At 46.5% G+C, this 122,605-nt stretch overlaps 1 protein-coding gene across 1 annotated transcript; it reads left to right on the top strand.

Moving 5' to 3' along the window:
• The first annotated feature begins 1,103 nt into the window (after positions 1-1,103).
• TM6SF2 (transmembrane 6 superfamily member 2) lies at positions 1,104-75,345 on the top strand. Its single transcript, XM_075338444.1, has 10 exons — positions 1,104-1,371; positions 14,633-14,736; positions 16,741-16,838; positions 19,172-19,275; positions 34,037-34,119; positions 44,855-44,979; positions 45,076-45,177; positions 47,542-47,634; positions 74,739-74,858; positions 74,989-75,345. The coding sequence occupies exons 1-10, from the start codon at positions 1,280-1,282 to the stop codon at positions 75,193-75,195; spliced, it is 1,128 nt and encodes a 375-aa protein (XP_075194559.1). The 5' UTR covers positions 1,104-1,279; the 3' UTR covers positions 75,196-75,345.
• Positions 75,346-122,605: the final 47,260 nt, after the last annotated feature.

The raw sequence follows: 122,605 nt of genomic DNA, 5'->3' as shown, positions 1-122,605 counted from the left end.
AAGGGCCAGACTGCCGATCCCTAGCACAAGCCCTTAGACTGTAATGAGCTCAGTTAGATAGAACAGGAAAGACTCAGGGCCATGTTTATACATTTATGGCGGAGTTCACATCACGTTTCTGCCACCAGCGTGGTTCCATTGAGGCTTCCATCTGAAGTCCTAAAAAACTGGATTCAGGTTTATCTACTTATGGGGCCATTAACTTTAATGAAGCAGACCTAGTTACTTTGGCCTCATTTTTTGGTCCTCTCAGCCTTTTTGAGACAGAAAAAAAAACATCAACTGCTTTTAAGCCTGCCTAAAAAAAGACAGGCACTTCTGAAAATGAGGTCAGAAACGGCACAGAATAACTCCTGTCTGCCTCATTAAAGTCAATGGCCCTTTGGGGGTTCTGTCCGAATCCCGTTTTTTCAGGGCATCAGAAGGACTTGACTAAAACATGATGTGAACATAGCCCAAGGCCCTATTCATGCTGCTCTTTCTGCAGTGCGGTCCCCCTAACGGGGCCATAGACTGCAGTGACATCAGGTCAGAAGGGGACAAGAATGCCGCAGATTAAGTTTGTGTGCCTGTCTGTAGGTCGGCGCGCCTGCCTGGCTGTAGGTCGGCGCGCCTGCCTGGCTGTAGGTCGGCGCGCCTGCCTGGCTGTAGGTCGGCGCGCCTGCCTGGCTGTAGGTCGGCGCGCCTGCCTGGCTGTAGGTCGGCGCGCCTGCCTGGCTGTAGGTCGGCGCGCCTGCCTGGCTGTAGGTCGGCCTGCCTGGCTGTAGGTCGGCGCGCCTGGCTGTAGGTCCGCGCGCCTGGCTGTAGGTCGGCGCGCCTGGCTGTAGGTCGGCGCGCCTGGCTGTACATGCCAGCCTCACTTTATCTGAACTCTTTCCTGTCATTGCAATCTATGGCTCCGAGTCAGGCAGATCCCTCTACCGCATTGTAAAATGCAGTGTGAACAGGACCTAAAGCTGAGCCCACGGTCAGTGATCATACATTCTTCTGATTGAAATGGATCCAGTAGACAAAAACAAACACAATGGATCCGCCTGATTCTGTGGACTCGTGGCTGCCTGATGTCTATTCCCAGGGGTCGCGGTCACAGGTGGGAGCCGGCAATGCAGGCAGCGCTGTCCTCTCACATGGCGCCTTATCAGTAGCTCACAATGTCGCAATATCTGAGCCCTGTGAACTTTGTCTGTGCAGGAAGACGTGCGGCCGCCCTCCACCCGCAGCTCCTGCCCCGGGCTTCTCCTCCTGGCTGCTGGGAAACACCGGCACACGACCGTCAGCCATGGCTCTCCCGGAGCCCAGCGGGCCCCTGCTCCTCTCCCTCACGGCCCTGCCTATCTCCTACATGGTGAACTCCATGTCAGCCGTGTCAGAGTGAGTACCCTATACACGTGAGGCGCCGCTTCCGGTGCTGCGGCCGTGCTGGCATACCTGTGAGGCGGGGGCCGGGGTCACAGCGCTCCGTCCCCAGCCTCTGGCGGCTGCTTCCCCTGTACGTTTATATACGTGCCCCATCTATCTAGGCAGAGGTCACACGGTTTTTATGTGGATTTTTTTATTGTTTCTACTTTTATTTTATAATTAATATGATTCTTTTATTACATTAACCCCTTCCCAGCCCATTTTCACCATTTTTTTTGCAATTCTGACCAGTGTAACATGTAATACCTGGACGCTTCAGCGGATCCCAGTGATTCGGAGATTGTCTTTTGTGACATATTGTACTTCATGTTAGTGGTAAATTAAGGCTGATATTTTCTGCATTTCTATGTGAAAAAATCTGAAATTTGGTGAAAATGTAGCAATTTCCAAACTTTGAATTTTTATGCCCTAAACCCAGAGTTCTGTCACTAAATAGTTAAATAACATTTCCCACTTGTCTACTTTACATCATGGAAACAATTTTATTTGTTAGGAACTTATAGGGGTCAAAGTTTATCAGCAATTTCTCATTTTTCCAAAAAAATTTACAAAACCATTTTTTTAGGGACCACATCACATTTGGAGTGACTTTGAGAGGCCGAGGTGACAGAAAATATCCAAAAGTGACCCCATTCTAAAAACTGCACCCCTCAAAGTACTCAAAACCACATCCGAGAAGTTTATTAACCCTTCAGGTGTTTCACAGGAACCAAAGCCATGTGGAACAAAAAAATGTACTTTTTCCAACAAAAATATTACTCCGAATCCCCAAATTTAGCATTTTCATAAGGGTAACAGGAGGAAATGCACCATACAATTTGTTGTGCCATTTCTCTTGACTACACTGATACCTCATGTGTGGTGGAAATCTACTGTTTGGGCACACGGTGGGGCTTGGAAGAGAAGGAGTGTCATTTGAATTTTTTAAAGCAAAATTGTCTGGAATCATTAGTGAACACCTTGTGGTGTTTGCAGAGCCCCTGAGGTGCCTAAACAATGGAGCTCCCCCACAAGTGACCCCTTTTTGGAAACTAGACCCCTCAAGGAATTTAGATGTTTGGTGAGCACCTGGAACCCTCAGGTGTTTCACAGAATTTTATAATGTTGAGCCATGACAATGAAAAAATACATTTTTACAACAAAAATGTTGCTTTAACCCCACATTTTTCATTTTCACTAGGGTCACAAGCAATAATGGACCGTACGATTTGTTGTGAAATTTCTCCTTTTACACCAATACCCCATATGTGGTCGGAAAGTTACGTATTTCTCGGATTATAAGACTCACTTTTCCTCCCAAAACTTTGGGAGGAAAATGAGGGGTGTGTTTTAAAATCCGAATATAGCTTACTGGGACGTGAAAGGGCGGGGGGCTGTCTGTGCGGCTCTGTGTGCGGGCGGCCGGGTGTGTGTGGGCGGCCGGGTGCCTGTCAGTGCGTGCGGGCGGCTGGCAGGCAGGGTGCCTGTCGGTGCGTGTGGGCGGCCGGCAGGGTGTGCTGACAGTCATGTGAGGACTTGTTTTTTTGCAGGATGAGTTGGAGTTTTTATCGGTACCATTATGGGCCACATAATAGTTTTTTGATCGCTTTCTATTCTATTTATTTTTGTGAGGCAGAATCAAGAAGAAGCAGCATCTTAGGAATTGTTTTTTTTTTACACCGTTTACCGTGCCATAAAAGCGATTATACAGCTTTTTTCTAAAAGGGAAGGTGTCGTCAAAAAAAAAAAAAAAATTCAATAACTGAAAAATGTAAAGTATTAATGCTTTAATGTTTTGTTTAAATATTATTTGTTTTTAATTGAGCAAACTATAAAATAAAATTAAAAAGTTTGACATTCTCCACTCTTAAACACTAGGGAGAGCAGCTGCTGAAATCCTACTGTAGAACTAGCTAACATTACAACTGCAGAAAAAGTGGGCAGAATCTGCTCTCCTGTGTGTGATGTCACAGCTCACCCTCCTAATCTGGGTGTTTCCAAAAAGATAAGGGAAAATGAATTTTAGGATCACAGTGTGGAGCCATTTTGATGGTGACTGCAAAGTGATCCTATTATGTCTAAGGCTATGTGCGCACTAGTAAAGTGATTTTTCTCAAGAAAATTTCTTGAGAAACTTCTGGGAGTTGAAGATTACCGCACCTGCGGTAAAAAAACGCACCAAAACCGTGGGAAAAACGCATGCGATTTTGTCGCGATTTTTATGCAGGTTGGTCCCTGCGATTTTTAATGCTGTAACTGCAATAAATAATATACATAATAGATAGATAATCGATAGATAGACAGACAGATAATGGATAGAGGGATAGATAGATAGATAATAGATGAGAAAAACATATATAATGTCCCACCTCCCTGCATATTCTAAGCTGGCACCCTTTAGTGACTTTTATGTGGCACTAAAGGGTGCTTAGCCTTGTATTTAGCCAAAAAATAAATAAATAATTAAAAAAAAACGACATGAGGTCCCCCATATCATTTGTAGCCAGCTAGGGTAAAGCAGACGGCTCAAGCCTGCAGACCACAGCTGGCAGCTTCACCTTGGCTGGTAATCCAAAACAGAGGGCACCCCACGCTGTTATTTTACATTAAATAAATAATTTAAAACAAAAAACGTGGGGTCCCCCCCAAATTGGATCACCAGCTAAGGTAAAGCGGACAGCTGTGGTCTGGTATTCTCAGACTAGGGAGGTCCACTGTTATTGGACACTCCCCAGCCTAAAAATAGCAGGCTACAGCCGCCCCAGAAGTGGCGCATCCATTAGATGTGCCAATCCTGGTGCTTCGCCCCAACTCATCCCATTGCCCTGGTGCGGTGGCAAACGGGGTAATATATGGGGTTGATGCCAGATGTGTAATGTCACCAGGCATGAGGCCCTGGTGTTAGTGATGTCAAGCGTCTATCAGATACCAGACATCACCAACCCAGTCAGTAAGAAATAAAAAATAGACAACAAAAAAAGTTTTATTTGAAAAAACACTCCCCAAAACATTCCATCTTTCACCAATTTATTAAAAAAAACAATCAATTCCAGGTCTGGCGTAATCCATACCATAGTCACTGTCCCAGTCAATGAAGAACAAAATGTTCCCCATTGGCTGGGAGAGCAGTGCACTGACCTGAGCTTACATCAATAGGTCAGCCCAGGTCACTGCAGGGGATGATGAGCACTGCTGTCAGGAGGTTAGATAAGATCATTACCTGCAGTGACGTTAGCGCTGTCACTGACTTCTATGTCCGCCGCGTTCTCAGCAGTATCGCGAGAGCCCGTGACGTCACCGCTAGTGAGAGTCTTGGGCCGCCCGCGAGACGGGCATAGAAGGCAGTGACAGCGGTGACGTCAGCAGTGCAGGAGATCATCACAGCAGGTAATGATCTAATCTAACCTCTTGAAGTCAGCGCTCGTCATCCCCGCGGCTGCCAGCACTGCAGTGTGAGAAGCTGCTGATACTGCGGGTAGACACTGACACTGCAGGGCGGGCAGACACTGACACTGCAGGGCGGGCAGACACTGACACTGCAGGGCGGGCAGACACTGACACTGCAGGGCGGGCAGACACTGACACTGCAGTGCGGGCAGACACTGACACTGCAGTGTGGGCAGACACTGACACTGCAGGACGAGCAGACACTGCAGGGCGGGCAGACACTGACACTGCAGGGCGGGCAGACACTGACACACTGCAGGGCAGGCAGCCGCGGGGTTGGAGCGGGACACATATTGCACGGGCACCCGCCGGAGGTCACACGGAAGTGCTTCTGTGCGGCGTCCAGGGAGTGTGATGTGTGGGTGTCTACTCTGCTCCGCTTCCTCTTCCTGTCATAATGACATCTCTTCCTGCAAAACGCAGGGCAGTGCTGAACATTACCGCAGGTAAACCGCGACTTTACTGGGGGTATACCGCACATCATTTGCTACCTGCGGTATTCCCGTGGTATTTCGCGATTACATTACAGTGAATGGAGTGAAATACCGCAGGTACCTGCGGAAAAGAAGTGACATGCACATTTTCTCAAGAAATTTTCTCAAGAAATTCTGCAGAAAGAATTTTCTTGAGAAAAAAAAACACAGTGTGCGCACAGCTATTTTTTTTCCCATAGGTTTTGCTGGGAAATGTCTGCAGAAAGGTTACAAACATTTCTCAAGAAATTTCTGCAGCAAAAACACAGGTAAAACCGCGGGTAAAAACGCAGTGTGCGCACAGGGCCTAAAGTGTCATGAAGGATACCTGCATAGTGCTCGCCACATAACGTTCTGCACGCCCCGGTCCAGCAATGCTCTGCTGCACGCACGTCCGCCTGCAATGCTTTGCAGCACGCCCATCTGCAATGCTCTGATACATGCACGCGCGCCTGCAATGCTCTGCTGTACGCACGCACGCACGCCCGCAATGCTCTGCTGCACGCACACCCGCATTGCTCTACCGCACACACACCCGTGTATACCACGCTCCTCGGTATACTGTGCTCTGCCGAGCTGAGGAGCGGAGGCCCGAGGTGAGCACACGAGAGCGGAGGAGCGGCGGCAGTGGGGGGAGGGAAGCGGCAGGGAGAGCAGGGGCGTACTCACACATCCCCGGTGACAGGGGCCAAAATGCAGCATACGCTGTGAGCTCCACGAAAATGGCGCCGATCTCCTCCCTCTACTGTGATCTGGACAGCCCAGGAGGTGTGTCCAGGTCACAGCAGGGAGCTGTCCTGTGTTATGTTTAGGGGTCGGAGTTCGTCTATCAGACCCAATGCCCTGGCTGATGGCATAAATGCGGTAACTGTCGTCACACACAGCAAATCAGTGTTTCAGTAAAACTAGAATTACATAAAAACTAAATAAACAGTGAGTTTAATTTTGTATTAAAAATACTTGATTCCATAATCACTATTATTAATACAAAAATAAAATAATGCGACACCTTATTTTTAAGGTCAGTACAATTACAGTGATACCACATGTATATTTTTTGTATGTGTTGCCACTTTTACACTATAAAAACTATTTTATAGAAAAAAAATGTTTTTGCATTGCTGTATTCTGAGAGCTATAGCTTTTTTAAATTTTGTTATGACAGCTTGTTTTTTGCGAGACAAGATGACGTTTTCAGAGGTACCATTTCAGGCACTGTCCCCTGTGCAGTGACCTTCCAGGACCTGCCGGAGGATCACATGGCCGGAAGCATGTGGTATCTCCGGATGTTGTGAATGTGTGAGCGCGTATGTGCGATATCGTCAGTGTGTGTGTGTGTGTGTGTGTGTGTATGAGTGTATGCGATCGGATGTGTGAGTGTATGCGATCGGATGTGTGCGTGTGTGTGAGTGTCGGCAGAAGAGCACGGCGTGCAGCACAGCTGCTGGGACCGCCCACCGGTGGGCACAGGGGGAAGTGGGGTGTGAGTGTATGTGATCAGATGTGTGCGTGTATACTGTCTGATGTGTGACTGTGTGTGAGTGTATGCGATCGGATCTGTGAGTGTCGGCAGGAGGCAGAGGAGCACGGCGTGCAGCACAGCTGCTGGGATCGTGGGGTGGGTGGGAAGAAGTGGGGTGGGTGTGTGTTTGTGTGTGAGTGTGATCTGATGTGTGTGTGTGTGTGTGTGTGTGTGAGAGTGTGATCTGATGTGTGTGTGTGTGTGTGTGTGTGTGAGATCTGATGTGTGTGTGAGATCTGATGTCAGCCAGACGCAGGGGAGCACAGCTGCAGGGAGATCACAGGGAGAAGTGTGTGTGTGTGTGTGATATCTGATGTGTGTGTGTGTGTGTGTGTGTGTGTGTGTGTGTGTGTGTGTGAGAGAGATCTGATGTGTGTGTGTGTGTGTGTGATCTGATGTCAGCCAGATGGGAGATCACAGAAGGATCTGGGAGCCATACAGACGCCCTGGGTTGGTAAGTATGACGATCCTGGGATGGGGGGGTCTGCTTTTTGTGGGTGGTAAACTTACCCCCAACCATGTCTCCTCGAGAATAAGACACCCCCTGAAAATAAGACATAGTGCTTTTTTTAGGGCAAAAAAAAATATAAGACAGTGTCTTATTTTCGGGGAAACAGGGTAGTAATCCGGAGCCTGCCTCCGTGCACAGTTTTGTGTCCGTGTGGGTCCCTATAGCTTGAAGCGGTAAGGTCCCGTTCTTCAGTTTTTAAATGAAGTCTTGCTTCTAAGGGCTAGCACTTGGGACTTCAGTGGGTTGCTTTTTCTGGAAAACCCTGTCCCCTGTGGTGCGCTGATGCCCTCAGTCTCTGAGCTCTGGGAAGGTCCCTGAAGGTCCCCTTCCTCTGCAGGTTAATTGTCAGGACGTTGAATTGGCTCCTGACCTAGGTTCCTGTACCCCATCGTGCTCGGTACCCGTCAGTTCTTTTGGGCTTTCTGGTGGTGACAGTCCTCCAAGACTATGTCCGTCGCACCCTTGTCCATGTCACTGCTACCGGTCCCCGTCTCCTCTAGTCCCGGACCATTGTCTGCGACCCAACCTTGGTAATTCTAGCTCCCCGTGAGTTAACACTCCAGCTCCTCTCACTTTGAGGGCTCTCTCTAGACTCACTACTTCCCTCCTACCAGTCTGCCTGACCCCTAGGTGGGTGGCACGGGTGTGTCTTACAGGTCATGATGTGAGGTGTTGATTGGGGTTTGTGGTGCTGATGGAGGTGACACCGGTTTTTGGGAATTTGGAACCATGGGGGAAGGGGGGTAGGTCCTGCACCCTGGGTAAAAGGATGCAGTTCACTGTAGCATCCTGATGTATTCAGGGGTGCTACATATTTATTACCCACTCCTGCTTTTGTGAGATTTTTACCTCAGTATCTGTAAGGGAAAACCAGGAGTGGGACAATCAGAGGAAAAGTATAATAGAAACATGGGCACCACTTCTGTATTTATTACCCACTCCTGGTTTTGGCTACAAACACTGAGGTTAAAAACTCACCAAATTCTGAACGTGTGAATATGGCCTAAAGGGTACTTTACACGCTCCGACATTGCTAGCGATCTCATTAGCGATGTGAAATTCTAGATCGCAAGTGCAATCTTTCAAGATCGCACATGCGTAAAATGACCTATGTGCGATCTCAAAAGATCGCACTTGCACTCTAGAATTTCACATCGCTAATGAGATCGCTAGCGATGTCGCAGTGTGTAAAGTACCCTTTAGGCTGGGGCCACACGGGCACTACTGCGATCCACTTGCATGAGACTCGGCTCGTGCTGGCAGTACAGCAGAGCCGAGTGTCATGCCTGTGTCCTTGCAACTGAGGTCCGTTCGTGCGAGCAGACCTCAGCTGCGGGGGGCGGGCTGGCACTCAGGAGAGGAGGGAGGGACTTCTCTCCCTCTCTACTGTATAGCCGGCTATTGCCATTCTCGCACTGCACTGGCAGTACACCGATGTACCGCGAGTGCAGTGCGATTTTTCTCTCGCCCCATTCACTTGAATGGGTGCGAGAGAAAGAGACTCCGCTTACAATCGCAGCAAGCTGCGATTGTTTTCTCAGTCCGATTAGGGCTGAGAAAATAATCGCCCATGTGTGCTGACACACAGGCTAGAATTGGTCCGAGGGGAATGCGATGTTTTATCGCACTCCACTCGCACCGATTTTCTCGCCGTGTGGCTTAGCCCGAAGGCTGACAAAGTGGAGGGAACACATTGCAGTGATTTCCACAAAATCTAGTTAACAACACATGTTGCAACTACTATAACCAGGTGTAGATTTGCCTAGAAACGTGCACCATTGTCACTTATTGGAGAGCAGGCATGGTCTTTTCTTTTAATTTTCAAATTTTGAGGGAAAAAGAATGTTTTATAGCCAAGACTTTACCTAATTTCTTTTAGGCTATTCTATAAAATACAAGTTTATTGAGTGAATAAAACATGACAATAAAATAGCCATCTCAATCCTTTTAAAGTTTCTTATTCCAGGCAGAAGAATCAAATAATTCAATTCTAGGAAAATATCTACTATATTTTAGCTTGTAAAATAGGCATTAACAAATGGTAATTTTTATGGGGATCTTGTATAGTTTGGAAATCCATATCCATTTTTATAAAGACATCAAATACAATTAACGTTTCCAAAAAACCCTATAGGGCTATAGTATAGGCTATGTTCACACAGTGCATCTTTTCTAACCACAAATGTGCAGCGTTTTTGGCCCAAAAAACGCACCCATGGCAAAAACGCATCAAAAAACGCATGCACTAAAATAATAACAAAAAAATCTGAGCAAGTTTGGTATTGATGTAATCATACTGACGTGCAGAATCATGTCGCTAAGTTGTTCTTTACTAAGAATGAACTCTATAAAAAAAATAAAAAAACAGACTGATTTATGTCACAATGTCACACCACTTGGATTTTTCGTTATCATTTTCCAGTACATTGAATTGTAATATTAATAGTGTCATTCAAAATTTCAACTTGTCTCGCAAAAAACAATGCCTCGTATGGCTGTATTGACGGAAAGTAAAAAAAGTTATAGCTCTTGAAAACCACTGCAAAACATTTTAAACTTTCGTGATGGTAGATGGTGTGGAGGTCATGCATGCATCACCCAGCTACTATAGACTTTGACACTGATAATGGCACCTAAAGGGTGCTTTACACGCTGCAACATCGCTAGCGATCTCGTTAGCGATGTGAGACGCCAGATCGCAGATACGATCTGACGAGATCGCACATGTGACCGGCGCTATTAAAACGACCTATGTGCGATCTCGGCAGATTGCATCTGCGATCTGGCGTCCCACATCGCTAACGAGATCACTAGTGATGTCGCAGCGTGTAAAGCACCCTTTAGGCTCAGGTCATGCTTTACATTTTAGGGTGTGTGGCCACGATGAGTGTCACCCGCGTTTTTGATGCTACGTGTTTTTGCTGCGTCAAAAGCGCAGCGTTTTACAGTACAAGCAAAGTGAATGGGATTAACAGAAATCTCATGTCCATTGTGCTTCTTTTTATGCTGTGTAAACTCCCCTGCGGTGTGTTTTTCCAAGCCATAACATGTCAGATTCTCTTGCGGCTACTCTGAGGTTTCAGTACAGAATTTCCCCGTAGAAAATCTACAGATGAAAAACCGCACATGCGATTTTAGTACATTTACGCAGTGTACATGCACAAAAAATGCATCTAAACAAAATATATCAAATATCAATAAAGTTGGTTGAAACACTGGCAGCAAAACAAACAGGAAGTTACCCAAAGTAGAGTTCAACACACATATACAGGTACACAAACAAATATAGCTAGATAGATGATAGAAATACAGTATATTAGAATAGAGCGATAGATATCCTGCAGATATCTCATTTCCCATATTATACACTTGCACCTTTTAGTGCGTTTCATGTGACATTAAAGGGTGTTTAGCCTTGTTTAACCTAATAAACACATAATTTAAAAAAACAAACAAACAAAAAAAAAATCAGCGTAGGATCCCCCCTATTCTTAATAACCAGCTAGGTTAAAGCAGAACGCTGCAAACTATTGTCAGGCTGGGAAGGTCCATGGTTTTTGGGCCCTTTCCAGCCTAAAAATACCAGCCTACAGCCGCTCCAGAAGTGGTGCGATACATAAGATGCCTCACTTCTAGCGCTTTGCCTTAGCTCTTCTCGATTGTCCTAATACAGTGGCAGTCGAGTTAATGATAGCTGGTGTTGATGTCAGTTGTGTAATGTCAGCTGGCATCAAGCCCTTGTGTTAGTATCGGAGAGTAATGAATGGTGTGCAGTACAATGATCAGTGCTCAGTACACAAAATGATGAGTGATAACTACAATAGTCGAATGCTTGTTACTCAAGTCGACATGGTCAGACGCTCGGATGGGCTCAACTTCAGTAATGGAAGTCAATGATTGATCAGTTTGATTCTCCACCCACATATACTCAGCCATAAACAGAGCATTTCCGGTGGAGGGCGGTGTTTTGTTTTGTTTTTTTACTTTACACACTACATCCAAAATTGTTGTTTTATCCTACATTGAGAGCAATTCAGAGACTGCCAGTGGCTGTCACTGGTATGCCTGCTTGCATCATTCAGTGAAATGAGTCTGTGCTTTGTGTTCGCTGTTTCATGAATAACACATCCGAGCACCCTAATGATTGAGTACCTAGTACACTCGCCCATAGTTAGACAGGCATCTATCAACACACCCATTACTAACCCTCTAGGTAAAAAGAAAAAAAACACATACTCAAAAAAATAGTTTATTTGAAAAAACATTCTCCAACTCTTTTCTTGGTTCACCAATTTATTTATTAAAAAAAGCCATGCAGGACCGACCTAATGCAGGGATTGCGACATAGCCCAGGGAATTCAATGTAGTCCACCTGAAAGACATAAAAAGAGATAAATAATAACAAGACACTGTCCCTAATTCACCAATTTATTAGAAAGCAAAGATGCCAGGTCTGATGTAGTTCCCACAATGTTCCTTGATTTCCTAGATCAAAGGCTGTGGAGCCTCAGAACGAAACTCCATAGACTTTGAGTAGCAGCAACTCGCGCTGTGCTCCTCGAGACCAGGACCCTGAGTAGTGATGTTGCTGACGTCACCGCTTATCACTGATCATTGGAACGTACCCTTAAAGTAGTCTTTATGATCCATTGGCTGTTTCTGTCTCCCATAGACTATAATGGAGCGTACTCTCACACATTTACGGTTGTAGTACCCCTTTATTGAACTTAATAATGTCAGTCTTGATTGACCCATGTAAATGGAGTCATTGAACTAATGAGGTTTGCCAGTGGTGCTCTCTGCCAATTGTTTTTTACACAATACACACAATGGCTGTCCCGGGGGGTAACTAATGCTTAATACAAAATCTTACAAAGGCACAAGCTGGAAGACATTTCTAACCCTATTGTCAGTTTTAAACATTTTTTTTCATCAATAATTACTTTGTATTTGTTTCTCATCCATTAGAAAATCTGGCAGTATCTTTGCAATCTGTTGTATGTAAAGGATATTTTAGACATTTATATCCACAGGATATACCACAAATGTCTGAAAAATGTGGGTTCTACTCCTGAGGATTGAATAAAACAGGGTTTCCCTCTCCATTTACTTCAATGGGAGTTAACTGAGCTAGAGATGTACACATGCCTCTCCATTAGTGTTGAGCGGACCCGGATTGGCAAAATCCGTATCCGCACGGTTTGAGTGGCAGATCCGAGTCCGACCTGGACGCGGGATTCCGGGTGCACGATCCGGATCCGTTTTTTTTTTCTCTTTCTTTCTTTCTTTCTTTCTTTCTTTCTTTCTTTCTTTCTTTCTTTCTTTCTTTCTTTCTTTTTTTCTTTCTTTCTTTCTTTCTTTCTTTCTTTCTTTCTTTCTTTCATTCTTTCTTTCATTCTTTCTTTCTTTTTTTCTCTCTCTCTCTGTCTGTCTCTCTCTGTCTCTCTCTCTCTCTCTCTGTGTCTCTCTCTCTCTCTCTCCCCCCCCACCTTCCACTCCACATTGACATATATGGGCCGAACTCCGGATCGGATCCGGACTTCTTCCTCAACCCACCGGGTAGCCGCCGGACCCAGATTTTTCACTATCCGCTCAACTCTACTCTCCATTCATGTTCCTCCTCGATATGCCACTAGCACCCAGTTTCAGGTGTATTTGCTGTTTCTGCCAAAAGCTATATCACAAATGCAAGATGCACAGTTATATGTGACTCCTAAAAAGGCATAAGAAAGAAGAGATGAGAAATGAGGTCAATTTTAGCACAAATTGAATTTCAAGATCCCACAGAAATCCATTTGTTGCACAGCCTGTAAGTTTCCTAGGCTCACGGCACTACTGACTTTGTAAATGGACTGTCAAAACGTATCGGAATGATCTGCAGATCCTTACTGGTAGCGTACATAGAGTTACATTTACAGTAATGTAATAGGCATTTAGAAAAGTAGAGATTTCTTTTAACCACATTTTAGTATCAAAAAAGGATTCATTGAAAGCAAACATAGAAGCATATATTTATGAAAGTTAGAAAGTACCTTTGCAAATAGATGACAATTTTTTTTTAATTATCCCTCGGTACAGAAGAAATTGTTCCTTCCTATATCCTTCAAACATGTAAGGTGCATAGGGTAGACATACATAGAAATTAAAGAATCTCACAGAGATGAATTCCTGGTCAATAGTGACTTGAAAAAGTCTGTAAGTGTGATATGTCTTCATAACAGATTATGTAAATTAAATGATAATATTAATTTACAGGATTAAAGTGTTAAATTGTACATGAGAATGGTGGTTTGTATATTAGAAACCCACTGTATCTATACCTAATCAAAGAGCTCCCTAGTGTGAGCCAGGGAAACAATCAGTCTTTCGTTGAGCACCCTAGTAGCAACATATATTCTAGCTTTTATAAGAAAATAATGCAAGTATAAAATTAGGTGGTTTATTTAATGATTGAAAAATGATTGCAAAAATGGTATTTCTGCATTAAAGGGGTTGTCCACGACTCATACAACCACTTCTCAATCAGTGTGTAAAATTATAACGCCTATACTCGTCTCCATGTAATTCCACTGGTGTCTGCACTAGTTCTCTGAACATTGGCCACAGGGATCACATGACACAACAATGTCATGAGAGCCCCAGGAGAGCCAGTGCAGACATCACTGGAATGGTACCGAAAGTGATTATAAGTGTTAATATTTTAATTGGCAAAGCATACTGATTGAGAAGGGGTTGTCTGAGAAGTGAACAACCACTTTTGAAGGGGTTTTCCAGGAATATTTTCCGTAGGTCCATAGGCTTGTGCTCCTTAAGCATTTCCATTACTCAAGCAGTTACACATCTTCGCCTGCTTCAGCACTGTCTCTCCATCACTGCCACTGGTCTATGTTGACAGGCTGCAGTAATGATGAAGCCCTGACTACGGCACACTTATTAGGAGCTTGCTTTGCTCACTAGGTTTGTGCTGTCTACATCAGCCTAGTGATTAGCTAGTGGCAGTGATGGCAATGGAAACAGCACAAGCTGCTCAGCCCTGAGCATTGGAGAGGCAGTGCTGGGGCAAACTTTTCTTATCCTTTGGTTGGTCCTCAAGGTCTGAATAGTATTCCCTATTTCTTGACAGTCTCTAAAACAAGGAGTCAAAACGTCCAGGTAGATGTGATACAGCCATATACATTCTGTGCAAAACCTTCATTCAGTGAAAGTTACGTGCCAGCGGCACAGATCATGATGCAGAACTCACGCTTCAATGTCTGATAATACATTTTGTTCTTGTTTCAGTCCACTTGTTATAGCTGGCATGGGAGTGCTTGTGCTGCTGTCTTTGTTCGTCGTGTTATTTTTCTTTTCGCAAGGAAACCCACCCAAAGATCCTTTATTTTATGGTAAGCAGAACACCCACTTATTCTCCTACTGTTAACAATACCCGGGGATGCTTTGGTTATGTATGACTATTTGTGTTGCGGGCAGGGGACAGACCGTGGCAGAAGGGGGGCTGCTCGTGACGCTCGGATCCGGGGTCGTGGCGGTGGCTCGAGGGGAAGCCGGACCCGAGCTTGAGCACCCGTCTGTCGCCCGCAAGTGAAAAAGGGGAATTATATATAGGGGAGATTTGTCAGTGACGCCACCTGTTGTGTGCAGTGATTGTTAGGTACACCGCTGCTGCCGCTGGGGGTGATGCCCGGGACCGATGGAGTGGGGCAGCTGGATGTTATCCCCTCCACGGGTAGGGGAGGTGTTGTCCCGGGGCCCCAATACAGGTGGGATGGTGCTGTGGAGTGCAATCTGCAGGGTTGGACCGGGTGGTATTGGTGTACTCACAGTTCCTGAATAAATTCACACAGAGTCCAGATGATAAACCAAATTGCCAGTGACCGGTGACCTCCGGCAGGTGTATTCGGGTCCCACACCCTGGTAGAGCAAACAGGGGTCCCTATTGTTGTGTCCTTGTCGCTGACTACTCCGCATGAAACGGGGAAGTACACTCCCGGTGATACTGTGTGTTGGGAGCTGTGGCCCGCGAGAACTGACTCGTGGGATCTTAGCAGGTAATTGCGGAGCCCTATCCCCCCGTTGGGCTTCCTTCTCGCTCTATCTGGGCCTCCTGTGGGACAAGACCTGAAATCTTGTCCCCGGCTGGTCAATTAGCAAGGTGCGTGAAGCTGTCCTTGCTCTAGGGTCCAGGTACCCTGTCTGTGCATGGCCTCCGGACTGGATTCCCGCTATCGGTACCGGCAGGCTACAACCCTGCCCCTGTCCACTTAAGATTTCCCGCTACTGGATCTCCGTTGCCTGTGGCCCTGTCTGCCGACTGCCACCTAGTCAGTAGTCATAGTCCAGGAGCTCCAACCCCTGACTACCCTGTCACTTCACACTCCTCTCTTCACTCTTTCTGCTTCCGACTGACTGTCTGTCTCTCTGCCCCTCCCATTACACCTCAGAACCCATAGGTGGGTGTCACCATCCACTTGGCCCTGCCCACTGGTGTGTTCTTATTGTCATGGGGGGTGACTAGGCTTTGCTGGCTGATGTTGTGTACCTGGATGTGGGGGTTGTGACGGAGAACCAAAGAGGAGGGACTCCTGCACCAAGAAGAGGGGTGCAGTCATCTGTGACACCTTGATTTTGTCAGGCCGTCACATTTGCATTAATCTTTAGATTAGGCCTGAGTGTGGCACCGTTTACAGAAAACAAACAAGAAAACCAGCCGCCATCAGAACTCTCCTGCTTCCATTGACATTAATATTCGCCTCAGACATTATTGGTGCATTGGGGGAGATAATTGCCCTCGAAAACACTTCCTCTGTTTCGGCAGCTTGCGGGAGCACTCATCCCTGTGACAGTAACTCAACAGACCTTCCCCTGAAGTGAGCACACTGTAGTGCAATTGTAAGAATTGCTGACCTCTGTAACATTTGCTCCATCTATTCCACACAGATGAGCGCCAACCCATGGCTACAGATTAGCCTCAGTCACAATAGTATAGGCCATTATTTTCAGCGCAGACCAGTTATTGACAGGACGGAGCAGTTTTCGCTGGTGTTCAGTGGTCCCTTTGACAGCTGCATTTTTTGGACAGCGCATTAGCAGTTTATCAGTGGCCTCAGGAAAACTATAAAAACCGTCCATCTGGATGAATCTTTTATTCTACGCTGTAATCTACTACGGTAGTATGCACTGAAGTGGGAAGATTTGTCTCATCTTATTCTCTTTATATGGGTTTAATGTGCCTTATAATGCTCTATGTTTCATTTGATATTTTGAGTAGGAAAATATTTCATTTGTTTAATGCCTCTGTCCTCCTGCTAGACTATATTAAGCATTGGTATGCCACATTCCTATTTATGAATTTTTATTTCCTTCCTTTTGGTTTCTTCAAACATATTTAGTTTTCGCAATCTTCTCCTTCACAAGTGTCATCGACTTAATAATATGGATGGAAGAAGACGGCTACATCAGCGGGTTTATGGAGTTCTACATGAAAGAGGTGAGCATTGCAGTCAAGTGCACAGCCTCTGCAGATGTGTCCTGCTCTCCAGTGGTTCTACGAGTGTGGGTAATGAATTTCCACAAGAATTGTTCCTAAGAAATGGCCACCTGCTCTGAGTTGTTGCCAGTTTCAGCAAGATCCATATTGACTTTCAGCTGAAGCACTTTGCCTTCCTTTAAAAATAAAACTGCAGGGATTGATAGGCTAAAGTCTGTATTACAAGTAAGAAATATTAATAAAACAGCTTGGCACCTAGAAATATGAAGCTTAAAGGATTGATTGGTTTTGACTCATGGAAATGTGTTCTATTCATAACATAGTTAAAAACCGTCAGAGCCACCTGAACTGAGGTGTTGACTGCGCTTTCTCAGTCCTGAAAGCATCTATTATACAGCCCTTTAAAGGGAACCTGTCACCAGATTTGGCGACTATAAGCTGTGGCCACCACAACTGAGCTCTTATATACAGCATTCCAGAATACTGTATATAAGAACCCAGGCTGCAGTGTAGAGTGTAAAAAACACTTTTAGAATACTCACCTAGGGGGCAGTCCAGTCTGATGGGTGTCGCTGCTTTCTGGTCCAGTGCCTCCTCTCTCCAGCCGGCACCTCCTCTCTGCGGCAATCGCCGTCCTCCTTCTTCTGAGGCCTGTGTGCATGACATGTCCTATGTCATGCACACCAGCCGGCATTGAGGTCCTGCGCAGGCACACTTTGATCTTTCCTGCTCAGGGCAGATCAAAGTACTGTAGTGCACATGCGCGGGCGGTCTTTAACCTTTCCTCGTGCCTACGCTTTACAGTACTTTGATCTGCCCTCAGCAGGACTGCAGTGCCGGCTTGTGAGGATGACATAGACTCGTCATCCACATTGGGCTGGGTAGAAGGAGGTTGGAGATCACAGCAGAGAGGAGGCACCGGATTAGAGAGCAGCGGCACCCAACGGACCGGACCATCCCCTAGGTGAGTATTATAAAAGTGTTTTTTACGTTATACAGCGTGGCCTGGGCATTTATATACAGTATTCTAGAATGCCGTATATAAGAGCTTAGTGGTGGCGGCAGCCGCATCTTATAGTCACCAAATCTGGTGACAGGTTCCCTTAAAGGGCTGTATAATGGATGCTTTCAGGACTGAGAAAGCGTATTCATCATCTCAGTTCAGGTGGCTTTGACGGTTTTTAAACCCAATTTTGGAGGTGTTGAATGAAGTGCTTCAGGAAGAACAAGTTATAAAGGGTTAATATTGATTCTTGCAAAGCGTATAGATAGAGAATTGACATTTCTGCTTCTGTATATGTGGTAAGATTTCCGACAGAAGGCATGGTATTGTCCTAGTCATTACAGCTGTGTCCTCACATTAGCATACGTGATGCCTCCTGTCATTACAGTGCTTAAATATCACTATCTCACGTGTCACACTGAAAACATCACGCTTTGCGTTCTGAGAACTATTTTTAAAAAGAGAATTATCCAGATAAGACGGCTTGAGCACTTTATAGGTATTTCGGTACGCCGGAGAAGCAGTAACAGAGTCTGTGACAGATGTGCTGAAGTATGCATGTCGGCAGTCAGGGTACCTTACATACTAGTGCTGTGTCAGCCTCCTCAGTCTTCCAAAGAAAGTGCTTTTCAACACTGATTAGTTTTGGATTTTCTGAGAAATCATATATGGAAAAAACAAGAGGACCTGTGTCAGTTGTGTTTTCTTGATCTGTTGTGTTTGGAGGGACAGTATTTAGTAGGATAGGAGTATCCTCTCTCCGGAGCTGCAATCTGACAATCCTTTTGTGCCGTCTCCTGTTTGTTCCTCACAAAGGGCTTGCTGCGAGCCAGGAGCGCACTAATGCAAAGCAGTACAAATGAATAGAAAGAGATAGCACTCACTGGTAAAACAACAATCGTGCAAAAGCAGACTTGGGAGGCGCTGAATGTTTTATCTCACTCAATTTGGCTATATGTTCTCTGTAGATAGGTTATCATTGATTCATTCTATACAGACAAAGGCAGCATCTTAGCATTCATATAACATAGTATGCATTATTATATAGACGCACAGGCACATTTGTGAATGAGGGTAATGTAATATTTGTATGGAGCTGAACAGTGGAACCACAGAGTCAGTCACTGGTGGGCCCATAGCATCCCAGTCTCACACTGGTTGTAGTGCCATGTTGGGAGTTTAAATGTTACAACAATTGTAGTGTAGATTAGGGATCCCTTGTCTATTCCATGGTCTCATAGGCATTTTAAAATGATGCTTTGACACAGCAGACATCTAAGAAGATCATACAATTTAATATGGATTTGCTGATATCACTTTCTACCTTTAGGGGGAGCCATACCTCCGTACTGCACATGGAATGCTTATTTGCCTATGGGATGGAACTGTGCATTACCTACTCTACTTGATAATGTTGGGAGCAATTGCCCATGGGTAAGTAATGGAATTATTTGCTTGGAGATTTGGATACTTTAATTTCTCATTTCTAAGGTTACTAGACAGTTCTTAAATTAAACAAGCCGTCACATGTATTTTTTTATTCATTAAATGTGTGTATGTGCATGTAATGTAGTATTAGTATACGCTCCTACCACTGCTTTCTTCAGTGTCCCGTACCTTTCTACTTCACTTCTGAGTGAAGTCACTGCAGTTCCAACTACCCAGCTCAGCCTATGCTCTGTGTGTGAGCCGGAAGTCTTTTTTACAACAGTCTACGGCGACTTGTTCTGACTCTCCATATGCTTACATTATAAAAGCCACTTCTGAGATACACAGAGGACACTGTGGCCCGTAGAGTTTGCAGAGGGGTGACCTTATTGAGAAGCAGAACGGTACTGGACACTGGAGAGAGCAACGGTAGGGGAGTATATTAATGCACTCACACTATATTACGTGCACATGTAAACACATTTAATAAAATATAAACGGGAGGGCTTCTTTAAGTAAAAAATAATATCTTTAACTTGTGAAACATGTCACTTTTTCCTATATATTCAGAACGACGGAAAAGCCCATTCTTGAAAAATATATACCATTCTATACCATTCTGTAGTACCCGTCGCCCGGGATAGTAACTAAGTGTCTCTGTGTGTCTCTCACTCTCCCTCTCTGACTGTCTGTCTCCCTTTCTGTCTGTCCCTTTCTCTCTGTGTGTTTCTGTCTCTGTGTGGCTCTGTGTGTGTTTCTGTGTCTGTGTGTCTCTGTATGTTTGTCTTTGTGTGTCTCTCTGTGTGTGACTGTCTGCCTCTGTGTGCCTCTGTGTGTCTGTGTGTGTCTCTGTATGTCTCTGTCTTTGTGTGGCTTTGTGTGTTTCTCTGTGTCTCTATGTCTGTGTATCTGTCTCTGTGTGTCTTAGTGTGTGTGTGTCTTAGTGTGTCTGTCTTTGTGTGTCTCTCTGTGTGTGTCTCTGTATCTGTGTGTCTCTGTATCAGTATCTGTGTATCTATGTCTCAATGTGTGTGTTACGGTTGCTGCGAGCACTGGAGACTATGTCCAGATTTCTTGCTACTGCACATGTGCGAGCGCTGGAGACTAAGTCCAGATTTCTTGCTACTGCACATGTGCGAGCGCTGGAGAGTAAGTCCAGATTTCTTGCTACTGCACATGTGCGAGCGCTGGAGACTAAGTCCAGATTTCTTGCTACTGCACATGTGCGAGCGCCAGAGACTAAGTCCTATCTTGGAGCCATTGCACATGTGAGGGTGACATCATCGCTGACACGAGGTCACATGTCTCTGACACCTTCTATGCCGATTGGTCGCTGGTCATGTGCTTGTGATGCCTTGCTCAGTGATAGGCCAGCATGACGTCACTCCTGTCGTTCTGGCAGCGGATTGGCTCTGGTGTCCTCCATCTTGGATGAGGCACAGAGTCTATATAAGTCCCTGACACACGCCGCATGGCGCTCAGTCCTCTTGGTTCATGCATAAGAGTAGACGCTCTGTGCGCGTTCCTCTAGGCATTCCTCTGTCTATGCTAGGTGAGCGCTACCGGCAGGGTAGCGTTCTTATACCTTACAGCTTCGGCTGCTGTCCGTATCCTTACCTCTTAGGGGAGCGGACATAGGCAGGTGCCTGAGGCACATGGTCTGGCTGGGCCTTGTGGTTCGACTCGTAGGTGGACGTTGCCGCTAGGGTAACGTTCCTTATACTGCGTCTGGCAGTTGTTCGTATCCTCGCACACTAGGGGAGCGAACAGAGGTAGGAGCTTTGTGCGGCTTACGCTGCTGTTCGTCTCTTTTGCACCACTAGAAGAGCGGACCTAGGCAGGTGCCATATCTAGTGGTTCGTGTCCTCGCACACTAGTGGAGCGAACGCAGGTAGGAGCTTTGTGCGGCTTACGCTGCTGTTCGTCTCTTTTGCACCACTAGAAGAGCGGACCTAGGTAGGTGCCATTTCGCACACATTGTCTTTGTCTCTGTGATTATTAACAGAGATCATTCCACACACCCTCCAAGTAAGGGAGGAATTGCTTTACTTACTTATTATATCCTTCTGTGAGTTAACAGAGGTATTGCACTCTGCCATAGTCTGCAGCAGAGTCTTTGCACGGTGGACCCTGACTGTCTGATACTCCTTTAGGTTCTTATCAGACAGCCCCCTGTAACATTAGGACTGAGCCAAGGGTCTGGCAGTTATGGCAGAATATCAGCAGTTACACCGTTACATACAAGTACTTGAGTCACGGCTCAACTCAAGAGTATAGAGGATAAACCTCAGACCATGGTGACATCTGCACATGATCCTCGACTTGCTCTGCCAAACAGATATTCTGGCGATGCCAGATCATGTCGTGGTTTCATTAGTCAGTGTCAGATACACCTAGAGGTCAACTCTTCTCGCTTCTCTACGGAGAGGTCCAGAATAGGCTTTATCATCTCCTTACTTCAGGACAAAGCCTTAGAATGGGTGACTCCCCTATGGGAGCGCTCTGATGTGGTTACTCTGAGACATCAAGACTTTCTTGATGCTCTTAAGGCGGTATTCATGGGTCCGCAGGTTACCCATGATGCGGCCCTGAGACTGTTAGATCTATCTCAGGGTTCGTTATCCACTAGTTCTTATGCCATTGCTTTTAGAACTCTGGTGGCAGAACTAGATTGGCCAGAGAAGGTGTTGATTCCTATCTTCTGGAGAGGGTTGGCAGGCTATGTCAAGGATGCTCTTGCTACTCGTGAGGTCCCTGCTTCTCTGGAGGACTTGATCACAGTAGCAACGAGGATCGATGTACGCAATAAGGAACGTAGACTCGAGGTCTTTTCCTCACGCCCTAAGCATCGGGCTATTCCAGTTGTTGAGGGTCCACTACCATCTTCCTCAGCATCTGAAACATCTCCCACTCCTATGGAGTTAGTTCATACGTCTTCCAGATTACGCAAGTCTGGTCCTCCTATATGTTACATATGTCGTCAGGCTGGGCACTATGCCAACAAGTGTCCTAGTCGTCAGGGAAACTCCCTGGCCTAGTAACCATTAGAGGGGGGTTACTAGAGACGTCTTCTGCACCCTCTAAGTGTTGTATCCCAGGTCAGCTCTCGTTATCTAAGAATACATGGCCTATTATGGCTTTTGTGGATTCCGGAGCTGACGGGACTTTTGTGTCCTCAGGATTTGTAAAGGGACACAATATTCCCTCTATCATGTTAGAGGCGCCTATTCCTGTCCGTGTTGTTAATGGAACTATGTTGTCTGACTCCATTACATTGAGGACAGTTCCCTTGCGCCTTTCCCTGTCTCAGGGTCACATAGAGGAGATTTCTTTTCTTGTTTTGCCTGAGGGTATAGACGACGTCCTTCTGGGTCTCCCATGGCTTCGGACTCATGCTCCTCACATTGACTGGGAGTCTGACAGCATTATTAGTTGGGGTTCGAAATGTCAGTCCCGATGTCTTCCCTTACCACCTAAGGTCATTGCCGTTGCATCTACTGATCTCTCTCCCATACCTACACCCTATTTGGATTTCGCTGACGTGTTCTCCAAACAGGGTGCTGAGGTTCTTCCACCCCATAGGCCGTATGACTGTGCCATAGACCTTATCCCAGGTTCGGTTCCACCTAAAGGCAGGGTTTACCCCCTGTCGATACCTGAGTCGGAGGCCATGTCGACCTATATAAGAGAGAGTTTAGAGAAGGGGTTCATTCGTAAGTCTGTCTCTCTCGCGGGAGCTGGGTTTTTCTTTGTTCGGAAGAAAGAGGGTGATTTGCGTCCCTGCATAGATTACAGGGGTCTCAACGCAATCACAATAAAGAACAAATACCCATTACCTTTAATTTCGGAGCTCTTTGACAGACTGAGAGGAGCTCAAGTTTTTACGAAGTTGGATCTGCGGGGTGCGTATAACTTGGTACGAATTCGAAAGGGTGACGAATGGAAGACCGCTTTTAACACCCGAGACGGTCACTATGAATACCTCGTCATGCCTTTTGGGTTATGTAATGCACCCGCAGTATTTCAGGACTTCGTAAACGATGTGTTCAGGGATTTACTGTTATCCTCAGTAGTGGTGTATCTGGACGACATCCTGATTTTTTCTCCTGATCTGGAGACTCATCGTCAGGATGTCGTTCGTGTCCTTTCCCGTTTAAGGGAGCACTCATTGTTTGCTAAACTCGAGAAATGTGTATTCGAGCAGTCCTCATTGCCTTTTTTGGGTTACATTATCTCACAAGAGGGCCTGGCTATGGATCCTGCGAAGCTCTCTGCTGTCCTGCAATGGTCCGAACCTCATTCCTTGAAGGCGGTGCAACGCTTCTTAGGATTCATAAATTATTACAGGCAGTTCATACCCCATTTTTCTACTTTGGTGGCCCCTTTGGTGGCCTTGACTAAGAAAGGTGCTAATCCCAAAGCCTGGTCTACTGAGACATCTCAGGCTTTTGAGGCAGTAAAAAGACACTTTTCAACTGCTCCCGTTCTTCAAAGACCCGATGAGAGTAAGCCCTTCCTCTTAGAGGTTGATGCCTCTTCAGTGGGTGCTGGTGCGGTCTTGTATCAAAAGAACGGTGCAGGTAGAAAAAGGCCGTGTTTCTTCTTTGCGAAAACCTTTTCACCGGCAGAGAGAAACTATACCATTGGGGATAGGGAACTGCTCGCCTTGAGATTAGCCTTGGAGGAGTGGCGTCACTTGCTGGAAGGAGCGAAACATCCTTTCCAGGTCTATACAGACCATAAGAATCTGACGTACTTACAAACCGCTCAGCGTCTGAATCCTCACCAAGCCCGCTGGTCCTTGTTTTTCTCCCGCTTTCACTTCTCCATCAACTATCTGTCTGGTAGTAAGAATAACAAGGCAGACGCCCTGTCTCGCTCTATGCTTTCTACCCAGGAAGAGATTGACGAACCTCGTCTTATCCTTCCCTCCAGGGTTTTTCATACGCTCTCCCCTGTGACGTTAGACCAAATCCCACCGGGCAAGACCTTTGTTCCGCCTGATCGACAGAATGATATACTGTCATGGGCCCACACCTCAAAGGTGGGTGGGCATTTTGGTATTAGGCGGACACGAGAGTTACTGGAGAGGTGGTATTGGTGGCCACACTTAGCCAGCCACGTCAAGAGATATGTCGGTTCCTGCTACTCGTGTGCTCGCAACCGTCCATTACGGCAGAGACCGTCTGGGCTCTTGCATCCTTTACCAGTGCCAGATAGACCATGGGAGGTGGTAGGCATGGACTTTGTGGGTGATCTTCCATGTTCACAGGGACATAGATTTGTGTGGGTCATTACGGACCATTTCTCCCGGATGGTTCATCTTGTACCGTTATCGAGAATCCCATCTTCCAGGGTACTAGCCAAACTATTCCTCAAGCATGTCTTTAGGCTTCACGGGATGCCAGATCGTATCATTTGTGATAGAGGCCCTCAATTTACTTCCCGTTTCTGGCGAGATCTTTGTAGCCTTCTGCAAATTGAGTTGAATCTCTCTTCGGCGTACCATCCGGAGACCAATGGTTTGGTTGAGCATACCAATCAATCTATGATTATATACCTTCGACACTTTGTTGCTGAGAACCACGATAACTGGTCCTCCCTCCTACCCTGGGCAGAATTTGCCCTTAACAATTCGCTGGCTGAGGCCACTGGGCAGACACCGTTCGTACTCAATAATGGGCAACACCCTAGGGTACCGGTACCGTTTCCCGCTGCTGCACCTCCTCCTCTTGTGGCCGACTGGGCAACTAATGCCAGAGAGGTTTGGGATCGGACTCAAGAGTCGATCCAAGCAGCTAAGGACCGTATGAAGACGGTGTCCGATCGGTTTCGTCGCCCGGCTCCTGTCTTTTCTCCAGGGGACTTTGTGTGGCTCTCTGCAAAACATGTGAGACTTAGAGTGAGCTCTGTCAAATTTGCTCCTCGCTTCCTGGGTCCTTATGAGGTTCTTCGACAGGTAAATCCTGTAGTCTACCAATTGAAGTTACCCGTCCATCTTAGGATTCATAACAAATTCCATGTCTCACTGCTAAAGCCGGCTATTTTACCTCACGCTCGTGAAGTGCACTCTCCTGCCTCTGATTCCTCTCGCTCTAGCTATGAGGTACGAGCCATAGTTGGTTCTAAGATGGTTAGAGGGCGCAGGTTCTTCTTGATAGATTGGGAGGGTTACGGCCCGGAACATCGCTCTTGGGAGCCTGAGGAGGCTGTCCATGCTCCCGACTTAGTTGCCGATTACCTGCGTCGCCGGGAGGGGGGCCCTTGAGGGGGAGGTACTGTTACGGTTGCTGCGAGCACTGGAGACTATGTCCAGATTTCTTGCTACTGCACATGTGCGAGCGCTGGAGACTAAGTCCAGATTTCTTGCTACTGCACATGTGCGAGCGCTGGAGACTAAGTCCAGATTTCTTGCTACTGCACATGTGCGAGCGCCAGAGACTAAGTCCTATCTTGGAGCCATTGCACATGTGAGGGTGACATCATCGCTGACACGAGGTCACATGTCTCTGACACCTTCTATGCCGATTGGTCGCTGGTCATGTGCTTGTGATGCCTTGCTCAGTGATAGGCCAGCATGACGTCACTCCTGTCGTTCTGGCAGCGGATTGGCTCTGGTGTCCCCCATCTTGGATGAGGCACAGAGTCTATATAAGACCCTGACACACGCCGCATGGCGCTCAGTCCTCTTGGTTCATGCATAAGAGTAGACGCTCTGTGCGCGTTCCTCTAGGCATTCCTCTGTCTATGCTAGGTGAGCGCTACCGGCAGGGTAGCGTTCTTATACCTTACAGCTTCGGCTGCTGTCCGTATCCTTACCTCTTAGGGGAGCGGACATAGGCAGGTGCCTGAGGCACATGGTCTGGCTGGGCCTTGTGGTTCGACTCGTAGGTGGACGTTACCGCTAGGGTAACGTTCCTTATACTGCGTCTGGCAGTTGTTCGTATCCTCGCACACTAGGGGAGCGAACAGAGGTAGGAGCTTTGTGCGGCTTACGCTGCTGTTCGTCTCTTTTGCACCACTAGAAGAGCGGACCTAGGCAGGTGCCATGTCTAGTGGTTCGTGTCCTCGCACACTAGTGGAGCGAACGCAGGTAGGAGCTTTGTGCGGCTTACGCTGCTGTTCGTCTCTTTTGCACCACTAGAAGAGCGGACCTAGGTAGGTGCCATTTCGCACACATTGTCTTTGTCTCTGTGATTATTAACAGAGATCATTCCACACACCCTCCAAGTAAGGGAGGAATTGCTTTACTTACTTATTATATCCTTCTGTGAGTTAACAGAGGTATTGCACTCTGCCATAGTCTGCAGCAGAGTCTTTGCACGGTGGACCCTGACTGTCTGATACTCCTTTAGGTTCTTATCAGACAGCCCCCCGTAACAGTGTGTCTTTATGTGTCTCTGTGTCTGTATCTCTGTATCAGTCTCTGTGTGTCTCTGTCTTTGTGTCTCTGTCTTTGTGTCTCTGTTTTTGTGTCTCTGTCTCTGTTTTTGTGTCTCTGTGTGTGTGTCTGTGTCTCTGTGTCTGTCTCTGGTGTATCTGTCTCTGTATGGGTCTCTGTGTTTCTGTCTCTGTGTGTGTCTTTGTTTCTGTGTGTCTCTGTGTGTGAGTCTGTGTGTCTTTGTGTTTGTGTGTCTGTCTCTCTGTATGTCTGTCTCTGTGTGTCTGTCTCTTTGTGTCTCTGTGTGACAACGGACATCACCCAGACCAATATTTTCAATGATGCAGGATAAATGACTGATTTTTTTTCCCACTGTAGTGCTATTAATTCCACAGTATTTTAAAGACATGATAATCACTGTCCCCATTGGGGCTTACAATCTAAATTCCCTATCGTTATGTCTTTGGAGTTTTTGGAGGAAACCGAGGTACCCAGAGGAAACCCACGCAAACACAGGGAGAATATACTCCTTGCAGATGTTGTTCTTGATGGGATTTAAATACAGGACCCCAGCGCTGCAAAGTAACAGTGCTAACCACTGAGCCACCGAGACCAAGCTTGTGGCCAAAGGGTTAGAGGAGAACAAAGCATTTCTAAACCAATTGCAAAATTGAGGCAGAAACGACAAGAATTTTGTTTGATTCAGCTTTGCATAGGAAAGAACAAAAACATACACTGGAAGAGAGCGCAGAAGAAAGCAGCAGCTATTCTAAAGCTGAGTCCTCCTACAAGAATGCTGACATGCTAAAGACTAATTGCCAGCAGAGATAAATGTTGGGGCTGGTCAGGAGGTAGATGGTGCTGTTCCCTGAGGCTATAAATGGCTACACAGATCTGTGTAAAGGTACCGTCACACATAACGAGATCGCTACGAGATCGCTGCTGAGTCACGGTTTCTGTGACGCAGTAGCGATCCCGTTAGCGATCTCGTTATGTGTGACACCTACCAGCGATCAGGCCCCTGCTGTGAGATCTCTAGTCCTTGCAGAATGGTCCAGGCCATTTTCTTCAAAGGCGATGTTCTGCTGGGCAGCACACATCGCTGTGTTTGACACTGTGTGACAGAGTCACAGTGACTGCTGAGATCGTTATACAGGTCGCTCCTGCGACCTGTATTGTTCTGCATCGCTGGTAAGATCTGACTGTGTGACATCTCACCTGCGACCTCCCAGGAACTTACCAGCGATCCCTATCAGGTTGCATCGTTTTCGGGATCGCTAGTAAGTCGTTGTGTGTGACTTGGCCTTTAGTGATCATACATACTTCAGTACTTTTATTAGTACTCTGCCGGATCATTAAAGAATCAATCGCGGGATCAGGCTGGCCCTCCTGACTGTAGACAATAAGACTTTTTAGTAAGATGTTTTTCTTTTGATAAAACTGTCTAACCGACCAAAAATACCATAAATATTTCCGTTAAGTTCTTCTTGAGTATGAATAGTTTGAGATAGCCTATTATTTAAATTTAAATGTGATAGAATGTGCCCCTCCCAAAATCCATATCAGTTAAGTGCTTAGAAGCTACAAGGATCATCTTTTGTTCTGCATGGCATTGATTATGTGGTCATTAATTGACTGGAGTATTTTTTTTCTGATGCTTCTGTGACGCCCTGGGCAAGCCAGGGGTCACAGGTCACAACATCACCACACACCCCACATTCCCTGCAAGAACACTGTAGTCAAAACACAAACCCTTGTTGCCCTCCCCAGGGGCTGGGGATCACACCAGGGGGTGGAGCCAGGTGGTTGGTCTCCACCCACCGAGGAGTTCACAGTCCTGGAGGCGGGAAAACGAACAGTTTTAGTTGAGTGGAGTTGAGTTGGAGAGGAGTTGAGGAGTGGAGGTGAGAGCAGTGAAGTGGCAGTAGAGCAACCAAAAACTGACTGAGAGCGTCCGGGTGTGTGCCCCGGACGAGACAGCAAGGTTGACAGACGGCGGTGACCGTCTGCAGTGGAGGCTCATCGGAGTTGCCGAAAGGACCGTGGACGGGTGGTGGCCCGGCGGTACCGGAGCGGTACACAAAGTGAGGCCAGTACCATTGGCAGGGGCCTTTCGGATCCCGTCAAGGCTTGGAGTCGCCGTACAATTTGCCAAATCCGTCAGTGAAGGGGACCTCCTGGGTCTCTAAACAGCAAAGTCCCGATTGAAGGCAAAGGTCCAACCGTGAGAGAGGGACACCGCCACCGCCAAGGCACCAGTACCTCAGGGCCAGCGCCTGCGGGCAAAGAGGGGCTCCTCCGGCCCATATCCAAGCCGGGGAGCGGGTTACCGGTGGGAACCCATTGCTACCAACAACCGTATTTAGGTGCAGGGAAGAGACAGTCACCGCTAACTTGCAGGGAACATCAACACCGCAGCCGTCCGAGGGACCCGTCCAACCAGACACTTGTTTACCGTGAACTGTGTCATAATCCTTGGGCTGAGTGAGTACCCCTGCGTCCCTGCATCTCAACAGGCCCCCATAACCCGTCTGTCAACCATCCCAACCCCATCACCGGCCCCGGGACATCCAGCCCCCTGCCCACGGAGGGGAGAATCACCAACTCAGCTGCTCCCTGTCACCGCTCCCGGGATCCCCGTACAGAGCAGCGGTGGTGGCACCAGAATCACCACAACCGTGGGTGGCGTCACGTACATTAATCAAATCCCCCACCAAAAATCAGCCCCTTTCACTCACGAGCGAGGAGCGCCGCTCGAGTCCCCGGGATCCGGCCCATCGCTCGAGCCACCGAGCAGCGGTAGCCGCAGAGCAGCGGTGGCCGGGCCCGAGCTATGGGAGAGCGCAGCGTTGTCACCCTCCTCCCCGCCCGCGACAAGTTGGCGTCACGAACAGGATTTTACCGCTCTGCCGTCTGGTAGAGGTGCGCCTTGTTACTGCCGGAGGTGTCCGGCCGGAAAATTTGGAAAGCTGCCATCTTGGGCGCGAAAAAGTCCCGCTCGAGCGTCTTCTCGAGTAGTGGAGGCGCGAAGGCCAAAACCCCGCCCCGATAGAGGAGGAGCCGGAAAGAGGCTAAGGGGGACGAAATGGCGACTGGTCGCATGTAGCCACGGCTATAAAAGCAGAGACGCCAGGACTCTGCAAGGATACTGGGTTCCTGGAAGGCACGATTGCCAAGATGTACAGTCCGACCGCCAACGAGGACGCTCCCGCACCCGGCACGGCGATGTGGTTGAGAGACCGGACTGCCCCGTTGAATAACCGTCTGCAAGCCCATATGCAGCTCCTCCTAGAGGAGTGGGAGACCGACATGGCGGACGTAGTGGCTGCTATGCGGAGACGCGATCTGGAAGAGGATTTGGAAGAGCGGGTAAGAGACCCACGCCCCTGTATTCCCGAGGGATCGGCCATTGAAGCTGAGGAGCCCGGCCTGCCTCCGCTCACCCTGCCTCTCTCCCCGCTACCCGTGTTAGCTGCTGCCGCTTCACCACTAGGCCCGCTGCCTGCCCAACCGGTAGCGATACCCTACCAATCCGCTCCGGCGGACCAACCGGCTGCAGACGTCCAGGGTGTCCCTGAATTACTCCCGGGGGAACCGCTAGGACCGCGGCCCCTTAACAAGATTGTGCCAGAAGTCCCGGCAGTGACTGCGCCAGACCCCGAGCCCGGGACCGTAGCATGGATGAAGGCCCGGGTGATTAAATTGCACCAACGTCAGCAGGATCAGATCTTCCGGATGATGGAGCAGTGGACCAACGAGGTGGAGATGCTGATTGCAACCACCCCGATGTACGGGAGGGGAACAGATGTAACAGAGTCGACTGGTGACCCACGTCCCTATGTCCTATTAGGACCGGCCGCTGCGGCTGAGGGGCCCGGCCTAGTCTCGGCCTATGCATCACCCTTGCCGTTACTTATGGAGCGCCTCAGTGTAAACTCGCCTGACCTGCTGCCCCGTGCTACTGCAGAAGGATCTGATGTGCTGGATGCTGGAGGCCAGGAGGCTGCGGCAGCTGGCGGCAACCTGCCTGCCGCAGGAATAATTGATGATGACTCCGGCCCCGGGCCCACTGCTGAGTTTGAGGGGGCAAGTGAGCGTCCCCGCTATGAAGGAGACCCAGTGGTTTTCTACACCCCGCGCACCGGTGGAAATGGGTGCCGGGCACCCCTGTCACGGCAGGCATGTCAGTGCATGTTTGATATGCTGGTGGCGGAGGATGGATCCGCCTCAGCTGAAGAATCGGAGTAAAGGCAGCGGAGTACTGTTGCACAGTCCCCGTTGGGACCACCTGTGTGTGTTTACAAGTTAAAAGTTTGAAAATGAAAGTGAATGATTACCGAACAGTAACCTGATTGTCTAGCCTGCTGATTGAACCGGCCGTTGCCGGCACCGTTGTCCCCGTGGGGACCGTTTAAAAAGTTTTTGCATAGGAACTCCTATGGACAAGCCCGAGAACTTGCAGGGCAACCACAAACTCTGTGGCTTGTAAATAAGTTCTGTTACCGTTTCCGCAATTGCCGCCTCCGGAGAGGCAGATTGGAGGGAGGGCCCGCAGTGGAGCAGGCTGGGGCCCAGCCACCACAGGAACCGGTGGCTACCCTCTGGGGGTTCCAGGGGCTTCCCATGGATGTGGGTCCCCTGGAAAGGACAGATCCCGCTCGGGTAACTTGGTTCAGGACTGGGGTCAAGGGGTGCTGCCTGTTTCTTAGGGGCAGCATCAGGGCCAGGTTACTTGGGTGGGTGAGAGCGGAAGCCGTACCCGTTAACCATTTGAAATCGTTTAAGAAAAGTGCCTCCCAATGTGGGATGAAGTTAGTATATTTGTAAACCTGGTTACCGTTTTCTTATCCTTTTTTTCAGGAAAATAAAACCGGTGTTGGACGGGCAGCCCGAGGACGGTCTGCGTTTTGCTAAGGGGGAATGTGACGCCTTGGGCAAGCCAGGGGTCACAGGTCACAACATCACCACACACCCCACATTCCCTGCAAGAACACCGTAGTCAAAACACAAACTCTTGTTGCCCTCCCCAGGGGCTGGTGATCACACCAGGGGGTGGAGCCAGGCGGTTGGTCTCCACCCACCGAGGAGTTCACAGTCCTGGAGGCGGGAAAACTAACAGTTTTAGTTGAGTGGAGTTGAGTTGGAGAGAAGTTGAGGAGTGGAGGTGAGAGCAGTGAAGTGGCAGTAGAGCAACCAAAAACTGACTGAGAGCGTCCGGGTGTGTGCCCCGGACGAGACAGCAAGGTTGACTGACGGCGGTGACCGTCTGCAGTGGAGGCTGATCGGAGTTGCCGAAAGGACCGTGGACGGGTGGTGGCCCGGCGGTACTGGAGCGGTACACAAAGTGAAGCCAGCACCATTGGCAGGGGCCTTTCGGATCCCGGCAAGGCTTGGAGTCGCCATACAATTTGCCAAATCCGTCAGGGAAGGGGACCTCCTGGGTCTCTAAACAGCAAAGTCCCGATTGAAGGCAAAGGTCCAACCGTGAGAGAGGGACACCGCCACCACCAAGGCACCAGTACCTCAGGGCCAGCGCCTGCGGGCAAAGAGGGGCTCCTCCGGCCCATATCCAAGCCGGGGAGCGGGTTACCGGTGGGAACCCATTGCTACCAACAACCGTATTTAGGTGCAGGGAAGAGACAGTCACCGCTAACTTGCAGGGAACATCAACACCGCAGCCGTCCGAGGGACCCGTCCAACCAGCCGCTTGTTTACCGTGAACTGTGTCATCATCCTTGGGCTGAGTGAGTACCTCCGTGCCGCGCGGCACAGCGCTGCCCCTGCGTCCCTGCACCTCATCAGGCCCCCATAACCCGCCTGTCAACCATCCCAACCCCATCACCGGCCCCGGGACATCCACCCCCCTGCCCACGAAGGGGAGAATCACCAACTCAGCTGCTCCCTGTCACCGCTCCCGGGATCCCCGTACAGAGCAGCGGTGGTGGCACCAGAATCACCACAACCGTGGGTGGCGTCACGGACATTAATCAAATCCCCCACCAACAATCAGCCCCTTTCACTCACGGGCGAGGAGCGCCGCTCGAGTCCCCGGGATCCGGCCCATCGCTCGAGACACCGAGCAGCAGTAGCCGCAGAGCAGCGGCAGCCGGGCCCGAGCTGTGGGAGAGCGCAGCATTGTCACCCTCCTCCCCCCCGCCCGCGACACTTCCTTCAACTATCAAGTACTCATTGGAATAGTTTGCTTCTGAAAAAGAGTTAGTCAGCTGGATCCATCTCTTTATTTCAAGCACTAAAGCCTCCATACATATAAGACTCAAGTCGCCCGAATTGGTGGGACCTGCATACAGTCTAAGCTGTATGGGGAGCTTTCCATCCTCCCTCAACATCATCTGGAATTCCAAGTGAAGTGAGAGCAGCAGCTGCTCTCTTGACTCCTTCCGGCTGTCATTTACACCCAAATAAGAGGAGAGGGAGGCAGCTGCTGACTGGCTGCAGGACTCACATGGCATATCAGTGTCACAAGATCCCCAGAAATGCTAATACCGACACTGATAGAATGGTGCTGGCACCAGAGGTGCATATAGGTGTTATCATTTTACTACAAGGAAGCACAGTGATTGAGAAGGGATTTTCTGAGTAGTGGACAACACCCTATAAGTAACACATAAATGCAAATAGCAATTTAGGTTTAATATTGCCGTTAGATTAACCCTTCAACTCCTTCACGACCATAGACATATATATATATACCTCTTAGGTCATATCTCCCCATAGCCACAGACTCCGGAGGCAAGCCCACGGACGTCCCCGCACATGTCTGTTGACCTGATCAGCAGACATGTGCAGCTAACAGGCGTGGGTGGATCAGAGATCCGCCTGCGCCTCCTTACCACCGCGCTGTCAAAATCTGACAGCGTGATTTTAAATGGCCACGGCAGGTATCGCACCATTCCCCGCCACCACCGGCAGCTCAACAATGTGTTGCCATGGTAGCGTGAGGTCAGCTGATGAGCCTTGACGCTACCATGACATATTTCTTGTGAGAGCAGAGTGCCGGCACTCACAGGAACACTGCGTTTCTGCTGATCAGAGTGATGCAGCTCTGATCAGCAGAAATACACAGGCAATCGGACTGTACATCAATAAAACAAGTAAGAAAAAAAGTTTTAAAAAATCTGAAAAAAATAAAAACAGACCTCAAAATTCAAATCACCCTTCTTTCGTCCCATTGAAAATAAAACAATAAAAAAATAAAAATATATACACATATTTGGTATTGCCATGTTCAGAAATGCCCGATATATCATTATTAGATTGTTCACGTTTAGATGCGGAGCTTGGGAAGCTGCAGATTATTATTAGTGCTATCATATAACTGCAGCCTACTTTCTGACAAAAAAATGTATTTTATGTTTTTCTGCTTAGGACAAACTACAAAACAGTGGGTCTTTTCTGGCTGGGCTCACTCATTATGAGCATGCTGGTGTTTTTGCCTGGCAATGTCGTTGGTAAGTAAAATTCATTACCTATCGTTAACCTGCCAGAACCTTTTACTAGCTTCAAGTATCCAGAGGTTATTTAGAAGGCACAGCTCCCCTTCATTATTTACATGGCACAGTTCACTCACTGGACAAGTGCGGGGCCCTTCACTCTTTTAATTGGAATGGAAGGGTTGCCAGGAATTGAACCTGCACAAATCTAATATTGATGGGCTATCTATCAATATTGTGCTTCTGGAAACCCCTTTACATTTTGCAACAATTAGTATTCTTCCATTTCTGCTACAGCCTATAGTTTTAAGATTTATATGATTTATATATATTTTTCCCTTGGCATGCCTAAAGAGCATACATATTGCATTGTGTGACTGCTTCCTCGAAAAATAGCCAAGTCTTAAACGTATATTTCATGCTGTACTTTAACGCTGAATACTGCACAGAAAGTGACTTACAGTGCCTACAAGTAGTCTTCAACCCCCTGCAGATTTAGCAGGTTTGATAAGATGCAAAGAAGTTAGAGCCTGCAAACTTCAAACAACAGCAGGATTTATTAACAGATGCATAAATCTTACAAACCAACAAGTTATGTTGCTCAGTTAAATTTTAATAAATTTTCAACATAAAAGTGTGGGTCAATTATTATTCAACCCCTAGGTTTAATATTTTGTGGAATAACCCTTGTTTGCAATTACAGCTAATAATCGTCTTTTATAAGACCTGATCAGACCGGCACAGGTCTCTGGAGTTATCTTGGCCCACTCCTCCATGCAGATCTTCTCCAAGTTATCTAGGTTCTTTGGGTGTCTCATGTGGACTTTAATCTTGAGCTCCTTCCACAAGTTTTCAATTGGGTTAAGGTCAGGAGACTGACTAGGCCACTGCAACCCCTTGATTTTTTCCCTCTTGAACCAGGCCTTGGTTTTCTTGGCTGTGTGCTTTGGGTCGTTGTCTTGTTGGAAGATGAAATGACGACCCATCTTAAGATCCTTGATGGAGGAGCGGAGGTTCTTGGCCAAAATCTCCAGGTAGGCCGTGCTATCCATCTTCCCATGGATGCGGACCAGATGGCCAGGCCCCTTGGCTGAGAAACAGACCCACAGCATGATGCTGCCACCACCATGCTTGACTGTAGGGATGGTATTCTTGGGGTCGTATGCAGTGCCATCCAGTCTCCAAACGTCACGTGTGTGGTTGGCACCAAAGATCTCGATCTTGGTCTCATCAGACCACAGAACCTTGAACCAGTCTGTCTTAGAGTCCTCCAAGTGATCATGAGCAAACTGTAGAAGAGCCTTCACATGACGCTTTGAAAGTAAAGGTACCTTACGGGCTCGTCTGGAACGGAGACCATTGCGGTGGAGTACGTTACTTATGGTATTGACTGAAACCAATGTCCCCACTGCCATGAGATCTTCACGGAGCTCCTTCCTTGTTGTCCTTGGGTTAGCCTTGACTCTTCGGACAAGCCTGGCCTCGGCACGGGAGGAAACTTTCAAAGGCTGTCCAGGCTAACAGTAGTTCCATAAGCCTTCCACTTCCGGATGATGCTCCCAACAGTGGAGACAGGTAGGCCCAACTCCTTGGAAAGGGTTTTGTACCCCTTGCCAGCCTTGTGACCCTCCACGATCTTGTCTCTGATAGCCTTGGAATGCTCCTTTGTCTTTCCCATGTTGACCATGTATGAGTGCTGTTCACAAGTTTGGGGAGGGTCTTAATTAGTCAGAAAAGGCTGGTAAAAGAGATAATTAATCCAAACATGTGAAGCTCATTGTTCTTTGTGCCTGAAATACTTCTTAATACTTTAGGGGCACCAAACAGAATTCTGGTGGTTTGAGGGGTTGAATAATAAATGACCCTCTGAATAAACTTTCTCAATTTAAAAAAAAAAAAAAAAAGAAATAACATTCTTTTTTGCTGCAGTGCATTTCACACTTCCAGGCTGATCTACAGTCCAAATGTCACAATGCCAAGTTAATTCCGAATGTGTAAACCTGCTAAATCTGCAGGGGGTTGAATACCACTTGTAGGCACTGTACTAACGGAATTAAATGGGTACTCCAGGGAGATAAAAAAATTCTTCTACTGTCCCTGCCTTCTTAAACTGGTGTCACACTAAACGACAGCGACAACGACGTCGCTGTTACGTCACCATTTTCGGTGACGTAACAGCGACCTTGTAAGTCGCTGTTATGATCGCTGCTTAGCTGTCAAACACAGCAGAAGCAGCGATCATAAGGTCGCTGTGCTACATGTTCAGAGAGCAGGGAGCCGCGCTTAGCGCTGGCTCCTTGCTCTCCTGCAGCACACATCGGGTTAATTAACCCGATGTGTGCTGCAGCTACATGTCACAGTTCAGAGAGCAGGGAGCCGCGCTTAGCGCTGGCTCCTTGCTCTCCTGCAGCACACATCGGGTTAATTAACCCGATGTGTGCTGCAGCTACATGTCACAGTGCAGAGAGCAGGGAGCCGCGCGCACTGCTTAGCGCTGGCTCCTTGCTCTCCTTGCTACAGTATACATCGGGTTAATTACCCGATGCGTACTGCAGCCACATGTCACAGTGCAGGAGCCGGCACTGGCAGCAAGAGCGGAGGCTGGTAACCAGCGTAAACATCGGGTAACCAGGGAAAGGTCTTCCCTTGGTTACCCGATGTTTACGCTGGTTACAGCTTACCGCAGCTGCCAGTGCCGGCTCCTGATCGCTTCATTTCGTCGCTCTCTCGCTGTCACACACAGCGATGTGTGTGTCACAGCGGGAGAGTGACGACCAAAAGATGAAGCTGGACATTCAGCAACGACCGGCGACCTCACAGCAGGGGCCAGGTCGTTGCTGGATGTCACACACAGCGACAGCGACGGGACGTCGCTGCAACGTCACAGAAAATGGTGACGTAGCAGCGACGTCGTTGTCGTCGTCGTTATGTGTGACACCAGCTTTATAGTATAAAGATTAGATGCTCAGTGCAGTTCTATAATTTTTATAATACATGTAATTGAGTGTGACAGGAGCTGCTCTCACTGCCCCCTCCTTCTGGGTTGTGGCCGTGCCCCCTGTTCTAGTACAGAATCCAGCTGGATTATCAGGAGGCTAGTTGTTACTAACAGCATGGAGCAGGCCAGGCCCCCTGCTGTCGGACAGAAACAGAAATTATCAGGAGGCTGGTTATTACTAACAACATGGAGCAGGCCACACACCTAATGTTACGTCCCAAAAGGGAGGGGGAGCAGCTTCCGGGTCACACTGAATTACAGGTATTGTAAGGATAATAGAACTGCACTGTGCACCTCATCTTTATACTTTTTGAAGGCAGGGACATTAGAATGTTTATTTAACTCCCTGGAGTACCAATTTAAAGGGAACCTGTCAGGTGCAATGTGCACCCAGAACCACAAGCGGTTTGGGGTGCATATTGCTAATCCCTGCCTAACTGTCCCTGTATACACTAGCATAGATAAAGAGATCTTTAGAAAAAGTATTTCTAAAGATCTTCTACCGTATGCTAATGAGTGAAGGCACTAGTCCCCTGGGCATTAGTTCCCCGACCAGTCGCCCCCATTAGCATGTTAGTACGCCCCTGTGGGCGTGCTAACATGCTAATGAATGTGCAGCATTAGAGGATGATCTCACCTCTCCGCTGCCATCGTGTCCAACTCTGAATTTCAGCTCGGAGTTTGGGTCATGCGCACTACCTCAGTTTGAAGCGAGGACGCGTACCTCTGGCTTCATAGTGCGCATGACCCAAACACCGGGGTCATGCGCACTGAGCTGAAATCCAGCGTAGGGCAGCGATGGCGGCGGAGAAGTGAGTGAGATCATCCTCTGACACTGCACATTCATTAGCATGTTAGCATGCCCACAGGGGCGTACTAACATGCTAATGGGGGCAACTGGCCGGGAAACTAACGCCCAGGGGGCTAGTCCCCTCGCTCATTAGCATACGGTAAAAGATCTTTAGTAATACTTTTTCTAAAGATCTCTTTATCTATGCTAGTGTATACAGGGACGGTTAGGCAGTGATTAGCAATATGCACCTAGAACTGCTCGTTGTTCTGGGTGTATATTGGACCTGACAGGTTCACTTTAAAGAAAAAAAGGATTTATTGGCTGCAGTAGTTACAAACATAGAAAAAAATAGCAAAGTGTTTTCTGGGCTAAAGCAAATTTTCGACAGGCACTGTAACAAGCTGAATCCTAACAACACGTAATAACAACATTCTGAGGACTCTGCTCTGCTTGACAGAGAGCTAGTCATGTGACAGCTCATATGCGATTTACATATTACGGTCACAGGCAGACTTGCTTCACAGCCGGCATCCACCTCTTAACAGCAGCGACCAGAGCAAGTTTCAGCCACTGCCATTTTAAAATGCCAGTGCCCATGTCAATCACTGACAGCTGCATTTAAATGTCCTGTGACGTGATCGCTAGGAGTCAATTTAAATGCTGGGTGCATGCTGAAGAGCTGCCTTGGGCTACAGTATATAGTATGGGCGATCAGACAATAACAGGTCTAAAGGGACTAAAAAAATAAACTTGAAATTAAAAACATATATGTTATAGAAAGTACACAAAAGTGGAGGAAAAATATATAGGCTTAAATCATCCCAATTTTCCCTGTTTAAAAATGTAAATAAATTAACATATTTATTATTGTCGTGTTTGTAAAAGTCCGATCTACCAGAATATGAAATGATTTAAACCATACATTAAATATCTAAGAGGAAAAAAAATTGAAACCCCAGTAATGCTATTTTTGGTTGCTGTACTTCCCTGTATTGGAATGGCTATTGAAAGAACAGGAGAAAAAAACAAAAATGAAGAATTGCCAGGCCTTATAGTTAAGAGAAAATTGCTACCCGTAGCTACAATTTGACTTAATCGGTTCAGGCTTTTGGTGATGTGATACCTCCTCCATCCAGTAGTAGATACATTTGGGTGCATATGTCAGTAACTTTGCTGCAGAGACATTCTGGCTCACATCACTTCAGCACCTACATGATGCAGATGTTTGTAGTTTCCCTGTGTTCTAACATCAGTACCTCTGTCATACATTTACCACTTCCATAGCTTCTGCTTGGTATGGAGTTATACATTGGGGAAGATGCAATGATAAATGTAATTGAATTCTGTCTCAAACCAAAATAAGCTAAGGTACATACGTGCCTTGCTTCTCAATTTCTATATGTTTTAGAGATTTTTTTTTTTTAATCACCATACCTGATATTGTGGCATAGCTTAGTGTAGGGGTGTCATTCAGTGGGAAGTACGTGGCCTAAACATGACAAAATGCACCATACTTTTGGTGCAAAATATTTATGTAAGCTAAGCCATCTAATCGGTGGTGTAACGTTGGACAAATTGTGTAGTTTGTCATCCAGCATGAGCCACTGTCATAAATTTAGCCCATTTTCACACCTTGCAACTTTCTTCAGCCCTTGCAGATGGTGAAAATGACAAGTACAGCAATACTCATCCTTTACTCTTCTAGTGCTGTATCTTCATCACTTCTCCCAATTATTAGTTTCAGGCTACAGTGGTGATGTCATGTATACAGTGGATACGATGGCTGTAGCCAATCACCAGGCTTAGCGACTATTCCGATGTAGACATGAGCTACTTAGCCCAGTGATTGCCTGCAGTGATCTTATGTATTGTATTGTATACAACATTAACTCTGAAGGTTGGAAACCATCACAGCGAGGAGCGATGAAGAGGTAGTACTCTAAAGGGTGCTTTACACGCTGCGACATCGGTAACGATATATCGTCGGGGTCACTGTGTTTGTGACGCACATCCGGCGTTGTTAGCGACATCACAGCGTGTGACACCTTGAGCGACCTTAAACGATCGCAAAAGAGTTAAAAATTGTTGGTCTGTGAGACGTCGTTCATTTACCAAAAATCGTTGTCTGGTCAGTAGTGAGGTTATTCGTCGTTCCTGCGGCACAACACATCGCTCCGTGTGACACCGCAGGAACAACGACCATCTCCTTACCTGCGTCCACCGGCAATGAGGAAGGAAGGAGGTGGGCAGCATGTTCAGGCCGCTCATCTCCTCCTCTCCTCTGCTACTGGGCGGCCGCTTAGTGACGCCGCAGTGACGTCGCTATGACGCCGAATGCACCTCCCCCTTGAAGGAGGGATTGTTCGGCGGTCATAGCGACGTCGCTGAAGAGGTATGTGCGTGTGACGCTGCCGTAGTGATAATGTTCGCTACGGCAGCGATCACCAAATGTCGCACGAACTACGGGGGCGGGTGCTATCGCGCTCGACATCGCTAGCTATCGCTAGCGATGTCACAGCGCATAACGCACCCTTAACAGGGGAAAGTCCCGTCTGCAAGCCTATGTTCTAAAGAAAGAAAACATACTACTAACCAAATTGAAGATCAGTATTTCTTCACTTTTTAAGTGCTCTACACCAGCACAAGTAATATAATTAACCCCTTAGTACTTTGAACCACCAACGATTTCTGCTACATGGTACATTTTTTTTGGGAATTATGAATAGTTTTATAATAAATTGGCATTGAAATAATTCTGACACAAACCCTTTATGTATCAGTGACTTATTTTTGCAAAACATTTATTTAAAAAAGGAGCATCTCTTGTACCTGATTTCCTAATTTTTGTTGTCACCCCTCTTTAGAGTAGTGTCATTTCATGCATATTTCAGTAGCTTACCATATTTCTTTATATGCACTTGAAGCAAACTATAGAGTGGAAGAAATTGGGAAGGAGAAATAGAATTATCAAAGAGAGACCCTGCAAAATATATTTGTTACTGTAGAGCTATAGGATAGATGATAGATATATAATCTCTGAGGGTCTGACCATTGGCACTCCCAAAAGAGGACCCATAGTTCCCTGTGTGAATGGAATAATAGTGTTTGAGGTCAGAAGTGTCTTTAGTGGAGATACCCTTTAAGCAGCTCATAAAGTTCTTACCACTTTAAGGCTAAGTTCACACACTGCTTTTTTTTGACGCTGCGTTTTTGTGCATTTTTTGCTGCAAAAAAACACACAAAAACGCACCGGCAGCAAAAAAACGCAGCAAAAATGTATACGTTTTTACCGCGTTTTGGTGCGTTTTTTTGCTGCATTTTGCTGCGTTTTTGCTCATTACGTTTGTATACATTTTTTGACAGTGAACAATGCCATTAAAGATTGTTGGAAATAAAAAAGAAAAAAGGTCTAATGTCTTTTTTTTCTTCAATATGTTCTTCATTCTCCACTAGTGTATGCAGGAGAGCAGACAGCTGCAGAACTACAAGGCTCAGCATGCTCCATCCAGGACTGTATGCTGGAGGGAGAGGCAGGGGGAGCAGAACTACAAGGCTCAGCATCCTCCATCCAATAGTGTATGCAGGAGAGCAGACAGCCGCTGCAGAACTGCAAGGCTCAGCATCCTCCATCCAATAGTGTATACAGGAGAGCAGACAGCAGCTGCAGAACTACAAGGCTCAGCATGCTCCATCCAGGACTGTATGCTGGAGGGAGAGGCAGGGGGAGCAGAACTACAAGGCTCAGCATCCTCCATCCAATAATGTATGCATAAGAGCAGACAGCCGCTGCAGAACTACAAGGCTCAGCATCCTCCATCCAATAGTGTATACAGGAGAGCAGACAGCAGCTGCAGAACTACAAGGCTCAGCATGCTCCATCCAGGACAGTATGCTGTAGGGAGAGGCAGGGGGAGCAGAACTACAAGGCTCAGCATCCTCCATCCAATAGTGTATGCATAAGAGCAGACAGCCGCTGCAGAACTACAAGGCTCAGCATCCTCCATCCAATAGTGTATACAGGAGAGCAGACAGCAGCTGCAGAACTACAAAGCTCAGCATCCTCCATCCAGGACTGTAAGCAGGAGTTTTTTGGCCCCCAAACAAATGACGTGGGCTTCGCCATATTTTTGTATGCTAGCCAGGCACAGCAGGCAGGTACAGGCTGCCTCCATCCCCCAGCTGCCTATTTGTACCCGGCTGGGAACCAAAAATATAGGGAAACCCTTTTTTTTTTTTAAATTATTTCATGAATTTCATGAAATAATTAAAAAAAAAAAAATGACGTGGGCTTCGACCAATTTTTGAGTCCAGCCAGGTACAACTAGGCAGCTGGGGATTGGAATCCGCAGTGCAGAGTGCCCAAGCTTTCTGGGCACCCCAGCTGCGAATTGCAGTCCGCAGCCACCCCAGAAAATGGCGCTTTCATAGAAGCGCCATCTTCTGGCACTGTATCCAACTCTTCCAGCTGCCCTGATGCCGGGTGGCTCACTTGGTAATAATGGAGTTAGGGCTAGCTGTGTATTATCAGCTGGCCCTTAGCCCGAAATTCATGGTGTCACGCTAATATTAATTTCTAGTAAAGATAAAAAAACCACAACACACAGAAAAATATTTTTACTAGAAATAAAACACAACACGATTAGTGACTCCATCTTTATTGAAATAAAGAACTCCCCTCCGCAGTAATCCTGGGTCAAGGGTCCCGCGCCGTCCAGTCCGGATCCAATATCATCTGATCAGTTTGCTGAAAGGCAAAGCCATCAGATGATGTGTCGTGTTCAAGGGCCTGAATCACATCACACATCAGCTGATTGTATAAAAGCCGTTTATACAATCAGCTGATGCATCAGTGCAAAAAAAAATACTCACTTATGTGCAGACTCCCGTCCGATCGCACCAGGAGCTGCCGGTAATCATCTGATAAAGTCTCCTGACGGCATCAGCTGATAGTTTAAGCCGGCTGGGCGGTAAAAAGCCGGCGTCAGCGCGAGACTTACGATCAGCTGATGCGTCAGATGCCGCATCAGGTGACCACATCAGGTGATCACCGCCAGGTCCTGTAGCTATCGGACATGCTGCTCGGGAGTCAGCACACAGCCGGAGCTGGGGTGGCGGTACCGGGAGAGGAGCTGGGAGCGGACATGTACCGGGAGTCTGCAGACAGGTGAGTATGACATTTTTTTTTCTACTGTTCACTTTTGATTTCCATCTCCCGCCCGGACATGGCGCCGGACGGGAGGTGGAAGCAGCGGTGGCGGTACCGGGCGTATTCACGCTTCTCTGTTTACCAACAGAAGGAATCCTCTTCCTGTACATGTCACTTTACTACCCACTCCATGCGTTTACAGCTGCGTTTTTAGTCATAGAAATGCACTAAAACGCAGCTATATTTGCAATTTGCGTTTTTCATTGCGTTTTTGAACATCTCATTGAACTCAATGGGTGGAAAACGCAAAAATAATTGACATGCTGCATTTTTGTGGGCACCACAAAAACGCAGCTAAAAAAAACCCGCTGCGTGCAGACAGCAAAAATGAAAACTCAGACTTTGCTGGGTAAGAAAAGTCATGCAGTTTTCTGAGCTAAAACGCACCCGAAAAAAGCGCAAAAACGCAGTGTGTGAACTTACCCTAATACCCTCCGGCAAAATAAAAAGCATAGGCAAAGAATTAAAAGGAAATTGTTTTTTTTGTTGTTTTTTTTTTAATCCAAGGTAATTCAAATATAAACATAGCAAATAGACATTTTATCAGCCAAGTTTATAGGAACAAATGCACAGAGAAGATGCTGCAATCCCCCTTATTAACACTAAAAGTCCCAGAGAGGGGTCATTTAACATTTCTACCTTTGGAACCCAGAGAGCTCGAAATTTCTGGGACTTCTAGTGTTAAAGGCGGTAACACAGGTACAAAATACTGATGAAACCACTCGCAACCTACCAGTTCATGGAGGGGGTAATTGCCTAGCATTAGAATTACACACAGATGAAGATTGCAATAGGGAGCAAGTCACATACATGTGAAGCAAAGTGCCTAGCCAGTAGCCTTTTACAGGCCCTAATATTCGATTAAGCAGACTGTCCGGCACTCTTTGTGCAACACAGACGTACAGGCCCCTATTTTACAAGGTCAAGGTCACCAGTGATGTTCCTGGCTGCAAAAAAATGTAAAAAATATAAAATGTGCAGAAAAATACTATGAGGTATTGGTTTATATTTTGGCCAAAATACGCAAGCTCGCAACCCACCATCAAGGGTCCCCATGTCTTGCGAGTCCCTACACTACAGTAAAATATTTTTCTACAATCCCCTCCATGAAACATGAAATATATCATTCAACCTTAGAGGGATTGTATAAGATTATATGTAATCTCACAAGACAAAGTCCAGACAATTGCGCAGAGACAGCTGATTATGAGATTCAAAGATGTAAGAGTGGCATATTTCATGCTGTCATTTTATTTTGAGCTCCTTTCCGAAGCAATCCTTTATAACTGTGTGAAAATATATCTATAATCTATTCATTTTATCTGAGTAAGAGCATTCATTTGGTGTTAAGTGATAAACCTCTTGAAAACCCCGCTAGAGTTTGCTCTTTCAGTTCCGCCAGGGACTCGTAGCTCAGGATGAACTGGTAAAACTAATGTTTGATTTCATAAGACTTGGGAATAAAACTTGTCTCCTATATCCCACTGTGTCACAGTGATTTATGTGTTGATGTGTCATAGTGGCTTGGGAGACAAACGTATGCTTCTGTCGCTTTCAGGATGAAAGATGGTGGATCTGGGGGCGTATATGCCTTACAGTACGGCAATGAAATCTCACTAGGGGCCCATGACTCAGTCAATGTCACTTCTATTGTACTGTAACATAAAGAGGGATTGTTTGGTCTTGTTCGCGTGTGATGGAATTCTTATCTTTCTGCCGCAGTGAATTTTCACAAAGTGGTGTGATTGTATTTCAGGGAAGTATGGTACAGAAGTCCGTCCTGCCTTCATCCTTAATATTCCCTACCTGTTTCTTCCTGTTTGGGCAGGAATCAGAATATTCAGAGAAAAGCATTCCTTTACCAAAATACCAGCTGAAAAGGTAACAGTGCCAGAAACATCCTCACCAGAGTCCTGTACAATATAAACTGTCTATTTTTATGTTACCCATATATTCTTTTTTGTTTTGTTTTTTTAGGTAACATTGGCACACGAAGAAGGAATTTTTCAACGCCCAGTAGATATTGCACTGATTTTGTATCTCTTAGGAGCTATTACATTTACTCTTTTCAGAGGTCTGGTAAGTTTAAATATAATGTTTGATCCACTGTAGGCAGTCACGTTCCACCATATTGGGGCAATAGCAAAATGCCCTGTTATTTACACATTGTGATAGAATGTGTGATCTAGAAAGCAAATATTATAATGAATATATTCCACACATACCTGTGTGACTGGCGCACTATACGAGCCTCATCTGCATTCATGTTTAATACTAGGCAGCCTCCTCCATGAATTGGTAGCTTGTGAGTGGTTGTTTCATCAGTATTTTGCTCATGTGCTGCAACCTGCTAGTGCATTGGTAACCTGACATGGTGTTGGTAATCTTTCTTTTTCTGTTATGCATTTTGCCGATAGAATGTGTGATCTAGAAAGCAAATGTTATAACAAATAAATTCCAAAATACCTTTAAGTAGCAAATCAAGTTTGTTTTGTCAAGGAAAGTAATCACTTTAGCACATTAAAATGGACTCCATCTTCTTAAGCCCCCGTCACATTTAGCGACTTACCAGCGATCCCGAAAACAAGGCGACCTGAGAGGGATCGCTGGTAAGTCGCTGGGAGGTCACTGGTGAGATGTCACACAGTCAGACCTTACCAATGACTCAGTAACGATACAGGTCGCAGTAGCGACCTGTATAACGATCTCTGCTGTCATTGGGACCCTGTCACAGTGTCAAACATAGCGATGCCTCCTGCCCAGCAGGACATCGCCTTTGAAGAAAAAGGTCCAGGTCATTCAGCAACGACTGGCGAGCTCACAGCAGGGGCCAGGTCATTGCTGGATGTCACACATAATGAGATCGCTGTTGCGTCACGAAAACCGTAACTCAGCAGCGATATCGCTAGTGATGTCGCTTAGTGAGACGTGGCCTTTACATTGATATATACCTGTCCTAGGATAGGGGAAATGATCATGTGAAGTAGAATACTGTGTCCCCCTACCGTCATGAGTCTTATGTAATACGGAATATACTATTGGTGCTGAGGTAAGAATTTCCTGCTGGAAATGAGGTCCACCATGCCTTTGTGATCAAGCATGGTAAAAACCAGGGATGCTGAGGTAAGATGAAGCTGCTCACACTGCTGTCCACCCTGTCTTTCAAATCTAATACTGGAGATAAAGGGGGCTATGAGATAAGAAGAGGTCACTCACAAAGCTGTCCATCCTGTTTTCTGAATGCTGAGCGGCTTCAATGACCTGCAGATAAAATATACCATGTACTGTCAAGCTATTTCAAGGTCACAGCATTCAGAAGACAGGGTGGACAACAGTGTGAGAGCAGCCTTTTACTAACTCAGCACTTCTAGTATTTCCAACTTCAGATCAGAAAGACCTAGTGGACAGCAGTGTGAACAGCCTCTTTTTACCTCAGCAACTGTTGTATCTTCAATATTAGATTAGAAAACAGGATGGAAGCAGTGTGAGCAGCCTCTTTTTACTTCAACACCCCTGGCATCTATAGTAGATCAGAAAGACAAGGTGTATAACAGTGTGACCAGCCTTTTCTTACTTCAGTACCTCTCATTAGATCAGAAAAGCACAGTGGTATAGAGGTGAAGCTGCCTCTTCCTAACTCAACACTCCTCGTATGTCAAGTATTAGATCAGATAGACAAGGTGGACAGCAATGTGAGCAGCCTCTTCTTACCTCAACATTTCTGGTATCTCCATTATTAGATCAGAAAGACATGATGGACAGCAGGGTGAGCAGTCATTTCTTACCTCAGCTTTCCTGGCATCTCTAGTATTACATCAGAAATACATGAAAGACAGTAGTGTGAATGGCCTCTTTCTATCTTAGCACTCCAGTATTAGATCAGAAAGCCAGGGAGAACAGCAGCATGAGGAACTTCTTCTTAGTTCAGTAATCTTGCTATCTCTAGTATTAGATCAGATTGACAAGGTGGACAGCAGTGTGAGCAGCCTCTTCTAATTTCAGCACTCTTACTATCCACAGTATTAGATAAGATAGATATGGATAACTGCAGTGTAAGCAGTCTCTTCTACCTTTGCGCTCCTGGTATCTGCAGTATTAGATCAGTAATGTAGGATAGACAGCAGTGTGTGGCCTCGGCACTACAGGTATCTTCACCATATCTATAGACTGAATGGAGCAGAGAACACAAATGCTTGATTTTGCTCTATTCTTACACAGTCGTATCTCTGTATCGGTGTGGTTCCCAGTGTCTGACCACAGGCATCTATACCTTTATTACCTATCCTTGGAATGGTAATAAATCTTATTTATTTATTTGTTTATTGAAAATGCCTAAATGCATGTGGTCTTAGGGTATTTAATGTTGGATACTGTACATATGTTTAAATCCAAGTATTGAATATGATGTAATATTCTAAATTCTGCCTTCATTTTAATCCATAGTTGTCACTGGACTGTCCTTCTGACACTTGCTTTACCTATATCTACCAATATGAACCCTACATAAGGGACCCTGTTGCTTATCCTAAAATTCAGGTAAATTTGGAGATTTTGATGTATACTGATAAAAATCATGAGAAAAGTATAATTAAATGAGCAATATTTTTAAAGAGTACGGTACTCTTAAATACTTTTAAGAATTGATAACCTATTACTCATTCCTGTAACTCTTTAGCGCAAAATGATGTACATATACGTCAATGCTAGGGTCACCATGTGCAGAGGGGTTCAGCTTCTGGCTCTTACAGCTGGAGCTGCACTGCAATCGCTGCTGTTAGCCTGTCACCTTGTACATGTAGTCATATACATATGTGGTCAGCATTGTATACAGATGGAGAAATTGAGAAGAATGATTATAGATTTGTTGGAAAAGATTCAGTATAACTTGCATTTTATTTATTGAAATCTCTGGTGTTTGTATACATATGAGTGCAGTGGGATGTCTTACTTAATGATTGATCTCTACATTTATAATCATATAGGGAAGACTGTCAATCACTGAATAGGACCGCCTACTGGACTCATAGTCATACAAACACCAAGGATTTCAATGAATAGAATGGAAGTTGTACTGAATCTTTTCCAAGAAAAATATGCATTATTCTGATCATCTCCTGCTGCCTGCACATCACATACCATCACATACATTTTCAACCTGACAGATTTCCTTTAACTGTTGCCGTTACCAGTGTGTGTGAGACTGCATTGCAGCTATAAGACCCCACACTGGCAGCCAGACTGGTTTGTCAGGTCTCTGGAAGGAGAATAGTCTTCCCCGTGGTCCCCACTATAGCTTATGAAAGCCAAATCAGATCCCATACTTTGCACTGACGAGGGGCAATCACACCGAAACACCATGTCTGCAAATTGGGGTTCTGATCTGGTATAAATCCTAAGTCATATGAAAAGGCTTGTTAAAGGGCCACTTTTGACTTTTAGGATTGCCACTTCCAATAGGCAGCGCTACAGTTTGTCTCCTTCCTGGAGAGACAATTTGAATATTTCCCAGAGGGGTATTGCAGCTAGAAGACTCCTCACTGGCAGCCAGACTGGTTTGTCAGGTCTCCGCAAGGAGAATAGTCTTCCCCGTAGTCCCCACTATAGCTTCTCATAAGCCAGATCAGATCCCATACTTTGCATTGACGAGGGGCAATCACCCTGAAACACCGTGTTTGCAAATTGGGGTTCTGATCTGGTATAAATCCTAAGTCATATGAAAAGGCTTGTTAAAAGACCACTTTTGACTTTTAGGATCGCTACTTCCAATAGGCGGTGAAAAAAACACCAAAAAACTGATCTGTAACAAATGTTCAATAAACATGCAACATTACAAGCATGTGAATTGCAGCCTCAAGACTAGAAAAAAAACAAGGAGAAAAATTGTATGAAAAATACCCTGACTATAAATAAATAAATTGCAAGTGCTTAATAACAGGGTACTTAGTATATACATTTCTGCAAAAAGGTAAGAAGCTGTCCCACCTTGTCACGGTGTACCCATCTGGGACAGTCCCTATCCAACTAAAGTTAACACTATTATACATACCTGACTTGTGTCTATCAAAAACTCCAATGTGAATGGTAAGAAGTGGTCAGCTGGGTCCCAGATTAAAGACACAGCAAAGTGGGAAGCAGTTAGTTGTTCAGCCTCAGTATAAGGAGGGCTGCGCCCCCAACTTGCAATAAAGCAAGTTTTTTTTCTAGTCTTGAGGCTGCAATTCACATGCTTGTAATGTTGCATGTTTATTGAACATTTGTTACAGCTCAGTTTTTTGGTGTTTATTCTGCTATCTTGTTTTATTGCAAGTTGAGGGCGCTGCCCTCCTTATACTGAGGCTGAACAACTAACTGCTTCCCACTTTGCTGTGTATTTAATCTGGGACCCAGCTGACCACTTCTTACCATTCACATTGGAGTTTTTGATAGACACAAGTCAGTTATGTATAATGGTTTTAACTTTAGTAGGTTAGGGACTGTCCCAGATGGGTACACCGTGACGAGGTGGGACAGCTTCTTACCTTTTTGCAAAAATGTATATACTAAGTACCCTGTTATTAAGCACTTGCAATTTATTTAATTATAGTCAGGGTATTTTTCATACAATTTTTCTCCTTGTTTTTTTTTCCAATAGGCGGTGCTAGAGTTTGTCTGATTCCTGGAGAGACAATTTGTGAAATGGATGGGTTACTATGACAGCCAGGAGCCTGTTTTAGGCCCCTTTTACTGTCATCTTGGTATTCTGGGGACGTGAAGTCATAGGTTGAGCTTCTTAGGATGCTGTGATTTTCAGTATGTACTGTCTGGTGTTACAGTATATGGAAGAAAGAAATAAAAAATTGCATGTTCAAGTACCGTAGGGTGACTAAAAAATACAGTAAAACATTAAAAAAGTAAAAAAAAACCCAAAACAATAAATATGAAAAATTTGAATCACCCCTGCTTTCCCCCATTAAAAATAATGAAAAAAACCTCAAAACATATTTGGTATCGTTGTGTCCGTAAAAGTCCAGTCTAATAAAATATTAAATATATTCACCCTTAAACCGATAATCACAGTAACGAGAAAATAAGGTAAACACTACGGATTTGGGGTCTTTTGGTTACCACATCACCCCAAAAAATGCCATTAAGACAGATTAAAATGTTGTATATAGATATGGAAATCTGTTTTTCATGGCAAAAGATCCAGTATTCATAAGTGATATGAATAAAACAGCAATTTATTTAGAATAAAGCAACAATTTAAAAAAGTATATAAAAAGAAAAGAAATACATACTTAGAGACTCGGTATCATAGTGTTAAAAAGACTGAGTTGCCCCCTCAAACTGTGCAATATTTAACTTACAATTATGGCACATAGCCATTATTCTTCATGCTCAAATCAAAATAATATAGCACATTAGTTAAACAGCACATAAACATAATGTAACGGTAGGGCTATTCAGGTTTACCGAGATCCTTGCATATCTCACTTTTTTTGATCCTTTTAGTTTTTTTTTTTCTTGAGTGCTCTCCTCACATTTACCTATTGAGCTTTTAAATATATTAAATAAAATTTGTAACTTTTGTTTTTGTTCATTTCCATTGGGATTCCTCCTATATCCTTGATTGTTAGCCAACAATTATTAGTTTCCAAGGACCTGCTTTCATTTGAATCGCAAACACATCTAATTGTCAAACACATCTTATCTAGAAAACAATATCTTACAGAGCGTTCCAAGGATGTTTGCAACTAGCAATTAACATAACATATTGACAAATTATAGATCATAATAGCTGTATTGATTACTTTCTTTATCAGCTCCGTACTGTTGTGTATACATTAACACTTTTATCAATCACAAATGAATAACAATCATTAGCTAATTTTACAAGCATTGTTTGCCAAGAAAACCCACGAAAATAAAGAGCGTAAACAAGAATTTCAACAACTGCTTAGAGGAAGCAGCCAAAGAACTCGCTTAACCAAACTCCTATGGAACTGCCATGAGAACTGATCTTATTCACCCATCTTAGGTGTTAACTCTTGCAGCTGTTTTATCTTCCTGAGATGCCCTGTCACTAGGTCAGAGCTATCAGGGATGTAAAGCTGGGTTCACACTAAGCGACAGCGACAACGACGTCGCTGTTACGTCACCATTTTCTGTGACGTAACAGCGACCTTGTAAGTCGCTGTTATGATCGCTGCTTAGCTGTCAAACACAGCGACGCAGCAGCGATCATAACGTCGCTGTGCTACATGTGCAGAGAGCAGGGAGCCGCGCTTAGCGCTGGCTCCTTGCTCTCCTAGGTATAGTACACATCGGGTTAATTAACCCGATATGTACTGCAGCTACATGTCACAGTGCAGAGAGCAGGGAGCCGCGCACACTGCTTAGCGCTGGCTCCTTGCTCTCCTTGCTACAGTATACATCGGGTTAATTACCCGATGTGTACTGCAGCCACATGTGCACAGAGCAGGAGCCGGCGCTGGCAGCAAGGGCGGAGGCTGGTAACGAAGGTAAATATCGGGTAACCAGGGAAAGGTCTTCCCTTGGTTACCCGATGTTTACGCTGGTTACAGCTTACCACAGCTGCCAGTGCCGGCTCCTGCTCCCTGCTCGCTTCATTTCGTCGCTCTCTCGCTGTCACACACAGCGATGTGTGTGTCACAGCAGGAGAGTGACGACCAAAAAATGAAGCTGGACATTCAGCAACGACCGGCGACCTCACAGCAGGGGCCAGGTCGTTGCTGGATGTCACACACAGCGACGGGACGTCGCTGCAACGTCACAGAAAATGGTGACTTAGCAGCGACGTCGTTGTCATTGTCGCTGTGTGTGACACCAGCTTAAGTAAAGCATTCATACCCACCAACAAATACACGCTGCTGGGAAGAAGAAAATCTACTATTGTCATGGGTGTGTCACGGACAGACAGTCATGTGGTGTCTGGAAATAGAAGGTCACAGCGTTTGGCTGTCCAAAATGCGCCCTGACTTTCTGTTGTTCCTACTGTTAGTATTCATTCTACTGGATAGCTTTCCTGCTGGATTTTTATCTCTTCCCCTTTTGGACCCAGATGAGCGCTCCTTCCATCCAGCTAATAATTATCAATATCAATCCCCTTGTGCTTAAATACGCCCATCTTCCCTGGACTTGTGCTGGTGATATTTTTCAGTTCATTCTAGCTCTGGTTTCAAGCAGGTGGCTTGTATTCATCTGTGGTATTGTTGCTGAAGCTTAGATGAACTTCTGCCTGAGTCATTTGTGGATAAGTAGTTCAAGCACTTTCCCCCGTGTGTCCTCCTTGTGTCTTCCTTTAGTGTTTAGTGGTGTTGACAAAGAGCTTATCCCACCCAGTCCAGCAATAGGGATGCCTAGGGTCAGGTATCCAGCTCAGCGCATAGGTGTGGAAACTATCTAGGGGGGTGAGGGACCGCAGGGACCAGCAGTAGGTTTAGTCAGGGGTCACCATCTCCCCCTTCCCTAGACTCGGGGTCTCCTTCTCTTACCTTTTGCCACTCGCTTGGTACTTCTCTGTACCTAGCGTGACACCTATTCTGTAATGCCAGTCTATATATCTGTGCTAAACTACCCCGCACAGCTGCAATTACCTAAAAAATTAACAATCAACTACTTATGGGCTTGATGGTCACAAAAAAAATATAGATTGAGTTATACAAAGATGTAGAAAACGTTAGTTGCTAATTTTTAAGATCACATCAATCCTGTGGCAATAGGGTGAGAACTATTCCAACAGGTTATTTTTCTGGTCTGTGATCTGTACTTGTAATGTATATATAGTAACTAGAAGGTGGCCCGATTCTAACGCATCGGGTATTCTAGAATTTATTGTGTAGTTAATGTATGTTTTTTGTTATATATATCGATGTTGTTGTGTGTAGTTGACAGTGTTTGTGTAGGGCACTGTAAATGTTCTGGGTGTTGTCTGGGTGGGGGTGTGTGTGAGAGCAGTGTTGTATGTGTGTTGCGTTGTGTGTGTTGCATTGTTTGTGGAGCGCTGTGTGTCTGCAGCATTCTGTGTGTGTGGTGCTGTGTGTGTTGCGCGGTTTGTGTGGGTGTGGAGTGCGTGTGTGTGTTTTGGGGGAGGTATGTTTTGTGCAGTGTGTGTGTTGCGCGGTATGTGCGTATATTTGTGTATGCCGCGGTGTTTGTGTGTTGGGTGTTGTGTGTGTGCGGCGTTGTCTGTGTAGGGCGGTGTTTGTGGTTCCCAGTGTGTGTGTGGTGTGTTGTGCGGTGCGCGTGTGGCGCTGTGTGTGTGTTTTGGGGGGAGGTGTGCACCCCATCGTGCTCCATCCCCCATGCTGCGCACCCCTCATCGTGCTCCATCCCCCATGCTGCTCACCCCCCATCGTGCTCCATCCCCCATGCTGCGCACTCCCCATCGTGCTCCATCCCCCATGCTGCGCATCCCCATCGTGCTCCATCCCCCATGCTGCGCACCCCCCATCGTGCTCCATCCCTCATGCTGTGCACCCCCCATCATGCTCCATCCCCCATGCTGCGCACCCCCATCGTGCTCCATCCCCCATCGTGCTCCATCCCCCATGCTGCGCACCCCCATCGTGCTCCATCCCCCATGCTGCGCACTCCCCATCGTGCTCCATCCCCCATGCTGCGCACTCCCCATCGTGCTCCATCCCCCATGCTGCGCACTCCACATCGTGCTCCATCCCCCATGCTGCGCACCCCCCATCGTGCTCCATCCCCCATGCTGCGCACCCCCATCGTGCTCCATCCCCCATGCTGCGCACCCCCCATCGTGCTCCATCCCCCATGCTGCGCACTCCCATCGTGCTCCATCCCCCATGCTGCGCACTCCCCATCGTGCTCCATCCCCCATGCTGCGCACTCCCCATCGTGCTCCATCCCCCATGCTGCGCACCCCCTATCGTGCTCCATCCCCCGTGCTGCGCAACCCCCATCGTGCTCCATCCCACATGCTGCACACCCCCCATCGTGCTCCATCCCCCATGCTGCGCACTCCCCATCGTGCTACACAGTCACACATCAGACAGTATACACGCACACATCTGATCGCATACACTCACACCCCACTTCTCCCTGTGCCCTCCGGTGGGCGGTCCCAGCAGCTGTGCTGCACGCCGTGCTCCTCTGCCGACACTCACAGATCCGATCGCATACACTCACACATCAGAACACAAGCACACACCCGATTGCATACACGCACACACCCGATCGCTTACACGCACACACACACTGACGATATCGCACTTACGCGCTCACACACTCACAACATCCGGCGATACCACATGCTTCCGGCCATGTGATCCTCCGGCAGGTCCTGGAAGGTCACTGCACGCACAGTATCACCGCCGAGAAGTAAGCGATATCACTGGATGTTGTTGTGTGTGGATGCGATCTGATGTGTGAGTGAGGTGTGTGTGAGAGTGAGTGAGTGTGATCTGATGTGTGTGTGTCTGTTCTTATGTGTGTGTGTGCGTGTGTGTTTGTGTTCCGCAGCTGCAGGACCTTGATGCGCTCACCTGCTCCCGGTCGGCGTCTGGTGAGTATGACTGCGGGGTCTTCTTTCTTCTGTCTTCTCTCTTCTGGGGGTGTCCGCTGCCTATAATGAAGTGTCTTGCAGTGTCTTTAACTCTTTCACCGCTGCATGACACTTCATTATTGACCGCAACGTATGCCGGCTCCCTGCACATGTGTACCGGGAGCCGGTGTACGCTGGAGCAGGCGATGCGTGCGGAGGTCCGGGGCGAGCGGCTAATCCATGTGGGGGGCGGGGCCAGGCCGAGGCGAGCGGCCAATCCGTGGGGGGGCGGAGCCAGGCCGAGCCCAGAGCGGCTAATCCATGCGGGGGCTGGGGCCAGGCTGAGGCGAGCGGCCAATCCGTGTGGGGGGGGCAGGGCCAGGCCGAGCCCAGCGGCCAATCCGACAGTTGTCACTTTTATGACCCTTACGGTGACACTGTCACGTGACACAATTTTGGAGCAAGACAGAAAGACAGACAGAATAGGGCAATTATATATATAGATGACACAAATAATGTGTTTCTGCCAAAGTGATGAAAACAGCGTTTCACCTAACTTATTCTTGTATGTGATTTTAGTCCAACACGTATCATGATATTCATCTATAGCACTACATTTTATTTGACATTTGACGTTAGAACACAACTCAAAGAGAAAATCCGCTACGTTATAAGCCGGCTAACCTTAAACTAGTGTCTTTACTCTACCAGGACCTCGTAACATTTCTACTAAAAAGAGTTTTAGTAGACAAGAAATTAAGTACAGTATTTCAACATACTGTAGATTAAAAGGGTTCCTCAGTCTGAAGAGACCCCGATCAGCAAGGTTTGGCACATGGCTATATGCCAATCATTAAGACCTGTTTAGATCTCTGACGATGACATGGAGTTGAAGTAACGCATTGTCTGTCCATATGGCATTGGAGAGCAGTGGGATGAAAACAAGCAAGGGGGCTTTCTTCTTCACTCAACTGGAATGCTGCCAAATAAAAAGGGCAAGTCCTTTAGTCAGGAAGGCAGCCAGCTGGGGTAGGGAATTAAAACGTTCATTGGATAAGCACTGTGTGTCTCAGGTTTTGGGTGGGGGTTCTTTGTTGGCAGTGAAGTGGATTATTATGAGAGTACAAACTTTGCATCAATTACATCTAGAATCAGCTTGCATTTTCCTTACTGTAGAGTTCTCATTTCAAGGAGCCCTCTGGGTAGAGAGGGGGTGAACCTTTTTGTAGTGAGAGGCATTGTTCCAGGCAGTCTTCTCTTCTGGCTTGAGTAGCCTGCGTATCTTGTAAGGTCCATCCCATCTAAGCTGCAGAATTTAGGGTGTCTTAATCCGCTGCCAAATCACCAAAAGGAGGTTGAGTTGATTACATTTCCAGAAGTGAGACAAAGATCCACTTGTGCAGTTACATTGACTAACTGATTTGCATAACATAATCAAAGACAGCTCCAAATTATAAGGGCTGACATGACAGTTTTTTCACGGATAGCACCTGTACCTGTGAATCTATGGGGTTCTTCACATGGCAGATTTTTTTCTTCGGTCTGAGTAGTCCTAGCTATCTAGCTCTGTTTATTAGTTGGTTAAAGGGAAGGTGTCGTCCAAAAAACCCAAATTTTAATAACTGAAAAAATGTAAAGTATTAATGTTTTAATGTTTTGTTTAAATATTATTATTAAATTTTTTTTAAAAAAAAAAGTTTGATATTTTCCACTCTTAAACACTAGGGGGAGCAGCTGCTGAAATCCTACTGTAGAACTACTGTAGAACTAGCTCACATTACACACAGTAAAAGTGGGCAGAATCTGCTCTCCTGTGTATGATCTCACATCCCCTCCTGTTCTGGGTGTTTCCAAAAGGATAAGAGAAAATTAAGTTTAGGATAACAGTAAGGAAGCCATTTTGTTGGTGAACGCAAAGTAAGGCCTTGTGCGCACTAGGCGTTTTTGCCGCGTTTTTAGCGGCGTTTTTTACCGCGTTTTTGTGCTGAAAACGCAGTGACATTGCTTCCCCAGCAATGTCAATGGGTTTTCAGAAGTGCTGTCCTCACACAGCGTTTTTTTTTAGCTGCGTTTTTGTGGTGACCACAAAAACGCAGCATGTCAATTATTTCTGCGTTTTCCACTGCGTTTTTCACTCATTGAATTCAATGAGATGTTAAAAACGCAATGAATAACGCATATAGCCGCGTTTCTATGACTAAAAACGCAGCTATAAACGCAAGGGGTGGGTACTACAGTGACGTGTACAGGAAGAGGATTCCTTCTGTTGGTAAACACAGAAGCAGGAATCCTCCCGGTACCGTCACCGCTGCCTCCACCTCCCGTCCTGTGCACGTCAGCTCCGTGCGGCGCCATGTCTGGGCGGGAGGTGGAGGCAGCGGCGAAAAACAAAGTGAACAGTAGAAAAAAAAATGTCATATACTCACCTGTCCGCAGGGTCCCGGTGCCATGCCCGCTCCCAGCTCCTCCCGGTCCCGCCGCTCTGGCTGTGTGCAGTCTCCCCGGGGCAGGACCTTGCTTGCAGGACCTGGCTGTGGATCACCTGATGCAGTCACCTGACGCATCAGCTGATCGTAGTCTCGCCGGCTTTTTCGCGCCCGGCCGGCTATCAGCTGATCCTGCCGTCAGGGGACTTCATCAGCTGATTACCGGCAGCTCCGGCAGCGATCGTATAGGATCAGACTCCCGTCCAATCGATCGCTCCAGGAGCTGCCGGTAATCACCACAGCACATAAGTGAGTATGTATTTTTTTTTTTTTCTACTGATGCATCAGCTGATTGTATAATCGGCTTTTATACAATCAGCTGATGTGTGATGGAATTCAGGCACTTGATCCTGACACATCATCTGATCGCTTTGCCTTCCAGCAAACCGATCAGATGATATTGGATCCTGATTGGACGGCGCGGGACCCTGACCCAGGATTACTGCGGAGGGGGGTTTATTTCAATAAAGATGGAGTCACTAATTGTGTTGTGTTTTATTTCTAATAAAAATATTTTTCTCTGTGTTGTGTTTTTTTTTTATCATTACTAGAAATTCATGGTGGCCATGTCTAATATTGGCATGACACCATGAATTTCGGGCTTAGGGCTAGCTGATAATATACAGCTAGCCCTAACTCCATTATTACCTAGCTAGCCACCCGTCACCAGGGCAGCTAGAAGAGTTGGATACAGCGCCAGAAGATGGCGCTTCTATGAAAGCGCCATTTTCTGGGGTGGCTGCGGACTGCAATTCGCAGTGGGGGTGCCCAGAAAGCATGGGTACCCTGCACTGCGGATTCCAATCCCCAGCTGCCTAGTTGTACCCGGCTGGACTCAAAAATTAGGCGAAGCCCACGTCATTTTTTTTTTTTAATTATTTCATGAAATAATTAAAAAAAAAGGGCTTCTCTATATTTTTGGTTCCCAGCCGGGTACAAATAGGCAGCTGGGGGTTGGGGGCAGCCCGTACCTGCCTGCTGTACCCGGCTAGCATACAAAAATATGGCGAAGCCCATGTCATTTTTTTTTTCTTTTTGGGCAAAAAACTGCATACAGTCTTGGATGGAGGATGCTGAGCCTTGTAGTTCTGCAGCTGCTGTCTGCTCTCCTGCATACACTAGTGAATGGAGGATGCTGAGACTTGTAGTTCTGCAGCTGCTGTCTGCTCTCCTCCATACACTAGTGAATGGAGGATGCTGAGACTTGTAGTTCTGCAGCTGCTGTCTGCTCTCCTGCATACACTAGTGAATGGAGGATGCTGAGACTTGTAGTTCTGCAGCTGCTGTCTGCTCTCCTGCTTACACTAGTGAATGGAGGATGCTGAGACTTGTAGTTCTGCAGCTGCTGTCTGCTCTCCTGCATACACTAGTTCTGCAGCTGTCTGCTCTCCTGCATACAATGAACATTTTGAAGAAGGAAATGACATCAGATCAGACCTTTTTTTTTTTCTCATCAACAATCTTTAATGGCATTGTGCACTGATTAAAAACGCAGTGAGCAAAAACGCAGCAAAAAACGCACCAAATCGCGGCAAAAACGCATGCGTTTTTGCCGCATTTTTTAGCCGCGGGTGCGTTTTTTTAGACAAAAACGCACATAAAAACGCAGCGTGAAAAAAACGCCTAGTGCGCACATACCCTAATCCTAATGTCTAAAGTGTCACCAAGGACAGCTGCATAGTGCTCCCCACATAGCGCTCTGCACACCCCGTACCAGCAATGCTCTGCCACACGCATGCCCACGCACAATGCTCTGCCGCATGCACACCTGCCCACAATGCTCTGCCACATGCACACTCGCCTGCAATGCTCTGCCATACGCCCGCCCACAATGATCTGCCGCACGCACACCTGACTGCAATGCTCTGCCACACGCACGCTCGCAATGCTATGTCGCACACACCCCCGCAATGCTATGCCGCACGCACACTCACCCGCAATGCTCTGCTGCACACCCGCCCACAATGCTTTGCCACATGCCCGCCCTCCCGCTCGCAATGCTCTGCCGCCTGCCCCCCGCAATAATCTGTTGCCCATCCGCTCGCAATGCTCTGCCGCATGCACGCCCCTACTCACCTCATTCCAAGACCTCTGCTACCGGCAGCTACTCTTGTCAGGTCACTGTCTTTCCAGGGGGAAAGTGCAGCACACAGCATACACTGTGAGCTCCACAAAGATGGCGCTGATCTCCTCCATCAGCTGTGATCTGGACAGCCCAGAGAGCGAGTCCAGCTCACAGCAGGCAGCTCTCCGTGTTAAGTATGGGGGTCGGAGTCCGTCTATCAGATCCAATGCCCAGGGTGCTGCCATATTTGAGTTACACACAGCAAATCCAAGATGGCAGCGCCCAGTGTTTCAGTACAAATAGCATTAAATAAAAACTAAATATATAATATAACTTTGTATTAATAATAATGGATTCCATAATCCCTATTATTAATACAAAAAAAACAAACCGCGAAACCTTACCTTTAACCCACTTCTCAATCATGGCAGAAGATGTATAGATGAAGAATGAGGTTCGCTTAGCTCTTGAAAGGGACCAGATGGACAGCCACCATTACACTAAAAATTATGTTGAGCACTAGCTGAATGTGGAGCTACAGGCACCATGCTGATATCCGAAGATTAGGACACCTTTGGAAATAAATCTTTAGTAAGTTGTATAAATATATAAAAAGAAAACGATAGAAAGATCATTTTGGACAACCACGTTAAGGTCTTTTATAGGGAGCCTAATAAATATTTACTGATCTTAAAGGGTTATTCCCTTCTCCAAGATCCAATGCCAATATGTCAATAATATTAGTTAATATCTCCAATTAGACAGGTAGTATAGTTCTGATTAGCTATGTCTCTTATCTCTTGTGCAGGACATTGCAGATTGGGTATCCATGGTTATGTCCACTCATACAGTGACAGTTAGTTGCTCGTGGTTGTAACCATAGATACCTAAGCTGTAATGCCCTGCACATGAGGTAAGAGAGAGAGAGATATGGCTATATCAGGAGAACTATACTACATTTTAATTGGAGGTATTTGCTAATAATATTACTACACTTACTACATATTAGGATAGGATCTTGGAGATGGGAATACCCATTTAAGTCAGATCTATCTAAGGTGGTGGTACACAGTGACATGTGTTGTGATATCGCATGTAATGGTTTCCTATTTTGTTGCACTTGTCATATACTTTAACCCCTACACGACCTTCACATACTCGGTATGTCTTCCTTGTCAGGGACTTCTTGACCTTTGATGTACCCTGCACGTGCTGGCGATTGCAGGGGTGCAGGCACTGTGCCCCAACAATCACTGCCGGGGACGGAGCTTTCCTGACAGCCAAGCCTTGGCTCTCACAACCTGGGTGGGTTGCTGCGCTGTAACTAGCTATGTATCCCTCTAAATAATAATAATAATTATTATTATTATTATTATTGTATTAAATGGTGGAAGTACTACTGGGCTGGCAGCCCTCTGTTTCACTGGGGCTAGTGAAAATGGTCTGTCAGCCTGTCAGGGTTGTGAGCAAGTGTGGTGTCATGCCAAAGGCTGTGTGACTCACCCCCGTTCTCCCTCCTCGTGCTGCCCTATACGGACAGGGAGTGTGAGCGTAAAACTGCACTAAGCGGACCTTACTTACCCCTGGGGTTGCGAAACGCCACGTGTTTGTGGAAATGACGAGACCGTATTACGTGGCTTCGACATATTAGAGACATCAGGGTGGCCCTGCGAGTTGCAGTTTCATCACATAATATGAATAAAATATTATATCATAGTATGAATAATTATTATTATAAATGCCGCAATCAATATCACGGCATTTAGGGGATTGGGAAAGAGATCACACTCCCTCCCACCTTTGATCGGTGCCCCGCGATGTGATTGGAGGGTCTGATCGTTGCCATGGTGACCCGAGATTGTCATGACGACTTCTGGGTCACTAAGCTAAAGAAAGCTTTTGGGATCATGCCAGGGGCATTATCCCAGATGCTTCTGTCAGTGTAAAACTAACAATATAATGTATTGCAATGCTGGAGCATTGCAATACATTATACCTGCCATCTGGGGAGTAAAAAGTAATGTTCCATATAGGGAATAAATAAAAAAGTTTAAAAAACTTTTTATTAAAAATGTTTTTTTTTTAAAAAAAAAACAAAATATTCTCGGAAATCCTGTGCTCCAAAAATCAAATGGTGCTCATTCCGTGCTAAGCCCTGCGGTGTGGCCAAACAGTACTGTACAGTCACATCTGGAGTATTGCTATGTTCAAAAGAATTTGTGTAACATATTATCAGGCATTTTTTTACCTGTTCCCCTTATGAAAATTGGGTGCTGGAGAGGAGAAGCAGGGTTAACGCCGCGCTACCGCCAATGAGAATGATTGTTGATCATATGTCACATGTATATATATAACTGTCAATTGCTTATGTCCACATTTTGTTGATTCTTGCTTAGTCCTGAAGAAGGGGACTGGATCCCTGAAACGCATTGACCTATGGAATAAAATAATTTATTAAAAATCAACAATCATTATCATTGGCGGTAGCACGGCATTAACCAAACTTTTCTCCAGCACCGAATTTGTATTAACCCACTTTGGACTGCAGCAGCCGCTATCATCTTTTAAACCTTCATAGGGGTTGTGACTTTCACAAACTTGCTAGGTGAGTGTTATTTTGTATACACCACTATTTTTAATCTGGTAAGACCCTATTTGCATTCTTTTTCTTTATTCTCCTTATGAAAATTGGAAATCTGGGATTAAAACAACATTTTAGTGATAAAAATGTAATTATTTTTTCCTCTCCCTCCTCTAGTATACCATTTTGTGACACATCTGTATTGTCAATATGCTCACTGCACGTCTAGATGAATTCATTGAGTTGGTGCAGTTTGTAAAATGGGGACACTTGTGGGGCAGTTTCTGCTGTTCTGGCACCGCAGGGGTTCTGCCAATGTGAAAAAGCGTCCACAAACTATTCCAGCCAAATCTGAACTTAAATATGGTGCTCTTCACTTTTGTATTGTGCCTCAAAAGTAGTCTACCCTACTGAATTTGAAAAATTTGGGAATAAAGCAAAATTTTAGTGATTAATTTTTTTTTTTTTCATGGCTCAACGTTATAAAATTCTATGAAGCACATGGGGATTCAAGGTGCTTACTAAACATCTAGATAAATAAACTGAGGATTCTAGTTTTCAAAAAAATGTCACTTGTGTGGGAGCTCTACTGTTTAGGCACCTTTAGGGGCTCTGGGAATGTGACATAGCACTGCACCAGCAAACTGTTCTAATTAAATCTGAACTCAAATATGGTGCTCATTTCCTTCTTCACTTTGTACTGTTCCTCAAAAGTAGTTTTTGAGCACATATGAGTTATTGGCGTACTCAGGAGAAATTTCTCAACACTCTCCTGTTACTCTAGTGAAAATCAAAGCTTAAAGCAACATTTTTGTGGTAAAAATTGTTTTTTGTTTGTTTCTTTTATATTTTTTTAATGGCTCAACGTTATAAAATTCTTTTAAGCACCTGGGAATGTTCAAGGTGTTCACCAAACATCTAGATAAATTCCTTGAGGAGTGTAATTTCCAAAATAAAGTCACTTGTGGGGGAGCTCCACTGTTTAGGCACATCAGGGGCTCTTCACACATGACATGATATTTGCTATCTATTCCAGACAATTTTGTGCTCTAAAATTTTAATGACTCTCCTTCCCTTCTGAGCCCTGTCATGCGCCCAAACAGTAGATTTCTACCACACATGGGGTATTGGTGTACTTAGGTAAAAATGCAAAATTTTCAAAAGAAAAAGTAAAATTTTCATTTTTCCCTAACACATTGCTTTAGTCCCTATGAAGCACCTAAAGGGTTAAAAAAACTTCTTGGATGTGGTTTTGAGAAGTTTGAGCGGTTCAGTTTTTAGAATGGCGTCACTTTACTGTATTTTCTGTCACCTAGGCCTCTCAGTCACTTCATATGTGATTTGGTCTCTAAAAAATGGTTTTGCAAATTTTGTTGAGAAAATTGCTAATAGACTTGAACCTTTCTAACTTTCTAACAAAAAAAAAGATGTTTCAGAAATTGTGCTGATGTAAAGTAGATATGTGGTTAATGTTATTTATTAAAGGGGTTGTCCGACATAACAAACATTTTTGAGTTTAAGCTAATCTGTGCTGTGTTGTCATATAAAACACCCCTACATTGTTATTTTTTCTTTTCTAACGTTTGTTCCTCTTGAATTATCCCTTTATTCTCTGCAGCTCCTTATTTACATTCAGCTCCAGCAAACTGACCACTTCCTGTGCTGAACCTCCCACTCACAGCTGGCACCGCCCGACCTCTGTGTCCAGCCCCACCCTCTGCCCGCCCCCTGCACACACATTCCCTGTCAGTATATTCTGCCCCAGCACCTGACCTGTTATCACTACAGCATTGCAAATAACAGCGCCACATCGGGCTCTGTACCCGACACCACATCGGGCTCTGCACCCCCCACCACATCGGGCTCTGCACCGCACACACACACACATCGGGCTCTGCACCGCACACACACATCGGGCTCTGCACCACACACACACATCGGGCTCTGCACTGCATACACACATCAGGCTCTGCACCGCATACACACATCAGGCTCTGCACCGCATACACACATCAGGCTCTGCACCGCATACACATAGGGCTGTGCACCGCATACACACATCAGGCTCTGCACCACATACACACATCAGGCTCCACCCGGCATACACACATCGGGCTTTGCACCGCATACACACATCAGGCTCTGCACCGCACACATATCGGGCTCTGCACCGCATACACACATCGGGCTCTGCACCGCACACACACATCGGGCTCTGCACCGCATACACACATCAGGCTCTGCACCGCATACACATATCGGGCTCTGCACCGCATACACACACATTGGGCTTTGCACCGCATACACACATCGGGCTCTGCACCGCATACACACATCGGGCTTTGCACCGCATACACACATCGGGCTCTGCACCGCATACACATAGGGCTGTGCACCGCATACACACATCGGGCTCTACACCGCATACACACACATCGGGCTCTGCACCGCATACACACATCGGGCTCTGCACCGCATACACACATCAGGCTCTGCACCGCATACACACATCGGGCTCTGCACCGCATGCACACATCAGGCTCTGCACCGCATACACACATCAGGCTCTGCACCGCATACACACATCAGGCTCTTCACCGCATACACACATCAGGCTCTGCACCGCATACACACATCTGGCTCTGCACCGCATACACACATCAGGCTCTGCACCGCATACACACATCAGGCTCTGCACCGCATACAGACATCTGGCTCTGCACCGCATACAGACATCGGGCTCTGCACCGCATACACACATCGGGCTCTGCACCGCATACACACATCAGGCTCTGCACCGCATACAGACATCTGGCTCTGCACCGCATACAGACATCTGGCTCTGTACCGCATACACACATCGGGCTCTGCACCGCATACACACATCGGGCTCTGCACCGCATACACACATCGGGCTCTGCACCGCATACACATATTGGGCTCTGCACCGCATACACACATATCAGGCTTTGCATCGCATACACACATCGGGCTCTGCACCGCATACACACATTGGGCTCTGCACCGCATACACATAGGGCTGTGCACCGCATACACACATCGGGCTCTGCACCGCATACACACACATCGGGCTCTGCACCGCATACACACATCGGGCTCTGCACCGCATACACACATCAGGCTCTGCACCGCATACACACATCGGGCTCTGCACCGCATGCACACATCAGGCTCTGCACCGCATACACACATCGGGGTCTGCACCGCATACACACATCAGGCTCTGAACCACATACACACATCAGGCTCTGCACCGCATACACACATCAGGCTCTGCACCGCATACACACATCAGGCTCTGCACCGCATACAGACATCTGGCTCTGCACCGCATACAGACATCGGGCTCTGCACCGCATACACACATCGGGCTCTGCACCGCATACACACATCAGGCTCTGCACCGCATACAGACATCTGGCTCTGCACCGCATACAGACATCGGGCTCTGCACCGCATACACACATCGGGCTCTGCACCGCATACACACATCAGGCTCTGCACCGCATACACACATCAGGCTCTGCACCGCATACACACATCAGGCTCTGCACCGCATACACACATCGGGCTCTGCACCGCATACAGACATCGGGCTCTGCACCGCATACACACATCGGGCTCTGCACCGCATACACAAATCTGGCTCTGCACCGCATACACACATCGGGCTCTGCACCGCATACACATATCGGGCTCTGCACCGCATACACACATCAGGCTCTGCACCGCATACACACATCGGGCTCTGCACCGCATACACACATCGGGCTCTTCACCGCATACACACATCGGGCTCTGCACCGCATACAGACATCTGGCTCTGCACCGCATACAGACATCTGGCTCTGCACCGCATACACACATCAGGCTCTGCACCGCATACAGACATCTGGCTCTGCACCGCATACAGACATCGGGCTCTGCACCGCATACACACATCGGGCTCTGCACCGCATACACACATCAGGCTCTGCACCGCATACACACATCGGGCTCTGCACCGCATACACACATCGGGCTCTGCACCGCATACACACATCGGGCTCTGCACCGCATACACAAATCTGGCTCTGCACCGCATACACACATCGGGCTCTGCACCGCATACACATATCGGGCTCTGCACCGCATACACACATCAGGCTCTGCACCGCATACACACATCGGGCTCTGCACCGCATACACACATCGGGCTCTGCACCGCATACACACCGGGCTCTGCACCGCATACAGACATCTGGCTCTGCACCGCATACAGACATCTGGCTCTGCACCGCATACACACATCAGGCTCTGCACCGCATACAGACATCTGGCTCTGCACCGCATACAGACATCGGGCTCTGCACCGCATACACACATCGGGCTCTGCACCGCATACACACATCAGGCTCTGCACCGCATACACACATCAGGCTCTGCACCGCATACACACATCAGGCTCTGCACCGCATACACACATCGGGCTCTGCACCGCATACACACATCGGGCTCTGCGCCGCATACACACATCGGGCTCTGCACCGCATACACACATCGGGCTCTGCACCGCATACACACATCGGGCTCTGCACCGCATGCACATATCGGGCTCTGCACCGCATACACACACATCAGGCTTTGCACCGCATACACACATCGGGCTCTGCACCGCATACACACATCAGGCTCTGCACCGCATACAGACATCTGGCTCTGCACCGCATACAGACATCGGGCTCTGCACCGCATACACACATCGGGCTCTGCACCGCATACACACATCAGGCTCTGCACCGCATACAGACATCTGGCTCTGCACCGCATACAGACATCTGGCTCTGTACCGCATACACACATCGGGCTCTGCACCGCATACACACATCGGGCTCTGCACCGCATACACACATCGGGCTCTGCACCGCATACACATATTGGGCTCTGCACCGCATACACACATATCAGGCTTTGCATCGCATACACACATCGGGCTCTGCACCGCATACACACATTGGGCTCTGCACCGCATACACATAGGGCTGTGCACCGCATACACACATCGGGGTCTGCACCGCATACACACATCAGGCTCTGAACCACATACACACATCAGGCTCTGCACCGCATACACACATCAGGCTCTGCACCGAATACACACATCAGGCTCTGCACCGCATACAGACATCTGGCTCTGCACCGCATACAGACATCGGGCTCTGCACCGCATACACACATCGGGCTCTGCACCGCATACACACATCAGGCTCTGCACCGCATACAGACATCTGGCTCTGCACCGCATACAGACATCGGGCTCTGCACCGCATACACACATCGGGCTCTGCACCGCATACACACATCAGGCTCTGCACCGCATACACACATCAGGCTCTGCACCGCATACACACATCAGGCTCTGCACCGCATACACACATCGGGCTCTGCACCGCATACACACATCGGGCTCTGCACCGCATACACACATCGGGCTCTGCACCGCATACACAAATCTGGCTCTGCACCGCATACACACATCGGGCTCTGCACCGCATACACATATCGGGCTCTGCACCGCATACACACATCAGGCTCTGCACCGCATACACACATCGGGCTCTGCACCGCATACACACATCGGGCTCTTCACCGCATACACACATCGGGCTCTGCACCGCATACAGACATCTGGCTCTGCACCGCATACAGACATCTGGCTCTGCACCGCATACACACATCAGGCTCTGCACCGCATACAGACATCTGGCTCTGCACCGCATACAGACATCGGGCTCTGCACCGCATACACACATCGGGCTCTGCACCGCATACACACATCAGGCTCTGCACCGCATACACACATCGGGCTCTGCACCGCATACACACATCGGGCTCTGCACCGCATACACACATCGGGCTCTGCACCGCATACACAAATCTGGCTCTGCACCGCATACACACATCGGGCTCTGCACCGCATACACATATCGGGCTCTGCACCGCATACACACATCAGGCTCTGCACCGCATACACACATCGGGCTCTGCACCGCATACACACATCGGGCTCTGCACCGCATACACACCGGGCTCTGCACCGCATACAGACATCTGGCTCTGCACCGCATACAGACATCTGGCTCTGCACCGCATACACACATCAGGCTCTGCACCGCATACAGACATCTGGCTCTGCACCGCATACAGACATCGGGCTCTGCACCGCATACACACATCGGGCTCTGCACCGCATACACACATCAGGCTCTGCACCGCATACACACATCAGGCTCTGCACCGCATACACACATCAGGCTCTGCACCGCATACACACATCGGGCTCTGCACCGCATACACACATCGGGCTCTGCGCCGCATACACACATCGGGCTCTGCACCGCATACACACATCGGGCTCTGCACCGCATACACACATCGGGCTCTGCACCGCATGCACATATCGGGCTCTGCACCGCATACACACACATCAGGCTTTGCACCGCATACACACATCGGGCTCTGCACCGCATACACACATCGGGCTCTGCACCGCATACACACATCGGGCTCTGCACCGCATACACATAGGGCTGTGCACCGCATACACACACATCGGGCTCTGCACCGCATACACACACATCGGGCTCTGCACCGCATACACACATCGGGCTCTGCACCGCATACACACATCAGGCTCTGCACCCCATACACACATCGGGCTCTGCACCGCATGCACACATCAGGCTCTGCACCGCATACACACATCGGGCTCTGCACCGCATACACACATCAGGCTCTGAACCGCATACACACATCAGGCTCTGAACCACATACACACATCAGGCTCTGAACCGCATACACACATCAGGCTCTGCACCGCATACAGACATCTGGCTCTGCACCGCATACAGACATCGGGCTCTGCACTGCATACACACATCAGGCTCTGCACCGCATACAGACATCTAGCTCTGCACCGCATACACACATCGGGCTCTGCACCGCATACACACATCAGGCTCTGAACCGCATACACACATCAGGCTCTGAACCGCATACACACATCAGGCTCTGAACCGCATACACACATCAGGCTCTGCACCGCATACAGACATCTGGCTCTGCACCGCATACAGACATCGGGCTCTGCACTGCATACACACATCGGGCTCTGCACTGCATACACACATCAGGCTCTGCACCGCATACAGACATCGGGCTCTGCACCACATACACACATCGGGCTCTGCACCACATACACACATCGGGCTCTGCACCGCATACACACATCAGGCTCGGCACCGCATACACACATCAGGCTCGGCACCGCATACACACATCGGGCTCTGCACCGCATACACACATCGGGCTCTGCACCGCATACACACATCAGGCTCTGCACCGCATACAGACATCTGGCTCTGCACCGAATACAGACATCGGGCTCTGCACCGCATACACACATCAGGCTCTGCACCGCATACACACATCAGGCTCTGCACCGCATACACACATCGGGCTGTGCACCGCATACACACACATCGGGCTCTGCACCGCATACACACACATCGGGCTCTGCACCGCATACACACATCGGGCTCTGCACCGCATACACACATCGGGCTCTGCACCGCATACACACATCGGGATCTGCACCGCATGCACACATCAGGCTCTGCACCGCATACACACATCGGGCTCTGCACCGCATACACACATCAGGCTCTGAACCGCATACACACATCAGGCTCTGAACCGCATACACACATCAGGCTCTGAACCGCATACAGACATCTGGCTCTGCACCGCATACAGACATCGGGCTCTGCACTGCATACACACATCGGGCTCTGCACTGCATACACACATCAGGCTCTGCACCGCATACAGACATCTAGCTCTGCACCGCATACAGACATCGGGCTCTGCACCACATACACACATCGGGCTCTGCACCGCATACACACATCAGGCTCTGCACCGCATACACACATCAGGCTCGGCACCGCATACACACATCAGGCTCTGCACCGCATACACACATCGCGCTCTGCACCGCATACACACATCGGGCTCTGCACCGCATACACACATCAGGCTCTGCACCGCATACAGACATCTGGCTCTGCACCGAATACAGACATCGGGCTCTGCACCGCATACACACATCAGGCTCTGCACCGCATACAGACATCTGGCTCTGCACCGCATACAGACATCTGGCTCTGTACCGCATACACACATCGGGCTCTGCACCGCATACACACATCGGGCTCTGCACCGCATACACACATCGGGCTCTGCACCGCATACACATATTGGGCTCTGCACCGCATACACACATATCAGGCTTTGCATCGCATACACACATCGGGCTCTGCACCGCATACACACATTGGGCTCTGCACCGCATACACATAGGGCTGTGCACCGCATACACACATCGGGCTCTGCACCGCATACACACACATCGGGCTCTGCACCGCATACACACATCGGGCTCTGCACCGCATACACACATCAGGCTCTGCACCGCATACACACATCGGGCTCTGCACCGCATGCACACATCAGGCTCTGCACCGCATACACACATCGGGGTCTGCACCGCATACACACATCAGGCTCTGAACCACATACACACATCAGGCTCTGCACCGCATACACACATCAGGCTCTGCACCGCATACACACATCAGGCTCTGCACCGCATACAGACATCTGGCTCTGCACCGCATACAGACATCGGGCTCTGCACCGCATACACACATCGGGCTCTGCACCGCATACACACATCAGGCTCTGCACCGCATACAGACATCTGGCTCTGCACCGCATACAGACATCGGGCTCTGCACCGCATACACACATCGGGCTCTGCACCGCATACACACATCAGGCTCTGCACCGCATACACACATCAGGCTCTGCACCGCATACACACATCAGGCTCTGCACCGCATACACACATCGGGCTCTGCACCGCATACACACATCGGGCTCTGCACCGCATACACACATCGGGCTCTGCACCGCATACACAAATCTGGCTCTGCACCGCATACACACATCGGGCTCTGCACCGCATACACATATCGGGCTCTGCACCGCATACACACATCAGGCTCTGCACCGCATACACACATCGGGCTCTGCACCGCATACACACATCGGGCTCTTCACCGCATACACACATCGGGCTCTGCACCGCATACAGACATCTGGCTCTGCACCGCATACAGACATCTGGCTCTGCACCGCATACACACATCAGGCTCTGCACCGCATACAGACATCTGGCTCTGCACCGCATACAGACATCGGGCTCTGCACCGCATACACACATCGGGCTCTGCACCGCATACACACATCAGGCTCTGCACCGCATACACACATCGGGCTCTGCACCGCATACACACATCGGGCTCTGCACCGCATACACACATCGGGCTCTGCACCGCATACACAAATCTGGCTCTGCACCGCATACACACATCGGGCTCTGCACCGCATACACATATCGGGCTCTGCACCGCATACACACATCAGGCTCTGCACCGCATACACACATCGGGCTCTGCACCGCATACACACATCGGGCTCTGCACCGCATACACACCGGGCTCTGCACCGCATACAGACATCTGGCTCTGCACCGCATACAGACATCTGGCTCTGCACCGCATACACACATCAGGCTCTGCACCGCATACAGACATCTGGCTCTGCACCGCATACAGACATCGGGCTCTGCACCGCATACACACATCGGGCTCTGCACCGCATACACACATCAGGCTCTGCACCGCATACACACATCAGGCTCTGCACCGCATACACACATCAGGCTCTGCACCGCATACACACATCGGGCTCTGCACCGCATACACACATCGGGCTCTGCGCCGCATACACACATCGGGCTCTGCACCGCATACACACATCGGGCGCATACACACATCGGGCTCTGCACCGCATGCACATATCGGGCTCTGCACCGCATACACACACATCAGGCTTTGCACCGCATACACACATCGGGCTCTGCACCGCATACACACATCGGGCTCTGCACCGCATACACACATCGGGCTCTGCACCGCATACACATAGGGCTGTGCACCGCATACACACACATCGGGCTCTGCACCGCATACACACACATCGGGCTCTGCACCGCATACACACATCGGGCTCTGCACCGCATACACACATCAGGCTCTGCACCCCATACACACATCGGGCTCTGCACCGCATGCACACATCAGGCTCTGCACCGCATACACACATCGGGCTCTGCACCGCATACACACATCAGGCTCTGAACCGCATACACACATCAGGCTCTGAACCACATACACACATCAGGCTCTGAACCGCATACACACATCAGGCTCTGCACCGCATACAGACATCTGGCTCTGCACCGCATACAGACATCGGGCTCTGCACTGCATACACACATCAGGCTCTGCACCGCATACAGACATCTAGCTCTGCACCGCATACACACATCGGGCTCTGCACCGCATACACACATCAGGCTCTGAACCGCATACACACATCAGGCTCTGAACCGCATACACACATCAGGCTCTGAACCGCATACACACATCAGGCTCTGCACCGCATACAGACATCTGGCTCTGCACCGCATACAGACATCGGGCTCTGCACTGCATACACACATCGGGCTCTGCACTGCATACACACATCAGGCTCTGCACCGCATACAGACATCGGGCTCTGCACCACATACACACATCGGGCTCTGCACCACATACACACATCGGGCTCTGCACCGCATACACACATCAGGCTCGGCACCGCATACACACATCAGGCTCGGCACCGCATACACACATCGGGCTCTGCACCGCATACACACATCGGGCTCTGCACCGCATACACACATCAGGCTCTGCACCGCATACAGACATCTGGCTCTGCACCGAATACAGACATCGGGCTCTGCACCGCATACACACATCAGGCTCTGCACCGCATACACACATCAGGCTCTGCACCGCATACACACATCGGGCTGTGCACCGCATACACACACATCGGGCTCTGCACCGCATACACACACATCGGGCTCTGCACCGCATACACACATCGGGCTCTGCACCGCATACACACATCGGGCTCTGCACCGCATACACACATCGGGATCTGCACCGCATGCACACATCAGGCTCTGCACCGCATACACACATCGGGCTCTGCACCGCATACACACATCAGGCTCTGAACCGCATACACACATCAGGCTCTGAACCGCATACACACATCAGGCTCTGAACCGCATACAGACATCTGGCTCTGCACCGCATACAGACATCGGGCTCTGCACTGCATACACACATCGGGCTCTGCACTGCATACACACATCAGGCTCTGCACCGCATACAGACATCTAGCTCTGCACCGCATACAGACATCGGGCTCTGCACCACATACACACATCGGGCTCTGCACCGCATACACACATCAGGCTCTGCACCGCATACACACATCAGGCTCGGCACCGCATACACACATCAGGCTCTGCACCGCATACACACATCGCGCTCTGCACCGCATACACACATCGGGCTCTGCACCGCATACACACATCAGGCTCTGCACCGCATACAGACATCTGGCTCTGCACCGAATACAGACATCGGGCTCTGCACCGCATACACACATCAGGCTCTGCACCGCATACACACATCAGGCTCTGCACCGCATACACACATCGGGCTCTGCACCGCACGCACACATGGAGCTCTGCACCGACCCCTCCATAGGGAACACATGTAGGGAGTACATACTCACCCGTCCTCGGTCCCCGCCGCTCCTGCACATTCGCGCGCTGTCTGTGCTCTGGCCATATCAGCACAGTAGTGACGTCACCACTGTGCTGAAGAGAGCACAGACAGCCGGGCAGTGATGAGAAGCTGCGCTCCTTCTCATCAGCGCTTTCAAATATACCGGCATCTGATCTGTGATGCCGGTACATTTGAATGGGAGATCCTGAGCAGGGGGCCCGCTGCTGGCGGTGACAGCACGGCAGCCGCCGCCAGGCCCCGCCCCCAGGTCACGGGTCCCACAGAAGTGCAGGGGGAGGTTGCGGGGAGTGTACGGGATGCGGGGGAATGTGTACGAGGGTGCTGGGAAGGGGGCGGGGATTCCACGCACTGTACCTGCCCAGCAGGGCGGCGACATGCTGTTTCCAGATTTGCATGTCAACATGGCCCTGCCCATGTTGACATGAAATGACCGGAAGCAGCAAAATCGCGGCAGGAGCGGTCACATGACCACTCTGAGCTGGTGAGAGGGGCTGACAGCAGGGCAGGTAAGTGCTCACTATCTACTTACCTGCCCCAATGTAGCCCAATAGGGTAATAAAAAACCCCCCCTCAAAATAAGCCGGATAACCCCTTTAACTATTTTGTGTCACATAACTCTCTGGTTTAAGAGCATAAAGATTCTAAGCTTGAAAATTGCAAAATGTTCAAATTTTTGCCATATTTTCACAAATAAAAGCAAAAAATATTGTCCTAAATTTACCACTACCATGAAGTACAATATGTCATGAAAACACATTCTTTGAATCACTGGAATATGTTGAAGTGTTCGAGAGTTATTTAATCATAAAGTGATACTGGTCAGAATTGGAAAAAATTGGCCTGGTCATGAAGGTGAAAACAGCCTTGGGGTTGAAGGGGTTAATGGAAGTTGGGTGCTTTGGTTCCTGCATGCAACGTGTTTCCGATGTGCCTGCAGTTTAGTTTTTGTTTGTTTGTTTTTACAGCAAATACATAACGCTAAAATATTCGCACAACAGGAAGTCACAGATAAGTTGCACAAATGTTATTGGTTGAGCGACGTGTCTGATTGCTGTTAGTCCAACCTTAATTTTTTAATACTTTTTATAAATGTATGTCTTCAACATGTCGTACTTGTATCATTTGACTAAGAAAGGGGCTAACCAATATCTCTTCCTTCCAGATGTTGGTAAATATGTTCTACCTACTTCCATTTCTTTGTGCGTCCATCTATGCCCTGCTCATCCCTGGCTGTGATTGGATGTTGAGCTGGGTACTTGTTTATGCTGGTGCAATGGCACAGGTAGGTTTAAGCTTTGTAGCCCATATAAAAAAAGTTTTCCAACTGTTTGCTATTACCTGCTCTATTTTTGTGTAGTCTAGGTTTTTTACATGTGGCTCAAGAAATGATTTACCTTTAATTTTTCTTGTAGGCTCAGTTTGCTCACATAGGGTCGTCAATCTATCACCGAACACCATATACTTATCGGGTCCCTCGAGAAGCATGGTGGGAGTTCATCATACTAAATGTTTTGTACACCCTGGGAATGCAACTACTGGCTTATCGATGTGTTCGAAACCCAGCCTACTTTCTTAGAGACACAAAGCAAACTGTGGAGGAAGGCAAGAAACAAGATTAATAGGATTTGTTATTGGACTAATATGCTTCTTGAGTAAGGTGAGCAACATGAAACGGGCACTTCATGTTGTTTATAATGTAAAAAAAAGGACATGTTAACGTAGGAGGAACTCTGGGAGAATATATTTTTTGTGTGTTTTGCACTGGATTTCTGCTAATAAATATGATTTCTCTAGTTCCAGTTTTTATTCTTTATTTCACACATATAACACTTGTATTTTAAAAACTTCTCAAAACGGTTATCTTGTTCTTTTCAAATGAAAAACCTGTTAATATTTACTAGGATGAGATCTGATTCTGTCCTCCTTCCTCCTTCAATCAGCTATACGATGCACTGTAAACAATAAAGAGGTAGGTACCCGAGTCCCACAGCCCTTCCAAACAGCTAATTGTTTTTTTTCTGTCATTCGGACATCCACTAATCTGCTATTGATGGCAAAACTATCTTTCGATCGAAAAATAGTTTATAGTTGTGATTTTTTTAAAAAAAACCCTAGATGATAAATTTATTGTAAACAAATTTTCAGCCAGAAATAGAATAGATTATATATTATACAACATATTATCACATTTCCCCAAAACAGTATTATATAATAGGCTAATGATTACAGAAACACTCACAAACCATAAGAGATCATCAAACAGCCAAGTGATAATAAAATGTCATTTTATGGAATATATTAAAACAATATCAGACAAAACAATGAGAACACTAAGAAAAGGTGCCTCAAATCATTGTGGGGGGGACACAAATATAATTGGATATAACGATGGTCCATGTAAGTATGTTGTAAACAATATACTAGTAAATCATTAATATATACAGTACAGACCAAAAGTTTGGACACACCCTCTCATTCAAAGAGTTTTCTTCATTTCCATGACTCTAAAAATTGTAGATTCACATTGCAGACATCAAAACTATGAATGAAAACATGTGGAATGAAATACTTAAAAAAGTGTGACACAACTGAAAATATGTCTTATATTCTAGGTTCTTCAAAGTAGCCACCTTTTGCTTTGATTACTGCTTTGCACACTCTTGGCATTCTCTTGAAGAGCTTCAAGAGGTAGTCACCAGAAATGTTTTTCCAACAGTCTTGAAGGAGTTCCCAGAAATGCTTAGCACTTGTTGGCCCTTTTGCCTTCACTCTGCGGTCCAGCTCACCCCAAACCATCTCGATTGGGTTCAGGTCTGGTGACGATGGAGGCCAGGTCATCTGGCGTAGCATCCCATCACTCTCCATCTGAGTCCATCCGTTCACCTTTTCTACAAAGACACGGTGGTTGAATCCAAAGATCTCAAATTTGGACTCATCAGACCATAGCACAGATTTCCACTGGTCTAATGCCCATTCCTTGTGTTCTTTAGCCCAAACAAGTCTCTTCTGCTTGTTGCCTGTCCTTAGCAGTGGTTTCCTAGCAGCTATTTTACCATGAAGGCCTGCTGTGCAAAGTCTCCACCTAATAGTTGTTCTAGAGATGAGAAGGTGTCCAAACTTTTGGTCAGTACTGTATATAAAGTAAAGAACTAACCTGTTTGCATGTTCCCCAGCCGCTGGAATGGTGCAAAGACTCAACGCTCGTTTCGGCATGGATGCTTTTGTCAGGTGCCTTTTCTTAGTGTTTTCATTGTTTTTGTCTGATATTGGTTTTATATTTTCAATAAAATGACATTTTATTATCATTTGGCTGTTTGATGATTCCTTATGTGTTTGATGAGAAATTTAATATACAATTTAACCCCAAGTCATGAACACAGACGATTTTGGGTAATGGAGTCAGACACTTTTGATTTATAAAGAGCATGCATCTTCATAAATCTAGAGCGCCTGACGAGTACCACGCGCCTCCGTGCGCTACACTAGAAATCTCACTCTAGTCATGGACTGAAGTGAGATTTATGGCATATAGCACACCAAATCTCGATATGAATTAGGCAAGCTGTGCCATCACACTCCCTCCGCGCCCCTGTCCTGCCCCAGCTCTGCTTATTTCGACGCAGCTGGGAGAAACTGCTGTGGACGTGTCAAGTTACAAAATTTTGGTGCAACACTGAGAAGTTCTGATGAATCGGGCTCTATGTTCCTCATGTGCTGTATCTTGTATCGCAGCTCATCCCCATTCAAATCAATAGACATGAGCTGAATTCCTATAGAGAGCGAAAAGATGAGCCTGATGTAGTCTTTAAACGGATTCAAAGGACCACTAAACTGAGAATAAAATTATGCCAACAATCCCCCCCACCCTCTCCATAATCTCCTCTTTTTCATGCATAATATTTGATTCACAGTAAAAATATATATGACATTTATTCTGTAAATTTTAGGACCTTAGCCATGTTCCCCCTCCTCCTCCGCACTGTCCTGTGTCTGGCTGTAAGACAACTGGAGGCTGCTGAAGCCTCTCTGCTACACTGTTTGCAATAGGATAAAAAAAATAGCAAATCTTTCTTCCAAATTATGGGTATAGGGATTAAGAAGGCCCCTAGTCATGGATGGAATTTAATGGAAAGGTTTAAATAAAACATGTGTTCCCTGCAGAATTTCTACAAGACTGAAGATAAGGCAGACATATTGCAGATTAGGAAGGCAACTATATTTCTTGTTTAATTTTAAACATCCATTTCAAAGTTTAAGGTTAAACTTCCTACTTTCTAAACGTGATCTTAGGACAGATTATAGTGTGACAACAGGTGAATATTTTTTTTGTGTGGTAATACCAGAGCTGTATGTTACACTATGATATGGTATATAAAAATTCTTCATCCAAATGTAGCTTTGTCGCACTGTAAACATGTTGCAAATTCAGTGACTTAAATTATATGTTCAGTATCACGCTGTGCTTATCTGATTTACAGAGCATGAGTGGATTGCTAATAAAAGGCTGTACTGCATTTACTGTTATAAGGCCAAATAATGCCATACAACATTGAAACAAAACCAGTAGGGATGTATACTAGATAGGAATTAGCTACTATACATTTATAAATCTCTATTTGGAAGGATTAAACAATGTAGGTAAGATTAAAGGAATTAAAGCTCTTTAATGAAACAGTATTAGTTATGGCCTCACTTGTATTCTAATTTAAAATCACGAGAAGAGCAATGGAAATAAGTCCTTTTTACCCCAGTGAGCATGTATTCATGCTAAACCGTAACCACTTGAATTACCTTAAAAGATAAGAATTCATTTTAATGTCCCTCTCAAAATTGTTGGAGAACCAAAATCTGCTCTGTGCAGTGTCCAAAAGCTTTTAAAGGGATTTTCCTCATGAACAAAGTTCATTTTAAAGTTGATTTTTAAGCACGTGATCACCCAGCCGGTTTTCACCTTTAAAGAGAACCAACCATAAGGATTTTCATATATAAAGTAAGGCCAGTGATATACTGGCACTAGGATGCTGAAAGTAAGCATACCTTTTGTTCTGAGAATGGAGGTTTTATTGCAGAAATACAGTATGTGCAAGTAAAGTTACAGCAATGTACTGCTATTTGATTGATAGGTGCAACAGGAAGGGAATATGTGGGTCAGCTTTTGCCCCTGTCTGCTTGCCTGCCCTTGGTAGATGCTAGACTGTATAGGCTCCTTCCAGGTATGACATTTCTGTCATGTTAGAGGGGCGTGTTCGAATTGTGGCCCATACAGTCTAGCATCTACTAAGGCCAGGCAGCAGACAGGGACAGTAATAGATAGCAAAACCCTTGTGAATATGCTGACAGAAGCTGGTTAGATTTTGTCATTATCCACAAGATTATGTCATTATGCACAGTTTAGTTAGCCATTAAAAGGTATTACAACTACAAAATTTTAATTTTGTTTCTCTCACTGAGAGCAATCAATCAATTATGGCTGGATGATTTCCTCAGTACACAAAACATTGTTGGTTATAAATGACTTAGTGACCAAATGTAGAACTGGTGGAGGAAGGTTGAACTAGATGGACCTAGGTCTTTTTTCAACCTAAGTAACTATGTAACTATGTAATCATTATGCACAGTGAAATGAGTACTGAAAGGCCACTCTGCCAGGCAGAAGCTATTACTCCAAAAAGAAACATAAAAAAAGCCAGAATAATGTTTGCAAATGCACACAGGAACAAAGACCTTCATTTTTGAAGACATGTCCTCTGGTCTGACGAAACTAAAATTGAACTGTTTGGCCATAATGACCATTGTTACATTTAGAGGAAATAGGAAGAAGCTTTGAAGCCTAAGAACACCATCCCAAAGGTGAAACATGGGGATGGCAGCATCATGTTGTGGGATTCTTTGCTGAAGGAGGGACTGGTGCACTTCACAAAATAGATGACATCATGAGGAAAGAACATTATGCGGCAGTACTGAAGCAACATCTCAAGACATCAGCCAGGAACTTAAAGCTTAGGCAAAAATGAGTCTTACTAATGGACAATGACCCAAAGAATACTGCCAAACTGGTTACAAAGTGGCCTAACGATAACAAAGTCAATGTTTTGGAGCGGCCATCACAAAGCCCTGATCTCAATCAGATTGAAAATTTATGGGCAAAGCTGACAAGGCAGGTGCGAGCAAGGCGACCTACAAACATGGCTTCCGTTACAACAGCTCTGTCAGGAGGAATGGGCCCAAATTCCTATCAACTATTCTGAGAAGCTTGTGGAAGGATATCCAAAACTTTTGACTCAAGTCATATAGTTTAAGGGCAATGGTACCAAATACTAATGAAATGTATGTAAAATTTTGACTTTGCAGAAACTAATAAAATGCCTTAAAACATTCTCTCATTATTCTTGCATTTGGTAAATATAAATAACTAGCTGTAGTACCCGGCATTGCCCAGGATAGTACCTATGTCTCTCCCAGTCTCTGTCTCCCTCTCTATCTCTTTGTCTGTCTGTCTGTCTCTGTCTCTCTTTCCCTGTTTGTCTCTGTCTGTCTCTTTATCTCTTTCCCTATCTAATCAAATGAAGGAGCAAATTCAGCATCCGCTTGGTCAAAAAAGGCTTTAATGAAAAATAATTAAAAATCCATAAAACCATGATAACAGCCAGTGAGGACAATGTTAGTCAACATGTTTCAAACTGTTCTTAATCATCAGCATTTTTTAACCAAGCAGATGCTGGATTTGCTCCTTCCTTTAATTTCATGTTACCTAGATGTCTGTCTAGGTTTCCGAGCACCGCACCCATATTCATTACCTGGTGAACTGTACGTATTTTTGTATTTGCATTGTCTTTCCCTATCTGTCTCTCTATCTCTTCCCCTATCTGTCTCTCTATCTCTTTCCCTGTCTGTCTCTCTCTTTCCCTGTCTGTCTCTTTCCCTGCCTTTCCCTTTGTCTGTCTCTATCTGTGTCTGTCTTTTTGTCTGTCTGTATCTTTCCCTGTCTGCCTGTCTCTTTCCCTGCTTGTATTGTGACACACAAACATTGTTCTGAAGTTCTGGCTGCATTGTGGCTTCCAGCTCCATTGACTTTAATGTAAGCAGATTTTTTGGCGAATAACTGTAAAGCACGGGGTTAAATTTTCCCCTCAAAACATACTCTATGACGTTCCCTGAGTCTAATGAGGCATCTGTGCAAAATTTTGTGATTGTAAATGCGACAGTGCGGATTCCTTTCATGTGTACACACACACACACACACACACACACGGGCGGTCTGGGCCAGGAGGCAGGGGGCAGTTGCCCCCTGGGCTTCTCTCCCAGCTGTTGTAGATTGCCGATCACCTGCTGCATAATGTATTTATAACACACATGGCCGCGCACAGTGACTGACAATGACAGTGCGGGTGGCCGTGTTTTCTGTACTGTGATATGGCCGGCCGGGTACACTGACACATTACAGGCGCAGACAATGCTGGCGGCCGCATAGTACAGGAGACACGGCTGCGTGCAGTTCACTGTGCACGTCCATGTGTGTAATATTGGCTTGCCTCTGTGCCGCCAAAGAGCATAAGGCAGGGTTGCAGCTACATCCGTGTCTAGAAAGACCTGCCTGGGTAGTGGGCATGACTGGCTTAGTTGGTGGGCGTGTCTATGTTTCCTCCCATCCACTATAATCATGCAGGATTCCCCCCCTCTCCCCCTGCATCCCCCCCCCCTTCATTTGGTGGTCTTATCTCACTTCCCCACGTCTATTATAAACAACTCCACGTGGAGTTTCTTTCTGGCATCAGCTGTGTTGGCTGAGGCCCTGTCCCTTCTGATCACATGGGCATGACGTCACCACAGGTCTTTTAGCCCACTGTGATTTACCATCAAAAAAGTCTGTGGGCCGCATGGGAGAATTGGAGAGAAGTGTCCCCTAATCATCAAAAGTAAAAGCCACAGTATGTGTGTGTCTATTTATGTGTGTGTCTGAGTTTATAGGATTGTGTCTGTCTATAGTTTCTAAGGCTGAAGGAAGACCTTATGTCCATCTATGTGTATGGTTATTTGTATGCGAATGTTTTCAAATAGGTATATGCTTCTATGTGACTATATCTTTGTATGTGTATGTGTGTGTATACGGCTGTATGCTGTGTGTGTATATGGCTGTATGCTGTGTGTGTATACGGCTGTATGCTGTGTGTATACGGCTGTACACTGTGTGTGTGTATATACGGCCGTACACTGTGTATGAGTGTGTATACTGCCATACGCTGTGTGTCTGTGTGTATGGCCGTACGCTGTGTGTATACGGCTGTATGCTGTGTGGGTATACGGCCGTACACTGTATGTACAGTTAGGTCCAGAAATATTTGGACAGTGACAGCATTTTCGCGAGTTGGGCTCTGCATGCCACCACATTGGATTTGAAATGAAACCTCTACAACAGAATTCAAGTGCAGATTGTAACGTTTAATTTGAAGGTTTGAACAAAAATATCTGATAGAAATTGTAGCAATTGTACACATTTCTTTACAAACACTCCACATTTTAGGAGGTCAAAAGTAATTGGACAAATAAACCAAACCCAAACAAAATATTTTTATTTTCAATATTTTGTTGCGAATCCTTTGGAGGCAATCACTGCCTTAAGTCTGGAACCCATGGACATCACCAAACGCTGGGTTTCCTCCTTCTTAATGCTTTGCCAGGCCTTTACAGCTGCAGCCTTCAGGTCTTGCTTGTTTGTGGGTCTTTCCGTCTTAAGTCTGGATTTGAGCAAGTGAAATGCATGCTCAATTGGGTTAAGATCTGGTGATTGACTTGGCCATTGCAGAATGTTCCACTTTTTTGCACTCATGAACTCCTGGGTAGCTTTGGCTGTATGCTTGGGGTCATTGTCCATCTGTACTATGAAGCGCCGTCCGATCAACTTTGCGGCATTTGGCTGAATCTGGGCTGAAAGTATATCCCTGTACACTTCAGAATTCATCCGGCTACTCTTGTCTGCTGTTATGTCATCAATAAACACAAGTGACCCAGTGCCATTGAAAGCCATGCATGCCCATGCCATCACGTTGCCTCCACCATGTTTTACAGAGGATGTGGTGTGCCTTGGATCATGTGCCGTTCCCTTTCTTCTCCAAACGTTTTTCTTCCCATCATTCTGGTACAGGTTGATCTTTGTCTCATCTGTCCATAGAATACTTTTCCAGAACTGAGCTGGCTTCATGAGGTGTTATTCAGCAAATTTAACTCTGGCCTGTCTATTTTTGGAATTGATGAATGGTTTGCATCTAGATGTGAACCCTTTGTATTTACTTTCATGGAGTCTTCTCTTTACTGTTGACTTAGAGACAGATACACCTACTTTACTGAGAGTGTTCTGGACTTCAGTTGATGTTGTGAACGGGTTCTTCTTCACCAAAGAAAGTATGTGGCGATCATCCACCACTGTTGTCATCCAAGCATGTCTGCTATCTCTCTGATGGATTTTTTCTTTTTTTTCAGCCTCAGGATGTTCTGCTTCACCTCAATTGAGAGTTCCTTAGACCGCATGTTGTCTGGTCACAGCAACAGCTTCCAAATGCAAAACCACATACCTGTAATCAACCCCAGACCTTTTAACTACTTCATTGATTACAGGTTAACGAGGGAGACGCCTTCAGAGTTAATTGCAGCCCTTAGAGTCCCTTGTCCAATTACTATTGGTCCCTTGAAAAAGAGGAGGCTATGCATTACAGAGCTATGATTCCTAAACCCTTTCTCCGATTTGGATGTGAAAACTCTCATATTGCAGCTGGGAGTGTGCACTTTCAGCCCATATTATATATATAATTGTATTTCTGAACATGTTTTTGTAAACAGCTAAAATAACAAAACTTGTGTCACTGTCCAAATATTTCTGGACCTAACTGTAGGTGTATATGGCCGTACACTGTGTGTACGTGCCTGTGTATGTATGTGTATATGTTTGTATATGTCTGTATTCAGAGTGTTTTAGCTGCATTGTACAATACAAGCACAGTGCATGGGATTTCTAGAAATCCCATGCTCACTGTACGTGTACAGCCCACAGCAAAAACTGACCTGTGGTGCGGCTTCCTGAGCCCTGGCATGTCAATTTATTGCTGTGCAGCCACAAGTGTCTCCACAGAGAGAACAGAAGAGAGAGACCACAGCAGCCCGAACCCTGACTGTGGGCACAGGCCACTGTGGCCCCACAGGAGAGGATATGCTGTGTCCAGAACACAGCATGTCCAGACCGTGGGCACGTAACCTTATAGTGTACTGTGATGTATGTGTAAGCAATTTGTATCTTTAGGGCATAAAACTAAATCTATAAGGGTGCGTGACTACCATCAGGCATCCTCACGGTCTGGACACAGCATACTTTCTCTGGTGGAGACGCTAGTCTACTGGGCGGGAGAACGCGCTGTCGGTGCACGCCATCAGAGTGACTGTCAGCGGATTTTCGCTGTATTCTCCTGCTCAGAGCACTAGCATTGCTGTTAGAATAAATTGACATGCTGAGTATAGGAAAGCAGCGCAACAGGTCAGTTTATGGTCAGTTTATGGAGTGTCAAAAAGAAGCCCAGGGGGCTGGAGATTCCCATAAATCCATCCACTGTGCTTGTACTGTACAATGCAGCATTTTGGACACAGTGAAAAACACTCCAAGTTCAAAATGTTTCTGACACTGATTGTGGGTACACAGCCCTAAGGGCTCATACACATATGTGTTGGGGAATTTCATTTGTTTTTCCATGTTTATGAAAAGAAAAGTGAAATTAACCCCTGCACTGTGACGTAGCTATGTAACCACCTTATGGCCTCCTTCATGTGTCTGTGTATCTGGTACGCTTTTTTCACGGTTACCACGCGTACCTATTATAAGCTATGGTGCTGCTCGCATGTCCGTGTGTTTACACAGACTGTGTGGAAGATACTGGAGAAAGAATGGATGTATTGCCGCTCTACCACCAATGCGAAGAAGTGTTGATTAATATTAGTAATTTATTTTACAGGTCGATGCGTTTCTGGGATCAAGTCCCCTTCCTCAGGACCATGGAAATCAACAACAGTCTGTTGTTGGTCCTGAAGAAGGGGACTTGATCCCAGAACAGCGTCATTAAATTATACCTTATATAGGAGGGTACAGTAAGCTCGGTTCTGTACCAGTAGCTATAGAGCAAGCTCGTTTCTGCTCTTGTATCTCTGTAGTAAGCTCATTTCTGCTCTCGTATCTCTATAGTAAGCTCGGTTCTGCTCTCATATCTCTGTAGTAAGCTCGGTTCTGCTCTCATAACTCTGTAGTAAGCTCAGTTCTGATCTCGTATCTCTGTAGTAAGCTCGGTTCTGCTCCCATATCTCTGTGGTAAACTTGGTTCTGCTGCCATATCTCTGTAGTAAGCTCGGTTCTGCTCTCTTATTTCTGTAGTAAGCTTGGTTTTACACCCTTATCTCTGAAGTAAGCTTGGTTCTGCTCCCATATCTCTGAAGTAAGCTCTGTTCTGATCTTATATCTCTGTAGTAAGCTCGGTTCTGCTTCCGTGTCTCTGTAGTAAGCTCGGTTCTGCTCCCATATCTCTATAGTAAGCTCAGTAAGGCATGCTGCAGTTGCTCTGTTAGGCCCCCTTCACACCTCTGTGTCTCCAGTAGGTGTGATTCCGTTTTCACACTGGGCACTTTCACACACATACAGTGCCTTGCGAAAGTATTCGGCCCCTTGAATTTTTCAACCTTTTCCTACATTTCAGGCTTAAAACATAAAGATAACAAATTTTAATGTTATGGTGAAGAATCAACAACAAGTGGGACACAATTGTGAAGGTGAACAATATTTATTGCTTATTTTAAATTTTTGTAAAAAATAAAAAACTGAAAATTATGGCGTGCAATATTATTCGTCCCCTTTACTTCAGCGCAGCAAACTCACTCCAGAAGTTCATTGAGGATCTCGGAATGATCCAATGTTGTCCTAAATGACTGATGATGATACATATATGCCACCTGTGTGTAATCAAGTCTCCATATAAATGCACCTGCTCTGTGATAGTCTCAGTGTTCTGTTTAAGGCCCCTTTCACACGTCAGTGGTTCTGGTACGTTTGTGCTTTTTTTTAAACGTACCAGAATCACTGACATACGCAGACCCATTATAATGAATGGGTCTGCTCACACGTCAGTGATTTGTCACTGCACGTGTCTCCGTGCAGCGTACCCGCGTGTGCGTGATTGCTGCACGGAGACATGTCCATTTTTTTCTGGCATCACTGATGTTCCACGGACCACGCAGTGATGTGGTCCGTGAAACACGTGCCAGAAAAAAACGTGCTTTTAAAGTAAAAAACATTTTAACTCACCCGGCGTCCAGCGATGTCCTCTGCAGCCCGTTCTCCCTGCTCCTTCTGTGCCGGCTGATTACTGTCGCGCATATTCATTATGCGCGGCACAGCCGACCCGGAAGCAGCTCCTGCAGGGGTCACCGCCGGCCGGATGCTGCGTCGCGGGAGCAATCAGCACCATGGACAGCGGGAGCGGGCGCAGGTGAGTGAATCTCTAAGTGCAATCACGGGCCACGGAGAACGGAGCCCGGATTGCACTTAGACAACCCACGTGTGCTGTGATTTTCGGCACACGCAGGGACATGTGCGTGTTTTACACGCCAGTGAAAAACGTCACTGTTTTTCACTGACGTGTGAAACGGGCCTAAAGCACAGAGAGCATCATGAAGATGAAGGAACACAACAGGCAGGTCCATGATACTGTTGTGGAGAAGTTTAAAGCTGGATTTGGTTGCAAAAAGATTTCCAAAACTTTAAACATCCCAAGAAGGACTGTGCAAACGATCATATTGAAATAAAAGGAGTATCATACCACTGCAAATCTACCAAGACCCGGCCGTCCCTCAAAAATTTCATGTCAAACAAGGAGAAGACTGATCAGAGATGCAGGCAAGAGGCCCATGATCACTCTGTATGAACTGCAGAGATCTACAGCTGAGGTGGGAGAGTCTGTCCATAGGACAACAATCAGTCGTACACTGCACAAATCTGGCCTTTATGGAAGAGTGGCAAGAAGAAAGCCATTTCTCAAAGATATCCATAAAAAGTGTTGTTTAAAGTTTGCCACAAGCCACCTGAGAGACACACCAAACATGTGGAAGAAGGTGGTCTGGTGCACTGGTCAGATGAAACCAAAATTCAACTTTTTGGGCACAATGCCAAATGATACGTTTACGGAAAAAGCAACACAGCTCATCACCTTGAACACACCATTGCCACTGTCAAACATGGTGGTGGCAGCATCATGGTTTGGGTCTGCTTTTCTTCAGTAGGGACAGGGAAGATGGTTAAAATTGATGGGAAGATGGATGGAGCCAAATACAGGAACATTCTTGAAGAAAACCTATTGGAGTCTGCAAAAAACCAGAGATTGGGATGCAGATTTGTCTTCCAACAAGACAATGATCCCAAACATAAAGCAAAATCTACAATGGAATGGTTCACAAATAAACATAATCAAGGTGTTAGAATGGCCAAGTTAAAGTCCAGACCTGAATCAAATCGAGAATCTGTGGAAAGAGCTGAAAACTGCTGTTCACAAACACTCTCCATCCAACATCACTCAGCACGAGCTATGTGTAAAGGAAGAATGAGCAAGAATTTCAGTCTCTCGATGTGCAAAACTGATAGACACATACCCCAAGCGACTTGCAGCTGTAATCGCAGCAAAAGGTGGCGCTACAAAGTATTAACTTAAAGGGGACGTCAATAATATTGCACGTCAAAATTTTCATTTTTTTATTTTTTACAAAAATTTAAAATAAGCAATAAATAACATTCATCTTCACAGTTGTGTCCCACTTGTTGTTGATTCTTCACCATAAAATTTAAATTTTTTATCTTTATGTTTGAAGCCTGAAATGTGGGAAAAGGTTGAAAAATTCAAGGAGGCCGAATACTTTCACAAGGCACTGTACTAATTAAAGTCAATAGAGATCTTCACACCTCTGTGTTTTCACCCAGGCTGTGTGCCAATGCGAAACACCTGCATGTCCGGGTGATTCACATGGAGACAATTCAGTTTTTTTTCCGGCAGCACTGGTCAAATACGGATATCACACAGATGGCATGCGTGTGACACGTACCTGGAAAAAAAAAAAGAAAAACACGGATAATACTGTAATACAATTTTTTTTATGTGTAAAAGATGTGAAAAGCTAGAAAAATGATAGAGAACTGCTATATAGATAGATGGAATAGATAGAATACATAGAATAGATTGATGAATAGATATAGATAGAAATATACAGTACAGACCAAACGTTTGGACACACCTTCTCATCTCTAGAACAACTGTTAAGAGGAGACTTTGTGCAGCAGGCCTTCATGGTAAAATAGCTGCTAGGAAACCACTCCTAAGGACAGGCAACAAGCAGAAGAGACTTGTTTGGGCTAAAGAACACAAGGAATGGACATTAGACCAGTGGAAATCTGTGCTTTGGTCTGATGAGTCCAAATTTGAGATCTTTGGATCCAACCACCGTGTCTTTGTAGAAAAGGTGAACGGATGGACTCTACATGGCTGGTTCCCACCGTGAAGCATGGAGGAGGAGGTGTGATGGTGTGGGGGTGCTTTGCTAGTGACACTGTTGGGGATTTATTCAAAATTGAAAGCATACAGAACCAGCATGCCTACCACAGCATCTTGCAGCGGCGTGCTATTCCATCCGGTTTGCATTTAGTTGGACTAGCATTTATTTTTTCAACAGGAAAATTACCCCAAACACACCTCCAGGCTGTGTAAGGGCTATTTGACTAAGAAGGAGAGTGATGGGGTGCTACGCCAGATGACCTGGTTTCCAGTCACCAGACCTGAACCCAATCGAGATGGTTTGGGTTGAGCTGGACCGCAGAGTGAAGGCAAAAGGGCCAACAAGTGCTAAGCATCTCTGGGAACTCCTTCAAGACTTTTGGAAAACCATTTCTGGTGACTACCTCTTGAAGCTCATCAAGAGAATGCCAAGAGTGTGCAAAGCAGTAATCAAAGCAAAAGGTGGCTACTTTGAAGAACCTAGAATATAAGACATATTTTCAGTTGTTTCACACTCTTTTAAGTATTTCATTCCACATGTTTTCATTCATAGTTTTGATGTCTTCAATATGAATCTACAATTTTTAGAGTCATGAAAATAAAGAAAACGCTTTGAATGAGAAGGTGTGTCCAAACATTTGGTCTCTACTGTAGATAGAAAGATGGATAGCTTATACAGCTATTTAGCAGAATTGATGACTAATTTTAGAAAAAAAATGATGGAAAAAATGATGTGGGGTTCCCCTCCCAATTTTCATAACCTGCACCGGTATAGCAACAGCTGCGGGCTGCAACCCTTAGTTGTCAGCTGTACTGTGGCTGGTTTTGAAAAATAGAGGGGATCACACTCACATTTTTTTTAAATTTATTTGAACACACAATTAAAAAAAATGGCGAAGGGTCTCCCCGATTTTTCAAAACCAGCCAAGGGACATCAGAAAACTGGGGGCAAAATGTGCTGCGCCGCATAGTTCAGCCCTCTTTTTGTTCTTCATAGGTTTAGAGGTATGGTTATATGTCCCTCTTCATTATGGATTGTGGCAGTGTTCTGAAAAGAATAGAACCTCCCTTCTGATGTCAATATGCGCTGCATAAGTGGAGGGATTCTCTTTTTAAGCGCGTTTATAAAATTCTTTTTTTTTTCATGGAGAATAGTGATGTTTGAAGTGGGCTCAAGAAAATACATGATGATTGATGGCTTTATGAACTACACCGTGTGCAGAATTATTAGGCAAGTTGTATTTTAGAGGATTTTTATTATTATTGATCAACAACTATGTTCTTAATCAACCCAAAAGACTCATAAATATCAAAGCTTAATATTTTTGGAAGTTGTAGTGTTTTTTTTTAGATTTGGCCATCTTAGGAGGATATCTGTTTGTGCAGGTAACTATTACTGTGCGGAATTATTAGGCAACTTAATAAAAACCAAATATATTCCCAGAAGTTGTCTTCCAGAAACTGGCAGTAGGTCTGGGAGTTGAGCTTCACTCCATCCTCTACCCGAAAAGGTCCCACAAGTTCATCTTTGAAGATACCAGCCCATACCAGTACCCCACCTCTACCTTGCTGGCGTCTTGAGTCGGAATGGAGCTCTCTGCCCTTTACTGATCCAGCCTCTGGCCCATCAAGAGTCACTTTCATTTCATCAGTCCATAAAACCTTTGAAAATTCAGTCTTAAGATATGTCTTAGCCCAGTCTTGACGTTTTATCTTATGTTTCTTGTTTTAAGGTGGTGGTTTTTCAGCCTTCTTTACCTTGGCCATGTCCCTGAGTATGGCACACCTTGTGCTTTTTGATACTCCAGTAACGTTGAAGGTATGAAATATGGCTAAACTGGTGGCAAATGGCATCTTGGCAGCTTCACGCTTGATTTTTCTCAATTCATGGGTAGTTATTTTGCGCCTTTTTTGCCCAACACGCTTCTTGCGACCCTGTTGGCTATTTGCCATGAAATGCTTGATTGTTCGGTGATCACGCTTCAAAAGTTTGGCAATTTCAAGACTGCTGCATCCCTCTGCAAGACATCTCACAATTTTGGACTTTTCAGAGCCCGTTAAATCTCTCCTCTGACCCATTTTGCCAAAGGAAAGGAAGTTTCCTAATAATTAAGCACACCTTATATGGGGTGTTGATGTCATTACACCACACCCTTCCTTATTACAGAGATGCACATCACCTGATTTACTTAATTGGTAGTTGGCTCTCAAGCCTATACAGCTTGGAGTTGGACAACATGTATAAAAAATATCGTGATCAAAATACTCATTTGCCTAATAATTCTGCACACAGTGTATATGATGACTGTGAAAGTATGGACACTGACTCTGCCTGACAGAGACAATTGGATATAATGCAATTCACGATTCTGTTATAGTAGTGTCCAACATTTTGCAATCAGAGATAATTCCAATCCTGGCATCTTACTCTACTATATGTCTCACTCACGTGAGCTGCAGATTTGTTTGTCATAGCAGTAATTGGCCTAAGGAAGGCGAATCATTGGCGCGAGCAGCTGTGGTCTCCTGCAAAGGAGACTCGCGGCCCCGTAAGTCAGGACCTGCTGCATCCAGGAGGGTCTTGATCCTGTGCACATACCATGAAGCGAATATACTTTTGAAATACATGTTGCACAATTACATTTAGGACATGTGCCATACAGGGAGCATGAGTAAAGGCCGCTTTACACGCTGTGACATCGCTAGCGATCACACCTGCCCCCATCGTTTGTGCGTCACAGGCAAATCGCTGCTCGTGGCGAACAATATCACAGGTACCCGTCACACGAACTTACCTGCCTAACAACGTTGCTGCGGCCGGTGAATAACCTCTTTTTTAAGTGGGCGATTCATGCGGTCTCACAGCGACGTCACACAGCAGGCCACTAATAGAAGCGGAGGGGCGGAGAACAGCCGCATGAACGTCACTCCCACTTCGTGGCCGGAGGACGCAGGAATGCTGTTGTTCGTCGTTCCCGGGGTGTCACAAGTAGCGATGTGTGCTGCCTCAGGAACGACGAACAACCTGCGTCCTAAACGAGCAACGATATTTTGAAAATTAACGACGTGTCAACAGTCAACGATTTGGTGAGTATTTGGGATCGTTAGCGGCCGCTCGTAAGTGTCACACGCAACGACGTCGCTAACGAGGCCGGATGTGCGTCACGAATTCCGTAACCCCAGCGACATCTCATTAGCGATGTCGTTGCGTGTAACGAGGCCTTTACTTTGCCCAATCATACGGCATCCAGAATCTTTCTGACGTTGTTACTCAAAACAATTGCTAGTTGCAGTTGACCAGGAACCTGCCAAAGTGAGATTTGTCTCATTATGTAGAGCTGCACTCTGGGGACATATTGTGCATCAAACTATGTGAGCCACGGAAAATTTGCACTATGCCACTTGCCACTCCATTTACCATTTCTTTCTATCCTGGCAGGAGGAGATCTCAGAGGGGTCAGTGGTAGTGATGAATATTCAGCAGACACCCGAGACTGCCGGGAAATTAAAAAATAAAAAAGTTTTTTTGTAATCGTTTATCATTATTTTTTATTAGTTTTAGAGAAGCAAAAAAATATCTGACTTTTTCTTCACTTCTACTATACAGGTGTTCTCAGGTGTTCTTAGTTCACGGCATGCAATACAGTTCAAGATTACCAATTTCTGCTATTGCTATCAGTTTGGGCTGTGGCTCATAGATAGAGCTTCTGCCTGCAAACAGGGATGTTGTGAGTTTGATTCTAACCTAGTCATAAAAAAGGGATGAGAGATTTGTTTAGTTTCATGCAGTGAAATAACAGCCCCGCCCACCAAGAAGGAGGAGCTACAGAGCCAGTGAAAAGAGTGAGAAGTCGGGGCAAAGCTCTGACATGCTGGAACAGCGAGATTGAGATCATCAAATTGGGCAGTCCCACTGAATTTGGGACAGTTGGAAGCCATGTTTACCAAGCTGTACATATCTGTAAACAATATGTACAGGGAAAACCATGACAATATATTATTGCTATTGTAATGCTCACGCGAGTGTAACCACTGGAACACCGTACCAGCTCAACCTGAAGGGGAGTAACTAAGCGACTACTGGGCATTCACCAGAGCCTCTGATGGCAAGGGTGGGCTTGGCTGCGGGTAGCCAACACGTGCTACTCCAAGGAGTCCTGGTGCTGCGACAGCTGACCCCAGTGGACAGTATAAGACACAAACGTTGTCTGATGTGATCAGATGCAGACAGGTTCAGCGGATATGGCTGACTCAGCAGGTATAGCAAATGCAGCAGCAACAGCAGGTACAGCCGGCAGAGATGGTACAGCGGATGCAGAGGATACGACACGTACAGTGGTGCTAGTACCGACAAGTGTTAGCACATGCAGCATTGGACTTGTTTACATGGGAAGGGACTTGACAATTAGCAACGTGTCTCCAAGGTTAGTCCATGTTGCCCAGGAACCTCCCATAATGGGAGGATGCCTTAAATACCTAGTGCCTCACAGCCATAACCAGAGAGGCTTTCCGGTTTAGGGCACGCTGGCCCTCTAAGAAAAGGTGCATGCACCCTAAGGCTATGTGCCCACGGGACAACGTACCCGTGGATTTTGCCGCAGAAATAGAGATAAATCCGCAGGTTTGCGCAAGTACAGACACTGCAGATGTTATCCTATGGGATTTGGGGAGTGCTGTATCAATGCTGCGGTATGTGTGGCTGCGGAAAATGCTGCAGATTTCCCACAGCCGCACGTAACTGCATGTCATTTATTTATGCAGAAATATCTGCGGATGTCCTGCCTTTCCACTATGGAGATAGAGGGCGGGACGTCTGCAGGTATTTCCGCACTTGTTCCGCAGGTTTACTGCAACAAAAATGCTCGAATGGATAGCTTCCGGGCAGCAGCTGCGGTAAACCTGCGAACAGACCTGCGGCAAAGTCCGCGTGTACATTTTCCCGTGGGCACATAGTCTAAGTGTGCTCTCCGGAGACCTAAGTGGCGTGCAGAAGCCCTGGGAATAGGGGCCGGGAACACAGGCACAACTTCTGAGCAGCCAGAGGATGAGTGTGTCGGCGTCTCCACTGAGAGGAGGGGGCAAGACAATGCAGGGATGCCAGTAATGCCAGTTTCATAACAGCTATTGAAGCTAAAAATCAAAAGGTAGGCATTAGCTGCATATGCAGGTAAGTGCTCTGCTAAGCCTACACCAAGGGTGCACATATCACCGATGCGGCTGCACCTGGACCTAGTAGTGGAGGGGGCCTGCCAACACCAGTGACTATTTGAGCTGGATGTGCGTCCGAGGACACACATTCAGCTGAAATGTGTTGCGATGCAGTAGACCTGACACTTCACCAGCCATTCAAAGGCTGGCAGCAAAGATCAGTGTGCCTGTGACTGGGGGCGTATGAAGTTATGTCATGCGCCACTGCATGCATGCCAATGTAAGCTGAGGGAAGGTTGTAAGTAAAACTTAAGCAACGTGTGCTTCATTTTGACTCTACTGTAAAACGCTGCATATTTTCTACAGCAAATCCGTGTGGGAAAAAAAGCAGCAAAAACACAACTTGAGCACATAGTCTTCAAATGATTATTGGGGATAGTCACAGAGACTGAATAATTTATATTTATTGTGCGGAGGAAATTATAGGTATTGATTGGCAAAGTTCTGGCTAATGAGTTTATATTTTGAATGGCTTGTACCAAATTAACAGTGGGGTACATACACTGTGTGCAGAATTATTAGGCAAATGAGTATTTTGATCACATGATACTTTTTATACATGTTGTCCTACTCTACAGCGTGGCTGGCCAGTAAAGGTCTAAAAGATGAAAAAATAATGACATGGCCCCCTTGGTCACCTGATCTGAACCTCATAGAGAACCTGTGGTCCCTCATAAAATGTAAGATCTACACGGAGGGAAAACAGTACACCTCTCGGAACAGTGTCTGCGAGGCTGTGGTGGCTGCTGCATGCAATGTTGATCGGAAACAGATGAAGCAACTGACAGAATCTATGTATGGTCGGCTGTTGAGTGTCATCATAAAGAAAGGTGGCTATATTGGTCACTAATTTTTGGGGTTTTGTTTTTGCATGTCAGAAATATTTATTTCTAAATTTTGTGCAGTTATATTGGTTTACCTGGTGAAAATAAACAAGTGATATGGAAATATATTTGGTTTTTATTAAGTTGCCTAATAATTCTGCACAGTAATAGTTACTTGCACAAACAGATATCCTCCTAAGATAGCCAAATCTAAAAAAAAACCCACTCCAACTTCCAAAAATATTAAGCTTTGATATTTTTGAGTCTTTTGGGTTGATTGAGAACATAGTTGCCGATCAATAATAAAAAAAATCCTCTAAAATACAACTTGCCTAATAATTCTGCACACGGTGTATTTGTACAGGGTGCATTGGGATTTTTTATTCAGGAGACAAATTTTTATATACAATACATGTGACCTTGTTATATTCATCAGTTTGACAGGACAAGACATGGCTGGAAGATGACGACATGAGGTTCTGACCAGATGGAGAGCAGAAAACTAATCAGATGAGACATCAATGGTTACACAGTAAATATATTCTGTATCTGTACTTGGAGTAATTCTGTTGTTTGTAAAATAATCTCCTTTAGGAAGCTTTTTCACATTGGTGTGATATGTCCATGTACTGCCACATTTTTTTTTATGTTGGTGTACTGCACACGGACTCATAGAGTTTCATCGATTTTTTTCACATACCAGTGAAAATAATGGATGCAAGAATGAAATCTGTGAGACTCAGATCATGTCATTTTCTCATCAAATTTTGAGGAACATAATGGGACATAGTCAATGGGTCTATGTGTAGTCCGAGAAAAAAATCGGGTAGCACACCGACACTTCACATGGATGCAGGAATGTAGTCCTATTATGTATAGCATAGTCTCTTGTATATAGTGTACTTTCTTGTTATATACAGCACCATCCTTAATTACATGGTTTTCCTTTTTATTATGTATTATACCGTTTCTTATTATATAACTTCCTCTCTAGCTATGCATGACAATGTTCCTTATTACGTAGCATCCTGTTGTAATATACAGCTCCGTCCATTATTACATAGTACCGTCCTCTTCAGTTAGTTAATAAAATGACTGCTGATGGAGCAGCATCTGACCAGTAGATCAGTCCATCAGCTCCTCCTTCAGAAAAGAAGCTTTACCATAGTCCATTAGCAGTCATTGTTAACAGGAAAGCAAGCTAGGAAATAAAGAAGGGTGCTATAAATAACAAAAATATCAAGAGAATCTGCTATGTAAGGATCTATATATAATAAGGAGAGCAGTATGTAATAAGTGACAATAATATTCATATAGAAATATACATATATATCTCCACTCATTATGAATAATACCGTCCCTTATTACATAGTGTCCTCTCTTGTTATGTACTGCACCGTACCTTACATAAGGCCCCCTTCACACGTGATTCTGATATGTATGTTGCAGTTTTTATACGTATCAGAATCACGGACATACGCAGACACATAAAAAAAAATGGGTCTGCGCACACATCAGTGATTTGTCACTGACCGTGTTTCTGTGTGGCGCACCGTGTGCTCCACACGGAGAAAAGTCAGTTTTTTTCTGGCATCACTGAAGTCCCACGGACCACGCAGTGGTGTGATCCATGAAACACGTACCAGAAAAACATGTACATTTAAAATAAAAAGCTTTTTAAACTCACCTTCTCCAGTGATGCTATCTTCAGCCGCTGCGGACTCCTGCTTCCAGGCCAGCTAATTATGCTCATACATATTCAATGCACAGCCGACCCAGAAGTAGCTGCAGAGGGGAGACAGCGGCGTCCGGAGACAGCAGAGCCGAAGACATCAGCACCACAGACAGCAGCGACGTTGACAGGTGAGTATAATTGCCTGAAGTCCATGTATTATCACGGATAGCATATAGAAATCACACGTGTGCCAAAATCATGACACACGGAGGGACATACGTACCTTTAACATTTCAGTGAAAAACGTGTGTTTTTCACTGACGTGTGAAAGAGGCCTGACATATATGTAATTTGTAGCTTGGTTGCCATAAAAGGATGGGGCCCAAAAACATTTCTTGCACAGGGGCCCCAAGCTGTCAGTGTCCGCCCTTGACCTACACCTAAGAATGAAGGCAAAATAAACACATAGGAGGATTGTAGGTGGTGCTTTATATACTCTGTGAACTGACATAATTGATTGTTTTTAGTCTGACTGCTATATGTGTAGTCTTAGGAAAGAGAAGCAATATATCCCTTGTGTGCTGCCTGAGAACAAAGAGGGAAATAAGAGCACTAATTGGCCACTTTTCCCCTAGTGACAGGTCCGTTTTAATTGACTTAAAGCTATCCACTGTTCCATGTTGCGCAGTTTGGTTTTATCGCTATACCAGGAATGTTATTTCTAATGTTCCACTTTGATACCTGTAGACTCAGGTCAAATAGTAGCCCATGGTGGGTTATGATATAAATGTGAGCAAGTTGATTTGAAATAGCATTGCTGTGTAAAATTGTTTCTGTTGCCACTGCCCACTTCTCTTGAGGGTCAAGGAGAGCATAGCTGTTCCGCTGCAGTTCCAACCTCTGTGAAGAAAATATATTGTTCTGTTAATGAGCTCTGTCAGGGTACCAGCTGTTGTGTGGCAAACAACCTTGGCAATTTAATGAGAACTTTCCAGACCAAGCTACACATCTCAATCTATTCCAAAATTCAGATACCGTCTGACCTAAAATTTATAGTTACATCCAAAAGTTGTCTTGACCATAATGTCATATCAATGTGGAATTATTTGGCACTATATAAACACCGAGTTCACTGTATAATTGAATGTATTGGTAAAAGCTCAATAAAATCATTCTGTCTATTATATCTTGTTATATAAAATATATTAAATTGAACCTTTTTATGAATTAGCAAAACATGTTTACTCATCCATTATAAGATGTACTTTAAATCCAGGAAGGTACGCATAACCACTTCTTCCCGACCGAGTAACTTATCGTTTTGAGACTTTTATTTTTTCCTTAACCTTGTTCTAAGAGCCATATTTTATTTAATTTACGTCTACAAAGCTGTAAGAGGGATTTTTTTTTTTTTTTTTTACAAGGCGATTTGTAGTTTAGCCATTAAAAGTGGCAATAAAATAGGAACTTCCCCAATCCAGTAAAATTGTGAAAAAATATTAATTTCTGCTACTGTTTTATGGATTCCCTTTTTACGGAGTTGGGAGTGAAAATGACCTGGCAAAACCACTTTTTTATTCTTATAGTGTACTGGTGTTACGTTTTCCATAATTTGTTTCACATTTTTCTGCTGATGGAGCTGCATGGTGATCTGTGGTGTTATTTGTTTTATATTGTGGCATATTTCACTTTTTGCATTCTGTATATGTGATGATGAGCAAAAAAACCTGCAACTTTTATATTTTCATATTTTTCTTTTCCATTAATACTTAAAGAGGTTGTCTGACCATAAACTCCATCATTTTTAAGCTAATCTGTGTTGTATTGTCATCTAAAACACCCTAACATTTTTTTTGGGGGGGAAGGGGGTGTTTAACTTTTGTTCATCTTGAATTATCACTTTATTCTCTGCAGCCACTTACCTGCAGCTCAACCAAACTTGACATCTTCCTGTGCTTGTCTGTCAAACGTCACTGTCAGAGCTGGCACCTCCCGGCCTCACTATCCAGCCTCACCCTGTACCCGCCCTCTGCACATCATTGTGTGGCGCCCTGGACAAGCCAGGTCGTCACAGGTACTACACCAACACACCCCACACCCCGGTTAGGCACACCGAAGTCAAACACAAAATCCTTGTTGCCTTCCTCCAGGGCCTGATGTCCACACCAGGGGGTGGGCCAGGTGGTTGGTCCCGCCCACCGAGGAGTTCAGAGTCCTGGAGGCGGGAAAAGGAGTCAGTTTAGTTTGAAGATGAGTTTTGGAGAGGAGTTGAGGAGGAGTGAAGTGTGTGGTAGTAGAGGAGACTGACCGTGTCCGGGTGCGTGGCCCGGGCACATACAGCAAGGTTGGCAGACGGTGGTGACCGTCTGCAGGAGAGGCCGATTGGAGCAAACTATAAGGACCGTGGACGGGCGGTGGCCCGGCGGTACCGGATCAGAGAGCAAAGAGAAGCCAGCACCATCCGGCAGGGCTTACGGACCCCAACCAGGCTAGGAGTCGCCGTTAAACTGGTCAAATCCGTTAGCGAAGGGAACCTCCGGGGTTTCCCAGCAGTCAAGACCCGATTGAAGGCAACAGCTCACACCGTAGAGGGAAACACAGTCACCGCCAAGGCTACAGTTCTCAGGGCCAGAGCCTGCGGGCAAAAGGGGCTCCCTCAGCATCCATCACAAGCTGGGGAGCGGGTTACCGGTGGGAAGCCATTGGAACTATAAACACAACATAGGTGCAGGGAAAGCCAGTCACCATCAACCTGCCGGGAGGAGAAACACCGCAGCCATCTGTGGGACCCGTCCATCCAGCCGTTTGTTTGACCAGAGACTCCGTGTGAATTACTGGCTGAGTGAGTACCACTGTGCCGTGCGGCACCGCGCTGCCCCCGCGACCCTGCACCTCACCAGGCCCCGTAACCCGCCTGCCATCCATCCCTACTCCTCACCGGGGCCCCGGGACAACCAATCCCCCTACCCACGGAGGGGAGAACCAACATCCAAGCTGCTCCCTGTCACCGCTCCCGGGATCCCCATCCAGATCAGCGGTGGTGTCACAACCTCACCACAACCGTGGGTGGCGTCACGGACAATCAATCCCCAAAGCCATTCCCCTTTTCACTCACGGGTGAGGAACGCCGCTCAAGTCCCCGGGATCCGGCCCACTGCTCGAGCCACCACCGAGCAGCAGCAGCAGAGCAGCCGGACCCGAGCAGTGGGTGAGCGCAGCGTCCCCTCCTCCGCCCGCGACAATTGCCTGTCAGTAATCTGCCCCAGCACTGACCTCTCATCACACATGATATACATACATATATCTAGTCTATGATTTTTCTGTCATATAGTTGAGTCGCCCACCACAGTGCTGCAGCGGTCGCCTCCGGGACACTGCGTGGACCTCTCTTTAGGGACCCTTCTGGCAACAGGTAGGTCAGTTTGTTTGCTTCTGAGTCATGACGCCACTCTAGGTTTTGCGGTCAGAGTGGTGGGTGACCGCCACTGCAGTTTACCGAGCGTCTGGGGCTGATGGTGTTTGCAGTCTGGTGTATAGCCTCCCGAGAGTGAGGCTGGCCCCAGGGGCTCGGGTGTATGTGTGTGTGGAACAACAGGTCGCAGAAGAACTCAGTCTCAGTCCAGAAATGTCTTTCAACGTGTTTACTCACATTCAGCTGGTTTTGTGAGATAACCCGGGCGATACTGAGATAGACCAGAGAGAACCAGGTATCCTTCAGGCTGGTATATGGGTGACTGCTGACTCGCCTTCCTAGCCTTCCTAGCACTTCTTGTTTCGGACAACCCCTGACTTAAAGTACCGTGGGATTCATCCAGGGAAGTCGCAGCTGCCTTTTCTCCCCTCTCTGGCCTGTTTGCTGGCAGCGTGGACCAAAGTGGATAGCTTCAGGCTCAATCCTCCTTATGGGCCCCCTCGTTGCTGATGATGCTCGGGCTCTGTGTTGGTTGATGTGGAACCTCTAGTCCCACCACCTGCAGGATTTAGCAGACCACTAAATAGATGTCTGGCTCTAGGGACCTGTTCCCTGTCCGTGCTTTATTACCAGGAGTCCCCGTACTCAACTGCCTGTCCTTTCTCTTCTGCAGGAGTCTTTCAGGCTAACTGTGTGGCAATGTACTCCCCCATCAGCAGCCACTACACTTGCAGGGTCTGACTAGTGTGTCCGCTCTCCTGCGTCTGCACTTCAGACTCGGCTACATCCAGCTTCTGTTCCCTTGACTGCTACTGCAACTCCTCACTTCCAGCTTCTCCACTGCACCACTCGCTGGGATGTGGAGGCCACACCCCCTCCTGAGTCTGCTGAGGGGTTCCCTCTAAGATGTGTGTGAGACATGGTTACAATGTGTCTGTGCTTACACACCCTATTCAGCCTTTGGGATTACCTGTTTGCACTCACCCAGCATGGGTGCAGTACTCAGTGGTGCCTGACCAGGTCAGGGGCGCGACATAGTTATGTATATATATTTGCACATAGGTTGCCCAGGCGTATCACAAAAGTGTGCAGTCTCGCTATGTGTCACTGTATGTGACTGCAGACTTGTTAATTGTCACATTGGACTGACTGTGCATGCTGTGAGGATTCTCAGGAAGTGAATTGATCGAGGCTGCATGTAGTCAGAATGTGGACTATGCATATTGCATACGAGTGGTCACACGACCACTCATTCTCACTAGGGCCCTGAATAAACAGGGGGGCCCACTTGCTATCGGAGTCACAAACATCCTCCATAGGGAGAACGTAAGCAACAGACCGCAGCACCCAGAATCTTGATCGTGGGCACGAGCAGCTGCGGTCTCCTGCGGAGGAGACTCATGAGTCGTGACCCCGCAGGTCAGGACGCGCCATGTCCAGAACGCAGTGGGTCCTGATCGTGGGCACGTACCCTTAGGGTTCAGTCACATCTGCATATAAAATATGAGCGTGCAAGGAAATATCGCATTGCATTCTCACCAATGTTAACCAATAGAGCAGAGCACATGTGCTAGTTTTTCCACTGAAAATTTCTGCATGCAGGGCAAATAGGGGCAGATAGATGTGAAATACATATATGATGTCCCACTCCCATGCACATTGAAAGCTTTCATGTGGAACTAATGAGTGTTTAGCCTTGTTTTTAGCATCAAATTAAATATTTTCCCACCAAAAAAACACGTAGGGTCCCTCCTATTTTTGGTCGTCAGCTAAGATGAAGCAAACAGCTGCAGCCTGCAGACCACAGCTGGCAGCTCTACCTTGGCTGGTGATCCAAAACAGAGGTCACTCCACGCTGCTGTTTTAAAATTAAATAAATAATTTAAAACAAAAATATGTGGGGACCCCCCAAATTAGATCACCAGCCAAGGTAAAGCACACAGCTGTGGTCTGGTATTATCAGGCTGATGAGACCCATGGTTATTGGGCCCTCCCCAAACTAGAGGCCACAGCCGCCCCATCCTGGCGCTTCGCCTCGGTTGCTCCCATTGCCCTGGTGTGGTGTCAATTGGGGTAATAAATAAGGTTGATGTGAGCTGTGAATTGCCAGCTGACATCAAGCCCTGGCATTATTAATTGTTATGCATCTATTAGATACCCCCCATTATTAATCCAGTAGTTGAATAAAGAAAAATAAATTTTATTTGGACAAACAGCCCCTGACTGCAGCCCTCGTTGACCAATTTATTTCTAATTTTTTCACAAAAAATGTCCGACGTTATCCATAGCGAGGTCCCACGACGTTCCCCAAAAGTGAATCTGAAAGACATAAAAAGAAAAAAATAGTAAAGAAATAAAGACAAAACACACCCTCTTTCACCAGTTTATTTCTCTGCAAAATCCCTAATCCGGGTGTAATCCAATAAGGGAGTCCCTCCATGATCCCATACTCACTGTCACAGTCAATGAAGAACATTTGCTGGGAGAGCAGTGACTGGAGGCTCAAACACTGCTGTGTGATATCCACTAGAATGACCTGAGATAACCTCATGAGGTTAGCCCAGGTCACTGCAGGGGCTCACACAGCAGTGTGTGAGCAGCTGCGGGCATGATGAGCGGTGACATTATAAGGTTAGTTCAGTTCACTGCCGGCAGCAATGACCTCAGGTGAACTCAGTCAGGACATCACCGCTCATCACTTAATTTCATGACTGCGGCATTCTCATGCAAAGTATTGTGAGCGGCCTAGGGCTATGACTTGCGTTGGTGTTTCGGGCTCTGCACACATTTTGGACCTCTAGCTGGTGGTCTCTCCTTCAGGCCCAGCTCCAGGTTTTCATGGGACCTGGGCAAAAGAGTCCCTGTGGGCCACTTTAACACATACCACGATTCACTGTTAGAACATAGAAGTTGCAGGGCTGTATTTTATATATATTATATATATACAGTACAGACCAAAAGTTTGGACACACCTTCTCATTCAAAGAGTTTTCTTTATTTTCATTACTCTAAAAAATGTAGATTCACATTGAAGACATCAAAACTATGAATGAAAACATGTGGAGTGAAATACTTAAAAAAGTATGAAACAACTGAAAATATGTCTTATATTCTAGGTTCTTCAAAGTAGCCACCTTTTGCTTTGATTACTGCTTTGCACACTCTTGGCATTCTCTTGATGAGCTTCAAGAGGTAGTCACCGGAAATAGTTTTCCAACAGTCTTGAAGGAGTTCCCAGAGATGCTTAGCACTTGTTGGCCCTTTTGCCTTCACTCTGCGGTCCAGCTCACCCCAAACCATCTCGATTGGGTTCAGGTCTAGTGACTGTGGAGGCCAGGTCATCTGGCGTAGCACCCCATCACTCTCCTTTTTAGTCAAATAGCCATTACACAGCCTGGAGGTGTGTTTGGGGTCATTGTCCTGTTGAAAAATAAATGATGGTCCAACTAAATGCAAACCGGATGGAATAGCATGCCGCTGCAAGATGCTGTGGTAGCCATGCTGGTTTACTATGCCTTCAATTTTGAATAAACCCCCAACACTGTCACCAGAAAACCACCCCCACACTATCACACCTTCTCCTCCATGCTTCACGGTGGGAATCAGGCATGTAGAGTCCATCCGTTCTCCTTTTCTACAAAGACACGGTGGTTGGATTCAAAGATCTCAAATTTGGACTCATCAGATCAAAGCACAGATTTCCACTGGTCTAATGTCCATTCCATGTATTCTTTAGCCCAAACAAGTCTCTTCTGCTTGTTGCCTGTCCTTAGCAGTGGTTTCCTAGCAGCTATTTTACCATGAAGGCCTGCTGCACAAAGTCTCCTCTCAACAGTTGTTCTAGAGATGAGAAGGTGTGTCCAAACTTTTGGTCTGTACTGTGTATGTATATATAATATATATATCCCTCCCCCTGTGCGGTCTCTCCTCCTACTGGGCGGTCTCTTCTCCCCCTGTGCAGTCTCTCCCACATGCTCTCTCTTGTCCCAGTGTGCGCGGTCTTTTGTGCCCCTGTGCAGTCGCTCCCACATGCTCTCTCTTGCCCCCCTGTGCGGTCTCTTGTCCCCCTGTGCAGTTTCTTCTCCCCATGTGCTCTCTCTTGTCTCCACGTGCGGTCTCTCCCCCGCTCTCTCTCCACTCTGCTCTCTCTCCACCCCCTGCTCTCCCTCCCCCTGTGCTTTCTTCCCCCTGGTGCTCTCTCCCCCGTGCTTTTTCTCCCCCTCATGCTCTCTCGCAAGACTGTGCTCTCCCCCTTTGCTCTCTCTCCCCTCGTGCTGACTCTCCCCTGTGCGGTCTCTCCCCCTCGCTGTCTCTCTCCTGGTGCTCTCTTTGCCCCCGTGCTCTCTTTATCCCCCCATGCTCTATCTCCCCCTGTGCTCTCTTCCCCGCCCCCCCTTGGTCTGTGCTCCAGGCTTATTAATATTTAGAAACCAGGAGCTAAGGATGCTGTGCTCATCACATAGTGAAGAGAGAGCCTGTGCATGGGAGGAGAACGCACGGTTGAATGGGGAGACAGTTACCTAAGAGGCGGGCACCATACATCATAAAGTTCTGGGGATACCGTCGAGCAAACATTGCTGACAGTGTCCCCGACAGCAAGTGGCCCCACTCTGTTAGTTCAGGCACATCTGTCTCCTTGCTTATTGGATGGCGGGGCGTCTTGCATCGCGATGGTCAGTGTGTTTCAGACCTCTGCCTCTGGCATATCCCGTAGCTGTGCACAGGGTGTGGGGGAGAGAGACTATAGAATGTGTGGGAGGGGGCAGGGACTCAACACTCTACCTGCCCACTAACTAAGTAGCAGGGCGGAAACATGAGCATAAGCTCCTGCCCCTGTTGACATGACATTCTCTTCTGAGCCGGGAAAGAGAGGCTGACAGCACGGCGGGTATAAGAATAACCCCTTTAATAACTAATTAATAGTATGATGGATTTTTTTGCATGGCAATCTTTTTTTTCTTATGATACAATTTTGGGGTATATTTAATATTTGGATAGCTGTTTATTGCATTTTTGGAAGTAGGTGCAATGACCAAAAAATTGTATTTCAAGTGTTTGTATTTTAATTTCTTGATGCCATTTACCACGTGGGTTAATTACGGTAATTTCATATTACATATTACAGATTGGATTTTTATGTGCCCTGTGATACTAAATAATTTTATTTTTTTATTTTCAGATTGGAAAAAAGGAGGTGATTCCAACTTTTATTTATTTTTTATTTTTTCTTATAGTTTTACATTTTTTATTACTTTGAATTTAAGGGTTTTTTTTCTGTACGCCTTAGGGCATTGGATCTTTGATTATTTGATATTTTGTATGTTCTGCTGCGCTATTGAAATAAAAATTAAAATATCCTTTGAAGCTATAGGTGTGGTGGGGCCTATTGGGCAACACCCCACTTTAAGAGAACCTGTCAACTAATTCATGCTGACAAACAGCGGGCATCATGATTCGGAGACTAGCTGTATCATTCAGTCAGGTATATTTTCACTTAAATGCTTTGGCATTTCCAAGAATGTATAGTTGGAAGGCAATGGACCAGAGACAAAACTGGTCCCAGCACCGCTAAAGGTGATTGACATTTCTTAACCTTAGTGAAAAATCTGTCAATCACTGGGAGCGGTTGTGGGGAGAACTCTTGTCTTTGGCTATGGTCCCAAACCAGATCTTCAAACTATAGTTTATCTTAAAGCCACCTTTACACCTTACAATTAGGTATGCGATCTCGTATGCGATGTGACACGCCCAGGTCGCATATGCGATTGAATGAGATTGCACGTAGGTTGTTCATTTGCTGTCACACGTGCGTTAGTAGTCTATGTTAAATTGATCAATTTTGTGTGCGATCCTTTAGATCATGTGTTCTGTGACGTATGCATTGGGCACCTTTTTTTTTTTTTATTTATTGACTTGCCAAGCGTGTGTAATTTAGAGATGCGTTTTTACTATGTCATCTGCCATTCAGCTCTGCTACATGGCCGCTGACAGCAGACACAGACAGCCATGTAGCAGCGGTGAATGGTAGTTCACAGCAGACACAGACAGAGCCGCACTGTCAGAATGAACTCGGGTGAACCTCACCCGACTTCATTGTCATGCCACGGCTCTGTCTGTGCCGCGTCCTGATTAGCGGTCACCAGTGAAGGACTCACCGGTGACCGCTAATCTCCTGAGTAACTGAATTGAGCAGCCCTCTCTCATACTCACCGATCCCCGGCGCGGCGCTGCACGGCATTCACACTGCTCCGGCGGCTTTTACTATTTTGAAAAAGCCGGCCGCACATTAAACAATCTCGTATTCCCTGCTTTCCCCGCCCACCGGCGCCTATGATTGGTTACAGTGAGACACGCCCCCACGCTGAGTGACAGGTGTCACACTGCACCCAATCACAGCAGCCGGTGGGCGGGTCTATACTGTGTAGTGAAATAAATAATTAAATAATTAAAAAAAACGGCGTGCGGTCCCCCAATTTTAAAACCAGCCAGATAAAGCCATACGGCTGAAGGCTGGTATTCTCAGGCTGGGGAGCTCCACGTTATAGGGAGCCCCCCAGCCTAACAATATCAGCCAACAGCCGCCCAGAATTGCCGCATACATTAGATGCGACAGTTCTGGGACTGTACCCGGCTCTTCCCGATTTGCCCTGGTGCGTTGGCAAATCGGGGTAATAAGGAGTTATTGGCAGCCCATAGCTGCCAATAAGTCCTAGATTAATCATGTCAGGCGTCTATGAGACACCTTCCATGATTAATCTGTAAATTACAGTAAATAAACACACACACCCGAAAAAATCCTTTATTAGAAATAAAAAACACAAACACATTCCCTGGTTCACCACTTTAATCAGCCCCAAAAAGCCCTCCATGTCCGGCGTACTCCAGGATGCTCCAGCGTCGCTTCCAGCGCTGCTGCATGGAGGTGACCGGAGCTGCAGAAGACACCGCCGCTCCGGTCACCTCCACGCAGCTAATGAAGACAGCCGTGCGATCAGCTGATCTGTCACTGAGGTTACCCGCTGTCACTGGATCCAGCGGTGTATGCAGCGGTGGCCGCGGGTAACCTCAGTGACAGCTCAGCTGATCGCGCTACTCACCGCCGCTCCGGTCAGCTCCAGTGAGCAACTGAGGTGAGTAGCACTGGCTTGGGCTAATCCTATGATTGAGAATTGTGATATCCGTTTAAATAACCTGGATGATTTTTTAACAGCCATGGCACAAATGTTTGATGATCCTAATCGCCGTGCTACCGCTGAATCGGCCCTGCTTTCCTTACGTCAGGGAAAGCGGTCTGTCATTGAATACGCCACCGAGTTCAAGAGGTTAGCAGTAGACACCGACTGGGGAAACAATGCGCTATTGTCAGTTTTCAGAAAGGGTCTGTACCATCAAGGACGAGTTAGCTCGTGCCGAATCTCCATGGGATTTTGAACAGTTTCTCCATCACTGTGTGCGTATTGATACCCGCTTGACGGAACGTATACAGGAAAAATGGGCAGCTGTAAACCGGGTAACCGACTTTGCTTTCCCTTCTAGGGAACCCGCTCACAAGACGCCACGGGAGGCCGAGGATGTTCCTATGCAAGTGGACTCTCTGCAAAGGCGAGAGACCAACGAACGTCGTGAACATCGGCTCCGTGAGCGTTTGTGTTTCTATTGTGGTTAATCGGACCATTTTCTGATTGATTGCCCAAAACATCCCAATCGCCCGAATAAGGTACTAGCAGCAGTGGCAGAGTGTGAGAACACTGACGCAGAGTCCGACGTCTCTGAAACCAGTATACACCTGGATGCGGTAGTTCCCACGACAGTGATGTCAACTTCACCTAAGCACCCGGAAGGGAAATACACCCATTGCTCGCTTCCCATTCAGATTCGGTGGGAGGGACAGTTAATTCCTACATCTGCTATGATAGACTCTGGGGCAGGGGGAAATTTCATGGACTCTTCTTTTGCCAGGAAACACGGTATCCAGACTCAACAAAGATCCTCACTGGTTACCATGGAGATGGTAGACGGTTCTCCATTAGTTTCCGGACCAGTTGATCGGGAGACAGTACCCCTTGAATGTGTGATGAAACCAGGTCAGCAGGAGACCCTTGTTTTCATGTTGATTTCTTCTCCCCATTTTCCGATAATTTTAGGAATTCCTTGGCTGCGGTCTACAAATCCAGTCATCGATTGGGAGACGAAAGAAATACCCTTCCCACCCCAGAGTGGTCCAACCATTAGTCCAACTGTACCGGTTCCAGTAACACCGAATGCGGAGGGCACTGTACAGGTACCTGTTCTACCCCCGGTTTCTAATGAATTCGCAGATATATGCGACAAAAAAAAAGCAGATCGGCTTCCCCCGCATAGACCGTATGATTGTCCCATAGAATTACTCCCAGGGGCAGAGATCCCGTTTGGTCATGTCTACCCGTTGGCGGCACCAGAGTTACAAGCACTAAAAGATTATATCGATGAAAACCTAGCCAAGGGATTTATTCGACCTTCTACCTCACCAGCGGGGGCACCCATCTTTTTCGTGAAGAAGAAAGAGGGGACTCTGAGACCTTGTATCGACTACCGGGAACTAAATAAGATAACCATCCGGAACCGGTATCCGTTGCCGTTGATTCCCGAACTATTAGAGAGAGTACAACAGGCCAAAATATTTACTAAATTGGATCTCCGTGGGGCATATAATCTACTCCACATACGTCCCCGGGACGAGTGGAAAACAGCGTTCAGATGTCGGTATGGACATTATGAGTATCTAGTGATGCCCTTCGGACTCTGTAACGCTCCTGCGGCTTTCCAACACCTAGTCAACGATATTTTTAGGGATATAATGGACCAGTTCATGGTGATTTACCTGGATGATATCTTGATCTTTTCTGATTCCCTACAGGAACACCAGGAGCACGTCAAGACCGTACTTACCCGTCTGAGGGATAACCACCTGTTTATTAAACTGGAGAACTGCGAATTCCATTGCTCAAAGATACAATTTTTAGGATATGTCATCTCTCCTCAGGGACTCAACATGGAGTCTGGCAAGATACGGGCAATTCTAGACTGGCCGGAACCGGGAAACATCAAGGAGGTACAACGCTTTGTCGGTTTTGCTAATTTTTACAGACGCTTTATCCGCAACTTTTCAGAGATCGTCCGTCCTATCACCCTGTTAACCAAAAAGGGGCAGAAGTTCGTGTGGTCCACCCAGGCCCAGGAAGCTTTCAATCGTCTCATGGTTTGTTTTACCTCAGCGCCAATACTAATACACCCGAATCCCGCACTCCCTTTTATTGTGGAAGTCGATGCTTCTGATTATGCATTAGGGGCTATCCTTTCACAGAGGACTGGGGACAAGAGTCTCTTGCACCCGTGTGCCTTCTTTTCTCGCCGGGTGTCCCCTACAGAAAAGAACTATGACATTGCGGACAAGGAATTGTTGGCGATTATTTCTGCTTTTAAGGAATGGAGACACCACTTACAGGGAGCAGAGCAACAAGTAGTAGTTCTCACAGGCCATCGTAACCCGGAATTCCTTAAATCTGTCAGGTGCCTGTCTCCACGGCAAGCCCGTTGGAGCCTGTTCCTTAACCAGTTCAATTTTATCGTCACATACCGTCCAGGGTCACGTAATGGGAAAGCCGATGCTTTATCCCGAATCCACACCATGGACTCCGTGCCTGGAACCCCGTCTCAGACCGTTTTATCAGATGCCAATTTTGTTGGAGTAATCCAGGACCAGGACTTGTGGAAGGACATCAAGCTGGTCTATGATGGTGACGTATTTCTTGCTGCCCCCCCGAATGATGTGACTCTTGTCCTTCGGAATGGTGTGTGGTTGAGAGAGCGACGTATTTATGTCCCGGAGGCTGTAAGACTTCGGGTTCTCAAGTTGGTCCATGACTCCGTGTAGGCAGGTCATAGGGGGGTACAGAAGACGCAGGAATTTCTGAGTCGTTTTTTATGGTGGCCTACCTGTTTAAAGGATGTGAAAGACTATGTCCACTCATGTGTGGTTTGTGCCCGGTGCAAGGTCCCTCGTGTGGCTCCTACGGGACTCCTTTAACCATTACCCGTGCCATCTCACCCTTGGGGATCCATCTCAATGGATTTTATTGTGGAGTTGCCCATCTCGGGTGGTTACAATACCATTTTGGTGGTAGTGGATCGGTTGACAAAGGCTGCTCACTTTATTCCATGTACCAGTCTTCCCTCAGCTGCAGAGACAGTGGATTTGGTTATCCAGAATATATTTCGGTTGCATGGGGTACCGCATGAGATCATCTCTGACCGGGGCGTGCAGTTCACTTCTAAGTTCTGGAAAGGGTTTTGTTCGGCACTCTATATTGATGTCTGTTTGTCTTCTGCATACCATCCCCAGACAAATGGGCAAACAGAACGGACTAATCAAACCCTGGAGCAGTACCTGCGATGTTATGTCAGCCATCTGCAGGACGACTGGTTGAAGCTGCTTCCTTTGGCGGAGTTCTCGTATAACAACACTCAGAGCAGCTCCACTAAGGTAACGCCCTTTTTCGCTAACTTGGGTTATCATTCGAGTATTTTGCCTAGGTCACTGGTAGCAGTTTCGGTGCCCGCAGTGGAGGACAGATTGACAGAGCTACAGCAAAATCTGGAGGTTTTGAAGAACTCTTTGGCTTTAGCTCAGGAGCGTTACAAGAAGTCGGCAGACACTCACCGGAAACAGGCACCCATGTATACGGTAGGGGACTCGGTGTGGCTATCCACCAAGAATCTAAAACTGGGTGTTCCTTCGCAGAAGCTGGGGCAGAAATTCATTGGTCCGTTCAAGATCACCGGGATAGTGAGCTCTGTGGCCTGTCGGCTGGAGCTACCACGGAATTTGAAGGTACACCCGGTCTTTCACGTTTCCCTGCTGAAACCGGTTTCCCCTAATTCGTTTCAGGGTTGTATCGTGCCTCCTCCTCCACCAGTGATGGTTGATGGCCAGGAGCAGTATGTGGTTGAGGACATTATTGACTCCTGGCTCCATCGGCATCGGCTTCAGTATCTGGTTCGTTGGCAGGGGTACTCCCCTGAGGACGATTCCTGGGAACCTGTGGGTAACATCCGAGCGCCCCAGAAGGTTGCTCAGTTTCATCTGAGGTACCCGGACAAGCCTGGCCCTGGTTCGTCCTGAGGCCGTTTCTGGGGGGGGAGTACTGTCAGAGTTCCGGGATTTCCAGTTTTCTTCTGAAGGATCTTGCCCTTTGTTAACATGGAGTTTTCTGTTCTGTTGCCCTACTTCCTGTTCATCTGTTTAAAAGCCTGCCCCTAAGCTTAGTCTAGTTGCTTGAGTATACTGCTTCCTGTCTACTCCTGCCCTGCTGCTCTTGGTTCCTGATTGCTATTTGGATCCTGTTGAAACACCCGACACCGGCTCTGGACTTCACCTGGTCTCATCAAGCTTTGCCCGGACTCCATCTGCCGTCTCTGGTCGGCACTTCTGTCCGGTTCCTTCCGTTTCATATCCACCCTAGGACTCACATCACGTACGGACATTTTTGGACTATACCTGTTGCCCTTTCGTGTCCCGGCTGTTGCGCATTTAGGCCTTCTGGGGTGATCGCCAGACAGTCCCTGTATAGGGGTTCGCTCCTGGTGGTCTCCCTGGGGGTGTCCGGTGCGCGGCCCCGGGAATTCCCCTTCGCTCTGAACCTGGCAGGTATTTACTGTGTTTATGTTCTACTGTGTTTATGTTCTGTTCTGTGTACATATTGTTGGTTGCATATTATAAACGTCTTTGCACCCAAGCAAGAACCCATCTCTGGTTGTCATTGCCCTAACGCAATCGAAATCCTCAGTTCATACATTAGTATTACAGCCATTCAAAGACTGAAAATGGCTTTCACTAGAGTGCCTGCATACATCATGCAGTGAAACAAGCTTGTGCATTGTGGTCGTTGTTTCATGGACAAAACATCCACGCACACGTGATACTCGGCTGAGCTCCATGAGTACCTGAGCATCTCATTGCTCGATTGAGTAATGAGCAGTGCAGCGCACACTTGCTCATCACTAATGTTTTAATAAGCTATTCTAATCTCAAGCCCAAACAGCGAAACTGCAGTCCCTAGGCAAAGGATGAGGAATTGCCTTGGATTTGGGGAATCCGTGAGGTGCTCCAGCAAGATACAGGCTACTTTTGGCCTGCACCCTGTGGGAGGACTGTGCCACGTAGGGGGTGTTGTCCACTGTCCACTTCCATTCAAGATAGAATAGGAGACAAAGCAAGCCAGGTAAGTAAATACTTTTTTTTTTTAATTATTCTTATATGATTTTGGCCATTAAATGGGCGATGTGGACATTATGAGAGGCTGTAGAAGACATTATACTGGGGAGCTGTGGGGACATTCTATTATATGAGGGGCTGTGTAATACATTATTCTTAGTGCTGTGGGGATTTCATATTATATAAGGGTCTTGAGGACTTTATATTATATGAGGGGCTGTGGGGGATATCATATTATGTGAGGGGCTTTGGGGACATCATATTATTTGGAGTCTGTGAGGTTATCATAGTATATCAGGGCCGGTGGGGGACATTATCACTAGGCTGTGGAAAATTCATACTGTATAGGGGACTGTGGTAAACATTATACCGGGGGCTGTACGACATCATTCTGCATAGGGACTGTGAGATATCATGTATAGGGGCTGTGAGGGACATAATACCAGGGTTTTTAAAGACATCATACTGTTTAGCAGGTTGTAGGGGACATTCTACTGGGGGCTGTGGGGGACATTATACTAGAGTGTGTGGTGACCATACTGTATTGGGGGCTGTTAGGGATCTTATATTTGGGGCTGTTGTGACCAAACTGTATATGGGGCTGTGGGGAACATTATACTGGGGAAATGTCATGTCCATAATGTATAGGAGTTTGTGGGGACATAATACTGAGAGCTGTAGTGACCATACTGTGGGCTAAGGGCCATTATAGGCTAAAAAGCAAGGACTAAAATATAACTTTTAATGAATTCTCACTAAAACCATCAACAAACAATACATAAAGTGCAGTGCAAGAATTTGCAAATACAAATAGCATAGATCTCACACGATCCTTCTCCACGAGCAGACCATACACCACTGGATAGAATGATGTGTTGGGATGCGCTACAGAATACCAGAGAAGAGGCAAGTCCGTTTAGATGAGCTGTGTCTGGGAAAAGTTATTATGGATTCTGGACAAGATGGAGATAAAAAGAACTGCTCAATCAGAAAAAATGTCACCTATAAGGTAACTAGATGTAAATGATTGTGATACTGACTACATCACATCAGTCCTGTGGTTTCTGTGTGGCTCATAATCTGATGATGGCTGTTAACAACAACTTGCAGTATAACCTTACCATATTTTTAAAACCATAACATAGTTGAATGTTTGTGTGAAAAAATGTATATAGGACTGACCTGACATTACAATGGTTCTTGTATTTAAATACTGATGGCAGTTCTAGTGACACCATCATGTGCTGATGGTGGTTTCGGTGATGTATTCATGGTATTTATGTACTGATGGTGGTTCTAGTGATGTATTCATGCACTGATGATCGCACTAGTGTTATATTTTTTTTCTGATGATGATTCTGCTACTATATTGATGTACTGAAGGTGGTTCTAGTAACTTATTCATGTACTGATAGTGGTTCTGGTGATGCATTCATGTACTGGTAAATGGTTCTGGTCATGTAGTAATGTACTAATAGTGGTTCTGTTGACATATTCATGTACTGGTGATGTTTCTGGTCATGTATTCTTGTACTGATGGTAGTTCTGGAGATGTATTCATGTTGTGATGGTAGTTCTAGTTACCTTTTTTATTTACTGATGATGGTGATTGTGCCACATGCATGTACGATTGATTACTCTGGTGTTCTACTTATCTATTGATGATGATTCTGGTTTCATGTTCATATACTGATGATGGTTTTGGTGATAAATACATCACCAGAACCACCATCAGCTTTTTTTTTTAAAAAGCTTTATTTGCGCATTATGGATGCAAAAGCCTTTGGTCATAAAACTTTATCTATAATTGGGTTTGTTTAGTTTTCATTAGGGTAGCCATCAAATGCTGGACATCTTAATTGAAACCAAATGGTTCCCATTATAGCTAAGCTATATTAGTTTCCATGGCTAATCTTCGGTCTGACTTTTAAAATAAGGATGTTAGGGACGAATATCACTAGTCCTTTGTATTGTGTAAATGGTCTCCAAACAATCAGTGATTCTATATCTAAAGGCCCAGTCACACACAACGACTTACCAGCGATTCCGAAAACGATGCGACCTGATAGGGATCGCAGGTAAGTCGCTGGGAGGTCGCAGGTGAGATGTCACACAGTCAGATCTTACCAGCGATGCAGGAACAATACAGGTCGCAGTAGCGACCTGTATAACGATCTCAGCAGTCACTGTGACCCTGTCACACAGTGTCAAACACAGCGATGTGTCCTGCCCAGCAGGACATCGCCTTTGAAGAAAATGGGCTGGACCATTCTGCAACGACTAGAGATCTCACAGCAGGGGCCTGATCGCTGGTAGGTGTCACACATAACAAGATCGCTAACGGGATCGCTACTGCGTCACGGAAACCGTGACTCAGCTGCGATCTCGCTAGCGATCTCGTTATGTGTGACGGTACCTTAACTTTGAAATGGCACTCCCTGTTAAATCTTATCCCTAAAGTAAACAACTTATTTACTTTTGCTGGTATTTTTTTGTGAAAAGGTAACAATTGTAGTGGAAGTCATTATCAGAGCTTTTTAGTTGACCCATCTTAAGGGATGGGGTGTGTTATGGGTTCTGTTACCTTAAAGGGGTGCTTCACCCATTTTTTTTTTTTCCCCAATGATTATCACTTACCATTGTATGCATCTTCTCCATTGTCTTCTGTTTCCAGTTCTGGCACTGAGCGGCGCTATCCTGCACGCTCAGTGCCGGTCACATGACCCCCTGGAGCTGTGGCCGCAGGCATCCTCTGACGTCCCGGCGTTTCCGGGCTCTCAAACTAGACGGGTACGTCACAGGATGCCGGCGCCACTCACACTGATTGACAGGGCTGTGGGCGGTGACTACCGCACGTCACAGCACAGCATCGAGGGGAGGATCCGGAGGACGCCAGTGTGGAGTGGTGAAGGCAGAGCGCGCTCTTACCCTCCGTCAGCTGTGGGAAGTACGGGCTCCATTGTGGAGTACAGGGGGGGTTTCCTCCACTGAAATCCCCCCTGTCACGCAAGTATGTGATCACACTGTCCACCCGCCCTCTGTGCTCAGCTGTCAGGAGAGCGGGCGGTGTCGGCAGTGTGATCATATACTCCCACCAGCAGCACAGGTGACCGGACGCTGCATGGGACCAATCTGCTCCACTCTGTCACCTGCACAACAAGTCCCACAGTGGAGACAGTTAGTGACATGTAGCATCCGGTCACCTGCACAACAAGTCCCAGAGTGGATACAGTGACATGCAGCACACTATGTGTCAGAGCAGAGCATGTCACCAACTTGCTCTGCTCTGTCACCTGCGGTGCTGCATGTCACGTTTTTGCCGCGATTTGGTGCGTTTTTTGCTGCGTTTTTGCTCACTGCGTTTTTAATCAGTGCACAATGCCATTAAAGATTGTTGATGAAAAAAAAAAAAGGTCCGATGTCATTTCCTTATTCAAAATGTTCATTGTATGCAGGAGAGCAGACAGCAGCTGCAGAACTACAAGGCTCAGCATCCTCCATTCACTAGTGTATGCAGGAGAGCAGACAGAAGCTGCAGAACTACAAGGCTCAGCATCCTCCATCCAGGACTGTATGCAGTTTTTTACCCAAAAAGAAAAAAAAATGACATGGGCTTCGCCATATTTTTGTATGCTAGCCGGGTACAGCAGGCAGGTACGGGCTGCCCCCAACCCCCAGCTGCCTATTTGTACCCGGCTGGGAACCAAAAATATAGAGAAGCCCCTTTTTTTTTTAATTATTTCATGAATTTCATGAAATAATTAAAAAAAAAATGACGTGAGCTTCGCCTAATTTTGGTGTCCAGCCGGGTACAACTAGGCAGCTGGGGATTGGAATCCACAGTGCAGGGTGCCCAAGCTTTCTGGGCACCCCCACTGTGAATTGCAGTCCGCAGCCACCCCAGAAATTGGCGCTTTCATAGAAGCGCCATCTTCTGGCGCTGTATCCAACTCTCTCCAGCTGCCCTGATGCCGGGTGGCTAGCTGGGTAATAATGGAGTTAGGGCTAGCTGTATATTATCAGCTAGCCCTAAGCCCGAAATTCATGGTGTCACGCCAATATTAGATATGGCCACCATGAATTTCTAGTAATGATAAAAAAAAAACACAACACACAGAAAAATATTTTTATTAGAAATAAAACACAACACAATTAGTGACTCCATCTTTATTGAAATAAACCCCCCTCCGCAGTAATCCTGGGTTAGGGTCCCGCGCCGTCCAATCAGGATCCAATATCATCTGATCGGTTTGCTGGAAGGCAGAGCGATCAGATGATGTGTCAGGTTAAACTACGTGAATCACATCACACATCAGCTGATTGTATAAAAGCCAATTATACAATCAGCTGATGCATCAGTAGAAAAAAATAAAAAATAAATACATACTCACTTATGTGATGATTACCGGCAGCTCCTGCAGCGGAGTCTGATCCTGGCCCATCACTGCAGGAGCTGCCGGTAATCAGCTGATGAAGTCCCCTGACGGCAGGATCAGCTGATAGCCGGCCGGGTGCGAAAAAGCCGGCGACACCGCGAGAATCGATCAGCTGATGCGTCAGGTGACAGCATCAGGTGAACCACCGCCAGATCCTGCAAGCTTCGTACGTGCCCCGGGGAGACTGCACACAGCCAGAGCGGCGGTACCGAGACAAGGGCTGGAAGCAGGCATGGCACCGTGACCCTGCAGACAGGTGAGTATGACATACACACACACACTCACACACACACTGTATATACACACACACACTGTATATACACACACACTGTATATACGCACACACACTGTATATACACACACACACTGTATATACGCGCACACATACACTGTATATACGCGCACACACACTTTCTTCCCCTGGCTGTGTAGAGCTGCTGCTGTCTCTGTGTGATTGCTCTCAGTGCACATCCACTGGGAAGAGGCAGGGAGGAGGGTTTGGTCGGAGAGCAGAGTGGGTGTATTAGACACAATGGGTGTGTTAGATAAGCTAGACACCGCCCTAGAGCCACAAATAATTCTGGGACTTGTAGGAACTGAACACAGGAAGTCAGAGGAGAGATTAACCCCATCAGAGCTGGAGCCAGCAATGACCGTGTGCTGCTAGTGCACAATAAAAGGTAATTTTGCTGGAAAAACATAATAGATGTGTTGAGGGGCACATATTAGCAAGATTTATCAGAAAAAAAAAATCAGTTTTGGTAACTGGGCAACTTCTTTAAGGCCCAGTCACACACAACGACTTACCAGCGATCCCGAAAACGATGTGACCTGATAAAGATCGCAGGTAAGTCGCTGGGAGATCGCAGGTGAGATGTCACACAGTCAGATCTTACCAGCGATGCAGGAACAATACAGGTTGCAGTAGCGACCTGTATAACGATCTCAGCAGTCACTGTGACCCTGTCACGCAGTGTCAAACACAGCAATGTGTCCTGCCCAGCAGGACATCACCTTTGAAGAAAATGGCCTGGACCATTCCGCAACGACTAGAGATCTCACAGCAGGGGCCTGATCGCTGGTAGATGTCACACATAACAAGATCGCTAACGGGATCGCTACTGCGTCACCAAACGGTGACTCAGCAGCGATCTCGCTAGCAATCTCGTTATGTGTGACGGTACCTTTAGTCTCTGACTCATTACTTTGCTTGAGGGTTGGATAGAAGCGCCATTGCCTTCATCTGCTCATACCTCAGTCGGCAGCTCTTAGCACGGCTGCGATATGTGAAGAATTAAATCTATTCTTCACTGATGACTCAGAGGGTTATCTTCAGCTCCATCGTCCTCAATGTTTTTTGTTTGTTTTTTTTTACTGTTGGACACAGTCTCTGTGCACAGTAAAAAAGCTGTCAGTCTGAAAGCAAAGGATGAAACTGGAGATCTCCTAAATGAGTACAATGTGGGTCAAAACATATTTCTTCACATATCACAACCGTCCTCCTGGATGCCGACTAAAGTATGTGTGATACAGCTCTTGTCAGTTGAGACCTAGGTCTCGGAAGCTATGTATCTACAATCTGCAGCTTGTCCAGATACGTGATTAGGATGGGCAGTAGTTTCAATTATATCAGGGACGCCATTTTATCTTATTCTTGGAGTATTCCTTTAACACTAGAAGTCCCATAAATTTCGAGCTCCCCCTGAAGTCCCGAAAGAGGGTCAAATGACAATACAAAAAACTGAATAGACCTAGCTAGAAACTAAATGGCTAAACTCAATGAAAACCAACAACCTCCTGTGCTGCGACAGTAATGGCCTTAATTACAGAACAAAAGACGGTGATTATAGGATGTTAGCTAAAATCCTTCAGGTCATTCGACCCGTCTCTGGGTTCCAAAGGTAGAAATGTTAAATGACCCCTCTCTGGGACTTCTAGTGTTAACACAATAATTTGTACTCTCTAAAATATTAACTACTGGGCCCACTGTTTTTATTTTTGTTGATACATATACAGATGTGCGTGCTATATACTGACATGTAACAAACTGATGTGTGTGTTGTATACTGATGTGTGTGTTATGTATTGATGTATGTACTATATAATGACGTATGTGTGTTGTATACTGAAGTGTATGTCAGATACTGATGTATGTAAGTTATATACTAATGGGTGTGTTACATACTTATGTGTACTGTGTGCACAGTCGTTAGTCAATTTGTACTTTCGATGATTAATTTTATTATTGAACAACTACAGTGATGTCAGTCAATCCAAAACATTAATAAACCTGAAACCTGAATATTAAAGAGAGTAAAAGTGAGATTTTGTCTTTCATAAGAGACTAAGGGGCACTTTGCACACTGCGACATCGCAGGTGCGATGTCGGTGGGGTCAAATTGAAAATGACGCACTTCCGGCATCGCATGCGACATCACAGTGTGTAAAGGCTGGATGATACGATTAACGAGCGCAAAAGCGTCGTAATCGTATCATCGGTACAGCGTCGGCGTAATTCATAATTACGCTGACGCAATGGTCCGATGTTGTTCCTCGCTCCTGCGGCCGCACACATCGCTGTGTGTGAAGTCGCAGGAGCGAGGAACGTCTCCTACCGGCCTCACTGCGGCTTCCGTAGGATATGCGGAAGGAAGGAGGTGGGCAGGATGTTTACATCCTGCTCATCTCCGCCCCTCCGCTCTGATTGGCCGCCTGCTGTGTGACGTCGCAGTGACGCCGCACGACCCGCCCCCTTAACAAGGAGGCGGGTCGCCGGCCACAGGGACGTCGCACGGCAGGTGAGTGTGTGTGTGAAGCTGGCGTAGCGATAACTTTCGCTACGCCAGCTATCACCACATATCACTGCTGCAACGGGGGCGGGCACTATCGCACTCGGCATCGCAGCATCGGCCTGCGATGTCGTAGTGTGCAAAGCCCGCCTAATTGTGTCCTAATTATTGGGTAAGTGTTAAGGGGGCTTTACATGCAACGACATATCTAACAATATGTCGTCGGGGTCACGGAATTCGTGATGCACATCCGGCGTTGTTAGCGACGTTGTTGCGTGTAACAGCTCCGAGTGAGTGTCAACGATCAAACATACTCACCTAATCGTTGATCGTTGACACGTCGTTCATTTTCAAAATCTCGTTGGTCGTTATGGACGTAGGTTGTTCGTCGTTCCTGAGGCAGCACACATCACTACGTGTGACACCCCGGGAACGATAAACAACACCTTACCTGCGTCCTCCGGCTATGAGGTGGGCATGTCATTAATGCGACTGGTCACCGCCCCTCCGCTTCTATTGGGCGGCCGGTGTGTGACGTCGCTGTGACGGCGCACGAACCTCCCCGTTAAGGAAGAGGTTGTTCGCTACCCACAGGGACGTCGCTAGGAAGGTAAGTACGTGTGACGGGTGTTAGCGATATTGTGCGCCACGGGCAACGATTTGCCCATGACGCACAAACGACGGGAGCGGGTGCTTTCACGAGCGACATCGCTAGCGATGTCACTGCGTGTAAAGCCCCCTTAAGTGTGCAAAATTACTGTGGAACTATGTTAAAAATGTTCATTTTCCCATCTCAATTGTTTATTTTCATCTGTTAAAGGGAAAATAATAACCAAGTAACTAAAAATGTACAAAAATATATTTCTGAGATTTCTGAAAAATAAACCAGTGACCGATATAACCAGCTGTATTTTTAATAACAATCATAAACCTTCCATCAATGGAGTCTGTCAGTTTCTTAATCTGTTAATGATTAAATATTGGGCAGCAGCAGCCACAGCCTCCCAGACACTGTTCAGAGAGGTGTACTGTTTAACTACACAGTAAAGCTATCATTTAAGAAGGTTCCCCAAGTTCTCAATGGGGTTTAGGTCAGGTGAGGAAGGGGGCAATGTCATTACTCCTTAATCTTTAAGGCTTTTACTGGCTAGCCAAGCAATGGAGTAAGCCTTGGCATGAAATAGAGCATTGTCCTGCATGAAAAAAATGGTTTCTTGAAAGATGCAAACTTTTTTTCTGTACCATTGTTTGAACAAAGATTATATGAAAAGTAGACTGTAGGTCTGGAAGTTCAGTTTGAGTCCATATTCGAAAATATCTAACTAGTTTATCTATAATTATACCAGCCCGCAGCAGTAACCCAACTCCACCTTGTTGGTGTATGAGTCAAAGTAGAGGTCTGTGTCCATTACTGATCCAGCCCCAGGCCCATCCACCTGGTCCGCCAATAGTCATTCTCATCTCATCAGTCCATAAAAAGTTTGAAAAATCTGCCCTCAGATTTTTCTTTACACATTCTAGACATTTCTACTTATATCTCATGTTCATTGGAGGTTGGGTTTCAGCCTTACTTAAATTGACCATATATTTGTGAGCACTGAAACTTTGAACTTATGGGCACTCAAGGGAGGTTGCAGTTCTGAAATATGATAGCACTGGAGGAATTAGTTCTTGGTTGCTTCCTGTTTGATTCTTCTCAAATCCTGTATGTTACACACACACACACACACACGATGCGCGACCGTGCTCACTGCTTGATACTCAACTGAGCATTGGGGTGCTCGGGAACACTTGGTACTCGATCAAGTATCCATGGCCCCCCATGTTTTGCAGCTGTTTTTCTCCCACTAAACATATGGGAATTGCCTGCCAACCACAGGAATGCCGTAGTCATATTGGCTACCGGGATTACTGTGATTGGCTGGCCACACCACGTCATCAGGTCTACATAAGTCCCGGTGATGTGCCACTCCACTCTACCCTGGAAACAGTGTAGGAGAGTTGCTGGAGAAGGGCTAGTGAATTAGAGCAATTATTGCCTTACCGTTCTTGCTGCTGCAATGAAAAAATATATTCTAATCTCTAATAATACCACTCTAAGCTGTATTTAGTATGGAGCTAGCTGCTGGAGAAGGGATACTGTATTAGAAGCATCTAGGCAGGGATTATAACTTTACAGTCCTAGTTGCTGCAACGCAAAACCAAAAGTCCTTTTCAGGTCTAAGTCTAATCTATTCTATTATCTAATAATACCACTCTTAGCTGCATTTAGTATAGGGAGAGCTGCTGGAGAAGGAATAATGTATTTCAGGCATCTAGGCAGGGAATATAGCCTTTCAGTCATTGCTACTGCAACGTAAAACCAAACGTTCTTTTCAGTCCTATATCTATTCTACTCTAGTCCTTATTAATACCGCTCTTAGCTGCATTTAGTATAGGGCTAAATTCTGAAGAAGGGATCATGTATTAGTGTATTAGAGGCATCTAGGCAGGGATTATAGCCTTACAGTCCTTGGTGCTGCAATGTAAAACTAAAAGTCCTTTTGAGGGCTAAGTCTAATCTATTATAGTCTCTAATAATTCTACTCTTACCTGCATTTAGTGTAGGGAGAGCTGAGAAGGGATAGTGCATTACAGGCATCTAGGCAGGGATTATTGCCTTACAGCCCTTGGTGTTGCAACATAAAACCAAAAGTGCTTTTCAGGCCTGCAGCCCCTGACAGAAGTTCTGTTGCTTAACCATGTTATGTAAATAAAAGCTTACAACCTGACTTTAAATTCATCCATTGGTTTCATAAATTACTCTTTTGAAAGCTGAAACCCTCACAAATTTGGTTTAAGTTATGAAAATAAAGTGGCTGCAAAGCTGAAATATTTATCACTTAATGAACACAGAAAGGTCAGATTTTAGCAAGACAAACGTTTTGTCGCCTTGTCATATAATGCACCCAATCCTAGTTTACATCCTCACCTGTGCTCACTAAATGATCGGTTAATTAGTGGGTACGTATAAAAAGAAACCCAGCACCCCAGACCTTCAGTTGAACTGCAACTTGACCTCAGACAACATGCCAAAAATCCACCCTGCAACCAAAACCTTGATTATCAAGAGGCTGAAGAACAGATCCACTGCAGAAGTGGCCGGCACCTTTAATGTGTCTCAGCTTCAAGTACAAAGAATTAAAAAAAGATTTGAAGAGACTGGAGATGTTTTTGACAAGCCCAAGTCCGACAGACCCCGCAAGACAACTGCTCAGGAGGAACATTTGTTGGTTAGAAAATCCAAAGCCAGCCCCTCTTTCACTGCAGCAGAACTGCAAAAGGTCTGGTCACCTCAAGTCCCTGTGTCAACTAGAACAGTTTGTAGGATTCTGTCTCTAAGTGGCCTCCATGGTCGAATCAGTGCCCAGAAGCCAGCACTTAGCAAAAGGCAATTAAAAAACTGTGTGGCATTTGCCAAGTCCCACAGCCTGCTAAACAGATGGATGCTGGAAAAGTGGCAGAAGATGGATTTCTCTGGTGAATCTTCAGTTGAATTACACCACAGCCACCGCAAATACTGCAGGAGACCTACTGGAGCCCGTATGGATCCAGAAAACAGTTAAGTTTGGTGGTGCAAAGATCATGGTTTGGGGTTACATTCAGTATGGGGGTGTGCAAAACATTTGCAAGATGGAAGGCAATATCAATAGCCTAAAATATCAAGAAGTATTAGCTACCTCTTACATTCCCAATCATAAAAGGGGTCAAATTCTGCAGCAGGATGGTGCTCCATCTCATACATCCATCTCTACAACAAAGTTCCTCCTGGCAAAGAAGATCAAGGTGCTCAAGGACTGGGCAGCCCAGTCACCAGACATGAACATCA

This window comes from Anomaloglossus baeobatrachus, chromosome 1 (assembly GCF_048569485.1).
Source record: "Anomaloglossus baeobatrachus isolate aAnoBae1 chromosome 1, aAnoBae1.hap1, whole genome shotgun sequence".
NCBI classification, from domain to species: Eukaryota; Metazoa; Chordata; class Amphibia; order Anura; family Aromobatidae; genus Anomaloglossus; species Anomaloglossus baeobatrachus.
Note: the sequence above shows the minus strand (reverse complement) of the source record. Positions and strands in the feature narration are given on the sequence as shown.

Coding starts and splice junctions, on each gene's coding strand:
- TM6SF2 (XM_075338444.1), top strand. CDS start 1,280: ATGGCTCTCCCGGAGCCCAGCGGGCCCCTGCTCCTCTCCCTCACGGCC. Junction 1,372..14,632: donor TCCATGTCAGCCGTGTCAGA/GTGAGTACCCTA, acceptor TTCTTGTTTCAG/TCCACTTGTTATAGCTGGCA. Junction 47,635..74,738: donor TTGCTTATCCTAAAATTCAG/GTAAATTTGGAG, acceptor TCTTCCTTCCAG/ATGTTGGTAAATATGTTCTA.